Source organism: Nipponia nippon, unplaced genomic scaffold, assembly GCF_047370975.1.
Source record: "Nipponia nippon isolate SJK-2023a ecotype South Korea unplaced genomic scaffold, ASM4737097v1 scaffold_17, whole genome shotgun sequence".
In the NCBI taxonomy this organism is placed as follows: domain Eukaryota; kingdom Metazoa; phylum Chordata; class Aves; order Pelecaniformes; family Threskiornithidae; genus Nipponia; species Nipponia nippon.
This window is the reverse complement of record NW_028262333.1, coordinates 8,892,794-9,010,342: the sequence shown is the minus strand read 5'-3', so window position 1 is coordinate 9,010,342 and position 117,549 is coordinate 8,892,794. Positions and strand designations below refer to the sequence as shown.

At 46.2% G+C, this 117,549-nt stretch overlaps 2 protein-coding genes across 9 annotated transcripts; one reads left to right on the top strand and one right to left on the bottom strand.

Annotated features, from left to right (window-relative positions):
• Nucleotides 1-231: 231 nt before the first annotated feature.
• P4HA2 (prolyl 4-hydroxylase subunit alpha 2) lies at nucleotides 232-30,600 on the bottom strand. 8 transcript variants are annotated; one of them, XM_087754111.1, is made up of 17 exons: nucleotides 30,541-30,600; nucleotides 29,096-29,199; nucleotides 22,480-22,579; nucleotides 20,632-20,728; nucleotides 18,505-18,656; nucleotides 16,808-16,945; nucleotides 15,315-15,554; nucleotides 13,450-13,646; nucleotides 12,438-12,614; nucleotides 8,413-8,483; nucleotides 8,081-8,180; nucleotides 6,849-6,902; nucleotides 4,344-4,403; nucleotides 4,210-4,275; nucleotides 2,018-2,086; nucleotides 1,473-1,569; nucleotides 232-718 (listed from the first exon to the last, which is right to left on the bottom strand). In XM_087754111.1, the coding sequence occupies exons 3-17, from the start codon at nucleotides 22,559-22,561 to the stop codon at nucleotides 648-650; spliced, it is 1,671 nt and encodes a 556-aa protein (XP_087610237.1). In that variant the 5' UTR covers nucleotides 22,562-22,579; nucleotides 29,096-29,199; nucleotides 30,541-30,600; the 3' UTR covers nucleotides 232-647. The 8 variants fall into 8 exon arrangements, 7 of the variants coding, with proteins under 7 accessions (XP_087610237.1, XP_087610231.1, XP_087610233.1 ...); XM_087754105.1 differs by lacking the exon at nucleotides 4,344-4,403; XM_087754107.1 differs by lacking the exons at nucleotides 4,344-4,403; nucleotides 30,541-30,600 and adding an exon at nucleotides 30,470-30,490.
• Nucleotides 30,601-62,962: 32,362 nt separating this feature from the next.
• Nucleotides 62,963-117,335, top strand: PDLIM4 (PDZ and LIM domain 4). Its single transcript, XM_087754160.1, has 7 exons — nucleotides 62,963-63,168; nucleotides 78,925-79,076; nucleotides 89,691-89,775; nucleotides 106,431-106,609; nucleotides 109,001-109,158; nucleotides 113,473-113,593; nucleotides 114,558-117,335. The coding sequence occupies exons 1-7, from the start codon at nucleotides 63,076-63,078 to the stop codon at nucleotides 114,760-114,762; spliced, it is 993 nt and encodes a 330-aa protein (XP_087610286.1). The 5' UTR covers nucleotides 62,963-63,075; the 3' UTR covers nucleotides 114,763-117,335.
• Nucleotides 117,336-117,549: the final 214 nt, after the last annotated feature.

Below are 117,549 nucleotides of genomic sequence, written 5' to 3'. Positions count from 1 at the left end.
ACAAATTAAACCTTTCCAGCTTTAGCAGAAGGTGCTGGAGCCTTAAATAAAAGACTGTCCAAAACCATGACATATTTTCTACAGAAAAAGGGCCACAGAGCAACAGGCCCTCAATAAAGGAAAAAGTAAAGGCCCGCTGCTCCCTAAAACCAAGCACTGATATACCTATTAAGGACACAAAATAGAGAATCACTTTATGGAAAGAACATTTATTTTTGTTTCAAAACTTGTGATCCATAGAAATACAATAAAATCAACATGTACACAAAACTTTAAAAAAACCCCTTTGGTTCAAAGAAATATTTAACATCTAAATCTTCTGAGGTACAAAAGGCACAAGACCAGGCACCCAAACGTACTGAATCGCCCACAGCACTGTTTGCACCACTAGTACAGGGGAAGTTGGGAGGGCAGAAGGCAGGTCAACGGAGGATGGCAGGGGGAACATGGAAATAACAGCAACCAAAACACAAGTATGTGTACAATGCCATTTACTTTCTTTCACAGGTGTTACATATTTTGTTGTCCTTTTTTGGTAAAGTGCCAGGACTCTTGGAGAAAAAGATGGATCATTTCTTAGAAATGAACTGGAACAAACAACAGTAGAAAAGGAGACAGAGAAACAAAGGCCTGCAGCAGGTTGGGTTTCAGTCAACCTCTGTTCTCCCACAAGGTCTTAAGAATTCGTTTCCTCTTTCGTGAAACCATTTGTTTGAAACTGCGGAACAAGGATGTGAAATTAGTTACCACCATGTACCCAGTGTGTGTATCACCGCAACCCAGATGGTTACTTGAAGTAAAATCTTATCTCTCAGTCTGAGGATCCCTACTTATACTTCTCTACCCATCCAATGGGAAAGACATAGGAAGATGCAAAGGAGTGGGGAAGAAAAGATCTTTCCAATTGCACAATTCTGGGGCCAACAGTAACCAAGCAGTGTATTCTGGGTCTGGTATCACTTATAGATCAGTATACTCTGGCACTCCAGGGGAATACCTTGGAGGCTGGGGGAGGTGGGTATGGGAATGGATGACATGAAGCTTGGGAAGCTTTCAGCAGTTAGCAGAAATTCCCAGTGTCCAGACATTCACATTTACCTTACGAGGAGCTCTCCTCCTTTTGCAGTTAAAAGTATGCACAAGTCTTTGTAGGAACAGACCTGATTCTAGTCAAGTGATAATTCAAGTTGTCCTGATGCTGATACATTATGCAAATCCAGTGACATTCTTAGACATTTTGTGCTGTCCTTAACACAAAATAAACCTCGCCAGAAAAGCTACAGCTGAACAATGTAGCTGCTTAATACCACATGCTATTGATGGTTCGAGTTTTCATTATGGCCAAATGACTCCAGTAGTTAAAATGGCAACACCCGGGTTATTAAATGCTGTTATAAGGGCTCAGTATATCACCAGCTTTGCATACACATAAGCTTTCCTTCAGGTTTTGTTCCTAAAGGAGTATTACTTACCCCATTTACACCCTACTAGTACTGGACAAGCTGCATGCCTTGTTCTGTAATCACCCTCGCCACTTCTGAAAAGATTGTACCAAAACACTGCTGTTCCCTGAAAAGTGAAATCAGATCTGGATTAGTCAGAACCTAGTCAGTATAATTATTCAGGTTACAGTAAGGGGGGGAGAAAAACACCTATGAATTCAGCTGCAGGCTCTTATGAAGCACTAACATAGGCCACCACTGACAGCATACAAAAACCCCCTTAGTCCCACTCCATTAATTCAGCCACATTCAGAGTAGAGAGGAGTTCTGCCTGAACACAAGGGGTTTTTTTGTTAATTACAGCTTTACACAGAAACTGTTCACATTATACATTGTAAAACAAAGGAAGCAGCCCTGCAGTCTAGAAGATCAGCTACAGCTGCCTTGATACACAGCAGCCTGTCGATCAAGTTGCAGTGAACAGCACTTTGTCACGTTAGCTAACTTTTAAATGGATGCAGGACTGTACTAAGGAAGAGACAGCAACAGGAGAGGAGAAATCAAACAGAATTTACCTTCTTGGGCCATATTGCTGCCCCAAAATCTGGGAAAACTGTAGCTCCTCCAGCTTCTACATCACTCATCTGAGAAAACAAAGTCCGCAAACTCTGTCCATTTACAATGCTTTTTGTACATGCAGTCCCACAAACCAAAGTGCCCCAAGCCCTAACAGAGATTTCTACTTGCACCTCAGAGGCACTGATGAGGAAGGGATGCACTTCAACCAGTACAAACTGCAAAAGTAACAGTACCTCCTATTGAAGGCTTTTATTTCAGCTAAAGGCTTTTGTTCAGCACTTCATCTAGATTATACATAATCTATTGCACCAACAGTTAGCCATAAGGAGTTGCGTACCTGCAGTGTTAATACACTAGTACTCTAGAACAAGGGAGAGGACTTCAGAGCAAGTCAGTTTCAAGAATTTCATTCCAGTTTATGATCCAATTAGGAAAACAAATAAGTGCGTTTAACCACATGTTTCCTCATAAATTGAAACCATGTCTTTGGAACTGATTTTCATAATTTAGTTTATGCATCTTGGTCAACCGCTTCAAAAACTATACAAACTATTAGAAAAACCTCACTTTCTGCACTGTTTCTATGCTGTTCACCACTGATGTTATGCCACTTCAAGTGCTTTCTGCATCTTGAGCTTTAATACATACAGCTATGCAACTCAAAAGAAAAGCATATATCTTTATGCTTCGCCCTTCTACACTGGAACGAATTTAACCCTATTGAATTCATCAGTAATGATGGATTCACTATAAATTCTAGACTTGATACAAAACCCACCGAAGTTCCTGGAAATACTCCCATTAAAAACAGAAAATCTTTCCACTCATTTCAGTGAGTTTTTTTATCAGATTCTAATTAAAAGAAACAAATGAGTCAGATTCAGCTCCCACCAAATCTAAACAGCAGAACTACTATTAATGCACTCGCCAGGTCCCCACGTTCTCTATTGTAACTTGGATTTCTGTTTAAAGCAGATGTTATTACCACTCTGGTGTCCTCCTGCTTGGTACCTACAATAAAAGGGCATAAGATGCCATAGGTGCACAGGTTTTTGCCCCTTCCAACTAGAAAGCATGTGCATGCAACTTTGCAAGTTAATACCTACATCTTAGCAACACAACCACTCTTTTTAGTAAGGGTGTTGGCACATGTATGATACGGTCTACGTCAGACATACAAGGGTAAATCACCTTTGACCATGTACAACTGGCAGAGAATAAGGTACATATCATTCACTCTAAATGAAGGCTTGTCCAAAAGTCTGAGAAGCAAACAAAATACAGATGGAGACAATTTAAAATTAAAGCCTCTTAGCAGCAGATTACTTCACAGCTACTTATCTTATTTTCATTCTTATTTCAGAGATTATTTCCTCCCCTGCCATATCAAGTTGAAAGTATTTCTGGTTCTGTTTTGAGCTGCATTTCACACTTAAAATACCAGCTCAGCCATAAATATTTCCCCACAGAATTTTAAATTTGAAGCTGTATCACTCAAAAGTTAGACGTAGTAGATCCTGATTACTGATATAGTAAGTATAGGTTGACAAAATACTGTCAGAAGACTACCGTGAAAACATTAGGCCACTAGTATCACTGGCAGTTATGTTTGTGATTCCAGTGTACATGGTCTGCAGGGCTGTATAATGCATGCAACTAATGAATCTTTTCAATTCTGCATTTGTAACCCAGTTGCAGCGAGTTTATTAGCTACGTCTCCTCCATTTGCTGAAGCAACAGCTATGCCAGAGTAACCCTAGCTTTGACAAACAGCTGAAATGGAGGCCGACAGACCACAACATCAAGTGCTGTCAAACAGTGGTGGAAGAACGTGACTGTCTCGCAGCAAATGGCTGATAGTCAAGTTCTCAAACAGCGTACCACATGAGTACCCCAAGCACCCGCCTTGAGAAACAAGCCAGGTTCTCCTCTCCCACCAAGAGGAATCCAAAGACTTCATAGTAGAGTGGCCAAAAGGGGAAGCTGGGCCCTGTATTCAAATTTTCTGCTCTGAGGTTAAATACCACCGTAATTCTATCAACTCAGATGGGACAGCACCTGATGCTGCAAGAATAATGAAATCCCTACTTCCAGATGCCAGGGAATCTCTACAAATAACCAACTGCACAAGCTGTAAACAAGATGCTGCTGAAGTTACACTCAATGCATAAAGGATCATCATACTTACATAGTTTAAAAAAGTGGCCACACGATTTCCAGTCCCTAACCGCTTGAAAGCATCTGGCTCATCTTTCTATAAAATTAAATGAGAATAACTGCAAACTTCAAGCTCACAGACAGCAGACAAACAGAGGTACTTACATAGTTAAGAAACGTCGCTAGCCTATTTCCTTCCGATTTGAGTGTGCTGTCAAAGGGTCGCTGTAACAGACAACAACTTTAACCCAAGTTCCACACAGGCTCACACTAGTGTTACATATGTGTAGCTCTGCAGAGAGATCCTTAAGCCCAATTTAAAAAGAATTGGAATAAAAAGGGGACAATTGATACAGGGCAACATTAAAGCCATTACAAATTGCAGCCAGGGTGCATAAATGCATGCACGTAGCGCTCAGATGCTATAAGGAGAAGTAGCACTGAAGCAATTCTTAGGGCAGAGTAGAAGCAATGTTTCCAGGGCCTGTGGCACAAATGTTATTCAAGTAAAGTTAAAGTTAAAACAGGCCGTAACTGTACTGGACACTGATCCAAAGTCAACAACTGAGGTGAATATAAAAAAACCCCTCATCTTCAGTGGGCTTTAGGGATCACACTAGAGTCTCGTAAATGTAGTAGCAACTCGAAGAAGTACTGTCATGAGAAGATAAAATGCGTTTTTTGCCAGTAGGCAAAATTGCAAAATAGCAATAATGAACTTCTTTCAGGTGGTTGCCTGTCTAGGATTAAGGACCACATCAAAAAGATCAAATTGTCTTTACTCTGTAGGAAACACTGAGTTTCGTCTGTTGAAGCATGAGATCACGTTGGTGCCAGTTTAGAAGCGGAAAGAACATCTAGAATACCAATGTGTGTCTCCTCCCTTCAAAAAAAGGCAATTAAAAGTCATTTCAGCCAGGAGACATTAAGGTGCACTCTTCTACACAAAAAACAATAATCTTGAACATTTAAAGAGAAGCAGAAATCAGTACTAGAAAAAACAAACAGCACAGAAAACCACAGCCACCATCTTTAAGATGTTAGAGTTCAGTCTGCCTGAAGTGTATTTCAAGAAATAAAAGGTCTTTCCTGAAATAAGTTCATAAAAAAAAAAAAAAAGACTTTTGCATCTGCATATGCAAATTCCATCTAAGAGCCAACATAAGATCATTGAGATATAGGGGATTCCCTGGTTTCTGCCACTGCTGCCAAACAGAGGTCCAGCCATGCATTTCTGAACTTCAATATCAAAAGATTTCTCTTAACTTTTGAGCAGCCAATAAAACCTCAAAATTGTAATATGCAACTATTAACATGCCCCTATTTGAGAACTGCAAGGGAACAAAGGGCTGCAAGGCTGATCAGGAGATGGGGAGACACAGCAGTATCTCTGTATTTCAACACAGAAATCTGTGATGCACAGAGAGCCTGGAGGACCAGTCCAAAACTATGGCAAATTCTGCGATTGCCTTGCCTTAACCGATGACTGCAGCCAAGGTTATGTTCCAAGTGCAGCTCTGCCCCAGCTGCCTAATCCAACAGTAAAGTCCACACTGGCCAATCTGATGGCTGAAGTCCTTGAGTTCAAGGGCTCTGAAGAAAATTTAAGAGCATTTGCTTGACTCAGGAAACAAAGCAGTCTTAAAGTTAACAGGAAAATTCTCTCAACAGGCCAAAGCTAACGAATATGAGCTTCCACAGTGTTGTAGTTCAAGATTTTTTTTATTTTTATTATTTTTAAACAGTGCTAAGCTGGGCGGCTTTAATTCTGCACTCAATTATCGGGTTGCGTTCTGGCTGCAGCAATCCTTCTACCAGGTAAAACCACTTGGGACAGCTTGAATTAAGCCAGATTCCATTGAAATGCCACGGTTCTACTGGAAACGAAGGCATCAGATGGATTTTATATTTGAAATGACCAGTCGCCATAGCTCTTCAGTATGATTAGCATGTTCAGAAACTGTTTTAGGGTAACAATTAAGAATTTCTGTTCTTCTTTTCTCCCCCCAACTTGCAGCAAACCAGAGCTGTTATCTGCCAGGTAGAGCCCTCTAGTGCCTACTGCGGATCTGGCACCGACCAGCTGCAAGTTCATCTGCTCACTGTGGCACTGACCTCCCGAATATCAACCCGACAAACCCTTTTCAGACCCTATAGCTGCAGCCACACTAAGGGTTTTGCCAGAAGGGCTCTATGACACATGAAGATTTCCATAATGGCTACTTTTCTGAAGGGAGGTAGGAGGATGTCTCCTCCTCAGCCAGCTCCTGCAAAGTGCTTTAAAATATCCACCAAAGGAGGACTCAGACAACCTTGCTGAACTCGGAAGCCTAATGGAACAACATGGACTCACAACCCAGGGCTTGCAGACCTCAGTTTCCAAATAAAGCAATGGAAAGAGCACATTCGAGTGCTCCATGACTATCTTAATATCTCTACACTGTGCAAGAAACCAAGGTGACAAAGATAAGCAGGCAGATTTGTTCAGTGTTCTCTTGAACTTTCAGCATCAGAGAAGGCAGAGCAAAGGCTTTTCAAAAGTCATAATCCATCCATGCAACAGGGCTATACATTAAGTGTTTTAAGAGAAAACCATTTCAACAGTTTTCTCTCAAAACAAACTGTTCCCCGCTCCCTGCCCCATTAAAATAACTGAAAGTGTGATCTTACCCTAGAGAAATCAAAGTGTGGCTCATACTGCCCTCCCATTCCATAGTTGGCAACCTACAGCATGGAAGAAGGAAGCAAAAACATCCATTGAACTGCAAGTAACTGCTGCAGAAGATAGCGTTTGCTCTCAGAGATCCAAAACATGCTTTCAGAAACAGCGCTTTGTGACAAGATTGTTATCTATAGCACACTTCATTTCTGTTTAGGTTGCCAAAAATGAGGTACACAGATGAGAAACAACTTCAGTGCTCTTTCCCTTTCTAGTTTAAGGGTTTCACTGAGAATATTTCTCAGTACCAAATGTTTTTCAATGGCAGCACTCTTTAGTTATCACTACAACAGCATGTTTAACATGAATGAGCAGCAATAGTTTTACCACTCTCTTGCTCCCTACTCTTCGGAGGAGGGAGCTGAGTGCATGTATTTCTCTAGTAAGTGTGTCCAAACTAGGAGATACACAGCCTAGAATTAGATTCTGTGTCACACATGTATGATCCATTACATACACATGCCCATCCAATAACACAGAAGGCTCAAAGTAGCTTAAAAGCACCACTTTGCTTACTTTATCTGAAGATCATATAATTTATGATTTAGTTACTCTGAGGCTGCATTTAGCATGCCCCCCCATCACTACACAATTACCTGGTTCCTGTAGATAGCCAGTAATCAACAGCACTTCAATCAGGCACTAAAACAGGAATTCTAGGAGCATGGAGGAAGAGAAGCAGTAAACAGGCTAAGGCACAGCTATTCTGGCAGTGCTGTACCACTCCTACTCTCCTTCCTCTCCCCAACAGAGCCAAAGATCAGACATTATATGAGAATATAGCAGGACTATGAAAAATATTTGGGTCTCTGAAAGGTTCCACTACGAAGGAGATTCAACTTTCGCAGACTTGAAAATAAGTGGCAGGCATTTCCCTCAAAACAAACTGGTAAATCACAGATTCCTGCACAAAGTAATCTTCTATTTGATATCTCCACCCTTCTCCGCCTGGCATACAAAGGGAAAACATCTACCTGCCAGGTCCCTACAGCTAGCAGCAGCTGGGAACATCCCACACACCATAAACACCTTACCTACTCCATGTGCTTAGCCAGCAGACAACAGAACCCCTAAGAGGGACTGGATAAGAGCCAGCCTATGTTTATATCTGCATAAGCACCCTATCACCCTGACCAGCAGCTAATTTTAACAGGGTGAAGTCTGACAAGAGAAGTGTACCAACCTGCAATAGTTCAGCTGTTTTCACTGTTAACCCTGTGATCTGCTGCATTCGTTGATTCACCTTGGCCACAACAGGATCATCATCTTCTTCCAACCATGAGCTAGGAAAAGGGAAGGATTGAAACATGTTAGTTTGGAATACCAACCACAAAAACCCATTTCGCAAGGCAGAAGGATTCTTCTGCCCGTAGTCAGATGGCTAAAAGAGCCATTTACCATGCATTTGTTGTGCAAGCTTTTGCTACATGCAAAGCACTTCAAGTTTTCAGCTGTAGGTAGCAGATGACAGCTGTTAAGCACAAAAACCTTAAAGCTAAACTCTTCTCTGCTTACCTTTTTGATACCCTGTAGCTAGCCACTGTAAGGACACCGGTTTTGGGATCACGTACTGTGGCGCGTGCCAGCTGTGTCAAAAAAAATCCCAAGGGGGAAGAAACACATCAACTACAGATTAGAAAAAATTCTCATCTTAACCAAAATCAATACCCAATTTGTCCAACTTCAGTATATCACTGGATGAAAGTTATAGCTCCAGCGTACAGTTGGTTCGGATTTCATGCTAGAACAATACATGCAGAACACAAGTGCAACCCATCACCTGCATTCGATCCTGGAAAAAGTATTTGCCTGACTGCCCAAGCCATGATATTCATTAAATCCACAAGTACTGCTTGCTGAACAGGTTTTGAAGGTACTTTTTTAAACAGCTGGAGTCAATATTAGCAAGAGAGAACAACAACAAAAGTTAACAACATATGAAGCCCAAGTTCTTGGCAAGAAAAAATCATTGGATACTCCATAAATTTAATCAGCCTGCTCCTTGTGTTGACTGAAAAAAAACCCAACCTCATTCTTAGATGAAAAATAACAAGTGAAAACTTCTATGGAATGAGTTACAAATCATGGGGCAGGCAAATCCACAATGGTAGAAAACCCCTGAGGGTAACTCTCAACATTACCGTGCTCAGATTTCCCAGTTGGAAGACACCTGGAACATCTAATTCACAGAGACAGTTTGAGATAATGTTACTGCATTATGAAGGTAACTCTGCAAAAGCACAGCTCACCCACACATTTTAAACAGCAAGTAATACATCCTCACCATTAGGCCGTATCACCATATTGGTAGGAAAGATTTGGAACTTGGCAAAACTGATCAGATTTGCTGTGGTGTCAAAACGATAGACTATGGCTAAGCATAACACAACAGGTCACTTTGGTTTTATACTTGCAACTGAGAACAAGAACTGGGACACTCCTTCCTTTGACTGTAAACTCAGACCACATTTAAATTTAACTCCTGCAAACCACAAACACTTCAAGTCATGCCTCCTTCCTTCCACTTAATTATAGGTCACAGAAAGCCTTTTTATTTGCGTTTTCTTCAGAGCATGCAGTCATTATTTCCTTCATTTTTCCTCAAATAAGTCTCCAGCCAGCTTTGCAATCCATGTCAGCTGTCTTGTCCCTATACAAGAGTTCTTGGCACAGCTGTTCCTGTAATTCTGAGTCACTGTTATTTTGTTCCAGATTTCTCCTGCATAAATCATAACTGAAAAGCCAGGCTGACTGAATGTTGTTCTTCACTTGTATAATGGAGCATAGCTTTCAGGATATAATTTAGCTTCCCAAACTTTTCATTCCACTGCCATTTTCAAGCTTGTATATGCTTGATTGATTTCTGCGTCTAGCATTTAATCTAAATAAATCGGAACTAAAATAAGCCTGACTAAATTCATATTATTCCACATCTCCTCTGTATGACGACAACAGAACACTTCTCTTTCTGATAGGCAGGCTTCTTCATTTGAGACATACAATCTATACCTCACTTGGTATAATCAGCTGATAAATGTGAGGCTTCCTCTCTCAGGGTGGAGAGAGCAGCCTTACAACAGGCATTTGCTGGGCTTTGAAGAATCATCATAACACTGGATTGGTCGGAGGCTTCAGCCAGTCTTCCTCTTCGAGTCTGCATTTAGTTTAGCATGCACTCCATTGGCTTTTCCTTCTGAAATTCTGTATTTCCGAAATCCTATAGCACTGAGTTCAAAAGATATTCATGTGTCCCCCTCCATGCCATACTTCTGTCTGTTCAGGAATGCCTGTATTGCAGGTAACATCCAGAGTTTTGGGAATAAGGTTCTCATACTTTCATGGCAGATCTGTCCCAATGCTATCCACACCAATGGTTATGAATTTTCTTGACCCTTCCCAGTCAGCTCTCATATATTGCCTGAAAAGTTGGAACTACTTTTTGGAAATGGAGTAAAAATGATTACATTTTTGCAAAACAAGCATGAAAACCAACTTGAATACAGCTACTCTCAATCACGTACAGATGTTGTTTCTCTACAAAACAAAAAATATTGGCAAGTGTAAACTGCAGATAATGTTAAAGCACTTGGACCCAAAAGTAGAAGTTTCTTGCAAATGCATTTTAGAACAAAGGAAGTGCTCATCTTTCTGAGCCCAAAACTAACATACTACTTCAGAGTTCGGTCTGAAAGCTTCCATGATTACTAACTAAAATTTCCTGGCTGAAATTAAGTTACATTTATTAAGGACCATCTCATCACAGGACTTGCATTTTCCATTCTTTCAGTAGTACTGCAGAATTTAAAGCTATTCCTGCAACTGAGCTATAACTTGTTTTTTCTAAATCTGTCTATAAGAAAAAGGTTGCTTTTTTTTTAATTGAAAACTTTCACCTGAATCTTAAGACTACAATATTTACCTACTCACAGGGACTGATCCCAGTTCTACACTACACAGATTAGATGAAGAACTCCTCTGACATTAGTAATGTAAGCAAAACTCAGTAAGCAAGACTTAATACTTTCCATAAAGCTTTGAACAAAAAGGGAAAACCAAAAAAAAAAATTAATAGCTGCCTTATTTAGGATCTGTGCTTAATTTGATAAAATGGATTAAGTGATACGCTTTATTTGAATGTTTCCATTTTATCTGAAGCTCCTGAAGTTTTATAGTATGATGTAATAGGAAAAAAGTCTCCATTTATGGAGGCAAGAGTCCTCTCCGAGGCAGGAGTGTTCTGCCAACACTCCCATAGCTGGCTAGTAGTCATAGAAGTCCAGCTTCACAAACATCCCAAATTATTAATGTTCTCAGGAAGCACCAGTTTCTCAAACTGTTTCTAACCATTTATGTTTACATTTAGAAATGCATACAGAAGGCTAACTCTTGACTGGAATTTTTAGTACCACGTTTCACAGCAGTAGCTAGAAGAATGCTAAAACGAACCATTCATCTATAAAAATAGAACGTTTAGTTTTACACGCTTGTCAGACCTGACAGAAAAGTAAGGTGTAGCATCTGCTACTGACCTCACACTGCCATACTTTTTTTGCCAGAAAGGAAACAGACAGGAAATTCCACCTCCAGAAAAATCAGACAAGATAATTACTAGCTTTACATTCGGTAGCTGCTTTTTTATTGCATGCACAGTCACTAGAATTCACACCATGGGTAACAGGTATTGCACCAAAACTGGGGTTCCCACTCAAAGCTGCTGCCTTTGAGCTGGATCTACACTTAGCATACTGAAGCTGTCGCATCTGTTTCTCTGCTGCCCAACAGACAGCTATTTAGGTGGAAAAGTCAGATCTGAAGTGCTCTGGGAGAATGACTGCATTGTGCATTCATCCTTACAAGTACTCTGTCCTTCCCAAGTCCTGGAGTGGGAATTACTTAAGAGCACAAATGATTTTTCCACTCTGCTAACTGTATCACATTATTCCCAGTGACCTGTGTGTGGCTTCAGGAGAACACCACAGTTCCGCTCATGGATGCGCCATGGCATCTAAAGTGCCTGCCTCTGTGCAGGTCTAGACTATGGTTTAAAACAGAAGCAGTGGATTCCAGGTTACCCAAAGCAAAAAAAACAAACCTCTAGATATTCTTCTAGCACAACTTAAAAAACAACCAACCCATTATTTCTTCCCACTTGTTGGGATTTGGGCTTTAATTTTGTTTTGAAGTTTGGCTCCATTTCAAAAGGCAGACTTAAGGTATATTGGACACCTACTCCTATCACTGTAAGCCAGTCAGTCATCTACCTTTTCAGGTCTAGTCCCTAGCTTCCTAAAAGGTTTCTAAGCTGTTTACCAAGAACTTTGCAAAATTAAGTGCAACAATGCATAAATACCTTCAGGAGCCTGGGCTTTATGGTCCTACATCACCAGGCATTTTCGAAATCATTCCCCTTAGGCTCACAGCTGCAGTGTATCATCTGTAGTATGAAGCCAGATCTTTCAAATCCTTTGCCTAGTCTTTGCTAATAGAGATTAAAGCATGGAATTCGCAGTCATTAATGAGATGGAAGAGGGGAAACTTACCCTTGGCTTAGCCAGTTGTTTAATTTTCTCAATTTCTTCATCAGACATGACATCATAGTATCGCACAATATGAGGGCTGTCCCATTCATCTTCTTCCTTAAAGGGTGCTATGAGCAGATGAGGGTTTCTGTTTCCATCATGGTACCTACAAAACAGCCTTTTCTGTCTTCGAGGCGTCTGAAACAAAACGCCAAACAAAACATTGTTTGCTTAACCACTTCTCATGAATTTAAAACAGGCAAGACAAAAGAAAATGAGCTTCATTCCACAAACACTGTAAAAGCCATCAGCTGACAAGCAAATTTAAGAGGTAAGCACGAGTGATTTGGCAGTTTACTGCAAATAAAAAACCAACATAAGCCATCCAAGATACCACTGAGCAACATCTGAAATACTAACCTTTAGTAGAATTAAATCATAATAGGTTACAGATTAAGCAAATAACTACACAAACAGCAAGCTGTAAAAAAGTCTGATTCTTATAATTAAGACTATGCAGATGGAATAAATTGATTCCTTTTCCTGTACTGAGAGTTAAAGCCACGTCTGTTGAGAGGTACTGGAGACTGGCTGGTCAAAATAGTCACCCCAAAAGGACAAGTCTTTAAGATGCAAAAGGGAAGGAATAATGTGATTCCGTTAAGCATGGCAATGCATAACCAGCTCCCAGTGGAAAAAAACTCCTAGTATATCTGTACAGCCGGCATTTGAAATGGCTGAGTAGACAAACTGAGGAAAATCAATTTTCAATCTTTCAACAATCAAGAGGAGCAGTTGAGAGCTGTTTTTCTGTCTAGGATTAACAGCTAAAGATAGAGGCCAAGACGTAAGGTAAAAATCTCAGCCTGGACAGAACTACATTTAATTTTTTCTCAAAAAAAAAAAAAAAAAACAACCAAAAAACCCCCCCAAAAAACCAGCTTCACAGAAAGAAAAACTTAACATGTCCCACCAAGCTTGATCACCTTTACGCAAAGGCAGCATAGTCAGGAAATTCTTGCCTTTCTCTTACCATTTTTACCCCTTCACCTCTGCAAAGGGCCTCATAGATATCACGCTCCGGCAAGTAGTCAAGAGGCCTCTCATAGGCACCACTTTGCACCACTGGTTCTGTCGTTGTCATGGTCTTGTTTGACTTCTCCTCTCTCTCCTTCTCCAGCAATTTCTCAAAGTACCGCAGATTACTGCCTGCTCTCTCATGAGTACTGTCTTAATTGGGAGAAAAACAGACAGAACCAGTGATTCACACAGTCTCAAGAACTGTTAATACAAACAAGTCTTCATATCAAGACAGCAATAATTCTCCCATTCTTAAAGCATTATCAGGCAACCAAAGGCATTGGCTCCAGTCTGCACTGAAAACCAGTGCTGGGAAGTTTCTGTCTTTGCAGAGGGAAGATAGGCATAGTCTGTGCAAGAATAATTTCTGGAAGGACCTATCACAGAACTTGTATTTCATGAAAAAAGAGTAGGAGTTTTTGGTCTTCACATCCCTCCTTTTCTCTCATTTTTTCTGCCCAGTTCTACCCAAGATAAGCAGATCATAGAGCTCATCAGCAGAGATCAAGCTAGTCTACTTGTTGCACCCCTCCTCTCCACAATGTTTCTCATCTGCACTGCACAAGCATGCTTTAAAGCCCACCTACAGCATCCATCTCTAGATGTTTGTAACAGGTTTATGAGAGACATCCTGGATCACTAGCATCATTAGACCTATCATTAGTGATTTATTAATGATGTTGGTACGAATCAATTGACATCATCGATAGATCTTTACCCAGCATAACTAAGAAGGAACAATTCCCTGTTCACCATGAAGTGCTTCTGGACACTAGCACCTAGAACAGTTTCTTTCCCTTCTGACCTTCCCAAGCTTATTCTGTTTATGCTATTTAATTCACTCAGAAGGCCACAGAAGTAACCACTCATTACAGCATAGGCTAATAGTGGCCAGATAAGGAAGTTAAGCCCAGAGCAGAAGCTGCTGCTGCTCCCAGAGGGGACTGCCAAGGCTGTTCCACTGTTTGGCACTGATAAGGATTTGTATTCTGTCAGTGCTAAACCCTATTATTGCAGAGGGAGCTAGATTCAATACATATTCATATTCTTGTAAATTTTAATCTATGAATTCCAGTGTCTGCAGAAATTAGACTGATACATATTTTCCAATAGAAAGGCTTCACCCACTCTCAGGATGCAGTTAACATCTAAAATTAAGAACCACAGATGATTAAAAAAAACCATACAAATACATAACACAGTAGATGTTAATTCTAATTCTAATTGGAGAGGATAAACCCTTCCAATGCAGGAAGCAGGCAAACTTGTATAGGAAGCAATGCTTATTTGCTTACTCAAGAGAAAACTAGAAACGGACCAGAGATAAAGAGGTTTTAAGAAACTCAATCCATTCTGAATATTCAGAAATAAATACTTTAAGATCTCAGGCAAAGCGTTCTTCTGGCATCAAAGAGTACCTGCACTGAGGAAGAAAGAGGAATACGTGAAGTCCGTAGGACTTCACAGAAGATACATTACTCTACCTAAATCTGTGGTAGCCTTGATTGCCACTTGAGACAACCCAGGCTTTAACCATTACCAAACACAACATCTCAGTACACTGAAGCAAAGCACACAGGTACTGCAGTCAGACACACGTTTGGTCTTTGGGTAATAACAGCATGGACTATAAGGTAGCTTGTTAAAGATACCTCATGTATAAGTAGACTTTTTTTTTCCCAGGACCTATGTTTATTACAAGTCATCTGGCAGGATATCCTTCCAGTCAGCTCACCAATATGTATGGGCCATGACTGTTCTTGGACTTGTTCTTGGCAACACTCACCAACGCTAGAATAGTGGGGTTTTTGTTCTTACCAAGGGATATCAGACGTCTGGTAAGCTCCATGGCTCTGTGCAAATCCCCAAACTGGAAAACAGCATAGCTGAGATAATCTAGGATCTCCACTTTGCTGACTGTTGTATCCTCCCCCTCATCATGTTGTTTTAAGGCTTGTTCCATCCAGAGTACTGTGTGATAGTAGTCTCCATCATTGTAAGCAGTTTTGCCCATACCAAAGCAGTCACCTACTGTCAAATAGGATCTATATTTTGTTCCTAAAAACAAAAAGATAGTTTAAGCAATCCACACAGAAGCATCTTTGCCTTCAAATACGTGGGGCACATTGAGGAATATCTGTAAATACACACTTTTATCATCCAAACAGGCTTCTAAAAGACAATGCTTTGACAATATTTTAGGTTATGTACCAAATTGATAACCTTCAGAATTAAAGATCATATTCTATCATAATTCTGTGGCATTAATTCCTTTGGAAACCAAGAGAAGTTTAACAGAAATTAGTGTTAAGCTATTTGTTTTCTGTTTAGGCAAAGGCAGAGCAGACTAACAGCTTAACAGATTTTACTGAACCTACAAATTACACTGTTAGATGATCAGAGAAGCCTGACTATATGCAGAGCTAGCTTGTTTGCTCTTTACTGGAGACATATGTTTGTGCATAAGCAAGCTGATTGTTATTTAGACAAACTGGGTATCCATTTGACTGTAACTGTGCAGATTTCCAGTTGCTCCAGCTCAGCAGATGCATAGATATGGTTTAATTTTAAGGTTCATTGTTAATAACCTACATATAACTAAAACTGTTTTGTCAACTCATCTACCCACACTCTAATGAAGCCTAATCAGTTTGTAAACAGTGTGTTGCTCGCAACCATAACCTGTTTCAGTAGGTCTCTCACAAGCAGCAGCAAAAAACATTTATCAGGATTCAGCTGCCAAAACACAGAAGCATCCCAACATACCTATGCACTTACCAAAACATCTCTCTGTGGTAAAAACTGTTAGCCCCCATTTCGCAGAGAGAACAGGAGCAAAGTGATTCAACCAAAGCCTCACTGGAAGACCGTAGCAAACCAGAACAGAGCCAAGCTTTGTAAAAGCCATCAGGGCAATGAATTATGAAGCAGCTCCTTCCCTCGGTTCATAAGTCATTGGGGACAGGAAGTACCCATGGTATTTGCCTACACAGCAACCAGCACAAGAAATTATGTCGTCCTTTGTTGTTCTGGTATAGCAATTATAAAAATCAGCATTTTCTTTTAAACTAATGCTAATTAAAAAGATGCTACTTGAGCTAGTCACTGCAGACCATGGCGCCTTGGCTCAGGTGGGAACAACCTGAAGGTTGTTCTCAAAGTGCTGAAGTAGATATGTCCGCAAGCATCTAAGCCACGTGGACTTTCACCACCATGGTTCTTCCTCACTACTGAAAAATGACTTTTGGAGAGAGTTTAAGGATGTTACTACTTCCTTCCTGTTAAAGCAGGGGAGACCTTTGTGCACCTACCTGGTAAGTTTCCTCGAGAGAGAGTTTCAGGATCCAGTTTGTAGGTGTCCTGCAGGCGCATCAAAGCCTTCGCAGCTCCAGTCTCATCTTCTTCAGTTGGAAAAAACTGACGCTGAATTGTAAGATTTGCAATAAAGCCTTTGCAGTAAAAGGGAAAGATGTTACTTCCAGAGTTTGAATAAATATCAGGACTAGATCAACATGAAAGAGGAAACGTCTGCTTTGTTTTGGGAATTGAGATTCAAATAATCCAGGTTTAAAGCCTCTTATTAGGCTGTCAAGTTACAAAAACATTATTTGTTGTCTCATTTTAAGAAATATAGCTCACAAGCAAGAGATAAAGGATAAGTAACTAAACCCCTCCATTTTCTTGTGCCACACAATTACTAAAGTACAACGTGAATCTAATGATCTTCATTCTCCTGTAACGTCTCCTTCTAGCATGAAAACTTAGTAGCTTTCATCAGTTCTCTTGCAATATCCACAGAGACAACTGCAGATCATAGTACCGGACAATGATTTCAGACTCTCTACTCCAACCTGTAAAGCCACGAGAGCTTTTCAAATCTCAGCTCAAGAGACAGAGACCCTGACCCAGGATCCCCTAAGTAGGGGTAGGACCTTACTCAGCTAGAGGCTTTTAAACCTGACAAGTAAAAACAGGTGACATTTAGAAATAAAATTAAATGCACTACATAAATATATCAAGACTGTACAGCAGGTTGGTTGGGCAGAAGTGGGGGCAATCAACTGAAGGAAAACAACCCAGCCGTTTCTAGTCATGCAGCAAACAGAACTGAAAAAAGGAAGCCTTTAGAAAAAGAACTGATGACAGAAGTAATCAATAGAATTGAGTATTTTATTTCCATCTAGGATGACTATTCCAAAAGGCAATAAAAATCTTGGCTGGAAAAAAACTTCCAAGTACCTAAACTTCAGCATATGCAGAGTAGAAAGGGAAAACATGCAGTGTTCTGCCTGAAAAACATAATCTCTTCTCCCTTACTTTTAAGGAGTCCAGTAAAAATAAACCTGCATTAAAAAAAGCTATGGAAGCAAATTCAGGCAGACACTTTGACAATATGATGCAAAAGCAAAGATTCGTACTGGAAACATTTGATACTAGAAGGACAGGTTCACAGATAGTAACTGTATATTATCCTGTTATAAGACTGACTACAACATCTGCCAACTGTTAATGCTGGGGCTGATATGAATTCCTTCCCCAATTCAGTATGGGTCTCATATTTTGATTCTTAAGTCTTATCTACTCATGAACATGGTCAAAAAACAGTGATCACCAAGAAAAGCGGCAGACTGGGAAAGCAGATGAGCAAGTCTTTATATAGAAGGAACATAAAGCTCAAGACTAGGCATAAAAGAAGAGTTGCCAACACAGCTGACCACTTCAGTATATCCTATTCTCCCCTTTGCCTCAAACAGCACAAGCCAAACAATGTAACAGCTTAAGACAGATAACAGCTTCTTTGAGTCTTGACAGATGTGTTTCAGTGGCAAGTTTCACTCACTTGGGTAACTAGTAAACAAGAGGCCAGTCATTAGTTTAAGTTCCAAACAAACTTGGCAATAATATTTAAGCCACAGCTGAGTTTGCAGCTTTCCAGAATACAAGGAGGATAAGCAACTGCGTCATAAGGCTACCTCCTACTGATATCTTCTCCCCTGTAACTACTTACCATTTGTTGTATCCTGAAGAACCAGGTTTTCCAATTCCAGCCAGTCAGTATTTAAACGCTTCACCAGCTTATATGCATTTACAGGATGTGCCAGATACCCTTCTGGATCAGAGGCTGATTTACTAGTCAGTGCATCCATTTTTTCAGCCCAGCTGGAACAAGAAGTGTGTGCCTCAGTCTGAGAACAATTTATGAATGCATGTCTTCCTTCTTAAGTCATCCTAATTACACAGCTAGAATCAATTTATTGCTGCTTTCGCCATCATAACCAGCTTTCAAGCCTTCAGCTTCACAAGGATAAAGTGAAGTACAACTGATCTTTTTAATTACAATAGTCTTTTCCTTTTAAAAGGAATTTATTTCCCTGCTTACTATTTTAAACCTTACTACAGTGGGCATGCATCTCACTTGCAATGAGTCTTAGCCATCCATTTTCAGCACACTGCACTTCAGAAAACAATGAGATATCACACACAATCACTGTGAGTGTCACTTACCTATCTTAGTAAAAATACAAGAATGAAACCTCAAGAGCTTTTTAGCTTTATGGGAAGTAAACCATAAGCTTTGATTTTCAGACTGGAAACCATCAGACAGTACAGTGGCAGTGCTGTCAGTCACTTAGATTGCACTGTTGGTCAGCTTCAAAGCAGTAGTGGGAAACTTCACCCTCTGTGTTTAGTACATTTGAACTGCCAACTACATTGCTGATGCTACAGTGAGAATTTCTTCTGTTGCTCTTCACATTATCCCTTAACACAAACATCTGGCCCAGCCGTGTGCTCCCCTCTCAGTACTCAATAGGAAGAAAATACTCTGCTGAGATAAGCTAATAACTGAAAATAAGAGACCCCCTTTGAGCCTCTCATCTCAAACTCAGTAAGCCATGAATGAACTATGGTTACAAACAATTTTACATAAACACTGGTAAATAGTCAGACTACCTGGCTTCTTCTCTAGACTGATGTTACAACAGAACAAAAGATGTTTTTTCCAAAGATCCTTTGCAGGGATATCAGATTAACAACATATATTAAGACCAGTCGCACCTGCACTCTCTTTTTCATTTAGACTTCCATTATTTCTAATACTTATTTTGCAAAGAAGTAAATACTGTCAAGTTCTAGCCTCTTTATTCACATCACAATGTGCTTTTGAAACAAACGTATCTCATGAAGAGACTTCTTTCTTTGAAAAAAAGACCAGTTTATACACAGATTGAATTGACATTCTCTAACAATACTCGAAGGGGAGATTGCTTTTCCTCAAAAGGGCAGTTTTTCAAGAAATGAACATTTGTGTACACGAGTGACAAGGAATTCCTATCATTTCACTTACTCTATTGCCCTGTCCCCACCCTACACCCCCAAAGGGAGATCAAACTGCCACATACAGCCTGGAGTTTAGAAAAACTTTGGAAAGCATGGCTCCATTTAGTGGCACTCAGCTCTTCTGAACCTGGACCTATTCTAGTGTCACACCCCGTTAGATATCACTTTCAGCTACGTAAGTATTAACAGTCTTCTTAAGGGACACAGAAAATACCAGTTGTCAGCAAGAGCCTTTCGAGTCATCTAAGCAAATAGGATACTGTCCGAGATGTGCTGTAGCCAGGCCTGCGACTGAAGAGAACAAGGCAGGAGGGCTGTCCCTGAGAGCAAAGCCAACACGGGAAGGAAGCCAGGGATTCGGTGTGTGCTCCCCTAAACAACACAACTGGCACACTTCGCCATTGTGAGCAGTGCTGACGCTGTGAAACAACAGGTAGCACAGAGCACTGGCACCCACAGGCATTTAACTCACATGGACAAGGCTCCTCTGACATGAGTAGTGTCTTCTGCCCAGGAGCACTGTGATGGTACAAGGACAGGGAAAAGTGGGAAGAGCCCAGCAGACAACAGTTTCTAAACAAGCAAAGTCTAAACAATATCTGAAGCAGGGCCCCCTCTCTGCAGGTTTATGGGAATAAATTACAATCAAGTTAGTACCTATGGTCTCACTGTGATTACCTACTGAGGAAATACTAACAAGATCCAGCAGCAAAGAGTGGTGACAGAAAGGTGTGGTGTAATTGAACACAGATGAGCTATTTTGTCACCCTTCATTATGCAAACCTCTCCCCCCTACCTTTTAATCTGAGAGAGCTTGTTCTCTTCTGCTCGGATATATTCCTTTAAAGACTGTACCAGGTCTTTCTCCGCATAAATCAGGTCTGTCATTTGACCTAAAAACAGAGTACAAGCAAATGTTAATCAGACCTAAAAAAGTAACGATTCCCAGCAGCACAGAAGACAGACCTTAGATGCTCTAGGGCTATTAAAACCACCACAAAGAACAGACAAATTAAGGGTGCGCACTTCAATGCCCGTAAACCACAAAAGCTATTATACATACAGGTCTGGCATTCAAGTGCTTCAAGGGGCTTTTAAAATCCCAACTTCGATGGCTCATGTAGCTTTGCTGTGACCCTTCCACTGCCTCTGAATTACTTTTAGTATTACAATTGTATGCAAGACAATCAAAAGAAAGGTTTGACATTAATACAGTTATTGAGCGAAAGCAATGAAAGATTCAAATAGTTGCCAAAGCATCTGTTCTACATATGGATACAGATTAGGTCACACTAATAAATTATTAGTCTAACCATTGGCATCACTTAAAATTACAGCTTTTCAATATGGGTAACTGTGGAAACACAACCTAACATTAAGTACAGAGGAATTTCAGGCTAATGTTTATAGACACACACACTCTCTCCTGATTAGCATTAGTGGAAATTGCTAGCATGTCAATCCTAATTGCTATGACAAACTTTGCTTTTCAAAGACCAAACGCTAAAAGACCGGATGAGATTTATAAATGTAGCCACAGCTTTGGTTTCAGCATTCCAAAGTAATTATTAATGAGGCATGATTAAGCAGATGGAAGTCAGCAGGCTGTGCTATTTTCAGAGTTCGGAAAGGTTCAGGAATAGGTAAGTGTAAAGAAAAGGTGATCCTTCACAGTAACCTTGTACAAAAAGCTGCTTAACTTAGGAAAAAAAGAGAACCAAATAACACACACATAGTTAACTACTGTTTAGCCAACTCCAGAGCCCAGGAGCATGTGCTGGGGGTTGGTAGTGAAACACCACTCTGCCTCACTCTGGCTGAGCAGTTCCACACAGTGGTGCAAAGTAAACCACCAGGAGTTTTGAGTTGTACCATTCAGAAACATAGCTCCACTGAGCTCAAAGCATATTCTGGAGAACAGCCAGTTGTAGTTAATCAGTCTGTTATCCTTATGGGGGTAAATTCCCCACACTATTTCACCAGAAAACATCAGACCAAGTCACAGCAGAAAACTCAGTTTGTCCTTATTTTTAGGGTCTACCACAATCATACATGGTTGTATCACAGCTATTAGAAGACAAGAACTAAATTGTCATAAAAATGAATCTATTTTCAGGATTTATAACAATGTGAATTCTTTAGGATTTACTCAGGTTTTACAAAACACACATAAGGTAAAGGGGATATTAATTTTTCCTTCTGACATCTCATTCCATCTTTGAGAAGACAGTAGATTTCAGGTTCTGTGAAAGAAAATTTCACATATTCATCACTTAAATTCTTTGCATAAGTCATAAATTCAGGACTAAGCTTTTTAGCACAGGGTTTGTGCTGTGTTCAAGATGACAACAAGTGCACAATTCTTAACAAAACACAGGCACTGTCCTATTTTACTGACAGTCCCCAGAGAAACTTGTATCATGTTGGTCACAATGTGCTAAGTTAACCCAACTGCAAACAAATTGCACTGATGCAAGACTTGCAATGCAGGACAGCATCGAGGATGCAGAAGATTGGTTTTCCTAACACGGACAGTGTTTGATAGGGCCATACGAAGAAAGCCATATGCTCCAACTGTAAACTTCAACGGTTTTGGCAACCACATTACCTACATCACAACATCATGCATTGGTTCTTTCCATACCTATGGAGGTGAAGAACTCTGCTTCTGTGTGCCAGATCAAAAAAATACAGGTAAAGAACACCAACTGCAGCCAGGGCTTCATCTTCCAGATAGCTCAAACCTGTAACAAATTAAAAGGAAAAGGAGGAGTAAAAATTATTAACTTATTTGTGACAAAAAAACCCCAAAGCATTAATCTTCATCTTCAGTCATTTCACCCTCATGAAAATTATTTATGTCCTTGAAAGACTGAATTCTAACCAGTAAAGTTTAAAAAAGTTGTCTTTAACCACAGGAGCTGTTCCTCAACAGTATCAAATGCTACATGGTATACTCTTTGGGATTTACATGGAAGACACTGCAGTCCATGGAAGACCCACATGACAGAAGTAATGGAAGCGATATATTTGTCCACAGAGACAGTGAGAACAAGATCTTCTGCAAAGGCAGCTCAATGCCTTCCACGTCATGCATAATTATAGCTGGAAAACAGGAGAGTATGCAAAGTTGTATTATATTCCAATAATAATAAAAGTCTAAATTAAATGGTCAGACATGTAGCATGCTGTGAAACTCAGTTATATAAAAACTGTCCAGAAATACAAATAGTGAGAAAGCCAAATAGAGCAGTATAGCTTTTCATAGCATGAAAGTGGCAGCAATGGTTGGAAAAGTTGAAAGTGAAATTTCCAACTCTGCTTATTCAAGATGCATCATCCCAACATATTGGCCTCTGGGCACAGCCCTTATGACTTCTGTATTTCAAAGGCTGTGCCAGCTTAGAAACCCAGCCCCTCAAGACAGAGGCTGAAAGCAGACTGTTACATTTCTAAGAGCACAGCCCACCGAGGGCATGGAAGGGAAAGCCAGCCTGAGCAGACAGTTTTTCAAGCCCACAGCACGACAGAAACCCTCAGCTGAGCTCACCGGTGCCATGGACAAACACCAAACACACTGTCAGTGATACTACCATCACGAAGAACATGAGAAATAGCTTTGTTCTCTGCTATGTATTATCACATGGCAAGATGATTTTTTTTAAATTATTCTTTTGATTGCTTTAAAAGACTCCATGAGGAATCAGAAACATTTACCACAACAGTTTGCAAGCATGAGTAAGCAGGAAAATGTCTCACAGCATCATAATAGGTCTTTGCTTTTCCCTCTTCTGTTTCTCACCCCCCTGCAAACCACATATTCCCAAACTGCTTGTTTAAGTTAGTCCAGAACTAGTACATGGGTAATCTGAGAACTGAGTGAAGCTGAATGAATGGTACCATGCAGAGGTCTGCCAATACTAAAAGCCACAATAAGTGATGTAGCAGAAAGTCAAGAGCACTTGGGAAGTACATTAATTTGGATATATTAAGGCGCAACTGTCCACCTGCATAGTCTGTCATCGTTTCATGGAGTGGTTTTTTGGATGCACTACACAAAGCCTGGCAAAACAATTACAAGGGAATTTTCCAGTTAAAACAACACAGCTCTACATTCTCCGCCCTGCACCTCCCCACCATGTTCTCTCATGGCTGAGGATATCTGCCAAGAAGAACACTTGCTACAGCTAGCAGCTTGTCTTTATAGCAGATCTTTAACAGCTTTGCCATCCTACTCAGATTTACTTGAGTCAATAAACAGAAACCTCAGTAAACAGAGAAATCGGCTCTTGCTTGAACAAGCAGGACACCTGGCTGCAGGGTTTTCAAATTGTTTGTACACATTCTTTTCACAGCTGTTACTCAGAAAACCAGCACAAATAATGAATTACAGGAGGCTGAGCATAATGTTATAACCACATTCTTGGACAGCATGAGCATGTGTGCGTACACACACGTATGCATGTCCACCCCACCACAGCTAAACCATCTGCTAACAAAGAGGGTACCAGAGGCAGAAGGGACATTAGCACCTCCTACCTCAATAACTAAATTGAGACAAATGTTTTAAAGAGTTTTATTCAAAAGAGAAGGGAAGAACTTAGCTGCATAGAAATGTCAGATAAGAAGTCTGTGTAGGACAAATACTGCCTATGTTCCTGGCTTTTTTTCAACAGCATCTTCAAATGGCAAAGACATCATGCTGGACAGGTGAATTTAGGATCTCCTTTTACTTAAGTGAGAACTGCAACAGTCCTCTGAAACAAACCGAGAAGGCTTGAGCAGAGCCACTGAGCTCAGTTCAGCCTTGGGCTACAAGAAACCCCCATGCAGGAGCCAAGCTGGCAGTTCGGGCTGCCCCGAGCTAGGGCTGTAAGATGGTCCAGGACAACAAGCGTACTGCCCTGGCTGTACTGCCCTGGCTGTACTGCCTGCCTTGAGTGCCATCGGCACAGGGATCCTAAAGCCACGGGTTCCTCACAGATGAGCACTTACACAACTGCCTTACCTGAGGGACTGTTCTCACTGTAGCAAGAAGCTGTTCCAGCAACACTGACAGAGCTAAACTACTCTGCATAAAGTAACAGATACTTAATGTTTTGCTCCTTTCCTTCCCTTAAACGTGCCCAGCCAGCCAACAAAATGGATATTGTACAAACCCTTCTTTAGGAGTATAAGACCTCAGTGAATCATTGCTCCCACTGGAAAGAGTACTGTCAGACTTCAGAGAGCACTGGCAGAAGGAAAAAAAGGTTCTTCTAGACAAAATAGACCAAGATGGAATTTTTCTCCACAAGTTAGACTGAATTCTTTATTTAATAAGCTTTCTAAAAATTCTTAATCAAGAAGATATAAAAACATGGACCCGACCTATAAAAGAAAAGTTACTGCACATCGACTGGGGTTATCAGTTTCTCACCCACTCTGAATTTCATATCCCGTCATGGGGGATTCAAGCCAGCTCCCACACAAGCCAAAGGGAAGACTTTTTTCAGGTCAGAAGAAGAAACAAATACCTATTACTCATCTACTTCCTTTAGGGCTCCCACTTCTGATCAAACTGATAGGCTGCAGTCTCCTTTGTATGCCACAGAACAAGAGCATGATCCTCACAGAGCCTTCCTTTAGGCAGAAGGCAGCACATCTACCCACACATGCTGAAGCTAGAGGGACTAAAAAAACCATGAACCCCTCTCTCCCCCTTCACCCCACAAAAGAGCCTCAGCAAGTACCATACAGTTGGCACAATGGTGTATAAGGGAACTTGATATGCATTCTGCAGCTTTTTAAAAAAAAAATGCAATAGTAGTAGCACACACGATAGGTAATTGGAGATGGGAGTTGCACTGTCTCATGGCTGATCATTTGCTCCTGATGTCAGTTTTCATTCCCAGATAAGGCTGTGCTCAGAAGAACAAAACAAGTCAGAAGAAACCCTTCAATTGCCTGACAGCCTAACTAAAACCCAGGGACTAAGAAAAGGGAGTCCTTCATCCAGGCTCCAAATTTGTACAGACTTCTTATGTAGAAGAATTAAACTAAGTGGAACCGACATAAGACCAGTCCATATAATTTAAGGACTAAAAGTCACACCCTTTACTGTTGGCTTATTATGGCAGATCAGGCCAGCGTGTGACCCTTCCTGTATCGTGAACTCTCATTTTGATCACACGAACTCCAGAATAAAACCCCACAGTATTCTTCCACTCCACTACTCAGACATGAGAGCACTCCCTTTGCCATCAGCCTTCTCCAGGGGGGGTATGGAACTGGGGTGCGATTTAGCTGCTCCAAACTGCCTCTGGCAAAGTCACCTCTCTTTTGAAAGACTAGGCGGGGGGAAAAAGTTTCACAGGGTTAATTTCAGCCCTTGTGAATGCATTTCTTTCTAAGTCTATATTTCAGTCTCCAGTCCACAAAACTCAGATGACATTACCTCACAGCCACTTCAAGGTAGTTCACATTCAAGATAGTGATGCAGTTGGATAACAGCTAAAACAGGTATAGCAGATAGCTCAAAAGCGAAGAGAAAGCACTAAGTGTGCAATACTGCATTGATCCATACGAAATTACAGTCAAAAACCTGCGTACCATCACTGGTCAGCAAACTGTCAACTCACTGCTTCCAAATGTTATCAATACCGAGCACAGATCACAGCTGAAGTCACTGCTCTGTCAGTATCTTAGGTCATCAGACATTCACTGCAACGTGTTTCCTTCATGACAAATTTTAATTACTCCTAACAGATCTGGTTTTCTATTTCTTCCAGGTTTTTCATTTGGGTTTTTTTTTTTTTTTTCCTCCCCGAGCAATGGTTTCTTCCAAGCAATTAGGACAGACTATTCCCTGGTTTGGTTCCATTCTTACAGACCTATACCCACACTTTCCTACAGGGGAATAAAGTTTGTGAGATAAAGTATCATAACGAGATATGTCAAAATCTGACTAACATACCATTTTTCTGAACCATCACAATGCAACAACTTACAAGCTGATGACACAAATAAGGGTTACAGCCTGCCTCCTGTTCTGTGCTTGCCTATGCTATTAAAGACACCTAGAAAATCACTGCTAAAATAGCTGCTTCCACGTTGTATCTAAGTTTAAAATATCATGGTGAAATCTAACAAGCAAATCACTACTTCAAAGTGACCTCAGGCCACAGGTGGGTTCTTGGTGCACATACAGTTGAGGCCCACATGCCAGGCACTGAAGAACGGTCCACCCTCAAACAGCAATTTGAGGTTGGACTCCTGGATGAAACAGGTTTGTTTGGGGTTTCTCCAAATGCCAGTGCCTTCCACCCACTGTCTTATTGCTTGCAGATACAGCGAGAAGTACTGAACTGGCTGTGCAGCTGGCTTCATTCCCTTTCCCCTTGACAAACAATGGTGCTTCGAAAGCAGGCAACAACTTGCTATCAGTATTGACGGCTGTAGATAAGGCTAATTATATTTAAGTGGAAAACAGTACAAACAAAAAACTGCAAGATTGCTTAACATACTTATTTAGAGCCTAAAGATGGGCTGAACTGTAAACAGATTTTCAGGATGTTGCCAAGGAAGAGCTTCTCGCAATACCTCTATAAGAAAAGCAGCCATAAAAAACATCCAGCTTGTAGCAGTATTTCAAGTCTTGTAGATTAGCCTGACACATTAGCCAGGAGACGCTTGGTACATTATAGCAGCTATAAAATTATTTAAGAATGATTAAATAGTAAGGAAACATATTAATTTTATCCTAAGAAAGCAAACCTTCACCACTGGCTGAGGACTTTGAAACAAGTACTTCAGGGCCAAAATTCATAATCCACATGAACTCAGATGCTCCAATGTTCAACCCCTCCTCTGGCCCAAAGAACTTTGGATTCAAACGCCTGTCAGCACCCCACCCAGACCACGCTGCCATATCTTGAACCTCATGGCAGAATTCACGACAGTGCAGCATGCAGTTAGTTACCTGGCTACAAATATCTCCGTCATACCCAGGGAGACACGAAAGGCATTGCTCCATTTCAACATTAGGTGCCTCCTCACAAGTGAGTTCTCTATCTGCTTCCTAGCTCCTTCCTCCAGTACACGTTGCATTTACTGCTCAAAACAGCTTATGCCAACACCACTACCTTTCTTGCCAAAGGGCTTAATGTGCATCTGAAAACAATTATAATTTCCTAGCAAATAATGCAACATGAGTGCCTTGTATTTTTCAAGGCAAGCCAAAAGAAAAGGAGGAAAAGCTGTTCATTTGCATGCATTAACAAGGATACAGTACATTCACGCAAAACTGCATGCATTTCTGCTAATATAGAACGGCTCGTGTTATCATTATAATAACCTTAGAAACTATAAGCATTTTGATTAGCTCCCAACAGCTTTTTTTTAAACCATAGCAAAGAATGCTTCTTCCACACTCCAGCAGGCAAAAAATTCATGCTAAGGCACAGCAAATCTGCTTGCATCTTACTCTGCAGCGTCTGCAAGTTCATCCCATATGAAGCAAACTAGAGTCAAATCCCATGGTTAGCGAAGACAGCAAGATTGCATGCTCTTTTTCCACTAAAGCTTATTTTTCAGCATTAAAATTCAGACCGCATTTTACTGTGCAAAGCCCATAATTTTAGTATATCATGGTATTTAACATAACCTTCCATATGCTCGTACAGTATTAAAAAAACTTCCTGTTCAGAAAGAAGGTGGGTTTTATATAAAAGTGGTCTACCATTAGTGAACTGCTGCTTTCAATTAATATCAGCAACTTAATTAAAATCAGACATTGTCTCAGAGGTGTGGGGGTTGATTCTATTCCAAGATCACCCTTGAACATGCCCCTACCATACTCTGCATTCTCATTTCTCAGACATACAGAAAATCATACATAAAAATCAGAAGTAGTCATAGGAAAAATATCTATGTTTACAGCTTGCTTCTTGGGAAGTTTGCCAATATGCACAGCATGGAAATCATAAACAGACTGGATTCCTGACTTAAACCTAGAATGAAAAACTTCTTATACTAAATGGTAAATCATGCTCCCTCTGCTGTTACTGTCTTTGAAATACATAATAATACTCTGGGTTCATACCTCCTGCACTGGGAAGAGCTACATTCAAAAAATGAATCTTAAGAAATTATGGCATAAGCAAGAAGAAAAATTCTTGTCTGCTAGTGTCACAGCAATGCCAATTTACAACTGTAGAATAACATTTTGCCTGTAAAATATAACTGGCTGTTAGTGGTTGCTATATATATTTACAACATACCTGCGGGATTATTGCCTAGGTCCTTAAAGCCAGAAAGCTGAAGTATTACCCTGATGAAGACAGCTGTGGTAGCCTTTCAGCTCAGCTTCACCCTCACAGAGCACCTATAAAATTAAGGGGCAAGAGGTTTTGTTACAAAAGCGTCTTCTGGGAAAGCCTACCTTCAGTACTTACTATTGAGGAACAGAGATGACTACTGGCTAGGAATACAAAACACCATAAAGCCAGACAACGCTAAACATAGTCTTTATTTACACATCCTCTTTCCTCCTTGTTCCCAGATTATAAGGGCATTCTTTGCTGCTTAAAATAAAATTATTCCTGTCTGGTCAAAAGCATGTTTTGCATTACTACAACACAGCAAGTCACTGTCCCCCAGCTGAGCTGTGATAACACCCTAGGCAGCGCCTTTAGCTTTCACACCAGCCTGCCCTCCACTGCGCTTGCACAACCCTTTTCCACCAAGTCTTTGATTACCGCATCGTACCAGTCACACACGACTGTCTGTGCCCTCCAGGCTTATCCACAGCTCAGCTGCACATCCCTGTGCTTTGACAAAAATAAGGACAAGCATTTTTTGGAAAACAAATCTCAGGTTAAAACAAAATGAGACAGGAGTAGAACAAGTGGGTTTTGAACACTTTTATGAAGCTTAAGACATCATTTGCCCTGTCTTGAGCCTACGGCAGGCTGGAAGCGCACGTACGGCCAGTTAATGCAGCTGACACACAGTAACCTTTCTAAGTGGTAATATCAGTCCTGTCTGAACGCAAGGGGCAAGGAAAAGGGGAATCAGCCCTTCCACGGGTTTTGTTGTAATGATGACACTTCTAACATGTTTACAAAAAAACAATGATTTTTTTTGAAGTGTCATTTTCGGCTTTTTTTCCCCCCAGCCCACCTGCAATTCCCCGGCAGAGGCCAGCGGCAGGGAGGCCGGAGAGGGGCCGGAGGCTGCCATTTGCTGACCCCGTAAGGAGGCGCTCAGCTGCAGGTGCTGCCCCCGGGCAGCCGCCCGGACCCGCGGACAGCCAGCAGCGGACACCGCCTCCTTCGGGGCCGGCCGAGCACTCGAACCGCGGCACTGCGAAGCTGGATCCCCGTTTCCAGCCAGCTCCCAGCCGGCTGCCCAAACCCGCACCCGCCCTGACCCCCGGGCCGCCCCGCTCCCGCCGCTCTCCTCACGCCGTCCCTCGGGAGCGCCGCAGGCGGCTGCCCGCTGCCGCGCCGGGCCGGGCCCCCGGAGGGACTCCCGCGAGTCCCAGGGGGCTGCGAGCCCTGAGGGGGCTGCGGCAGCGGGCGCGGCTCGCCCGCCCGGGGTGAGCCGCCGCCGCCGCCACCCCACGGCCCCTCAGCGCCGGGGGGCGGCTTCACCTGCTGCCACGCCGCCGCCTGCCAGCCCGGAGGAGGCGCCGCCGCCCGCCCGCGCCCCCCGCCCCGCTCACCCGGCAGCAGGCAGCGCCTCTCGCCGCGTTTCTAGAACCGCCCCGGCCCTTCCAGCCGCGCCGCCGCCCGCCCCGCCCCCGGCGCCGCTCCTATTGAGGCGCCGCCACGTTTGAGGCCCCGCCCACAGCCCCGCCCCTCCTGCCGTAATGCCGCGAGTAGCGGCGCACAGCCCCCTCAGCCCCCCGCCCCGCCCGGGATCACCTCAGGCCCCTGAGGCGCGGCCGTCGGGCCAGGCCTGGCCTGGGACCCGGGTGTTCTCCGGTTAAAAGCGGATTCCACAAAGAAATTAAACACCGCCTGTAAATCCTGCTTGCTTTCTACAAACTGTCTGCCCAACTCTGAAAGCCTTCCCTGCGGGCTCGCTGTTCCTGCAGCCACCGCCCGTGCTGCTGCCGAGCCATCATGAGTTGGGGTATCTCCACGGCCCGACATATCCTTATAAGCCTTAGGCAGCTGGTAGTCTCATAAGGAGAAGGAAAATTACATTTAATAGGGAAATGAGAAGATGATCTCCGTACCAGAACGTGACCGGCACAGACGAGCAGGCTGTGACAGGCTAAGGCGGAACGGCCGGTCTCCATGTTGGCACGGGCGGCCTGGGCCCCACCAAGGAGCCCCCGCTGCGGCTCGTGGGGTCACGGCACACTTCTGAGCCAGGACGGACTCCACAACTGAGGCATGGACGGAGCTGAAACAAAGCCACAGAAGATCATTTCCCCAGCTTACCGGGAACGTCTAATTTACTTTCTTTCCCCTACCCAAACGAGTATTCACACCAATTCAGAGCGACCGTCATCATTACCAATCATCGTAATGATTACCTTAGCCAAAAATGACATCTTTTCAGTACTAGAGTCAGAAACCGAATCGGACCGTACAAGACACCAAGAAAAAGCTACCTCTTGCTTTCCAGATTCACCCCACCATCACAAGTCCATTCGCTGAACAGAGATCTAGCGAAATGTGACTGAAAAAGCAAGGTTTTGGGAGATGACTCACCATATCAGAATCCATAAAGAAAGTGGAAAACAGGGAAATAAATATCTAACATAAGGGTGCAATTTCACTGAAGCTTTTAGCAACTGCTAATATCATAAACCATAATAAAAGGGTCCTGCTGTCCTGGCACCAGAATATCCTAACAGAGCTCCATATGTTGTACATACATAGAGTTTGTACATGAACATTTATTTGGGTGAAGTTAATTTCCACCTTATATTTAGAAAAAATTGCATTACTGTCAATGAAAGAAGCAATCTCTAAGTCTGTGACAGCACTAAAGATATTAGTACCTTTTAGAGACAGTAAAAACAACATTAGTCTTCAGAGACAATTATGTGATCCAGAGCCAGTTCTTACTCAGTTCTGGTGCTTCTTTTTTAACCTATTTTTATGATAGTCTTTTTGCTCTTACATTATGGAGAATTTTTTTTTCTGTGTTTTAGTGGAAAGGACTAAAAGCGCATTTGTAGAGGGAACATAAGAACACATGACTGTCTTTGCTCATGTGAATAACCAGCTGTGCAGTCCTTTTGGCTGTGTATACAGACCATACGATGTAGTATTAGCACAAAGAGCCTTGACTATTTAAGGTTTCTAAATACTATATTAAGTGTTATCCTTATAAAGTACTAGTTTTGCTTTAGCTGTATTGGCTTTGAAATTCTTTTACATGAAGCTGCTGAGCTTGCAGAGTGTCCCTCGCTGGCACCAGGAGCATGTCTCAGGTTAAAAACAGCTCCTTTGCTTCTGCCCCTGGAACGAGGGTGAGAGATTTCTGGTAGAAGAGAAGAAGGAGGAGACACTGCTCACTAAGCCATGGTCCAGGGAGAGGAGGGGGCAACGGCTGGAGCTGTTTTTTGAACATCTGATTCTACCAGTCCAAGTTGATGTCCCTTCAGCACAACCCCAGCTGGCACCTAAAGAGCTATGACATGGAGATCTGGTTTAAAACCAGGAGAATCAAGCATCCTGTGAGTGTTTCAAGCCCTTACCTTCCTTAAAAGTGGAGTCAAAATCCCTTTGCAGAGAGCTTGGCTGCCAGATGCACACACAAGTATTTTTGGATGCCCCCTTGTCTCTCCTATTACAAGGTTTTTGTCCAAGACCTTAGCAGAGGAAATACTAAAACTATCTAAGAGTACTTGTGTAGTGCAGTATAGTATTTCCCATAAAACGATGCATTGAGTCAGAACGGAGGAGGCAGGGATATGTCTGGATGACAGAACTCTTTCCGACCTCAGTGTAGCTCAGGTTTCTCCCTAAAACTGTGGCTAAAAAGCACATATGTAAAAAGACCTCGTACATGAATAGTTCTAAATTTAGCTGTGTGTCTGTTGTTCTTCTCTTGTTTTTTACAAATGAAAAAATAATCACACCAGATCCTAGAAGAGCAAGAATGGAAGCCAAAAACCAAGGCATGCCAACATCCTCTCTGTGCTGTTCAAAAATTCAGCCAAAAGTCTGACCAGTGTCTTTACTTCTACCATGGCTAGAAGATCATCCGACGCTACGGAAGTGGTGTCTGCTGAAGTATCATCTAATTATTAGTCTTCCTTTAGTGCGTGCACAGATGGATCTTAAAAGCTGAGAATTTGGTGCACCAAAGGAAATATAAACCCCATTGTTGATGATGGGCAGAAGCGGGGGGACTTTTGAAGTGAGGGAGCGGGTGGGTACAGGACTCGAATGAGTCTCCTGCACTGTGGGCTCAGCACTGGTTTTACTCAGTCACTGCCTGGTACCCAGCTGACAACAAAATCATGGAGCACTTGCTAATATCAAAATTCCTGAGCATTTGTCAGGAAGCCATCCTGAATCAGAACCCCTGAGCATTAGAGAAACATGGTCCATCACCAGGAAAAGGTGTGACTAAGATGCGGGATTGGCCAAACATGGGAAAAAGTCTACACGGCCGGACATACACACCTCGCTACGAACAGACTGGGGTAAAATTTCCGAGCTGAGCGGACTGGGGAAGCTGCAGGCAGCAGTCAGTGTTATTCAAGATTGCACCCCTTGAGGACACCAAAGTGCAACCAAGAGAAATTAAAGGATGGGATTTATTTGTTAAATTCTGCTGCAGAAAAGCTAGACGAGAGTTAACATGAGATAAACGCAGAGTGTGCAGATGGAAAAGGTCTGTCATACGGAGCGGTAGCTCCAGCTGTCTCTGTGCCAGTTTGGGGAAACTAAAGCTGGATACACCGGGACCATCGGGAAGACGAGCCCGGGGAGGAATCCGACAGCCCATGTTCCTATTTAACGTAATTATGGTACAGCCGAGGCTGGTCTGGCAGCGCTCTGAACCGTGCCCAGCTGCACGTTCACAAGGTCATTTAAACATCTGCAAACATAGAAATAACTAGTAGTTGCCTGACTAGCTTATTTAAAACTGTTTGCGTGGACCCATACAGAATTAGAGGTGTCTGACTACAGGGAAGGGAAAAGACACATACTCTTCCCTTCTTATCTTATTTAAAAAGACACTGCCCATGTTTTAATTAGATTTTCCAAATCGTCCAGGGATGCCCAAAAGAACCAGGGGATGCAGGGATGCAAATCGTAGCCCTTGCTAGGCATTGGAGGGGCTTGCAGGGAGTGAGGCAGCTTTTATAAATGATGTTCTGATATTCTGCTCCGAAATCTGTCTGTGGGCACTTAAGGCGGGCAGCTCTGTGAATGCACCGAGCAACTGCAGCCCCGATCGTTTACATGCATAGGAGGGCCTGTCCAGACTGAACCTTTTTTTAAATCATATCCATGTTTTATGCTTTTTAATCAAAGTTTGGCCCCCTCCTCAGCAAATGAGTAAGCTCTTCTGTAAACTTGGCTAGCAGGAACGATGAATCACCCTGTGTTCCCTGTTTGAACTAAGGGGAGAATACCGCAAGACGTGGGAGCCCAAGGGAAGATGCCGATAGCTGCAGCAAGGTTCAGCAGCAGCCCCAGCTGTGGCAGAAAGACACATTCCCATCTCCCTGTGTCACTGCCATCGGGTGTAAGCGATGTGGAATGTACCTGGGCGGCTGGCAAGCACGCAGCTGCTGCGCGTTGCCCGTCTGACCTCTATGTTCACCGCATAGCAGTAATTGTCACTGTTAACAACTGAAGAAAACAAAGGCTTTGATGTAAGGCAACCGGACCACCCCGGCTGAAGCTCAGCAAGCAACCTGCAAGAGATTTAGCTGTGCCACACCTTTAATGTAGAGGTTTGTGGAGGAGAAGCACATTTTGACACAGAATAGAGAAAGTCCAAGAGGACTTGGCTCATCCCGTGCTGCGCTCTGCAGACCTTCCTCCCTGCATACCCTGGAGTTTAACACAGATTTTGTGGAAGATTGAGTGGCCAATGTAAAGCAGGCTCTGTGAGTCATTCTTTCACGGACTCCAGCATAAATCAAATCCAGAAATAGGAAAGGCCAGCCGGTCACATTATTCCTTTTAGGTTTAGGGAAAGATGTAGTTAAGAAATGTGGGTAAAAGACATTACAAGATCATGGGGAAAAAAAAAAAAAAAACAAAACCAAAAAATCTCAACCTGTATTTTATTTAAGCTGCTAATTAGTGGATGAAAAGCCAGACCTTAAAAACGACATATTGAGCCAGGCTGAAGTCATATCAGTATGAAACCTTTCTCTCCAGAGAGTGGATAATTTGCAGTCACTGTGCTTTAGGTGGCTATCATCTCCCGGGCATAGCTCCTTCTATGTGTGTGGGTTTCTGCATGGAACTGAGATATATTTATCCAGAAGAGATTCCATAAATGAGGAAAAGGTCACCACATCTCTCTTTTCGTACTAGAGAGAGCAGCCCAGCCAAACGCTGCTAGCAGGCTCTGGGGTTTCACTGCTGACTAGCTCCAGTGCTGACTATCAGCTCCGTGTCCCTACTCATTCCGCGTCAGCCTGTGCTGGCTTGTCACATCCCTTCTTCGCACACAACATATTTTACAGACACCTTAGAAGGGAAACCCAGCTGATGAAAAATGCTCATGCAGGGGACTCGTTAGCTTTGTGCTTAGATTCTGAAATCTCAGGTCTCAGAATTAAAATCCTAGGGAGGATGACAGCATCCTTCCTGAATTTGATTGATCACAGGTGTAAGTTCCACTTTGACGGAGCAATGTTCACCCACGATCTCCAGGCCTGCCAGCAATAAGCAAGCAAAGGGAACGTATCTTTCCTCCATCTGCAGAGCACTTAGTCCTTCAGCTTCTCATCATCCTTACACACGACATCCCTTCATTTGTGTTCCGTCTCCTTCATGGCTCATGTGCAGCCTCCCAGGACAGAAGGTGCTAGGGTCAGTCCTCTTCCCAGAGGTCTCTCCTCTGCTGTCCGATCAGGAGCTGCTCCAGCAAAGGGTCTTTTCTGAATTCCCACTTCAGTGTTGAAGCAGGGCAACGCTGACATCGTGAGTCCTGATCCTTCCTCTGGGCAGCAACATCTGCACAGCAAAATGCAGCAGTGGAATTGTTAACTTTTGGAGTTCCAGAAATCCTTTCTGGCACATCACTTGATTTTAAAAATATTTGGCTGACTTGAACAGTAGATCTTTATTCCTTCCCAGGCAGAAGAAGAAGTACAGTGTGTGCACTGTATACTCAGCATAAGTAAACAGTGAATGCCTGAGCATGGACATTCACGTAGAGGTATTAAATAAGGCAGTGAATTCCTTTCACTTCAGCTGCTGGAAGGGAAAAGCACATCTTCTACATATACCCATGCTCCATATGTAAATTCACACCGTGCACTTGCTCGGGTTATTTCAGAGCAAATACTTGTCCCTGCTCTGGCTGTGATAGGACACACCAGGCAGTGCACTTCTGGCGTGATCCAGGGGAAGTGCGGGAGGCAGAGCCTTCTCCCGTGATGACTGCTTCTACGGCAAATAGCGTGTGGTGGAAGCACCATTCCGCTCCTCGTTTTCTAAGCATGTTCGAGTAAACCAAAGAGCTTAAATCAGGATGGGGTGTGTTCTTCCCTTATATTATAAAATCCTCAACAAAAAGAAAGTAAACAGGCAAAGGGTTTAAACTGCAACTGCAAGAAATGTAATTCCATATCTGCAAAGAGTATATCCATTTAACAATTTCTGACATTTGAGGAGATTCAAGGGTTCTTTATTGGCATTTTTGTAACTTCTGATATAATTGTGATGATAGAACTGTGTGTGTTTATTTCCTAGTCTGCTCTTTGTTACATATGTCTTACTTCAGCTCTATTTAGCAATTACTGAGCTGAGGCATTCCAGTTAATGAAGATTTAAAGCTCCATGGTTAATGCAGAAAAATAATGTGTTTGGAAAATGTGTATTAATGCAACCAAGAGGCTAAGTAACAATATCTACTGTAAACATAAAAAATGTCCCTTGGCTTTTTTTTCTCTAGGGCTGGATGGAAATTCAAAAGAAAATGAAATTACATTTTCTCATTTCTAATTCAAGAAACACATTAAAATACCATAAAATAAATCTTCATTCACCTTTCCAGTCTGCCGAATACGGTGTCTATGGCATGTATGGGTGTGCCAGTGGAAACTTATGAGAAAAATAATTTTGGCCCTACAGACAAATCTTCAGCTAGTATAAATTGTAAACCCCTACTAATTTCAGGAGAATGACTGTTCTTTAATTAGCAAAGTTTCAAGCCCTTTTTAATGAGCTGTGGATCAGACCCTGGTATTGTGGCCTAACATGCTCTCCCTGTAATGATTTTGAGAAGCCGAAAATTAAACGAATCACCCTGGGCAAAGCTAGTATTTGCGTTAGGTTTTCTTTAAGGGTGCAGCCTGTGGCACAGCTTTGCAGCTGTGGTTTTACACGCCAGCGCGCACGCTGCCGGATGGGCAGCCGGCAGCGAAGGGCAGCCCCGGGAACGTGGCCACGGCTGCCTGACTCCCGGCAGGGCCTTGCATGCCGGGATCTGCCCTTCCCACATCGCTTTTAGGGATCATTTTGCTGCAGGAAATTAAAGGACGCTCTCGGGCTATTGGAAAGTTCCCTTAGAGCCATTTGGCTGGGCAAAGCGACTTTTCATGCCTCGCTGTGGCAGTATTACCTGTTTATTTCATGGCAGCCATCTCCAGGCAATGCTGTAGTTTCTAACACGAGCTCAGCGTAGCGCTGGCCCCGCGTTGCCGTCCAGGTCTCAGCAGGACCCCTGGGAAATGTCCTTAAAACGTCACTGCTGGCCAAGGGCTGCAGCTGCGTTTGCTCCTGTGGAGGAAGGTGTTACAGCTGTTCTCCCCCCAGGCCCTGGCTTCTGGCCAAGGCAGCCTACCAGCCCTCTCCCAGGAGGGCAAAACACCTCTTTTTTCATGATGCAGAATTAAATGTGGTTCCTAATACTTTATTAGCTCCTCATTAGTTGTACCTCGCTGAACTGCATCTCAGTAAAAGCTGGCACTAATCTTCACCCCAAGGGCCACGAACAGCTCAGCTTTACGTTCTTCTGGGGACCCATTAGCTCTCACCGTAGCCAGGGTTACTGAAAAACATATTCACACTGCTACAGGACACCACACGCGCCGGAGAACCACCCTACCCCCTGCTGCTCCCCATTGCCTTCCTTTTTCCCTCCGGCAGGCCACGTCCTCTGACTAATTCACTAAATTCCAAGTCAGGTTTGTCCTCCCTTACAATTAATGACCTCAGACAAGCCACAGAGCACCTCGGTGAGCACCCACCCATAGCGAGCAGCGATGCCCGAGAGGGGCGAGAGGATGCTTCGGCCCCTGGAGAGCAGCGATGCCCGAGAGGGGCGAGAGGATGCTTTGGGCCCTGAAGAGCAGCGATGCCCGAGAGGGGCGAGAGGATGCTTTGGGCCCTGGAGAGCAGCGGTGCCTGAGAGGGGCGAGAGGATGCTTTGGGCCCTGGAGAGCAGCGGTGCCTGAGAGGGGCGAGAGGATGCTTCGGCCCCTGAAGAGCAGCGATGCCTGAGAGGGGCGAGCGGATGCTTCGGCCCCTGGAGAGCAGCGATGCCCGAGAGGGGCAAGAGGATGCTTCGGCCCTTGGCGAGCAGCGATGCTTCAGTCAAGGCCATTCTGAAACCCGCTGCTTTGGCTGCGGGCTGTGCGGGCAGAGCCAGGGGCTGCTGCCCGCCGGGAGGCGGCAGGCGGGCCCGGCCCGGCCTGGGATGCTCCGGCGGCTGCCAGGCTGCGATTCCCGGAGCGGCCGGGAGGGAGCACGCCGAGCTCGGGCCGCGGGGCGGGCGGCGGCCCCGGCCCCGTACCGCAGGGCAGCCTGCGGCCGGCGGCGACCCAGAGGGGCCGCGGCGGTGACGGACGCGGGGGGGCTCGGCTGCCCCGGCAAGCTGCAGCACAGCCGGGCATCGGGGGAGAGCAAAGGCTTGGGCTGAAGGGCTCCCCTCACAAGGCTGGGGGGGCATAAATAGCATCAGGTTTAATTTGCAGCGGAAGAAATGAAGGTTGAGATTATTATTTTATTATCAAGCTGCTGGGGCTGCAGCTCCTGCAAGCAGCTCTGCGGGCAGGACGGGCAGTCTGCCAGCCAGCTTTCACAGGAGCTTGGGCTGGCGTCTTCAGGAAAGAGCAGGATCAACCAGATCTTTCACCCTCTGGAGCAGGGTGAGGGACTGGATGCCTCGTCTAGCTCTACATTTCTATGCATCCATTTCCAACCTAAAAACTTCCACAGCTGAAACTGAACATTGAAATAATGAGCATTTTTCTTGCTGTAGGTGCTCAGAACAAACCCATTCCTCCTCAACAGTTGTGCTGGCTCAGCATGGCCATGCTAAAACAGTTACTGTCCCCGAAGGGAAGAGTCTCGGCTAGTCAAGGAAGCAGAACTGGATAATATACAAGTACTTGTTACCTCCCATCAAACTTAAATATAAATTCACATTTTGCCAACATGTTGTGGCTACATATGTAAGCAATATATTTCACTATGCATCACACAATTTTTAACATGATACCAGCTTCTACCATACCATATTTTGGGTACTAACGAAGTAACTCTGGCACAAAATTCAGAAAGTAAATTTAATGGCTCCAACAGTTCTGTTATAACCTAACTGGAAAACAACAGGTATTTCTGTATTTAGGATGTGTGCCATGCTTCTTTTAAAGTAAAAGAATGGAAGTATGTTCTGCAAAACCCAAGGATCCTGACCTGGTCCTTAAAAACATTAAACATACCCAAATACAGACTCAGCAGCTTGATAGCGAAACACAGAATTAGTGGGATCAATAGGCTCGCGGTCACCCCGGGATGGGTAATGCCACAGTTGCTCTCCTGATCTTGACCGAATTATTTTGGATTAATCTGATTCAGCTGAAGGGGAAATCTGCTCCCGCCAGGCTGTCAGTGCAGGAGCCCAACCTGGCTAGGAAGGGAAGATGGTTTGTGACGGCCTCTGTGCATCACTGGCACAAGCAGAGCAATGTCCAGATGGCATCAGCCGCTGCCACAGCTCCTGCTAAATGCAGCCTTTGTCAGCGCTTCGCCAGGGCTGCCAGAAAACAAGTGAGCAGGAAAGAATGAGCTCCCCTTTGGCACTCTGCCCCCCAGGGACCTACAGAAACTGTGTGGCCTGAAAGGGCCTGTTTCTAAATTAAAATTAAATTGGCACAGTCACTTGCTGGGTGGGAACTCAGGTGAGCGGGAAGCCAACGTTAGCTGCTCTGCATCTGACCTGGCCAGCCAGGAGTTGCATCACAGACTCCACTGGCTGAAAAAGCAATTGAGACACAGCAGGACTATTTCTTTGCATGGTCTTAGAGACACTTTCTCAAGGAAGGCGAAGTGAATTGACACCAAAGTTCATCGTGTTACTGCTTGGACTTTACCCTGCATTCCTGCCCCTCTTTCGACAGTGAGATGAGCACAAGCTCCTCTCCCTGCGGCCAGGCGCTGCTGGTCCCAGCTCTGTACAGCTGTGCAGCATGGGCTGCACATGCCTGGTGACCCTGATGGAGCCATCGCCGGCAAAGCGCTCAGAGCCACCACAGCAGTGCCCCGCGCCCTCCTGGCCTTGGTTTTGGGGTGGCTGCAGGAGGAGGGTGCGAAGGAAGCAGAGAGGAATCATGCAGAGGGAGAAGGGATGGAGTCACCTGCAAAGCCTATGCGTGCATCTTGGAGCACAGCTGAGCCGGGGGGACCCACTGCCCACCGCCCTGGGTCAGACCTTCCCTCCCCACCCGCCGTGGCTGCCCGGAGCGTGGCCACCCTCGGCCGCTTGCTTGGCACAAGCAGAGCCCAACACACACACACTCCGCATGTAACCTCCACCCCTTGGGAGAGGGCAGAGGAGCCGGGGCTGAAATCCTTCTTGAGAGAACGTAAAAAAGAAATTTAACACGACTCCTGAAAGCTAACACAGGCACGTAGTGCGAAGGGCAATGAATATGTTAAAAATACAGCAGGAATTTAGCCCGTCCTGAGCAGACACTCCTGTCAGCTGGGTCTGGTTCTCACCGCAGTACAGCACTAGTACACCCTCCCTACAAGATTTTTTTAAAGCATTTTTAAAACTCCTGTGGGAAGTGGCCAGCAGCTGTGATGCTGCCTAATAAAGGCAGGCCCCGCCGGGAGGGCCTGACAGCCCATCCATAACCCCGCTCCCTCCTGCACGGCCCCGGCCGATAAGGCTGACTCAGCCAGCCGAGGTCTTGCTCAGCGCCGCCGTCATGGGCCTCCGGCTCAAAGCCGAGGGAGTCGTGGCGTGATCGCCCCACCCTGCCATGTGAAAATCGCTCCTCCACGCTAGCTCAAGCTCTTTAGTCCTCCTCCTCTGTTGATATGATGTTTGGCTGTGCGTTTCGGTGATGCATCACAGATGTGGATGTCGTAAGCCAGCAGAAGACCGAATTCCCACCAGCTTTGAAGAAACAGTAATTTTTGAGTGTCCACAGGGGCTGTTGGGACCCCACTTCTCACTGGGTGTTTTCAGTGCCTTGACGCAGCTGGGGCGGTGGCCAAACGGGAGCATCACTGCCTTGCACTCGCCTGCCCTGTGTTTGTGCAGGTGGAAATGCCCCAAAGAAGAAATGATGGGAGCTGGCTCCTTGCCACGGCCTCACTGCAAAGCTGCAGAAGTCCATAGTTTGGCTCTAATGACATCAGACCAGCTATACATTAGCACAGGGCAGATCCCAGTAGATGCTGGTTGGAAAGGACTTTGGGGACAGAGGAAGCTGGTGCTGGAGCTGGGTGTGATGCTGAGCTCCGTTCTGCCCACATCGGTGGGAACCAGCCCCGACTATTTACAGCACCTCCATCAGCACCGGGGAGCTCGGCAGGTCCTGCTGTCTGCAGGACACGTGTGGGGCAGTTTGACCTTCCTACTCCTCCATGGCCTGGCGTTTTTATAGCTGCAGATGTGCTCACTAACCACAGAAGTGTTCAGCTCTTTGAATCCTACTCATTCCTAAATAAAAGCAACCTAGTGATAAGACTGAAAGATGAAAAGCCATTACATCTAACATCTGGGTACAGACCGCAGAAGGTCTCATGCATTTGTATGTGAACATAAGATATTTATGTGGGCTGAAGGTGAATAGAGTCTTTCATTTCTCGATGAAGTATTTTACTTACAGAAAGTCACACAAAGAGAGAAAGGGGGGAATACATAGTCCCATTTATTAATGCAAGTGCCTGGAAAATCATGTACAATATAAGATTATATTATGAGACAGTCATAAGAGGGACAATTTATAGTTAAAGGTCAAAAGAAATGGAAGACTAACCCGCAGAGCAGCTCTTGGCCTTTCGTGTCTCATTCTTTTGCTATGTCATTGTTTAAAGACAGAACTCTGGGCATCCTCCACAACAGGCAGCCTTCCGCCATCTGATGTGCCGTATTTCTGGCTTGAGCTCCCATTCCCATGGCAACAAAACTCAACAACATTATTGGTATTTTCCATGCAATCATGCAATTTCCCCTCTGTCCAGGGATGGAGGGCCCCATGATCACCAAGGGGATCCAAGCACATGGGCAGGCAAGTACTTCTGGAAGTGTTGGAGCAAACAGAGCAACAAATTAGAGGCTCAGCTTGAGAGAAATCCAGCATGATGGTGGTAACATCCAGACACCAAGCTGAGGCAGAAAGGCAGAGCCCGTGCAGCTCTGCAGCCCAAAGTCACCCCAGACTGCTAAAGCAGCTGAGAACTGCCAGACATCAGTGCAGCTCAGAGGGGGAAGCGCACAGAAATCAATGGAGTTAAAGGGTGTAAACCGGAGATGAGTGATGGTGGTCAGCTCTATTGTTAGAGCTCCGTTTCCAGTCCATTAACAGCATCAAAAGTTCTCCAAATCCCTGCCTTGGGATAGTTACATGGTTCAAGCTGCTCCCTCCACTACAGGAATCTTTGCAGATGGGTTATTACATGACACATCCCCAGCACAGGACTGTGACCCACAGGATGAAGCTGTCCTCAGAGTGGTTATAGTAAAACTCTGATCTACACACAGAGATCTGTAAATGCCACTTTTGCTCCTTAAATAAAGGCAGATTTTTTTTAAAACCAAAAGCACAAGGGGGAAAAGTCTGATTTCGAACCTCAGTTACAACCCACCAACATTGCAAGATCACACTCAGCATGCCAAAAAGTGGAATTGTCGAAGAAAGGTCATTTACTTCATGGCTCTGCTGCAGAAAAGGACGCTGGAGCACGATGCACAGCCACACCACCTGGGGCCTGTCCCACAGCAGGCACAGCAGAAGGGTTCCTTCATTCATCTCACATAAAGCTCTCCTGCTTGTGCTCCAGCGTGGTGCTGTGTGTCCCAGCGGGACTCGCCTGGAGCCGGTGATTTATTTGCCCCCGCCCCCATTCTCAACAGAAGTGACTGGTTGTTCCTCGCTTTGCAGCTATGCAGTTTCTGTACTTGGTATGTGTCCCCACTGAGCTGGATCTCACCTATGTCAGATGTTGCTCTCTAATATGTTTGCAGCCTCTTTTAGCTTTGTGTCTTCACCAGCTCCGATAAAGAGGCTGCCTGCCCTTGGCAGAAGCCAGGACAGCACCTACTGCATTGCCTTTTGATAAGGGCACTCAAGGCTGGAGGATTTTTCTGTTCCCCTGTTACACTGGAGTAAGGCTGTTCCTGGGTGACCTACACGTGGATGCCAACACCTACAGCCAGACAAACCCCGCGCCCGAGCGCCCGTGCTTCTAAGGAGTTAGTCCAGAAAGTCCCCCCAAAGCAGCTGTGGTTGTACAGGACTAACCCGTAAGTCAGTCCAGCGAGAAAGAGGCGAGTGGCCAAAATTAAGCTGCTGGTCTAACACCTCTCTCCACCCAAAGGGATTTTTTTTTCCTGGGGGTTTCATACTGGATGAGTCACTTTTTCTTTTAACCTCACTACTCCGAGTGCATGGATGTACATCTGTCATCCCGGCCACAGCTGGGGTAATGCAGAGGTCAAAGGGATAAATAGCGGAGAGGCTTTATGAACACCCTCCCCCACAAAAAAGTCCCGTCTTTGTAGCCAGGAAATAAAAATCACACAAAATCCATCAAATTGCTTGCTTGCATAATTAAGACATTGTTGTAAAAGATACCCTATGTTGACTTTCTTTTCCTTTTTTTCACCTCCTTCCTAAAAGCCTGTGGAGTAGGATTCCCTGTTTTCCATGGTCTCTTGACACGGTGCCAAACAGAAGAGAGCAGCTGAGGCCGTATTTTGTCAAATAACCCAAAAGCCAACATACTTGGCAATAAATATGCACAAGATGTTATGGTCATTTTGATACAATGAGTGGATTTCATTCTGGGCCAGTCTGTTTTCATTGGTCTTAAAGTATTCGTGGCAATGCTCTGGCAGGGTAATTAGTTTCATTCACAATCAGGTTAGCAATTTGGCCCTTGCTAACAGCATTATTACGCTAAATTATCAGGAGAGCTTGCAGTCCCCGCTCACATCTGCTGTCTACCTCAGAGACCAGAAATATGGCCCCAGCCCTCCTAATTCTGTGTGGTGTTGAGTCTAGAGGGAGGGTTGAGTGCATGTCTGCCTCTGTGAATCCTCCTGACTTGATTAAAGAGAAGTTTGCAAAATGAGGCAGGGAGCAGCCCCAAGAAGAGCCGCTGGGCATTACCAGGGTGCAGAGGTGAGGCAAGGGAGCCCTCGCCCTGCTCCTGCAGAGGATGAGGATGGGGATGAGGATGAGGAGGAAGCCCTGTGTCCCACAGGGACAGGGAGGAGGAGAAGGAGGCAGGGCAAAGGGCTGTGATCTGGCCCAGCTCCTGCCCCACCACACTGCACTTGGCACAACACGGAGCAGCCCGGCTACACGGAGCTGTTTGTACAAGGGGATGTTTGCAGTGGAGCTGATAACCAAACGCCATTCGTACACCAGATGCTAACCCTGGAGGGGAGCGGTGACGAGGGAGGGCATGTTTCCCTGCTCTCTCACAGCAAGCAGCCGGGGTGGCTGCACCTCTGCCTTCCCCAGCCCGTCCTGTCCCCGTTGGTGCACCCAGCGGGCTCCTTTTAGACACCCGCTTGTTTTCCATGCAAATGGACATCCTCACTGATCATGGTGCTTGGCCAGGCCTGCCCTCTCTGCCATGTCAGAGTTTCTGGGTAAAATGGATACAGTCAAGAATGCCGACTCCTGTGCTGTCTTTGCCAGTTATAATCCACATTTAAGCACTGCTGCTGTTTTCCCCAAATAGATAATTAGCAACGAGTCAATCAACACGTGGGGCCAGAAGCTTAGCTGAGACAAATTGGCAAAGCTTCATTTGCAGAGACGATCTCCAGACTTTAAAGCAAATAGAGTCTGAGCGAGCTGCTTACAGTAGTTGTGTGAGTAACTAATTTGAACGGCACTTTCCAGCCGCAGGGAAGGGCAGCAGGGGAGCTGCTCCCTGTGCTGCTCCCCGGAGTTCGGGCAGCCGTGGCCGGCACCGCTGGCTCCAGCCTCTTGGAGTTGTTCTCCCAAGCCAGGACTCACAGCTGCAACCACCGTGAAGGTGGTGACAGGAATTTGGGGGTTCTGGCTAAAACGCCTCCATGTATTTCACGCCGGGGCACGGCGACGTGAACAGCTGGAAGGGAAGGAGAGGCAGCAGCTGAAAGCAAACCGTGTTTAGCCAGGATGAGCACAGCCCAATAACAATGAAGTGATGTAAACCCAAAGCATATCTTCAGCAATTAATTAATGTGATTCCATATAAACAACCCCAATGGTAACCCTAGCTTGCCTTCTGCTGTAAAAGCAGACATTGGCTCACAAAATGCTTCAGTCTGAGATTTGTAATGGCTGTTTTGGCTACTGTCACATAGAAAAAGGGCAAAAAATTGTAGGTTGGGCTCAAGGAATAAATAAAGAGCAAATCCTTATGAACCTCAGAACCTATTTTAAAAACAAAAATAAAATACAATTTATTTTAAAACTTCTCTGAAGCATAGTGTCTTTTGGAGTTTCTAAATGAGCTAATAATCCAGAATACTGTGGTTTATTGGGGGGGGAGGGGGGCAGACTCCAAAAGAAAGAGGCTATTTCAGAGGGTTTTTATGCCCAGAGCAATAGCAACAGTCTAAGATGCTGCTCCCTCCCTCTGGATCTCCAAGTGTTTTCCAGCAAAAGCCGGAGACATTTCCCTGGTTTACAGGAGGACCGGAGGAGTGCGGGGCTTGTGCGGCTCCTGCAGCAGCAGAGCCAGGACTGGAGCAGATGCTCTCGGGTCCCAGCCTGCGATACCCGGGGTTGCACTGATTGCCAACCCAGACCACGCAGATACTCAACTGTCAACTCAGGGCTGTCCCCCTCTGTCATTTTAATAATTCAAGGAGAATGGATTACTTCTGTTGTTCTGAAATGGGGAAGGCTGAAGGGAGGTTGGTTTTCTTTACGTGTGGAATTGGCTGATGCTCAGCACAGGAGAAGCTGACATTCATTAGGTGTCCCTCATCCAAAGATTTGACCTCTGATTACTAATAAGCTGATTTATAAATTAGTTGGTTTATAAACTGATTGCAGAGAGAGTATCCTGAAAAATGTCACATTCACAAGAGATTATCTGTGGCACTAATTGCAAATATATGTTGGATTTCAGCAGCTTTATATTCTCCTTCACTAAGCACTGTGATAAGGAAGAGCTGATACATCCAAGCAGAAGATCCATTCACTTTAATGAAACATTTATTCAAATTAATTAGAAACCCAGATTCTGTAGAGCATTACTGCTGCCCTGAATTCAATTACAACAGTATATTCAGTAGTCAAACTCAAATTAATCAAGATTGGCTGAGTTCAACTCAATATACACAAGATACACTAAGAGTTGTGGGAACATATTTTCTTAACAGGATCAAATTATTTTTCTGGTCACGTTGTAATTAATACTAGCATTATACTAACGGCGTAGATCAGCATACGTGCACTCGTGAGCACGTGGTCCTAGAGCATAAAAGCAAGAAGCCTAAAGCTAAAAAATAAATCTTTATATTTTTTTCCTTGGCAATCACAGCAAGTGGAATACATGATTTCTTCCACATTTGGAAAACAACAGGTTTCCTCAGGGTTATCCTGAAATGAACTCAGTTTAGGGCCCCAACCCAGCCACAGCAAGTTAAAAGACGTCTTTCCACTAACTTCGGTGGGAACCAAAGATTTGTGAAGGAAATGTTGGCACATCTTTAACAACACAGGAATTTTGTACTGAGTCCTTTAGGGAGTAAATTCTTCATTAAATGCAGAAGAAATATAGGACTGTGTGTTAGTTATCGTCCATGAAGAGAAGCAGGTGCTCCTAACGTGACTTCCAGACACCGAAGGAAATGAAGACCCAGCGCAGCCCATAAGCTCTGGCAAGCAGACTTCACGTGGAAAACATCCACTGTGGCGTGCTTGATTCTCCACATGCTTTCAAAATACGCAGCCGGGAGAGCAGCGAGTGTTGGGGAGAGGAGCCACGGGCCCCTCGAGGCGTGACAGCCCCAGGCTGGCTTCTGCTGCCCGCTGCTCCCACACCGCTGCTCCTCCAGGAGCGGTGCCGGCTGCCCAAGTGACCGAGGTGCACCTACAGCCAGCCAGAGGGGAGCAGAAAGGCTGGGTTTGTATGAATTCATGGGATTGCAATTTGAAAGACACGGACTGTGCTTTTGTTCCCACAGGGCTCTGTAAGGTCGCTTCATTTCTGCATGTCTCAGCTTTGCAACCTAAAAAAAAGCTCTTCCCTCCCTCCATCTCACAGCAAGATTTTCAGCCTCCCATCCATTAGCCCTGGCAATACCAAGAAGGGGGATATATCAGCTCCTACCCGGTGCCAGGTCATGCTGGCTGGTTTTACCCCCACCTGCAGTTGCAGGAGGGCAGGAGGACAGAGCAGGGCCAAGGCCAGCTCAAAGAGACACACCAGGGGGGTCAGGGGAGCCGCCAGCCAGGAGCCACAGAGCTGCCTTGGTGCCAAAACAGCTCCGCCGGTGGACCCACAGATGGACGATGCTATAGAAACAGAAATTATTGCCACAGAAACTTCTCCTTACACCAAAAGGCCAAAACCACAATATCCTACTCACATCCACCATATGATTTTATTCACTACGATCATGTTTTATGACACGGGTGTGTTTTGCTTCTGGAAGAGACAGGGCACCGTTCTCAACAAAGCACAGGCGTTTGCACTCACTCAAAAATATTAAATGCATTTACTGGTCCAGCCGTACTGCAGGATGGAGTACAGGGCGTATCTGGCTGAAAAAGGCCCGTGGAAATTAGGACCAGACACGTGCTGTGGCACAACAGTGACACGTTCATGACAGAGATGAGTCTTGTGCCTGTATGGGCTACACCATGCTAGGAAGCACACACCATGTTTGCACGGGGCGGGTGCTGCACGAACGTACCCAGCATCACCCAGTGGTTAACGCTCTGCGGTGAGGTGAGATGGGGCCGGGGAGACGGGGCTGTGGGAGCAGGGCTGGCCTCCTCGATAGTATCTGCTCAGTGGTGGTCTTGTGGGGGAATTTACTTACAGGCAATGGAAAACAAATGGGGTGGTTTTATGTGTCACATAATGCTGGGCTAGGAAAAGCAAAACAAAGGCTAGAACTTCATTATGTTTAGAAACATCCCTCTTTCATTAGAAACCAAATACATTTTGTCTTCAGTGCCTATAAAGCAAATGCCTGGGAAATATCACAAGCAATCCATTCCTTCTTCTGGCCTGCTCCGAAAAGCCACATTGACGGGAAGGCTCACGTGGGTTGGATCGGAGCCAATACACAAAATGTTTAGGGGCCCCTTAGTGCATTCAGCAAAAGTAAATCCCGTTTAGGCTCCAGCCTCACTCAGAAACTTCCCCCTCAGGCACCTCCAATGAGCCAGAAAGGCCTTTTCTATACCCAGAAATCATTTTTGAGCATCTATGCATGACATATCACCTGGAACTCATGTCTGTCTGCATCCATCCACCGAAAGTCTCCCGTTGCTTTCAGTGAGTGGGTCAGCCGAGGAGGGACCACGCGCCCAACAAGGAAAACCCGAGTTTTATACAAAGCATCCCCATGCATGACAGGGCACAGCAGCCATTCATTCAAGTCCCCAAGGCTACACTGATTCACAGACCATGAGGAGTTGACCCTATGTATTTTATAGATTTCTGGGAAAACTTTTTTTTGAGAGTGCTAAGGATCTATCAGTAGGAGCTGCAAAATTTCCATGCTGGAAGGATTTAGGAAATCATCAGGCTGAGGATTCGAGGCACACAGCTTCGCACTTTTGTTCTCCCACAGTGACGGGTGCCAGCAGCCGAAGGTTAAGGCACCTGCGTTTCCTACTGACAGGCAGGCCAGGAATGCGGAGGAAGTGCCTGGGAAGGGCGATGGAAGAGAACCAGATTTCTTTATAAACTAATAAGCCTCAAATGAATGTTCAAAGGAAATTACTTTAGTTTCTTGCATAGAAAGCTTTAGGTGAATGTGATTTGACTGCCTACGAGAGGAAAAAACAGGAGACAGAAAAAAACTCTCCTGAGAACACTTTATAGCAGAGTTACACAGCCCTGGGGCTGCGAGCTGGGAGAAGCAGAGACCTCCAGCTACAGGGGAACTGTGTCCAAAGCAGCGAGATGGTGGGATGCGGCAGAGGGGAGATGCGAAGGGCTGGATCCACTCCAGCCACGGACGAGGCTCTGCTGAGCAGCTGCAGGACTGGAGCCGCTGCGGTCTGGAAGGTCTCGGCCACCAAAAAGCCACCGGGGACTGCTGTGCCCCCAGCCAGCTCCGATCTGGACAGCCTCCTTGCCCCTCTCACAAACCAACACCCCTACAAAATTAAGATATTTCTTTACCACTTACAACAACCCTTCTGGCTTTGTTAAGCCCTTTTTTTCTGCATCACAACTAAGTTAAGAGTTTTCTCAGTGTAAGAACATGAAAATATATGAGGCAAACTGTTAGCTGGCATAAAGCAGCAGAGATGAATACACTTGGATACAGCTACGCAGACTGACACCAGCCAGAGATTGAGCCTCGCTGATTAGCCGCCCACGAGGAGGATTATATAAAAAAGGCTTTTAAAAACACGAACAATAAATTTGCCACCTGGGTATAATTTGTGGATTTTGGTACTTGTTTAGGTCATCACATATTTTGTCTCAAATGAAGCCGCGGTAAAGTAGCATAATATTCTGTCTGACATAAAATAGCTCCATAAATGGAGATAAATTAACAAGAGTTCAGTTCAAACCAGAATCAGGCTTTGCGGTTTGTTTGGGCTTCTGTATCCTGCCCGCTCCACCGCTTGGGTGCGATTCAGCAGCGGAAAGTCTCTCCCCGTCGTCCCGCCTCGAGCTGATGCTCAGACCTAATGGGGTGTGCAATTTTGTCTCTTTTTAGCTTTTTACAGTGGGCAACCCAATCTGATGAGCTAACAGGAACCTTACATCATTACAGAGCAGAAAGCTGTCTGGGGCTAAAAATACCATGTTTGATTGTCCAAAAGGAAAGAAAAAGTGTGCTTCCCTAAGCATGTTGTAGCTATTCAGTTGGACACCGGCCGTAATGGCCTCTTACTCTTTAATTCTGTCTTCATAGTCACAGAAATAGAGACAAGACCTAATAAGCTGCCTCACTCATTCGGTGAAGAATATTTTCCTGACAGCACTGTCCAAAATTTTTTTGCCAGGTTCAGCAAAGGGACTTCCACTATTTCCTTTGTGAAATCCCTTACAGGATCAGAAACTCTTAGGGATTTTTTTCCCTGGTATCTGCTGTTGTCAGCTGGATTTCATCCCTGCCCAACAGCACGGAAACGGCGTGTGCAGCACGGGGGGCTGCAGGAACAGTTGGATGGAGGCTGCGTGCTGGATGGGGACACACTGCCAACAAATCATTTCCAAATGAGTCATCAGCAGTTGATGCTCGGTGACTGTGAGATGTGGAGAAACCTCTCTGCTGTTGAACTCAGCTACGTGCCTGCTCCATCCTAGCTTTCGTTTAGGAGCCATCAATACGCTTGAGGTTTCTGTGGCATTTCAAGAGCACTACACATCTCTCCTTCTTCAGCTCATCAGACCCCATCTGACTCGGAAAGAGCATCTAACTACAGAGCTGGCCCTGCTTTGAGCTGGAGCTCGGGTCCATTGACCTCTGGAGCTCCAGTCCAGCCTCACGTGCCCTGTGATTCTTCAAGGTGCTTTGTTAGTGCATGCTGGCCAGCATTAGCTAAAACAAGCGTGTTTCTGAAAGGCGAGTGTAGGTAAAGCTTGTAGCACATACAAAAGTCACAGCCTGGGCTCCCACAGCTACATCTGCACTACACTCCCAGACTGAGTTAGCCAACGGTGTAACTGTAAAATCTTTCTCTAATCAAGCCTTCATGATGAGCATCCATTGGGGATGAGCGGAGCAGGGCCAGAAGCAGCCGTTCCCAGGCAGAGTGCATCGCAGCACTCTCCATTCCTTACTCTGCTGCTTCGCCACCTTTGGGCCACCGACCACTGGAGGCATCCCAAAGCAATCTGCGAAACTGCTGCCAAAACCCACCCAAACCCATACACACATGTTTCTGCATACGAGTGAAACAGGGGGAAAAACAACCCCAAAGTAACCTCTTTGTTTGGCTGTAAATTAAAACCATTGCGCCAATGCTACACAAGAAATCCAATGAATTTTTATTTCCCCCAGAAGGTTACATTGACCTCTGGTGAAGAGGATTTGAGAAATACTCACTTGACACATACCTGAAAGGCGTGAAGAGGTTGGCCATGCTGTCCCAGATGGATGCTCCCCATGGCCGCCGCGTGGCCAAGCTGTGCCTCCCACGGGAGCTGGGCGCAGGGGCCACGCGTGGGAGCCCTGGGAAGGCGGGCGAGGGGCTGGAGTGGTGCTGGGCTGCCCCTAGCACTAACTCAGAAATTTCATTTCCTTCACAAAGTATGGTCTAAAGTATGGTCTATTCTTCTCTCCAGAATTATTTTTTCAGTCTCTTTTAGAAGAATAATAGTACACCTATTTAAGAAATTCTACAAAGCACAACTTGGAAAAATACCTGGGGATCCATAAACTAAAAAGCTTCCTTGAACACATGTTTAAACTATTCATGCTTCTCCCGAGACATTCCGAACAGGCACAATTGACTCTGCATCCATGAAAACAGAAAAGTAAATATCAACCTGTGCCAAGTATTTGTATTTTCTCTCCCTCGGCAGTGACGCTGATTGCTTTAAAAGTAGGGCTGAAATTAAGGTATTGAAAGAAGCAGTGAATGGTTCTTGGGGCAAACTAAAGAAAAATTACACAACTTGGGCCTGAGGAGTTGTTCTGAAAGCAGGCAAGCAGAGGCAGTGCCAGGGTGCTGTGCAGCCGCACGGCAGGGGCAGCCGGCCTGAGAGCAGCCGCTGGCCACACTCAGCAGAACCATCAACAGATCGACACTACTGCTGCTGAGAAAAAATAACGAGCTTTAGAGCACCATTAAGGTTTAAAGCCAACCAAAAAAACATATTAAATCTTCAAAGAGTCACAGAGGAATTAAAAAGGCTGAACAAATCATCCTTCCTGCACATTTTATGAGCCCCCCGAATTGCTAGGATTTGTTTGATCTTGTGACACCTCACCTTACATTCCTAAACATCCATAAAAATACCACATTCTTTGGCAACCAAGTGTTACTTTGTATGATATCTTTAAAAGATGCAATCGTTTCCTTTTGGTGGAACCCCGTTAGCTTCTCCTGCTAACTGTCGGTGTATCCAGGTGGGACCTCGGGGCAAACGATGGGACAGAAGAGAACCCTCAGTCCCGCATGGGTTTTTCCGACACATCCATCTTTTGCTTAAACCACAGGAGAGTGAATTAGAAGATTTCTAGCACAAGCTGCCTGTTTGTCTTGGAACTGGTTATTTAACCATTTGATGCCACAGTCTCACTCATTTGTTAGAAACATTATTTATCCTGTCTGTGAGGACAAATTTGGAGATAATGTTTGCAAAAGGCCTTTAAATGCCTCGGTTAGAGAAGCAGATGGGAGTTATTTTCTTAATAATAAAGTTCAGATATAGATTCATTACCATAATGTAATACTGTGCTTGAAGCAGACAAATACTTCAAATGTTCATAACATTACTTTCCATGCTCCTCGAATTTTAAGTGTTTTTTGTTACTTTTTCAGAACATAAGGCATCTTTTCTCCATAGCCAGGTCATACTCTTTCTTAAGAAAGCCTGAAAAAGGCTGAAGAACATAAGGGGCTGCATGTGTTAAAAAAGAAATAGTGAGATCAGACCCTTTATTAGGTGGAATCGCTGATTATCCTAACGCCCACTAAACACTCGGGATAACGGCCAAGCTGCTCGTTGAAATGACATTCCCACCATCACTGGTGGGAGCTTTTCTATTGACGTCACTGAATATTGGATCAAAGTTTTCAATGCTGTTAGACACGTTTTTGTACAATATCACCTAACACAGCCTTGCAGGTTCTTAAATATCATTTGTTTTATTTAAACTCTGAGGGCAAATTCTACTCCAAATCATGCAACGCAGTTCTCTCAACCTAAATGAGTTGCCCAGATGCAGCCAAAGGCAGAACTTTGGCCTGGCCGAGGCACTTTCTGAGTAACACATTTCTTTCTCTCCACTTCCTTGCGCTCCAGTAAATGTCAGACCTATTTCTCTGAGTAATGACAAATCCTTCAAAATACTTTAAACTTTCTTTCAGGCTCAGCTTTTCCACGTCTGAGTAACTTCATGCTTGGAATAAGGGGAGAAAGAAAATTAAATTACCATTTGTGCAGAATTAGTTTCTTCAAGGCATATGCTCCAGAAGGTAACCTAGCACAATGCTCTGAAGAGATCAGAGGAAAAGATCACCATCTTCAGTGGCAGGAGCCTGCAGCTTATTAGCCACATAATTATGTGTCAAGAACCTAATGGTACCAGAGGAAAGGGATGGACGAAGATGTGCTTGAACTTCTCTGAACAGGGATGTCGATGTGCATTGTCCTCTGGCTGCAGCCATCACGTTCTCGGTCTCTAGACCGTGCCCATCTTAACCCCCATTTCAGTCCCCAGTAAGAATGCCCTACGACAAAACCTGTTAAAACTGGTCTTGTTTGACTGAAACCTATTCATGCAACCAGCTGAGCAGGTACGGGAAGGGTGCTGAGGAACCGGAGGGGATAACTTCATCGCCCACACAGCTCCAGCTGAAAAGGATGGGCATCTACACCCTAAAATGACAAACATGGGGGAAATCCAGACAGCTCAGACCTGAGGGAGCAGGTACGGAGCTGTAGGCGGGCGGCTGGTGGACCTGACAGATGAAAGGAGCTGTGATGGATGGTGTTGTAGCAACAGTCACTGCAAAAGCAGAGAAGGAAACAAAAGAAACAGGATACGGCTGTTTAAGGAGGTTGATATGTTACATTCCTGCAAGCATTTATGAATTCCTGCTTATGTGCTAGAATACAAATATTGGCAATTACTTTTATTTTTTGCCCACTCAGTAAAGTTACTGCGTGTATTCAGGGTTTCCGAATTTGTGCTGTTATATTTGTGTAATCTGGGTGCACAAATACGAATTTGGGGGATATTAAGAGAGAAATAAGAGACATAGTAATTCAAAAGACGAATCTTGAATTTTTATGGCAATCTTGAAAATTATATTTGCATGTTATTTGACTGCTTTTGGTCTCACTTGGTGCCCAGAGATTAATTCCCAGAAATGGCAGGATTTGAGTACCAAAGTGTCTTAATTCTGGCCTGCAAGCCCTGGTAGTGAGAGGAGGGCTTAGTCTGTTTGTCTCTTTACAATAACCAAAAAGTCAGGGCTCAGCTAAAGCCCATGATGTCAGTGGGGAGTTTCTTCATTTAGTGTTACTGTTACTGAGCTTCTTCATTTAATGCTCATGGATGATGAATGCTTATTCTGCTGTCTAGCTTGAGGACCTCATAGCGTTTTACCTCAAAGTTCAAGCAAAATATTTTTCAGAAGATTTTTGGAAATCCTCCTCCAGCAATCCGATGAACTCAGGAAATCGGGAGAGTTCAAATTGTTAAACACGCCTCTCACATCCAGGATAAACACCACCAAGTATGCTCTGCATTTTCCATTTAATTCTAGGGGATGTTTCCTTCAGTTCCCCCAAGGCAATAAAAAGTGATGTTGTGATTGACTGTGTATTAGTGGTTTTCACCTGTGGTGTGAAGATGCTTGTGCCTCTATAGATAAATTCTGCAAAGGTCCTGTAAATGAAGAACAGCCTGAGCGGACGGAGAAAGCATCTACGCTAAGTACTGAGCTGAACGGCATGCCTTACCTCCTGTCCTCGCGCCCTGAGCAATTTTATTGGCGTTGCTTTGCCCTTGCCATGAATGCAGTTTACACGTTGCAGAGTGCAGCCTTTTACACTGGATGAGGACTTCTCACTCTGGATTCTCCCTGGGGCAGCGTATCGGGTACCCTCGGCACAGCGTGAATGCCTTAGCACGGGGCGAGACAGCAGCTGATGAATTGGGCTAAATGAATTCTGGCAGAATGCACAGGGATAAGATATCACAAGATATCACAAGGCTTATCCCCCCATTTTTTAGCATACTGTTTGTCCCTGTGTCCCTACCAGTGTAAGGCTGTGGGACATTCTGAAATGAATGGGGAAGCTTCGATGAAACCCACCTACAGAAACCTTGGTGATTACTGAGGCTTAATATTGGCATCTGTGGAACTCGGCCTTTCAAAAACAGTTAGTTTGCTGCACTTATCTCTGAACGATAAAAGGCAAACTTTCCTTGACCTGCATAAATTGGGAACATTCAGCTTAATTTTCTCCAGTTGTCTGCATTCTGGAGCTGTACAACACCCAAAAAAGGAAGCATCGCTATCAACGGAGTCAAGAGTTAGGGTGATAAATGCTGAAATCCCTAAGAAAGGCTGGGGACCTCCTCTGCTGAATAGGTACAATTGCTTGGTTTTTACTGTATGAAATAATGATACTAAAAATGTACCAAATTTGTTTGCAGAATATACCAACAGCTGACATCTGTCATGATTTCACAAGAAAAAAATACAAAAGCTCAGTGTTTAGCTGCTTGGTGAAGTGACTCACATTATACCAGAGGTTTTGACTTTGTTCTTCCAGGCACCGTTTCTGACGGGAAATCAATCAGTTTAATCCCATAATGGGAACAATTAGCCTTACAGAAAAAGCAGATCACTTGTAATCTCATCTTCTGCTTACAATATTATGCTAATATTTCTTCTTATTTTCTCAACTGCTGCTCATCAGTCACATTGCCGTGCCTGCGAAGAGGTTACAGCTCATGTAGAGGAAGAGCCGGGGTTAATCCTGCCCTCGCTGTCAGCGCCAGGGCGGCAGCTGAAGCCATCAGGAGGAGGTCATGCACCCCCAAAGCAAACAGATCAGCTCCTTGCGTCAGGTCAATATATTCCAGGCTTGCAACCTCACGGGTGATATAAAAAGGAACCAAGCATCTCACCCAGTGCGGCAGCTGGCGGTGGCCGGGCAGCGGGATGGCCCCGGCAGTGGCAGGGTCCCCACCTGCCTGCTTTGTGCTGTCCGGGCTCGTCATTGGGTTAGTCTCAGTCTGGGGATTAGAGGCTGGGAGTAGGATTAGACCCAAGCTAACAGGCACTGGTTTATCTGTTTGCTCTGCCGCCTGAGATGGAAAGTGGGACTGAGAATGGGGTGAACATGGGGCCAATTAATTTTTCAGCAACATTGGTAGGAAGCAGGGAATATAAAAAGACTGTGTTTTGTTTGTAACAGTATGATGGAACATTTTGTGAGCTTTCCATGAACCCCAACGAGCTGCCTTGTCCTTCTCCACAGCCTTCCTTGAAGTTGCCTGTTATCAAGAGCAGGCTGCTGCTGTGCTCCGACATGAGCTGACCACGCTGGTCATTGCTTCCCGGTGTTCCCCCTTGGGAAATCCATCCGCCGGCTCTTATCTTGTGTTTAGTCTGCAATGTTTGGGAGGTATGGATTTATCCTTGCTGTTCAGTGGGTTGCAAAACCCCAGCCCTATGAAGTTCTGGTAAATGGCTGGTCTGATGAGCAAGGATTAGAATAATGTGTAGAAATCATCTCGTAGGTATTTGCCAGAACATAAGAATAAGCTGCATTTTGGGTCAGGCCTTGCTGCTTTTTACCCTGTGAATATATTTTACAAAGACAAAGGATTTACCTTGGTCCTTATTGTGAATCTGCACCTGCTGCACGGTGTTTAAGAGAAACACAGATAGAACTGACCTTGCACAGTACAGCTTCTTGCTTACAGTTTTCTCCGTAGCAATCCTACAGAGCTAGAAAGCCTTGGGAGGCAGCAGTCTGCTCCACCTGAAGGCGATTACAGAACAACAAATTCTACTGCACCAACAAGATTTCTTTCATTATCCTAATGATTTCTATCACAGCTGGATTTTTCTCTGTGAGACGCTTAGATCCACGAGATAAACTTTTTAGAAATTATTTAGACAAAAAAATGAATTCAACAGAATTCAGAATGGGAGCTCCCAACACTTGGGCATCCGCCAAAGAACTTTCAAAAGCCAAAATAATAACTCAGATCTGAGAGATCCTGCAAAGCTTATAAATTAAGTCATCCTTTGGAAACCTGCAGTTATATCTGCCATAGAGTTGAGATTTGCCTGGACTTAATCCAAAGAATGAGTTTCAAAATTAACTGTTTTCACAGGATGTTGGGGTTTTGGATATTTTGGATTTTTTTAACTATTAAGTAAAGAAATAAACTGAAACCCTTACAAATCTGTTGTACATGCATCCCATCAGGTTAGGAAGGCACCAGAAAGGACTCATTTAAGCAATGGAAATGGAAATTAAGATGAAACTGTCAAGGACTACTGATTAATGTAAGAAAGGAAAAGAGGTTATACTCTGAGAAATGCTGACTACTGGGAGGGGAAAGCGCACAAATGCCATGAAACATTGCTTGGAGTCTTTACTCCCACAAGAATTTTGAATTCATGTGATCAGCATCACTTCCAGGGACCGTCTCCAATCACAAATACTAAGAGGAACAACCAGCCTTAGAACATACAACTGAATATTCATAACAAATGAGTTTCAAACGCAAACTGTGAGCCACTGAATCTGAAACCCAACCCACAAGGTAACATTTAGTTTGGTGCTCAAGGCTACTTTTAAATGTCAAATGTCTGTATTAAACTGTTCTCAAATGGTCTAAAAGGGTGTTATTGATTGTTCCGCTCTGCAGCCAAGGAACTTAGATTCCCACTTTCTTTTTAAAAATTAAATATGGATGCTTTTATGGATTAAAAAGTGCATCCTATGAAACATCTATGTACATTAATTTAAAATATTTCCAACAGCAGCTACACTGAAAGAGAAAGATCTTGTGCTTTGGGTAACCACCGTGAGTTGAAACAGAGGGACTATAAAAATATTTTCCTTGCCTTAATGATAGAAGTATTTAAATTCTCAGGTGATAAAATTAACTGGAGTTTGGAATTTTATGTTTGCTACGTTAGACGTCAGTGCAATAAAAGCTCTTTCAGAGAGGTCATCCATCTGGAACCTCTGGGTAAATAAGCTGCAAGAAGTATTTCTGAACTTGATGAATGTTACTTCAAAATGAACTTTTCATCATATAGGAGTTTGCTACTTCAGTGAGCAATATGGGGAGTTGCACTTTCTAGTGCATAAAGGAAGGACGTCTTTGGGCTGGTTAGCTATGAGTCCCCTCTGCCACTCGGCTGCCTTGCTCCGGGTCCCCTCTTGCTTGTAGCTGCGCCGTGCCCAGCTCTGGCACGGGGTCTGGCTCCGGGGGACGTCCAAGGACTCAGGCGTCAGGAGAAGGACTGGGGAGGGGAACAGGCACCGCGTGGACTCCACTGAGAACCCACTATTGATAAAGGTCATCTCTGCGTTATGCAGGAATATAAGGAGAGGCGTCTTTGTAATATAAATGTATTACAGACCTCCCTTCACCCAAAGGCATGTGGATGCAACAGAAGTTCAGTTAATACTTTTCTCAAGAGCTTTCTATATGAAGTAGGGACCTGCCAAACGAACCTTTATTAAAACTTCTTGCAGTTTAATCATTTGTACTAGTACCAAATAATTACCTTCCCACACTTCAGATGCCCTTTTAATCTATGCCTTCAGCCAAAAAATGTCTGACTGTTAACTTCATCTTCTTCAGATGCCATTCCATCAATGTACTGGATTAGCGTTTCCAAATGTGCCCTTTCTAGACGGTAAATTAGGCATGACTGATGGATGAGTGAAAACTGTAATTCCCAGCACTTTCCCAGTTACAGGTCACATATCCTTGTTGAATAGTTAATCGTGCAGTGAAACATATTCCGGCTAGAAATGGAGAGGTAGCTAGCGTAACTACCAGATAACAGAGGTGCCAGCAGTCATGCTGGGGACTCCACAAACATTTGGGTGGTTCTACAAGAGGATGCTGCTGGTTTCGGGGGTCATAAGTGCCACATGAATGTCATGAAATCACTTCAAAAGCCAAGCTGTGCCTGCCAGGAATAAAGCAGAAAGTGCACAATGATATGCTGAGCGACTTGTCAAGGTGAGGTGTATTCAACCAAGAGAGATGCCCCTGCTCTAGCAAGCAGAGTTGTATGGGTAGAGATTTTTAGGCTCTCACATAGAAAAACCCATCCATCTATAGAGCGGCTGAATTCTACCTTAAACTCTGAAAAACAAAGAAGCTTTAGCTTAGCAAGCCTTTTGCAGACCTCTCTGACAAATGTAGTCATTGATTGAACTTCCAAGGTTTATCAGGTATTTTTTTCACAGTGTAAAAATAAAATCTTGCATGAAGGGCCCGGGGGCAGTGCAAAGAGGACAGCGTTTTTTCACTGAATGATAATCAAATTGTATCTATCAAGCAATTTATGAATGACTCAATTCTATCCTAATAAGAAGGAAAACAGTGAAGATAATGTTCATAACAACCCATATATCACCCTGAAACTGATGTGAAAATACCTGAGGATCTAATTTCTACTTCCACTGGACCCAGCCTGCTTCTATAGAGGACTCATGGCTAACTTCAGCCTCCTGAAACCACTCCAAGGAGAAACAGTCATAGTCCAGAAGGCGGCAATTTGCCTTCTCCTGACCTGGAGAAGAATTATCAAGCCATAACGATGCTTGAAATCACTCTCATGTGGGCAGATGTTCAAACCCAGCATTGTGGTGTCATCGTCGGGCCTCCCAGATAAGCACGGGACCTCTGCTCGACATTGGGAGGGTGGCAAATGGAAAACCTGAATGCTCATTCAAAATGGGACACGGAGCTGGATATCCGTAGTTTACCCAGTCGGTCTGTGATAACAAAGGAAGGAAACCGAGAGTGTCACCAGTGGCAAAGGAGAGCCAGAATGGAATATTCAAAAAAGAAACAAAGAGGTGATAAGAATTTGGGGTGGAAAAATACTGGAAACAAACACGAAGGAAAATATTGGCAGGGGAAAGATAAAGCAAATGAAGTGATGAGATTGAATTCATGAACACGTTTGACCTCTCTTTTGAACAATGTGTGGTCTTTGTTAGAGCTCGCTATAGGGTTTCAGCTCTCAGCAGAAGAATGAGCATGCTGGAGATACTGTATTTTAGCTGGGTGTTAAGGCTTGCTCCCACAGCAAGGTTCATATCACCTTCTGTTGGTTCTGTGGGTTTCTGTTGCAGAAGTAGAACTCAAATTCGTTTTTGGAAATGACTGAAAATATAATTTAAAAATGCTCAAGTTATCAAAGACAAAAAAAGAAATTTATGAACCCACTTTGGTTTTGATTGAAGTGAGAGTACTACTGGGTCCTCTGCAGGCTGCAAAATTGCATTGGCTTTGCTCAAAGAAAGCACATGTGAAAAAGTGTGTGAGCAACTGCAGGAAAATGAGGCACTTGTGAAATGTGGAGTTCTTTATCTAATGTTCTTATTCCCCAAATCCTGGGGAAAAGCATCTATTGCTGATAGAAGGGTGCCAAATTAATTCCTCATGCAGTTCTGAAATCTGAGGGCTGCTCTACACGTGGACGCTTTCCATCAGGAGCTATTCAACTGCAGATACTTTTATTCAGAGTAAGACTGCCTCTACTTCAGCTCAGTTTAACGTATTTTGGAATATAGTCTCATCTGGAATAAGCACACCTACAAGTTGATACCAGTTTGGCCAGTTCTAATTGTATTTTACTTGGGTTAAGTGTTTTACAAGCCTTAAGTTACGTGAGGGGTAACCTAGGCTGAGCATTCAAAAGGCCTTGAAGAGAAAGTGCCTTGGAGCCAGCAGCTTTCCCATCAGCTTTTGAAATGAATACTTTAATAGTGGGGATTTCTGTGTTTTGATCATCTGTTCCCTGTGCCAGCAAATGACTTTGAAAACCCCGACGGTTTGCTGCAGAGCGGAGCTTGCCACTCACAGCCCGAGTGCAACTGTGAAACCACCCGGTAATGAAGCCCCGATGAATGCCAGTGGAAAATGTTTGACTCCACAGAGCTGCAGTCTCTATTTTTTTCTGTGCTTTTTTCTTTTTCTTTGTTTTTATTGTTGCTATTTTCCAGCAAACTTAATTTCTTTTACAGAAAAGATTTTTTCCTTCTCCCTCCTAAGAGGAAGGAGATGCCAGTGCCAAGACACCGCATCTGCGCACGTCTTGAACTCAGTCCTTCGAGGAAGTGCTCCTCGTCACCGAACAGCGAGAGCAGGAGAGGTGGGACATAAACTAGCCCTCCAGCTCTCTGCAAGACAAATTTCAGTGTTTGGCTGGGTGGATTTTCTAACGCAAGCGAGGAAACCTCAGGCCAGCCTACTCCCAGACTTCTGCAGGCTCGGTGATATCATACAGGAATGAGGAGGTATGATTCATCACCAGTTGCACAGACAAAAGTCAGCTTTTATAGCCTCTCTCGGTGGAGGCACGCACTCGCGTGGAACAAAGAGTATGGGTGAGAGCTGTGCTGGTACCAGCTGCGGCTGAACTGCTCCTCTGCAGGCACCTTTCTAGCAAAGCAAACAAAGGTTATTGTGTTTTGGGTACGTAACACAGTACGCTCACTGTATTCACGTTGCTAAATCACAAGGCTGCAGCATAGCTGGGGATTGTGTTTAAAAGTCTCAGCTCCCACCCCTGTCCCGGACCAAAGCCTCCTGGATAAGACGGGCACAGCGGTGAGACAGTTACACAAACCTTCCCATGTCACAAGCAAACACATGCAAAAAGACTTCGCAGCAAACAGCACATAAATCAAAGTCACAGAAACCGAGCAACAAGAAGGTAACTTGATGAAACTGGACTTTTCAAACAATGAATCCTTTGTTAGGTCCTTTTTTGAAGTGCGATATTCTGGCCCAGCCCTTTCCAGGAACAGGGAGCTTTCCCAAGCCCAGGCATTTTGAGTTTTGCTCTCAGCTTTTGGGGGAGACGCTGAGCAGCCATGCTGCCCACCCATCCCACCTCCCAGCTACCGCTGCATGCCTACAAGCCATCACATTAAACACCCTCTGCAGCGTGGCCATCTTCGGGATGCTCTGATGGCCACCGATTCAGCTGTACCACCGGGAAGCAGGGATGCTCTCCGGTGCCTGGTGCTGCCCCAGAGACCCCTGAAAAGCCACAGTGATGCTGGCGTGCATTAGCCAAGCGATTCCCAAACTGCTTTAAACCCAACCTGATTATTTTCTTGACATTTTCTCTTTTCTCCTTCAACACACTGCTCGTGGTAAATACAACAGTCATGACTACGTGTTTTATCAACCTATTACATCATTTTCCTTCCACTCCAGAGGATGAAGGCGCAGTAAGCGGAGGCTTTGAGCCCACTGACCGCGTACGCTTCACTTCACTACTGCGAGCAGTCGCTCCGTACCCCACTGGTAAAAATGTTCAGGGGAAAATCCATGCTAAAGCTCCCTCCCACGACGGCCGGGACGGGTCGATCCGCCTCCCCGCCACGCCCCGCGACGCGGGGAGGCGGGATCGACCCGTCCCGGCGATTAGGAGAAGCGTGAAGTGTTTCGGTCGGCGATCGCGAGTGGGAGCTGGAGCCGCATCCACCCGCGGGCAGGGAAGCGCCCCACCGCCGCTATGTCCCACTCGGTGGTCTTGCGTGGCCCTTCGCCGTGGGGTTTTCGTTTGGTGGGTGGGAAAGACTTCAGTGCCCCGCTGACCATCTCCAGGGTGAGTCCCAGCCGGGGGAGCGGAGCGGGGACCGGGCGCAGGTGATGGGCGGCGGCGGGGAGCGGGGCCGCGCCGGCGGGGATGCGGCCGGGGTCGGGCCGCTGGTACCCGGGGCCGGCGGGCAGCAGCGTTTGGGGTGCTTTTAAGTATATATTATTATATATACACCCAAATACAGGCAAGTAAGCGTTCCCCTCTGAGCGCAGCACTGTTTCAGCCGCTCTTCCCTGTGTTAACGCAGAGCAGATAGCATTCTCCATGCTTTAATTTTTTTTTTTTTTTGGATGTTAATTCATAAAGATCTGCTTTCAGTTTTTAGTGCTCAGCACTACAGAGGGCTTGGACTCATGCCCTGGACCGAGTTCACAGGCTGTTGGGGTTTTTTAGGAAGGCACGACTAAAGTCAGCAAGAAGTTTCTCCGTGCAGGCTGCTGTGTTATGGGGTCCCTGTGGGCTGGTAGTAATTACTGTGTAAGTGCACTCGCACTTGTATTTAACCTCACAAAGATGTATTCTGGAAACTTCTTTGCTAAGACACCGTGGCTAGCTTGAAATAGGCTTTGTGCGTAGATATATGTGAAAACAAACAACCCCCTGTGCAGGAAGGAGTGTGGCGAGGTGGTGCGATGGGCTGCGTGATGGATGAGGTGCTGCCCCCGAGCTGGGCACATTCCCATGGGCATTGGTGTTCCCGTCGCCATCGGGCTGCCCTGGGAAAGGGCTGGACACCCGAAGCTGCCCTGCCTTCCCGCGGCGTGTTGAGGCTGTGTATTGCCGAGCGCTCCTGGGCAGCTGCTGCTGGGGCGCTTGAACAAACACCGAGCGTATTGAAAGGCTTTGAAAGGAGCTATAACTTAAAAATATTGTCGTAACGCATACAAGCTGTTTGCTGTCTTTTCATTCATCTGCCAAAGCTGTGACAGAAAAGGGAAAACATGTACCCTGAGTTTTAAAGAAGTAATTATGGAACAGAGAATGTTTTAAAGCAACTTGGTTTGTATTGGAGTTCAAATATGCTTATTACGCAGCTTTATGTCTCTGGTTTTACTTTGGACTGTCCCCTACCAAGTGTTCCAGCAAGGGCCTTTTTGGAGGAGCAGCAGGAGGAGATGGATGGAGAGGAGGGAAGACCCGGACCGGGACAGGCCGGGGTGGCGCAGGGAGCCGCAGCCGGCGGGGCTGGCCGGGCTGCCGGCGTCGGGCAGGCGTCCGCACGCAGCCGGGGTGTCTGCGCTGCGGGGGGAGGCACTCGGCTTTGGGGGCTCAGCCTGCGCCTCTTGGGCACAGGCATCCCCCAGTAATGTGGGATGTATCACAACAAAACACAAAATCGCCTCTCGGTGGCTGTAAAAATCTTCCCGTTGTGAAGATCAACATCTTAATTTAGCAGAGGGAGCCTGTTTTCCTGTTACTTTGAAAAAAGTTTGGTTTAACGTTGAACAAGAAAAAACGAAGTCTGCTTTTGCCTAGACAGGTGGCTTGCCAAATTCCTTGTTTGATTCGGCAAACCTGGGAGGTGTGAGGCTAATTCTCATCAGGCCAGTCTTGCTTTGGATCACGAGGAGCTGTAACACAAATAGCAGTCGTAGGGTGTTATTTCATGTTACTGAGTGTGGCAGCCTTTTAAATTGGATGCTTTTTTAAAATTTTGCTCCCGCTGAAGAGGGGGGGGTGATGCTCAGATGTGCTGTACGCTAACGGCTGCTGCCGGAGGGTGATGAACAGCTCGCTGGGAACATAATTGTGGGTGTTCGGTGCTCTGCTTGGGCTCTAGTCTCTTAATACAAGAAGAGACCTCAGTGGCTTTGCAAATAATATCTGAAAATGTTAAAATTGGGGGAGAGTTAGCTTCTGCTGCAGCTCCTGACCATGGGGGTGTGGGAAGGGGCTGCTGGAGGGCTCCCCGGGGAGCCAGGGCTTTGCCTGGTGGTGGGTCGTGCAATGCTGAGTGTGGCTGGTGTGGTGCCATATTCACTTTTATTCTGTAACGGTTTAGTTAATTTAATTGTCTAACCAGTGAATTTGTTCTTTCCAGCTTGAAACCCAGGCAAGGGGGCTGGGGGCTCCCCGTCCCCCCCTTGCCCGGGCTGCGTTGCTGTAGGAGGGAGAGAACCTCTTGCTGTATCCTAATTGTTGAGGCTTTTGGCTGACTTCTGCCTCCTTCAAAGTGCTTTTTAAATTTTATTTGTTTTATATTAAAATGCCATTAAATTAGAAACATCTTTTGAAAAGCAGAAGTTCTGCTGCGAGTTGGGACCAGACTCTGGGACTCCGGCATCCCGCTGGGAGCCCGAGATGCTGGCGTGCTCTGGGTGTGGGGGGCTGCCCGAGGGATGCAGGTTTGCTGCACCCCACTTCTGGGCCTGAGCGGGGCTGAGGACTGATGTGCCACAAGGTGTTTGGGCTGTACAGCTCTGCAAGCATCCTACGTGGACTGGTTATGTTGGGAATTTGTAGGTTGCTGTTTGGGATTCACAGCATCCAAAAGCCACCCACATTCAGTTCTGGGTGCCAGAGACTGTCTGTCTACTTATAAAACACAAATTCATCTGTGTACGGGTTGAAAAAAAATTATTGAGCATTAATAGGTTGGTTTTCTCTGCTCTTTGCTAAGCTACTACAGGAAACAATTTCTCCCCAGGCCTCTCACTAGCTGTAACAGTGCAGAGATGTGTCGCTGCCCTGGGAGCCCCAGTGAGCGATGCTTTGCTGTCTGCTGAGGGGACCCTGGAAGGGGGCAGCTTCTCCAAAGCCTGAGTGTCATTGCTCCAGGTTAAGTGAAGGCAGAGTTTCTTAATGCTGCGTTTGTGGCACCTGAAGCCAAAGTGTCACTGCTAGAGGGGAAATAATGAAGCAGTTGGTGTGACTGGAGCCGCCGGACTGGGCTGCGCTGAGTGGGAGGCACCATGGTGCGGCTGAACGCGGGGCAGGGAGGAAGGCTGAAGGTAGTCCCCAAAAGTGGCTTGTGACAGTATCGTCAAGGGATAAACTTGAAAAAATACGGATTTGACAGCAAGGAAAGTAACAAACAGACAGTCCTGCTTTGGAATGGGACTTGACTCACTCACCAGGCCTTGCTTTAGCCTTTAGCCCCCTGCAAGGTTGCTGCGTTTGTGCAGGTGCAGCTGGTGGTGTTGAGCCCATCCCTTGCAGCTGTTTCAAATATGCCCATGAAATCAAGGAATGATCTACTTTTCCTGAAAGCAGGTCACTTCCCTCGGTGGTTTGATCAATCTTAAATGACAAGTGGTAAAGATCTGATTGTCCAAGTGACTGGGAACAGCTGATGCCAAGCTCTGCCCTAGAGAGGCTGGGGCCTGAGTTGGAGTGTTAAGTTCTTCAGTATTAAAGATAAGGAAAGAGAAATGCAAATCCAGAAGGGTGTGCTTAGGGCATCTTTCTCATGTGGTCACATAAAAAGCTAGGTGTGCAAGCCACCCTTTTTTTCCCCTGTGTCTTCTTGCATTTTCTGGGGGACCCAAATGGGCAGGGCTGGAGTTTGCTGGGCTGGTTTGGGGGCAAGCAGCCCTGAAGGATGCCGCAGTGGCTACACGCAGGGGTGATGCTGGTGCATTGTCGGCACAGTGCTGGGAAGGGAATTGTAGCCCAAGGCTGTGCTCTGGGGAAGAAACCCAGCTTGTTTTATACCTGCAGTTACAGTAAGCTAACTCCAGGTGTAGTACATCATGTAATTGATGGTTCCTCCTCCTAGTGATGTTTATAGAGGTAGGGAATGACCCAAAGCATCTGCTTAGAGTTGGCCTTAATGACTTGATAGAAAGTGGTTTTAAGACTTAATTAAGTTTCTGGTAGCTGACAGCTGCTTTTCCTTGGTTGAGCAGGCTAACAACTGGACACTGTTTGCCCTTGGCGGGAGAGGGTTACTGCAGGGACAACATTGCCTTTGACCAGCAGAGCAGCCACGGTTCAGGAACAGAAATGGAATAACTTACTCAGCTGCTCTCAGTGTTGTGCTTGTAACCACATCAGAGAGTGCTGTGGTTCTGTATGGGATCACAGTTGATCTACCCCTTGCCTGAGATTAAAAGATAATCGGTCATTAGTGTAACTAGAGGAGCTGAATGCATTTAATCACCTGAACTCGCTTGTCCAGCTCCTAGAGCAGTCGATGTTGTCATCTACCCAGCTCTGCCAGTGTTAATCCAAGCACTTGCTGCTTTTAGAATAAATTACTTGGCTAAACAGATAATTGGCAAATGGACTGATTCCAGTATTTTAAAAAAAGTTTTTGATACAGTTTTTCCTTTATCTGCTGGCTTCAACATCAGTTTACCCACTGGTCTATAGCGGAGCAGCAAAAATGCATTTTTCAGTGTTGGCTTGGAACTGTAACACAAGAAGGGTGAGAAATAATTGGTCTGCAATCCATTATCCAGGTATTGTTTGAGTTAAGGTTGACTTTTAAACTTAAGTAGCTTTTGTATTTGAGCAAATATGCGTCCTGTTAAAGGTTAGGATACTCTAGAAGGAATTCTGCTGAGGGAGGGATTCCAGTAAAAGTTGTGTTGTTGTCTCCGTTGGGGCAGCCGGCAAATGCCCGAGCGTGTTGCTGTGATCCCACTTGAATGCAGACTACCCACTCGGAGTAATAATTTCTGGGGTGACCTGTGAGGCTTGTTCTTGGGTGCTCCTGGTCGGGGATGGCAGAGCATGAAGGGCTCTGCAGACCTGTGGCTGGGCAGTGCTGGGGGGTCCGGGTTTGGTTACCCTGGGAACTCCACATCTGTTGGTGGAGAAGGCAAGAACCAGAGATACCAGTAAAGGGAACAGGGCTCTTTGCTTTCCATAAGGTTTTTTTCCTGGTTTTACTATGTAACTTCTATGTATTTGATTGTTTATTAAATGGAAACGATGCACTTTCTGTTTAGAGCTCCCAAATGGACTGAAGTAGTTGCTCTGTGTTGATGAATCCTAAAACTGGGACCCCAGCTGATTTCTGCTGACCTTTGGTGTTTTTATTGCCTGTATAGAATGACGTGATACTAGCTGTTTCTCAGTTGGTTGGATATTAATGTTTGTTATAATAGTTCAAGTGGGATGATTTTTTTCAGTGGAAGGAAACAGTTTTGCTTATGATTGCTGCTTGTAAGGTCTGGAGTGAGAGACCTGGGTGGCTGCACTTGAAGCTGTAGTGGTACTTAACTGTTAATCTGAACTACAGATAAGAACTAACAGGAGTGTGTAACAAATATATTTGCTGCTGAAGTTATTCTATCACTGAGGCTTTATTTAATAACTGAAAGAGAAGAAGAAATGCTTCTGCTGGTTCAGGAGACAGTAATGGTAGCATATGCTGGAATGCAAGCCTAATGCTAATTACTGTAATCAAGCACACTGATAATCCAGAGTGGGAAAGCAGGCGGAAAGAATGATTCATGTAGGTCCGTTCATGCAAGGTCTGACCTTGGGGCGAGCTTAGCAAAATAAACTCAGCACACCCTTGAAAACACTTCAGGCCTCTGCCAGGTTGAACAAAGCAGAATGGGCTCAGTGTAACTGGGGAATTTAGAGTTGGGGCTAGGATTTGGGGTTTTTTTTGTGGTTTTTTGTTTGTTCTTTTAAATGATGGTGATGTCAATTTTTTAACTTCTTGAAGATTGAAAGATTGCCTGTTGGGACAGGTATTCAGAGTTACTTTGGAAAAGTGCATGGCTGTATCCCACTTGATACAGGGATAAAAGAGAATAGATAGCAGACTTACTAAAATGGTGCTGGTAGTATAGGAAGCATACAAGGGAAATAGGTGGAATTATTCTTTTTTTTCTTAAACTTTTTTGTTGCTGTGTAGCACAATTGATGGTGATGATCCTGGTCCTGCTAGGGGTAGATCAGTCCTATAATTTTAATACAAATATGCCATTATAGATTGTGTGGAATTAGTGCAGACTATCGCAGTTCAATTTTTTTTTTTTCTTGTAGCTTGGGGGGAAAAATGCATGTCACAAGTCTGCAGGAGTCACATAGCAAATCCTAGAAGGCACAAGTCCCTTTAAATATAGTATTTCTGAATTTGTTGTATAACTGAATTTGTTGTTTGATTTCTGAGCTCTTAAAATGCATTGACTCATGGTTGTTAGATATCCAAACACTTAGTGAAAATGTTTTTATTTTTTAATTCATGTGTGACCACAGGTGCTAGAGTGTGAAAGAAAACAGTAGATCTCTCCAGATCTGGTAGTGTTGATAAAATAGCTAAACCAAACATGTTCACAGAAAATACTCTGCTTGATTTGTTGTCAGTGCAGTGCTGCTAGATGTGTACCAAAGCAAACCACGGCCTCTCTAGCAAGAGCTTGTTAATGTAGTGGATTTGTACACAGCCGTTAACACCACGCTGGCCCTAAGCCCTGGAAGATAAGGTTATGTTTGGTTTCTACTTCAGGACTTACACAAAAACTTCAAGCAAACCCAGGATTCATTGGGTTACTTGGAGCAATTGCAAAAATGTCGAGCTGCCGTGTGGCATTCGAGTAGCTTTTACAGCCAGCAGAGACCTAAAATAAACCTTGCTTTCTCACCAGAAAGAACAGACCTCTATTTAAAAAAAAAAAAAAAAATTGCTGTGCAAGAGTATTTCAGCCAATGAATTTTCCAAACATCATAAAGATGCCTCAAAGCCCATGCCACACTCAGTCTTTCTTGTCAACCAGAGCAACTCAAATTCACACCCATTAAACCGTAAGTAGTTTTACATGTTGTGCGGACTGATAGCAGATTACGTGCGAATGACATATTACAGTACAAGCTTCAGAAAGCAAAATATACCAGAATAAAGAAGATTATTTAAAGTATTTATTCTTAATTATCAGATACAGGCAATGCACAGCCAGAAGAGAAACTGTTGTGAACAGTTCAATCCAGGACTGTTCGGTAGCGGGCACCATGGAGTAGAAGTTCAGCTGGGAGGTTTACAGTACGCTGAGTCTGAATGCCGTCATTCACTGTAAGCCACAAAAGCCTTCCCAGAAGCCTTTAGCACATGTAAAGCTCCTGGTACAAAAGACCAAACCCTGCAAAATACCTAGTGTTCACAACTAAACCGGGAGAAAGCAGCCACATTGCAAAGGCACGTCGCAAAGCTGCATTGCCAATCCCTGCAGTCTGTGTGAGATTAACCTCTTTCACAAGAACGAAGCTTCAGGTTTACTCACCAGCTGAATTCAAACTTTTTACATTGGAGAATTTTCTTCTGTTTGGAGATACTTTCCTATCAAAAGGAAGGTGACCGCAGAGGTATCAGCCCACCTTTCTGGCTCAGAAGGCAGGTGACTTGAAAGGGAGAGCTCCAAGCAGCTTCTGCAAAGCACCCAGGTTTCTCCAAGGGTTTAGGAAGCCCTGCTGCTGGCTGTGAGGTGCCTGGCTTCACAGGAGAGCTGAGCACTAAACCTCTAAAGGAGATGAGCCAATTATGGTAATAAACACTGTCTCTGATGCTGCTGAATCCAGTTTGCCAAGTGGTGTGCAATGGTGCAGTGTCTCAGGGACTGCAGTGATGCTCCGAGCACACCTACGTCAAGGCTTAGCCGGTGTCAGCCGGGGCAGGCTGTCCTGCCCTGGCCTTGCTCCCCAACATAGCAGAGTGAGTATATAGCAGATTTAAGTGTAATAGCAGCCATAGTGGTTAAGAGCGGGTCATTCTGTGTAGTAGAGCAATGTGTCTGCAACTTGTCCTTGGAGGAAGGGGTAAGAGGGCTCCTGGCGACTGTGAACGCGGCAGGCAGCATGGTGTGCTGCGCTCGCTGCTGCTCCCGGTCCAAGTGCTGCTGGAGTGCCCTTGGGCTGAGCGAGGGAAGCTTTTGGCAAAATAAGCCAGCTACAAGCGTCCGAACAACCTGTGCCTTTCTCAGTCAGCTCTTTGAGGTTTGCGCTCAGGTTATGTGGTTGGTTGCTCTGAAATTCATATCTGATGTCATTGGAGTTTTTTTCAGCCTTTTCTTTGTACAGAAACTTCAGCCTTTAAGCTGGATTAGGATCTACACTGAGAATCTGATTCTAAATTTGGATTTGGATCCATCAGTACTTGGATTCAAAAGGATTTTCAAGTGTCTTGCCTTTTATAACGCTCGTACTCTGGTTCTTTCCCTTCTATGCTCTTAAGCTGCTTCTTGTTTTCTTCAGTAGTTAAATGAATTCACGTTGCATAAACAGCACTCTTCATCTACTGTACTGTGCAGCATACCTAAATAATGTCTTGATACGCTGAACTTCTATGTAAGCAATTAGAAAAATGCAAATGGATTGGTGAGGAATGTATGTCAGTTCGAGGCACGATGCTTTGAAAAGCTGAAGAGAGTCCCTGGAAAGAATGCTTGAAGGATTTGGGGAATTTATCTTCATTAGTTACTCATTTAGCTCTTGGTTCTTCCTGTTTTAAAAGATAGTGCTACTGTAAGATCGGCTGCTGCCTTGTAGCATGCTTCCTGAAAACAGGCTTGCTTTGTTCAAAAGCTGAGAACTTTGTCACACTATCTTGAGAGCCTCTTGAAGGCTTTAATCAGGCCCTTTTGATCACGCTTGCAGAACAGAAAATTTCCCCAGACTTGCCTGTAACAAACTACCCTTGATTTAAGAGTGGTGTGGTCTGTGTAGGCTTGTATGGTATTGAACAGTTTAACCCATTAAATTCTGGGAAGATGGCTTCATTAATTGATGGGATGCGTTGCGTTTTGTTACAGTAGGACTTGTTTTTTAAAAATGAAGGAGATCCAGGAGAGAAAAAACTGCCTCTATGATGTAAGTGTGATTGGCCTGAATAGGTACCTTTTTGTTAATTTGAGTAAAAGCTACTGGGAGAATAAATACTAAGTTCTTCTTCCCAATGGCTGTGCCGAGACCTGTGCAGGCAGCGAGGAGGAACCATGTCCCTTGTCCTTGAGTCCTGATGCAGGTGATGTTACAGAGGCAGGTTTCTGGGGAAAAGAGTTTTAAAAAAAAAAAAAAAAAAAAGCGGGGGGGGTTAAGTTAATATAACAAATTAACCTTTCACTAAAGCGCTGATTGTTTCAGCTTGTGGTGTTGGTCCAATTCTAGAGGTGGCTTGAGCAAAGCTGCTTCTGAGCTGAGCTGCTGCCACAGTGTGCAGCTTATCCCTGCGTGGGCAGCAGGATGCACAGTCAGGCTCAGCAAGGCTCAGTGCCGGGTCCTGCACTTGGGTCACAACAACCCCATGCAACGCTACAGGCTGGGGGAGGAGTGGCTGGAGAGCTGTCTGGTGGAAAAGGACCTGGGGGTGTTGGTTGACAGCCGCCTGAACGTGAGCCAGCAGTGTGCTCAGGTGGCCAAGAGGGCCAATGGCATCCTGGCTTGTATCAGGAATAGTGTGGCCAGCAGGACCAGGGAGGTGACAGTGCCCCTGTAGTGGGCACTGGTGAGGCCGCACCTCGAGTACTGTGTTCGGTTTTGGGCCCCTCACTACAAGAAGGACATGGAGGTGCTGGAACGTGTCCAGAGGAGGGCAACGAAGCTGGTGAAGGGTCTGGAGCACAAGGCTTACGAGGAGCGGCTGAGGGAGCTGGGGTTGTTTAGCCTGGAGAAGAGGAGGCTGAGGGGAGACCTTATTGCTCCCTACAACTGCCTGAAAGGAGGCTGTAGTGAGGTGGGGGTCGGTCTCTTCTCCCACATAACAAGCGATAGGACGAGAGGAAACGGCCTCAAGCTGCGCCAGGGGAGGTTTAGGTTGGATATTAGGAAAAACTTCTTCACCGAAAGGGCAGTCAGGCACTGGCACAGGCTGCCCAGGGCAGTGGTTGAGTCTCCATCCCTGGAGGTATTTAAAGGATGGGTAGATGTGGTGCTTAGGGACACGGTTTAGTGGTGGACTTGGCAGTGCTGGGTTAATGGTTGGACTTGATGATCTTAAAGGTCTTTTTTGACCTAAACAATTCTATGATTCTACGAGACACGGGGGACTTTTTCCCCTAAGACTTGCTCTGCGCTGACCTGTCTCACAGCCCTGATGCACTTCTGTGCTTGATCTCCAGGGGTGAAAGTATAACGCTATATGTGTTTCAAGAGTAAACTCCTTGCAGTGCAAATAATCTTGCTTACTGAATTAAATTGCACAGCTTCCAACACCAACTGGCTTAGTGCAACAGTTGCCTTAATGTGCTTTATTTTATTGGCCTGATGTCAGATGCTAGCACTTAGTAAATCCTAATGAGGCTCCAGTGGCCAGATAAGATAGCCGCTGCTGGCTTTGGGGTTTTTCCAATCTGTTCCATAGCATCACAGTATCCACTTGGCTGGGGAGGGGGCTGCTTGAGGCTGGTCCCCTTGGAGGAGAGGGGAGAGGTGGGTGGTAATCTTGGGAAAGGTGGTAGGGAAAATAATTGGAAAAACTTATTTTAAAAATTGGTTTGTAGTTGTGCAGATGTAGTTCCCTGGTTGATGATTTGGCCAAAGGAGATACTAACTTGTGGGGTGTTGGTCCAGTGCTGCAGCCTGTGGGTCACACTTCTCATTATCCTTGGCGTGGGGGTGATGCTTGCAGCCCTGTGACCGAACCTTCTGTGGTGATGGAGGAGGCAGAGGACAGTGAGAGGGGCTGTTTACTGGGGTCTCTTTCTTTAAAATTCTCATTTTCCTGCTGGAATAATACAAAAGGACTAAGACTGGCACTGATATTGGACCTCTAGTATTTTTTGAAGCACAGTGCTATGTGGAGGACGTACAAAGCCGTCACAAATGAGATTTGTCCTGAGGGGATTAGGGAGAATAATATACTTTTTAGAAAAGGGGGGAAGAAAAAATACATTCTGGCTCCCTACTGGAGCAAATCCCTGCAGGAGGCAGGCCCTGCAGGCACGCCATGCCGCGAGAGGCTGGAGCTACTTATCGGGGGCACGCGCTCTGCAAACCTCCACGTGCCCTGCCGTACAGTAGTGTGAGCTGTGCATGTTTTTTGTTTCTTCTAGTATTTTCTGTTTATAAATATTCTTATGCATGTGTGTTTTTTTGAGAGAAATGAAGAAGCAGCTGCTTATTTTTGTGGAGGGGTTAAATGCAGAACATTGCTCTCTCTTGGCTTTATTTAATTTTGGGAGAGCACTAAAAATGACACGTGTTTACGCTGCGTTCCCAGAGCAGACGCCATGCTGTGCATGCGTGGTCGCCTTGGGCAGAGTACATGAGAATGCGCATCTATGGGCATAAAAGGAGCTGTGAAAGCACGAGTGCCAGGGATGTCCCCAGCACACTGACTGGTCCTGTATTTCGTGCTCAGTTCCTTCCTGCTGAAGATGCAGAAGTGATGAGGTGATGGGTAGTGGGTATTCCACGTATAGCGCTGTGTGGGATCTGCTTAATCATCTCATGAAGAGCTCACCACCAGCTAACTCCATCCCTCCCCTGGTCCCAGATAATGGATCCAGTGCACTGGACCCATGAGTCAGAGTTGCTTTGATTCACTCTCAGAAAATCATTCAGCTCTGCTGGATTGCATCCCAGGCTGTGCTTAAAAACCTGCTGAGCACCAGGGCTGGCATGAGGGAAGAGGCTGGATGGCATATGAGAGTGGGAAGGTGCAGAGAGAAGGTCCTCTCCCCTCTCATGGGCAAGCTGTGGGGTAGACTAAGCTGTCTTGTGCAACTTCACCCCAAGTGTCCGTCGGTTGGTTTTAAATTTATGCTGGTGGGAAAATATCTTTAAGTGCAGGGCAACAATAACTAGCAGCATAAGTTAACTGGTGGTCTGGAGTTCACATCAGTGCTTGGGTCACTGCTGTATAAAGTTCTTGCTTTGGGAGCTCAGAGCTTCCAAATGAGGCTGGATTCTTGTCTAGTTGAAAAAGAAAAACCTTTAAGGGAACTTTAATAAAAATATTTATGTTTCTTTAAGCCTGTGGTGTTTGCTGTGGGTTTGGCTCTCAGTGCCATACACTTGACTGCTCTGAACGTGCATTGAGGTTGCTGTCACTCCACGGCACAAGCGGAGCCCTTTGGGAGCCACGTGGCCTTACGGGGAGTGAGACCCCGTGAGCTGCCAACAGCGCAAGGGCTCAGACCGGCCCGTCCACCTGCATAATTCTCCACCAGCACCTTGCTCCGGCCCTGAAATACCAGCACCCGTGTCTGGCCCTGCAGCCCCGGGGGTTAGCAGGGTGTGAGGGACTGGGCCGGCTCTGTGCTAGCATGCAATTGCTCTGCTTGAGCTCTTCCCTGGAGAAAAGCAGACAAACAGCCCAAATCCTGGCAGGCGCCCAGCATGGACAAGATGAGGCATGGCACATGCAGGGTACAGCAGGTGGTGTGGGATGGAGCCCGCGTTCGGCCCCAGTGCATGAGCTGGGGCTCGGCTTTAGGGTACTTGGCACTGCCTGTAGAAAGGCAGCGTGTGGTAGGGAGACACAACCTGTCCTAGTCCCGGGGAGACTGCTTACACCACCTCAAGTTACATATCCATTGATCTTGTCTTAGTCCGTGTTCATTCTACCTTGATTTTAAAGCAGTTTGTTTTAGCACTGATGGAAAACTTAAAAATCTTATCACTGTTTTTCTTAAGCCTATCCTATTCTCAAACCTCAGTTCCTTTGGAGGGCCCTTTTGAGAACTGAGCCCATCAGTGAGTCGGTGCGTGTTTTCTTTGCAGTGTTTTTAACTTCATAAGATATCCTATTACTCTTGAATTTGTGCATGGTCCATTTATGTCGTGCACGCTTTGTTCACGTTGCACGCGCTGTGGTTCCTGCTCATGGCAGACCCGAGGCCCCTCTGGAGGGAGGCACGAGTGAGTGCCTCTGGTTAAAGCTCCATCCCAAAACCTCCCTGCGCTGCTGGGCTTTAATGTCACTGCCCTGGAGAAACCTTACACCCACAGGCAATACATACGTCTGTAGTTACATCACTTAGCCATAGCCCTGGAGAATGGACTAATATGCAAAATGAGGTTTATCACTTGAACAGAAAAACACTTGGTTTTTGTGTGTACTTGTTTATAATAGTAGGTGCTCAGCAGCTCGCTGGGCAGTAGCTGGCCTTTGTAAGGAAAGAGGCTGGTTAAGAAGCATTCTGGGTTGAGCCGATTGCTGCTGGCTGTGGGTGCTGGCTGCTTGATCCCTCCTGCTCCTTCCTTGCGTGTTTGTTCGTTTCCACGTGACCGTAGAGGGTCATCTTTCTTGGATGCTTCACTCCAAGCATAGACTCTATTACAAAAATTACTATCCTTAAAATTACGTCCTTGTCCCTATGGAGATCCTAGTCTTGCAGTAGGCTGTCTGCATGGATCCACATGGAGCAAAGCAGGTGGGACCCTTGCAGGAGGATTCAAACGCAGCCCTGACCCATAGCCGGGCTCGTAGGGCTTTCTGTGGCATGTTTGGTGTTAATGGCTTTGCACAGCTGTGAGTTAGGAGAACTTGGTTTGAAGTATTTTAAACATTATTCACTAAAATGCAAACTTTGGACCTGACAGACATTACAATACTGATTCCCAAGCTGCTGTGACACCGATGCGGTATCTCAAACTAATGAGTTCTTGGAATGCAGCTCCATTTCAAGCCCTCAGTCATCTCCATGGCTAGCATAAAATGCTAATATGAAGATACTGCCAAAATAATTTGAAATAAACCAGAATCTAAAAATAGGAAACAGCTAAGAGCCCCGTTTATGAGCAGCTTATTCTCCAAGGAAGCTACAATCTGGTTAAGATCAGTGCGGGGAGAAAAATCCATCAGACATCTAGACAGCATTGAATAGACAAGAACAAAATACAGCTGTCCTGGGTCAAACTGAAGGTCTTAGTCCAAAAGCCTGCTGGCAGCCGGGGCTGCGGGGCAGACACTGAGGGAAGCGGATAACAACAGGCAAGTGCGTGGAGATGCTTCCTTGGAGGTGCTGGTTGAGCTTCTGGTTGACTTTCTGGTGGGTCTGGCAGCTTCCATGGCTGTAGAAGGAGCCTAATGCTCTGTGAATGCCATGTCGTCTTACCTGGGTTCAATAAAACAACAGGACAAATGCATGCCAGGGAAAAAATAAACCTATCCTGGGTTGACATGTCCTGTGTCAGAGCTTTACAGCTAATGTGTGCTGTGTTCAGAAATACCTCCTGTTGTTTGCTCTGAGCTGAGTCACAGGGGAGCCTGCGAGCAAGGAAGGAGTTGGCCCAGCAGGTTTTCTGGAGCAAAATAGCTGGGCTGAAACCATTGAAGAGCAAATGGCAAATGCTGATTTACTCTGACAACGCAACAAAAGGCTTAATTCAGGCTGCCAGTTCTACTTAAATGCAAAAAGTGGTTTGGAGCTCCTCAGACACCTTTGGGTTCATGTTTCGGTGGCATAGGTGGCTGTAGTCGTACAGGGAGCGGTGCGGTGGGTCTGTGTTACACTGGGTGCTGTCTGCCTCTTACTGGCTGTTGTACCAGCCTCAGTCCTGTGAGCAGCCCCAGCACATCCCACAAAGGGCTTTGGTGTTAGGGCTAAACCCTCTTCAAATTCCCTATGAAAACAGAACTGGAAAAGAACAGAAGATGAAAACAGGGAGGCATGCATGCCTCCCTTTCTAAAAGACTGCCTGTTTAATGATGGCCTGCGGTGGTCAGGGGGCTTGTGTGGGCACCTTGGAGCAGGTGGCCAGCACTTGGTCTCAAACTGTCTGAAAAACCATACCTGTTTTGTTAGCGTCTGGTTGCCCCCACGCACCGAGGTAAGCTATGTCCAAGGGGAGATGGAGGATAGAGCAGTGATCCTGTTGCCTGGGTCTTCCGAGCAGGGGGTGATGGAGCAGAGACCCATCGCCTGAGACAGAGGATTATACCCGTGTAAATCAAGACTAAACAGAATCAAAGCACCATCGCACTCTACATGCAGTGAGATATGAATAACCAAAAGTCAGACTCACTGTACTTTCTCACTTGATAAACCACATGGTTGGTTAGCAGAGCATTAGCAGATGCTCTGAATGACTGAAGAGGAAATTAGAGAGCAAGCATGTAGCTATTAAGAGTTTAAACGGACACATTTACCTGTCCTGCCTATGCCTTGCATCATTTTATAGTATTGCAAAAATTAAAACCACATTTGGGTTGATGTAAATGAAATGGTGATTTCTCAAGAAACTCTTTTATGGGCTGTAGGATTGGTCTTATGGCTGACCACAAACAGTACCTGGATCTGTCGTTAGTTCCTCAGGAAAGAAGTTATGAGTTTTATAAGGTTCTGGCATTCCTATAAAACCAGAAGGAAAGAGTTGTGGAGACTTAACGAGCTGCGTGATATTCCATGCAGGGCTAGAAAGAGACAAATCATTTGAATGACGGTCAGGAAAAACTGATGTCAAATGTAACCTCTGCACAGGAAGCAATTAGGGTGACTGCGCTCATCTTCTAATTACGTAGTTAGCCAAAGAGGAGGGCTGCATGTGCTCTTTAGGGATTGGCTCTCGCAGCATGATTTAAGGCCTGCAAGCCAAGGGAGTCTAAAGCATCTCTCTGGAAAGAGGGTATTGCATTATTTCAAGCAAGAGACAAAGCCAAAGAGAGGACCTGGTCACACACTGACTGGGGTTGACAGAAATCTCTTATTTAAAAGAACGTTGTTGTAGAGGATGGCCCTCAGAGAACTGGGGCTGACCCGAGAGCCATGGCTCTGTCATCCAACCTCCGGTAGATGCCGTTGGTGTAGGCAAAACACATCTTCTCCAGAAAGAACTATTCCTTTTATCTGCTGCTTACTCCAAGAAACTGGACTTTTTTTTTAAAAACGAGCGTTCTTTTAAGTAACCCTTTTATTTTTCCCTGCCTAGATTAACCCTGGCAGTAAAGCAGCCATGGCAAACCTGTGCCCAGGAGATATTATTCTGGCAATTAATGGAGAGAGCACGGAGAACATGACACACCTAGAAGCACAAAACAAGATCAAAGCATGCATGGACCAGCTACTGCTCTCCGTGAACAGGTAGGTGGTCTTCTGTTTGACGTGCTCTTGTGTCAGCTTTGCTTGGCTCTTCTGCAGGCAGCTTGCAGCTGGTCCCGGAGCAGATGTGCCCTTAGGCTCAGTTCTTGGTGCGTCCCCATGGTCTGTGTAGTTGTTCTGCATTTTTAAAAACAGTAAAATGAAATTATTTTTAAAAGATCACTGACACAAAAAAATGGGTTCAGTTCATTTATTTGTGTGGGTTATCACTCATGCCTTGCGAGGCTTGTCCAGGCTGTGAGCTGGGTCGGATCCTTCAACCCAATGGAGGTTTTAGCGACTCAAGCAAGACTAGCACTGGGATCGAAATCTCCTTTGGGCAAAGCCTTCCACTTCATTAACATCCACCTATAATTTTCCTAAGCATATATTCAATGAATATACATTTGAAGGTCCTGCCAAATTCACTTTTTTAGAATATTTCAAAGCAAAACAAAGGCTTGGGGTTTTTTTGCTTTCCATTGGAATTAATTCTGTAGCTAAAGGTTCCTAATACAAATCGCAAATTATCCAAGCAAAATGAGTGCTCCTTATAAGGCTCACAAATGGCTAGTGTTATCTGAAATAGATTTCAATAAGTGTATACAATTTTCCACTTCAGATTAAAAAGGCATTTCCTGCTATAAAGAGCTATCATTTACTGTTTATACTTCTCTTGGAAAACACGTAGTTTCTAACTGGAAGCCTGGGCAGTGGGAAAGGAGTGCTGCTGTAAATGGAGCAAAGCCTCGTTGGTTCCTCATTGTTCATCACAGTGGTGTCTGAGCCACCCAGCCGAAGCAGGTTCCCCTGAGCTCAGCCCATGCCATAGGGATGATGTGGCTTCAGCATTAGGAAAGAAAGAAAAAAAGAAAAACAAGAATACCCTTCATGCAGGTAGAATTTCCCATAGCCAAGGAGGACGGTCATTTTCCTTTCCATTAGGAACAGTTTTAGGGAGAGTGGATGGTCCTCTACCCCATATGGGGGCTGTACCCAGGGCAGGACAAGGGTTCCTTTCCTGGCTGTCTGCAGGCTGGTGCAGCTCTCCTTGGAAGAGGTGGAAATCCTCGTGTAGTGACGGAAGGTTTTGGTGAGCTACCAGCTGCTGAGGTGGTTTGGCAGCGGAACAACTTCGTCAGGAGTTAGAATAAAGTTTTGCTGAAAACAACTTTCATCTGCAGCGTAGCAGCATTTTATTCTTGTGTGTAAGGGTTTCTACTGCGTGAATTTATGGGCTGAATTCCCACTTTTACACCTCGCTTCAGCCACTGATATCAACTGACATCTGTTTGTTGGCTGAGATCGGACCCTTGAGTACCCCTCCTCTGCAGGAGGCACGCAGTACAGGCCCAGCTTTCTGCTGGTGTCCACCTGGTCCTCGTGGTTAGGAAGTGGTGCCTGAATCTTGCTGGTGGTAGCTGTGACCATACTGGTGGGGGTAGCTGCCATGTCAGCGTATGTGGTGTCAGCAGTATCTCCGTGCAAGTGTATGTCCTCTCCTAAGAGGTAACTTCTTGCACAGACACAGGGCAGGGGTTCTGTCACACTGATGCAGCTCCGCCCCATCGTGAGAGGAGCGGACGGAGGTTTTGCAGCAGTGCGGGTACGTGCCTTGGCAGGGTTAAGGATGATTTGTCTGTTTAGCTTGCCTGAGATGCCGAAATGTTCATTAACGACCTCGCGGTGGTCTGGAAGCTGGTGTGTGGAAGACTTCTGGCAGCAGGAGGGCTTCAGGTTGGGTTTGCCCAACTACACCTACCAAGCTGGATATTTTTAACTGCAAGACCCACAGAAGCAGTGGATTCTCTATAGCAGATGTTGTTGGTGATGGCTGGCAGCCTTGCAGCAGTGCAGGGTTCGTGGGTGAGGTGGTCTGGGCTTTACTAGGCAGGAAGGGTAGGTAAGAGGTTTGCAATGGTTTTGTCAGGCCTTAAAGTCTTCATAAATGCAGATTTTAAAGGCTCTCATACCTTATAGTCAGACAAAAATAAATGCTCAGGCTTCTGCAAGACAGGAACAGACAGGAGCTGGTGACGATGAGGAGCTGTTCAGCGTGGGGTGGCTCCTCTCAGGGAGATCTCACTGTTGGGTCAGTTTGGTGGCTCTGCCGAGAGCAAACTCACCTCGGCCATGCCCAGAGAAGTCTTCGAGGGTGGCTTCTCTCTTGATAGGAAAAACTGAATAGTTTATTTTTTCTGCAGTAAAGAAAGCAGCTCCAGTAAAGCTTTATTAGGTCTATTTTTAGTTTGGCCCAAAGCAAGTGCTCAGTGACATGGCTCTTGGATCTCTCTCCTGTTTCCCCGAGTGACCTGTTGGATCCAGACAATTCTGCCCAGCCGTTAGTCATCGCTGGAAGCATGTCCTGCGCTACTTCCTCGGTGTGAGCAGATCCCAGCTCCAGGACTTTCCTCCTGGAGAACAGGATGACCTGGTGCTAGCAAGGGAGCCGCGTCCTGGGGCAGCGACGGGGGATTTTCTTTGTTTGTGTGCGCGTCCAGCAGCTGCCGTTTGTAATGGCTGCGGGTCACTGCCCTGGACTCTGCTATGAGGCTGAGCTCCAGGAAAGCCCTGTGTGCAGAGGCGTGGATTATATCTTCTCCCTCAGGCAGAAGGATGCTCTCCAAGCAGTGTCCTCTCTGTATGCTGCCTTCAACAAAATATAGTTTGCAAATCAACACAAGCAGTATTTTTTTTTAAATAAGTGTGTTTGTCTGAAATATGACCTTGTTTCTTGTGTGTCTCTAGTGAAGACGTATGAAATTTGATGTTAATTCTGTTTTACCAAAGGAGGCTCCCTCCAGCTGGGCGTGTGTGCCGAGGGAGGGCAGCGCGCCTGGCAGCAAAGGGCTTCCAGTCCTCTGGTGCTCTTTGGGCTTCTTCCATCCCATGCCCTTTCTCCATGAACCCTTGACCTTATGTGTTGCCAAGACACAGAACAAGATTGGTTTTGTTTTCAAGCTGTGGTCAGTAAATGCCCTTTGACTAGAAGGTTCAGCAGGAAAGTCGGAATGGGGGGAAGATGTGCGGGGGAAGACAAGAAGGCAGATTTACTGTACAGTCTCATGGGATGTTCTGAGACTGATGTGGGCCTGTCTGGGTTTCGGAGGCGTTCGTGATTCAGAGAGCCCGTTGAATCTGATGGGAGGAGATGCTGATTATCCTATTTATCAAATTTGCTTTATTAAGACATTTGGATACACCAGTGGGGAAACAAGTAAGGAGCCAGGAGGACTGACTGTGGGTGGAATAAACCATTAGCGTGTAAAACTTTCCCATGCAGTGCAGGTAATATCTCTCCCTATACTTGGGAGGGAACAACTGAAGTTAGTGGGATTTCTGTTGTGATGCAAACTTTGGCCGTAGTCAGGCGTGACTGTGTGGCTGGACTGCAAATAGATTGGGGCATCTATCGTTAGCACAGTCTGTCATTAGGAATGTCACATTGGGTTTGATGGTTTTTTTTCCTCTTATCTGGCTGCATGGCAGGATCTGTTCACGTAGTCCATGTGAAAGTAGAAAAACTGAAAGTTTCTCATCAAATGTGAACATGTCCTTTCCAAACACCGTAATGGACAGCAGCACCCAGAGCGCTCCTCCCCGGGGCTCTGCCGGCTGAAGGACCGTGCCAGCTGTTGGGAAGCACATCTGCCGTGGCTTTGCTCACGGGGGGCTGTGCTGAGCTCCGGGGGGAGCTGGGGAGGGGGAGTCAGAGGCACCGGGACCCCTGGAGAAGTGAAGTTTTGAGGCAGCAGGGAAGATCCATGGTGCGAATGGCATGGCTGTGTCAGCAGAAAGGAACCGCGTTGTTTCCTAGCATATCTGGCACAGTTGCCTGACAGCTCCTGGGAAACTGGACGAATACTTTTATTCTCTCCGTGGGACACTCCAGTTTCCCTGGACTGGTTATGAACCCTGCAGGAGACAGGGCTGGGGGTGCAGCACTGTGGAGGTACCTCTGAAGACGTGGGCTGCTGGTTTGCAAAGAAAAGCAGGGCTCAGGGCAGCTCTGCATCTGATCTTTCATGTCATTTTGGGGAGGCTGAGGGAGGCAGTGTCTGGAGGGCATGGGAAAAGCTATTTTGTTTTCCAACAGTAACAAAGGATCCAGCAACACAAACCAAAATAATTGCAGGCTTGATAAATCGCGTCTGGATTCTCTGTAGTGATGTATGTTCATGTGAACAAGTACTTGTGTATTAAAATCAATATTATTTCTCAAAAATCAACCCTTTCTTCTCCTGGAAGGCAGGCAGCATCCAGGCAAGTGCATGCAACAAGTCTACAGTCCAGGGATAACCAGCTCAGCAGTGCAGCTTGCCCTGTTCTTGCTTATATATTACTGTGTATTTTCTTATCTCTCTCAAAGAAAGCCTTCCCACCTCCTTTGAATGTTAACATCTCTTGTGGTTATGCTGCAGCCCTGGTTATTAGGGAAGACTTGTTACTTCAAATCGGGTCATGCCTCAAATAAAAGCAGCCATAAAATTGGGTTGGAGCTGTGTTTTGCTGAAACCAACATTTGAGAGCAGAGGGTTGAGCTCCCAAAGGACCTCGGGCGCTGGACAGGAGACCTTGTGGCATTGCTGATGCTGCTCCTGTGACGCACACCGCTGGAAAGTCCTTGGCAGCACCGTCCAGACCTGCCCATCTGTGCCAGAGGGGGAAGGCGAGCCTGAAAGCTTTCCCTGAAGCTTTTATTATCTGCCAGCTGGGAGCATGAAGGCTTGTGCTGCATCCTTCCTGGAGGAGCTGGCCCCAAGCCCACATTGGGAAAACTGCTGGGAAGGAGATGTTGCAGCTTTTCAAGTATGTTGGAGGCTGTGGCTCCCCTGCGTCCCCTGCAACCCAGAGTCAGTGTTGGTATCTGTGAGGCTGCCCCCGCTCTTAGGCTGTGATAACATATAATTATAAAATCTGTGTCCTTTATTGAGGACTTTAAGTGCTCTTGGGGTGGTTCTCCCTCTTTTTTTGCACCCCCATTCCCTAACACCTTTCTTGGCTAGCCCCTGTCCCCACTGAGTAACTTCAGTGTTTTGTGTTTTGTCCCCAGCTTCATCGGGTCGCCTTTTGCTCCGAGATGTGCGGGGCTGTTTCTGGGCAGCAGTACTGTGGAAAGCAAAGCAGCACAGTAGCCCTTCTGTTCTGAAATGGAGCAGAGGAAAATCCTCATCAGCTCATGAAAGGAGTCAATTTATGTAACTGATGCTTGTGTGGGTACTGATGGTAACGTGTGAGGAATTACCTAGGCATCCCTGTAACAAGGGGTGGGCATTCAGGTTGTCGTTAATGGCTCTGAAATGCAAGGCCAGAAGTTCAAGTGGGCTTAGTAAGGCTGGAGCAGCGCCTGGCACCTGGGCTGTGGAGGGGAGGTGGTGATGGCGCTGATGAAGATTTAGTGGGGTGGTTCAGGCTGCCCTGATGATAAATCAGCCTGTTCCAGCGTCGTCTTCCCAGCTGTTGAATCCCAAGCCGAAGTAGCACGGGCTCTGCTTCGCCTGCCTTACTGGCATCTGCAAGGGAGGGTAAGGGCAGGTATGTGGCAGCTGGTTGGAGAAGATCCTGGGTGTTAAGCAAACCCATGAATTATTACTCACAGAAATGTGCTATGTAGATCTTGGTATTGAGCCACAAAATGCATGCATTTGTCTGGAGGCCAAGGATTTCAGAGTTTTAAATAATGTAAATGTGTGGGTAAGGATGATCACTGTGAACATAGAACTTGTTTTTCTTTTTTTCTCACTGTGAAGTTGTCTCTAAGTTACACAAATGAAGAAATTCCTTATCAGGCAAGAAGTGTGCTTTCTGGCTCCTCTGCCCCAGGAGTAACGTGTTCATGTTCCTCTGATGTGTGGGGAGGAATTCATGTGGGTTGTGAGACTTCCTTAAAAATAAAAAATAATAATTTGGATGCTGTTCTTCCCAGCCAATCCAATTACAGCCCTTTCTTTTGGTAATAACACTGGAGCTGTTTGTGCACGGGGTTGGGTGGGTGCTGGAGGACTTGGCAGCGTCTGCCTGGCCCCTGGCACAGCCAGGGACCCCGGAGTCGTCGTGTTGTGTTTGTTTCCTGACTGTGGTGCCAAAGCATAAATCCTCAAAGGTTCAGGTTTGGTTCCTTCTGTCTACAATAAATCCTGGAAGCAGTTTCTTCCCCTTCTGTCTGGTGTGCATGCTGCACAAGTGGCACTGCTGGGCCCTTGCCCACGGAGGGAAGGTATTTCAGAGGTGGTAACTCTTCTCTTTAAATAGCAGCTGTGGAAACCCCTGTCCAGCGCAGCGGACCTGGGGGGAGTGTTTTGCTCTATGCAACCCTGGCGGAGCAAGGACAAGGGGCTGTAAAGGAAGAGAGCTAGCGTGCATGGGACGGGAAAACCCAAATTCCTTTACAGATGGCAGCGGCGTGCGGTGTTGCGCTCACAATGCGGATCAGATTTGTTCTCATTTGCTTGAGACTGATTGACCAAGGAAAGCAGCGGCCCAAGTGCAGAACTGCAGTGAGGCTTGCAACCTCGATCTGTGCAGGATGGATAACCAAACCCCGCTTGCCTGGGGACACGTAGTGTGCAGAGAACCAACACGGACCGATGCACCATTACAGCTCTGCTGAGTCTGCTTGGAGGCTTTGAGTATGAAGATTTTCTATTTATTCCTGCTCTCTGTATAGAGATGGAGTTTCTAAAAGAGAAAGCCCAGTAATGAGTCTGCTGGACATGTAGTCCCAAAAGTCCGTGGAACCTCACGTAGTTGATGTTCTTCCGAGTCCCTCCTCCTGCCTCCCCCAGCTCGTGGAGGTTTTGTTGGGGTCTGTTTGCTGCGAGCTGGAAGATGGGAAGGATGACAATGTATGATGTTCTCAAGTTTCCAGTAAAAGTACAACTGAAAAAGTGAATCACAGCTTCCCCTCTGGAGCTACTTGAGGACTAATAGAGGGGAAAACCGGCAGCTTTCCAGAGCCTGTGTACAGCAATGGTTTCAGCTGAGAGGAACAAAGGAGGAGAAATCCCTCAGCTTCTCTTTCACGTACCCTGGACAACCTGGGTCCGTTGGGGTGCTCGGCTGAGCTCGGCTCCTGTGCCTGTTCACCAGCCTGTGCAAAGCCTTGCCCACCTTGCACGGCAGGTGAAAGCCCTACATCAGGCTGCAGGGGCGGATCCAACACCTTATGGCTATCACGGCGAGGTTCACAGTCCTGGGAAATTAGAAGCATCAGCTGTAGCTGCTTCTAGACTCAGCCCAGGTCCTAGAAGGCTAATGGCCATATCGGTGATAAAAATCAGTTGTGACCATAGTGATGTGCCATCATGGGAGGTGAATAGCATTCAGGAGATGGGCAGGAACCTGGAGTCACACCACCCCCCCCTGCCCCCCCCCCCGAAGGGACTATACAGATTGGGGTAAAATACCCCCAGAACAACCCTATCGCTGTTTGCGTAGCTGTCGCCCGCTCAGACCGGCGCAGCTGCACAATAGCAGATGGCAGTGTCCCAGGTCCAGTCTGGCACTTTCCCAGGTGCTAAATGTTAGTTTATAAGGGGATGGAGAAATTAGAAATTCAATAAGACCGAGGAATTCTTGCAACTTAAAAGCAGTTCTACAAATGTAGAGAGCAAGACTTGCAGATCATTACCAGGTGAAAAAACATTTTGGTAAAATATGTGAGCATATGCAAGTAATCTTTTGAGAATGACGTTGAGTCTTTTAGAAAACAAATCGTGGGATAAAAGGTGTCTGCAACTATTTTTTTTTTTTAGTTATGTCTTGTTAATGGGTCTGTTTCCCACAAAGCCCCGTGTTGAAGGCCTAGCACTAACCTAGGTCAAGTTATTTTTCTTAGGATTGTCCTAGCAGCCGTTAAAATAGAGTAGAGCGTTGTTAGTGCAGAGTAATGCTTTCCACATAGCTGACTTTAATCCCCTACAACACATCTGAAAACACTTTTCTCATCCATGAGCAGTAAATTTAATGACTCGGAACATTTGAGTGCAATGTCTGATCTCTCACACATTATGTTAGAAAAGCGTGATTAGTTTTTTGCTGTTGCCTAAACATAAAGCTCTGACTGTTGGTAGTGTGAACCTGCTGCCAGGGTGGCTGGGGGTGGCCGTGCTGAGCTGCTCCAGGGCTTGCTCAGCTCCCCTGTCCTGCCCGGGACATGGGCACGGGGGTGTTCCTGCAGCTGGGACTGGGGTGCGAGCTCAGGGCATCAGCTGTTCTGCAGTAGCTGCCCATGGCATCGCACACTTGGGCAGTCACCTCTTAATTATTTCAGATTACCTTGTATTTCCCATGGAAAAGAGGGAGGCTCTTTGTGTAAGCATAAATGCTCATCAAACATGCAACTTGCATTTCTCTCTGGTGAGGCTGGTGTTTCTCCCAGTCTCCTTTGCTTTGCTTTTAAAAGTGCCAAATAAACCTAAATCATGCTGTATCAGCTTAATTTCAGAGTAGTTCAAGTGGAAGCTGTGGCTGAGGTGAGTCTGGCTTTGCTCAGGCCATTGCTGGAAGGTGCACGAGGCTGTCTTGCTTGGTGAAGCCTTCAGTTTAATCATTAAAAGCACTAACTACAAATGGGCTTCTACATGCAAACCTAAGGCTGGCCATGTCTGTTATTAAGTGTGAAGATACCTATAATGATTTTTGGAAAACACAAGTCTAGCTGCTTTGTGCTACAGCTGGTGTGATCTTTGTTCATTTAGGGGTATGGGGAACTGGGACGCTCCAAGTAGAAAGTGCTGGCAGCACTGGTGACCGAATGCTGTAGCTTAATGCAGAGTGAATTTACTGCTATCTCTCTTCTCTTCTGCAGTCAGAGTCACTTTCTGAATCTCAGTTATTTATTGGCAAATTGAAGTCTTCAGGGATCCTTTAAGCTGTGTTTGGTATGTGGGCTCTAGGGCTGAGCGAAGGGGGGTGTTGTAACTGCCCCATCTCAGTGGCAGTGTGAGCACACATCAGGCTGATTCAAGGCAGGGGAAAAAGCATGGAAATAATAATGGTGATTTCTGCCAAGGTAATTAGGCATTTTCATTGTTTTGGGTCTCTAGATGAAATTATCAATGTGGAAACAATATATACAGCGCTGGATTGTGGCAAAAAGCAAGTCAGGATTGCTAGGAATGCTGCTGTTCCTGGGAAGGACGGTTTCCTTTGTCCCACTGAAAACAGTTGGGAAGACCAACTTAAAGTGACTTGTCTCAGCGTCAAGTCAAATAATTACAGTAAAGATGATTTATCAGAACAAGACATCTAGCTATCAGAAAGGGTACTTTATTCCCAGTTGAAAAAGCTGTGACGGTAGTCCTGAGTAGCGGTTTGGAACAAAAAAAAGCTTAAATCCTCAGGGGGTGGATCCAAAGTGTGTTAAAGCCAGTGGGAGCCTTTGCTTTTGATAGGTTTTGGATCAGACCTTGAATTTGGAAAGGTAGGTTTGTATGCTGACTGGTTTAGATGTGAAATACCAAAGGTAAAAAAATCATCTCAAGCATTCCTGGGTTAAAGCCGTGCTCCTTATTCTTCAAACTTGGACTCTGCAGATAATTAAACCAAAGCAGAATGTGGTTTGTGGCAGCGGCCAGAGTCCAGCGAAGGACGCTTGGCCACGGTGACTGATCTGTGCCTATCGGAGCAAGACTTATTTTCATTAAGTGGTGCATGTGCAGATTGTGATGATAAACAGAAGAGTTTGCATTTGAAAACTTTATCTTACACTTCATGCAGTTTCCATCTCCCAACTCAACCTCTTAGCATCCAGAAAAGCCTGTGTATGTGCCTGCTGGACATTGCCCGGGCCCCTGCAGCTCCCTTGTGCCCCGAGCGTTGGAGAGGACGGCCACGCTGGCAATCGTATCCCAGACGTGCCCCCAGCCACCTCTGCGGGGAAAAAGTGATCAGGCACAGGGAAAATCTTTGGACAGAGGCAGCGTCCTGCTCTGCTTGGCAGGACTGAAGATGCATTTGTGAATGGAAACTGTATTTTTAGGACTTTTTCTATCCAGCACCCGTGTTGAAAGGGTCAAGATGATTCATACAGGATTGTGTAAGCCTTCTTGCTGAAAGGCATTTATATAATTCCTGCTGTGGTCTCGTATATGGGCCTGCCAGGGAATGCACATATACATATATGTATTTATATATATATATATATTTATATATGTATACACACACATATGTTCAAAATACATTTCAGGATTCAGGGCCAGAATAAAGCGGCAAAGCCAGGAGTACGCAAAACAAGAACCACCACAAGCCTGTCTCCTGATTTAGTGAACTGAAATAAGTTTGTATCTTAAACGTCACATGAAGTTGGAGCCTGTAGTTCAAGAATGGTTTTGATCTTCGTGGTTTTAATAACATGGAACTGACATCTTCTCTATTTACCACTGTACTCTTTCTGAGGATAATTTTAGACAAACATATATATATATATATATATATATTTGTTCTCTGGCAGGCCTACATACTATATATATGTGTGGGTTGTGGTGTGTTTTTTGTTTTTTTTTTTAAGAAGTCTGGGGGTTTTGTCGTTTGTTTGGGGGGGTTGTTTGGTTTTTTTGTTTTTTTTGTTTTTTTTTTAATCAATTTAAGTTGAGTTTACGTATTTCCCCATTGCAGAGCTGAAGGGAAGACCTGGTCACCCCCTGTTCTGGAAGATGGCAAGGCCCAGGCGTACCGGATCAACATAGAGCCAGAACCGCAGGTATGGCAGCAGCAGCCCTGCACAAAGGCTGGTTTTCCAGCTTGCTTTTCTGGGGAGAGGAGATCCATATCTGAAATCTGGAAAGCCCTCTGCTCTGCCTGTGGTCCTTCCAGAGGTTAAGCAGTTTCTGTGTGTGGTTTTGAAGCGTCATGTTTGTTACTTTTCTGTGCAGCTCTTGCTGTGCTTTCCTTGGGCTGGCAAAGCCCAGGCTCCTGGCTTAAACCCAGCTCTGTAATTACCCTCCACCCAAGTTAGGCTTTGTTGAATCGGCTTGCTAGTGGCCCGAGGAGGCTGGGCAGCGCCGCAGTGGCGGGGAGCGCCCAGCGCCGGACCCCCCTGGGGGCCATGGTCAGCATTATTTTGATGGAGCTATTGGGAGTCTTCCTAAGGGCGCTGCCCGATGCCTGCCCTTCTGGAGCACGGCATGCCCGGGTGCTGTTTGCACCTGCCTCGGCCAGCGTGCCTCTGTCTCGGCTACTTCCAAAATCCACCGCGCCCTCCTAATCTGGTGGCAGTGATTCACTTCATATGGTGGTGCATTATTTTCTCTTGTAATGGTCTTCTCTTTTTTCGTTTTTCTGTCTCACTCCTTTCTCTTCCTTCTCTCTGTTTTGCAGCTTGTCTCTTCCCTCTGTTTTCAGCTCTTTTCCCTAGACCCTCCTGCCAGCACTCTGCCTGCAGCCTGCCCTGCCTTCCCACCCTGTGGTCTCTGAGAGACCCTGTCTCCAGCAGCAGCCTGCTACCGGGAGGTGGATGGAGCTGAGCAGATCTCCATCTTTTGTACCCATCTCTTGACTAATAGCTTGTTGGTGAAGTCAAAGATGACTCTCATTCTCCTTTGGCTCCTCAAAGGGAAGAGAAATGGTGCCTTGCTCCTCTCTTTCTGCCTCCGAGTCACCTAACTGTTGGGTTTTTGGATGTGCTGGCCCATGATGCCTCCTGTAGAGGAATCTGGGGAATGAGGAGGAGATCAGGAGGAGAGGATGGGGCAGGGGGGAGCTCCTGCTGTCCTGCTCCTCCTTGGATGGGTGCTGAGCTGATGCGCATGCTGCAAGCTTTCCCAGGGCACATGAGGTAATGGATGGCAGGACTGAAGTCTGCTGAGGCTTCCCACTGCTGCAGGTTGGCCAACCCTTCCCAGAGCAGGAGGCACCAGAGCTGCCTGCAAGCATCGGAAAACAAAAGTGCATCAGTTCAGGCTGACAAAAAAAATCCTGCAATTGCCACAGCAACACAGGAGCACTCTTGTGCTGGTGCTGAGCGTTCAAATATTGCTCATATGGTTTCCTTCTCCACAAAGGTGGTTTGTGTTATACGCTGTTTCGTGAGAGCCTTTTCTTCAGTGCTCACAAAGTGCCCATGTGCAGATGCTGCTGGCTTAGCTCTGCTGCTCGTTCCTAGAGGTGGCTCTTTGAGTGTCCTGACAAGGGTCCTGATGTCCCCCCGCAGCCCTCTGTCGGCTCAGTCCAGAAGGAATGTAAGACCTGCAAGGGTGGAGAGGGTGGGATGACTCTATGAGGAGCGGTGTTGGCCTCATTTCCCTTTGAGGAGTGGGGAAGTGGCACTGGCAGCAGGGACGTCACCAAATGATGAGGATGGGGGTGAGATTCTCCAAACCCTACAAAGAGCGGACCCACATACTCGTGCCTGTGACTGTTGGCCATTGCAGCCCTGTGACAGATCAGTAGAATTTGCAAATATTTTGCATTGCTGCCCAGGGGCAGCGGGGAGAGCAGCTGCAGAATGGCAGCACCAGCAAACCCACCCCGGTATTGCACATGAGCATCTCGCAGGTCTGCTCGTCGTTTCCTGCGCTGACTGACAGAGCAGGGTGATCTGTGTGCTTGGGCTTTGAGTTCTGGCCATGTTTGCTTTATTAATCAATTACAGCAATCTTTTTTGACAGATATTTTTTCTTAATAGACTTTGATGTGCCCAAAACCCTATGAATAATATTAAATAAGGACCAAATGTGCAGCAGTTCTGCTGCCAGATATAACATTTCTGAGGTTTAATGCAGATTGGATTTGAATCTGACTATTAATATATGTTGCATATGGATTGTTTTAAAAATTAGACAGTTACATAGAATATAACAAGGGGGTAGAAATGGATTTTCCTGAATCCAGACCTATGCTCAGAATGTCTAAATCTGTGGAGTACTCAGGGAGTACAGCGGACATGTTTGTGGCAAGGCACAGAGAGCGGTGCACGAACAAGAATACGCAGGTACAGACAGCAGGTTCCTGCTCTTGCTCTCTTTTTCAATAGCTCTATCTGCACGTTGTCTTGATTAATGGCTTTTCTGGTCTCCCAGAGAGGAGGTGAAGGAGGTACCATGTGCGCATTAGAGTATTCTTGCTGTGGTTGCACCCTGGATGTGCTGGTTGACTCTTCTCCCTCCCCAAACCGGCTGTTCTTTGAGTGTGTTTCACGCTGACTGCTTGGGACACGTGCCAGTAGCTGTCATAACCCCCGCGTTATTGCAGATGTCGTCTGACTTGCATGATGCTAAGGGTGATCATCAGCACCCAAGAGTGCAGACCCTTGCAGCAGGCATCCTGTCCCCTGGGAGCAGAGATCCTGGTCGTGGCTGGAGTCCCATATGGAGCAACGCCATATGATCCAGGGCTGTCCTATACTGTATTCATTCAGCCCCTGTAGCAAAGGCACTTACTAGATTGTGAGAAAGAAAAGACATGTTGCAAAGTAATAGCTTGGCTCAAAATGTGCAACCTTTAGGTGCACTTCCTCGCATCTGGAAAAAAGCAATCTGCTTTGAAACACGGGGAGAAAAATTCTGCTGGAATTCTGCCCTCAAATCACAAAAATAGGTTTGGGGTTGTCCTTGAAAAGGGTTTTGAGAGTTTTACCCCAAGTGGCCTTTCCAGTAATGTGGAGCACGTCTTTCCTTCCTCCAGGTTTTATTCTATCAGCTTTTCCATCATACTGAGCAAAGATGTCTTGAAAGTCTTTTGACTTGTGACCACAGTAATTCATGCTAGAAGCCCCAAAACGTGTGAGCATAAGCAGAATCCCTAAATCTGTGTGATTTCTAGGAAAGCACGTACCCTGTAATTACATTTTAGTTTATTTAGGTGCGATCTTTGTCTTGAAGGCAGTGAGGCTTGCAGCTATCTTCTGTGCAAGAGAGCTTGGAAGGTGTGGACCAGCTGATGAGCTCTCCTCTCCTTTCTTTCTAAATCTGTTGTGGTTTGTCAGTTGAGCTTTGTGGAAAACCCCTACTCAGAGACCAAGAATGTAATCAATCCTCCTTATTAAAACTTTGATTAATGCCATGACTGCAGGGAATAACTGCCCTCATAACTGAAGAAGCTGGAAGTGGAGAGCTGCTTGGTCACAATTAGCAGAAATGACACTGAACAGGATGCTAGTGAGTCACCTTCATGAAATAATGCTTTAAAAAAAAGTAGACTTTGATTATCAGTTGGTTACACTATACAAGTCTGTCCTTAACAGCGAGGGTCTATAGAGGAGGATGTGAATTCGGTGACATTCAAACTTGCATCCTAAATAACGAAGGGCTGTGTCTTTGTCAGACCCAGTCGTGGGTGACGGTCTCCAGCCAGCAGTGCTGTCGTGTGAAGTCAGGATTCCCATCACACAGACATGACATCACTGCTCACGTGTTAGGATCTCTAGTCTTGCTTTGCCGCTGGCTGTTTGCCCAGTACCAGCATTGCTGTGGGCACCGGTGCCGGCTGTCCCTCCCTGGCAGACAGGGAGAGCGGGAGCACCGATCCATCAGTTTCTGGCAGTCCCACTGTCTTCGGCTTCTTGTAGCATAAGCTCGCTAGTCAAAATACTGCCATGTGGTGCTAATAAAAGGAGAGGATGTTTGTTTTCTTGACCGTTCCCATACTGCCAGAATTAGCAGCTTTCTGGCTGGGGGGGCTGGAAACATGGGCTTCAGGCTGTGGGGCAGAGCCCCATCCGTGCTAATTGACAGTAGATCAAGTGTCTGGGTGTGACAATAATTGGAGCAGAAATTAAACTGGCAGCACGTAGCCAAAGCTGGAATAGGATGCAAGTCTTCCCAAACCTGGACACTTGGCTAAAATAAGCTACATGGGGTGAAAGGCTGAGTTTGAAAGGCTGGGTTTCCTCCGGCTGTCCGGAGAGGGAGAGGCACTTCCCGCAGGCAGTCGTCAGCCCCATGCCTGTGGGACTGGCATCCCTGTGCCACCCAGCTGGGAGAGCGGCACCTGTGTCGTTCTCGGGGGAGGGATGGGGATGGTGGGTTGGTGCTCCTGGTCCCGCTCACCTTGGTCCTCTCTCACACTGAAGCAGGCAGTGCAAGAAACCCAATACTACGTGTAAGCCAGGCCAATGGAAATGCAAACATGCCCGCATTTGTGCTGTTGTCAGATGGGTGCAGGTCTGTATGGCTGCAGGACTAGCATTACACTGGCTGGCAGGACACGGGTGGCCTGGCTTTCTGGTGCCTGGCTGAAGACCTGCTGCCTCCCGCCACACGTGTCCTCTTGGCAGCGTCGGCTCTGCAGCATCATTCCTGTGAGCTTTTCATACCTGCTCTGACCTCAGAAATAGCCACCTCGTCATAGTATCAGTCTACTATACTGCTGATCATACTTGCTCCTAATTAAAAAAAAAAAAAAAATCACATGTGGGCTTCAGTGTGAGCCTGAGCCTCTGGTGTCCCAGCTCTGGGCACCTGGGGACAGCAGTGGTGTCCAGCAGTGGAGGAGGGTTGGGTGCTAACTTGTCCCTTAGCACTGATTTCAATAGCTTTAAAAATGTCTTAAATAGTCTCGTATTTATTTTTTGGTCTCAGTGGATTATCGTTACTCTTTTTTGTTAAGGATGAATGACACTTCATTTGATTAATTGGCTCCAAATATTGCTTTATGTTCTCAATGGGTTGGCATTGTGCAGGAAGGTTCCATATGCATCTTTGCAAAGGCATGGCCTAGGCCATACTTATTTCTGTGAACTAGGGGGTTAAAGCCTCCTTGCCGGAGAGGTGGAATTTCCTTTCCCAAGGTGACCGACCTTCCTTCCTCCCTCCTCTGGCCGTCACCACGGGATGGGCCATGGCTGCTCCTGGGAAAGCTCTTGCCGGGACGCCTGGCTCCCCCATCAAACCAGCCCTCACGCAGGCATCGACTGGTGCTCTCGGGGCAGAAGGAGGGGGAAAATGTCTGCCTCGTACTTCTGGGAAAACAAAGGATGAGATAATGCCCTGGCACGAGACCGGGTTCCCGTCGCGTGGGAACTCCCAGTGTGTTGTTTGAGGACTGATTTAATAGCAGAAACGTGCTGAATCCTGATGGCCGCTGTAAGCAGCGTCAGCCTTGAACTGTGGATACTCAGGCAGCATTTCACACTCGAACATCAGGGGTTTGTACACCACCAAAGTCTGCTGATCTGATTTATGGGGTGAAGAGGTTACACGCAACTTGGTGTGCACTCGTGTTTGTTTTTTTCCTGTGATATAATATTGAATCATTTGAAAGCAAAGGAATTTTCTCAGTACCACTGTAATATGTCAAACAGTTGTAGCTATAACCTTCCATGTGAAATCCTCTATATACCTCTTCTATAAATCAGCATCTTTATTAAGTGAGCTTCAGTAATCCTGGAATATGAAAGAGGAAAAAACAATGTTAGGATAAAGGGGGAAAAAAAATGGGAATGGAAACTTCAAAATGGTTCTGTCTGTTACCTTCTGTCCAGGTAACTTGAATAGTTTGTTCTCATCAAAGGTAAATAGGATCTATACTGAAATAGTAACAGTGTGGGTTGATTTAGGACAAAATAGAAAATGCCGCTGGATAAGGAGCTAACGCAGATACGTACCATGTTGTTTTACTTGATAACATCAGTTTCAGTGATGACTTAACGCAGGTAAGGAAAGTGCCTGCTTGTGTACTCGGAGTGTTTGTTTGGAAGCACATGTGTAATTCAGTGTTTCTGTTCTTATCCATTGGGGAAAAAGAACTTATCCCATTTCATTTTTCCTTGTTGCTTACTTAAGGTGAATGAGCTGCCCTTTGCAGTCACTTGTTTGACCTGCTGGGGTGAGAGTGTGTGGAGAGAGCCCTCCCCGAGCGGCTGGGTGCGGGGGGGGTGCTCGGTGTGGGAGGGGTGCTCGGTGCGGTCCCCCAGACTCCATGCAGCCAGCCAAGTGGCCCAGGAATGAAGGCTGCCAGCACAGCGAGTGAAGGGAATGGGGTGAGGGCAGGGAGCAGCTCTCCAAACTCTCTTTGGCAGGAGGGTTCAGTAACTGGCAGCCAGGGCGTGTGGAGATCCCGGGACGGCCGGGCTGCAGCAGCTGCCTCCCACCCCCTGGAACAGCGTGCTGCAGCCGCAGAGGGCTGGGATGTCCCACGGGCACTGCCAGGGTTGGTTTGTTAGCAGGAAAGCCAGAGACACATGTTTAACTCGAGCTGTGTTGCCTTGTTTATTAATGAGTAAAAGCAAAAGGTTGGGGCATTCCGAAATGAAAACCCAAAAATATTATCCTATTGCCTTTGTTGTGTTTTCTCGCGTACCCTACCCTGGCTTTTACAGAAAGAGATGTTTGGATAAGCCACACTGATGAGATAGGCGTCATTTGGGTTTAAGCATGTAATATTTCTGTAGTCTGAATCTTAGCTTGTTGCCAGTGATGCTTTTTTCTCTCGGTTAGCTGCTGGTAGTGGTTATGGAAAGAAAATCAGAAAGTGTGATATGACAACGCCTGAAAATGCAACTATTCCCCCAACTGAGAGTGGAGGAGAGAGACAGTAAGCTGGAAAGGATGAAATCAGGACATTGCCTGTTAGTGTCAAGCTCGCTAGGTTTGTTCTTTAAGCCAAATGCCAGATGGTGAGAAAAGTGATTTAATCGCAGCATTAAACAGTGGCTGGGTCAGGTGGCACTGCAAGGGACCAGCAGCGTCTTCCCCAAGAGGAGGGGGAGCAGGCAGGAGGCCGGGGTGGGTGCTTGTGGTGGTTTTTCTCTGGAGCGGACGTTATTTCTGCGGGTGGGGAGGCCGACCCGCACCCACAGCGGCCCGTGCACGGTGGGGACAGCTCGAGGCTGGGCGCTGGCGGGAGCCTCAGCCTGATGCCCGCACTGAGCAACGCTCTCCTGCGCCATGGCTGGCTGCTCCCGGGCGGGAAAGGTGACCCTGAACACTGGGAAGCTGGGAAAAATCCTTTCTAGGGTTTAGACTGTCGTTGAGCTTAGCTCTGGCTAGACAGACCTCTGGCAGGAGGGCACTGCTGCTGCCGCCTTACAGCGGAGGAGATGTCGAGGCTCTTCTACCTTTGTTACCCAGGGTTATTGTATTGCAAATGTACCTTGAGGTTTCACTGATGTTTGTTTTCTGTTAATAGTCATTAGGTTTTCCTGTATGGATGAAAGTTAGATACTACTTACAGGATACATAGGAATTCTTTTATTCTGAGGCTTCTTCACCTAGTCTAATTGCTTCTAAAATTACTTATCATGAATATTGGTTCTGTTCACATGTGAAAGACTGGACTGGACCAGTTGTCTGGTCCTCACTGGACTGAGGTTGTCTTAAGACTGTGAGAGCTGGAGACACTCAGGCCTAGCCTGAGCCTTAACAGAGCTTATTGTGTTACTGCAATGCAGCAGTTATTCTCATGTCCAAATGTATTTGTTGCTTGTGTAGAAGGGCTTTTTCTGCAGAGCTTTACCCGAAGGTATTTTGAAAACGCAGCCAGTATATCCTGTGCCTTCCAGTTCAGCAGAGCGTATGATCCCCAGCTATCTTGCTTTTTTATGAAAGTGTTAATAAAACAGACATTCATACAAAGCCCTCCTCTGTCTGCTTGTTAAACACCCCCTTGCACCCTTGATATTAAAACATGCCCTCTACACTGGAGCAGGCGAGATAAATGGAAACAAATTTTAATCATTCTTGCCGGTCTTGGGTAACTTTTTTTCCATTGCTGTGGATTTTTAACAGACCGCTGGGGAGCCAGGTAGCTTAAGGGATAAAGTCGTGGCATTGCAGCTCAAGTCCCTCTTGAGCTCTTGAAGTCGCATGAGGGCTGTGGCTTCTCCCGGGGGGTGAAGCTGTTTGCCAGAGCCGCTGGGACCCAGTGGCCATCAGGCCCTCGCCAGTAGCCATCAGTGTGACTGTGTCGAGGTGGAAAAGCTCCTTAAGAAGGGTCTGTGTAGCTTGCTTCTTTCCAATTGTGAGAGATTGCCCTTGGGTTAGATGTACGCTGTCCTTGTGCTGTACAATATATAGTGCAGAGCATGTGCAAATGTAGAGCTGGAATATTTTCCTAGCTTACCCTAAAAACACTTTTTTAATAATACCTCCTTTTACATCACAGAGTTGCTGCTTGTGAGAGCCCTCCTTCAGAAGGGGGTGGATCTCTTCCTCCTGGAAGTTAAGGAATTCCCAACCATCATTTACAAATGGTTTAGAAACTTCCCCGTCCATGCAAATACATTTCGATGACTCTTGTCAAGGCTGCTATAACACTGTCAAAAGTGACACATCATTTAAAGCTGGTAGGAAATGTTCAGCTTTCGCCTCTCCGGTGCTGTCACCGCTGATCAGGCGCACTCGGCAGGGCAAGCCACAGCCTGGCACCGGCCCCGGCAGCTCTGCAGTGCCTCGGGCGAGGGCAGTGGGTGCTTTTGGTCAGGCCCCAGCTCCTGGAGTCATGTGTTTATGGCATCACTCCTGAAAAACAAGGCCAGGCTGCGGTATGTAAAGGTATGTGTGTTTTGCCTGTGGAAATGGGGTTTTGTGGTTGGAAATTCGCATTGATGGGAGATGGTGGAGCTGACTTCAGCCTGTTCCCTTCCATAACAACAATTAAATAGAAAGCAATGGAGACTTTCACGTAACACTTTTGCTTGCAAGGGTTTCGGCAGAAATCGCAGAATGTAATACAGAAATAAGCGCTTTAAAACGAACCTGACTGCCAGGTCCAAGACCACGAAGCCGAGCAAACCTTAGCAATGCTCACAGGGGCTGTGTCTCTGCCCGCCTGGCCATGACCTACGGGTGTTTTTCAGCATGTCCAAGACCTGGCGCGAGGCCGTGGGACTCATTTTGAGCTCCCGTCCCAAGATCTCACCTGCTGTGCACTAACAGCCATGCCTTCCCAGGGCACAGACCGTCCTGGGGACGTGGGCGGGCTGGGGCTCGGCCAGGCTCCAGGTTGAGTCATGTTTCACGGGAACGTTGTCTGCAGCCTTTTAACTAAAAGACCATCTGATTTTAAGGGTTTGGTCTGTTACTTGGAAAGATCTGAAAAATGAATTTGGTGTTTAGCTGACAACCGTGAAAGGAGTGTAGTAAGAAGGGCATGATGGATAAAGTTTTTCTTCAGGGTGTGGTATATATATGCTGAAAGAGGAACCTGGCAGAATATTTGAAATCTGCCTCATAAAATAATACTCCATTCATCCAGCTTCAGCAAACTACACCCGACCTTTTTTCTTATCGATTAATCTTCTGAGCTGAGCTAAATAATGGGATCGTACTTACTAGAGCTTTTTAAAGTTAGATTGAAGCCTGCTTAGTCTGTAAAACCAGCATCTCAACAGGACATCTGAACTGTGCTTGTAGGGAAATATGTGTTAAAATGTGTGTAGCTTTTAAAATATCCTTTCCCCCAGCTTTGGGGGCAGTCTTTGACATAAGGGTTCACCACGAGACTTCCTTCGAGGCAGAGCTGCAGAATCGATCCCGCTCCTGCGGACACCAGCCACAGTGTGAATCTGTTATTTGCATTCAGATGAAAACAGTGCCGTCCATCCCATATACCCTGTGGGGTAATAATAAGATTTCTATTTCTGGGACTTTTGAACCAGTTTATCAGAGACAAAACACTGTCTTTGCTGTTGAAAAGCTGGGGGGAGGAGAGGAAGGGATCGCTGCATTGCAGTTGTCTTCTGTGCGGAGGTTGAATTTCAGTCTTGAGGGTGTCGGGGTATGCTGGGATACATCTTGGTTGTCAGGATGTGCTAGAATATGTCTTCAGGCTTAATTGCTTGTCACATTTGCATTAAAGAGGACTTGCAGCAATGAAGGCAGTAAAATTTCGCCCACAAAAAGCCCTCTGACAGGGAGGTCAGAATCAGGTCATTGAAGTCCGACTGTACTCCTTGGGTCAGAAGAGGCAGCCACGGGCAGAAATTAGACCTTGGCTTTAAAAAAATCCTTGCCTGTGTCCTATCCCTTTCTCTTGCTGCCAGGTCTGAGCTAGTCCCCTTGAGCCCTGGGCAGCCAGCGGTGCCAGGCGCTCACTGGAGAAGCCGGCGAGTCCATCACCAGGCTGTCTGGGCATGGACAGCAGATGCGCTGGGGACGGGTCTCAAACTGCTGCTCAGCCTTGCGGGAACGATGATGGGTTTGCTTTAAGCTGACCTTCCTTCAGATGTAGCTATCGAGGCAGATGGTCTGATGATGTCCTGATAATGATAATAATGACATACAAACATTACCCCGGTTCCGCAGAAAAGTGTTTTTGCCCTCTTCTCTTCCATCGTAGCCAGCTGAGGGAGCGATGCCAGGGACACATCTTTTAGCCATATATTGCAGAGGCAGTTGGAGAAATGCTGGCTGGCTCTCTGCAGAGCACAGCTGGGCTCAATTACCAAAGCTCGGAGTGAGGGAGAGAGAAGTCAAATGTCGGTGAGAAGCCGGAGCGCTCGGGCTCGTCCTGCCACCACTGGAGGATGGGCACAAGTAACCAAGCGTGCTCACAAGAGGTACCCCTTCACGGTGACCCTGTGTTAAGGGATGCTTTGACCTCCTGATGCGCGAATAGCAACACTCGCATCTCTAATTCAGGATTTTGGCAGCAAACGCCTAGCTGACACTGACTGATCGTGTTCTGGTTTTAGAAAGAGAGTGGATCTGAAGTACATCAAACAGAAAACTGCTTTCAGCTGAGCCAAGCTGTTAATGACCTTCAGCTCTGTTTAAGTCTGATGCAGCACATGTTTATAACCGAGAGTAGGACTGGCTCCCCTGGGCTTAGGAAAATAAACATCTTGCAGGAGATCCCCGCAGTGGCTGGGTGCCTGCGCCGGTGGGAGCTGGAGCTGCTGCTGGTCCTTCCCCTGCAGATCATCTCCTGCTGCACAAGTGGGCTCCAGGACGGATTTGGGGCTCAGAGGTGTAGTTTCAGAGGTGTGTTTGGCTCTGTGCTTGTGGGTCTGCTCCCAAAGAAGGTTTCTCAGATACACCAAAGCTGCCATTGCTCAAAGCTCTCCCAAATCAGGCCATGGGCATAGGTGCTTACATGGATGCTGTAGGAACCAACGTTGACCTCTCAAATTGCAATCTTCAGTTTTAATCTCTGTCTGATAGTATGGAAAATGAGATTATTCTGTTTGCACTTCTGGCCTTTTTAGGTTCTAATTTAAAACACTGAAGTGGATGAACTTTAAATGCTATGGAGCAGAACATGAAGTCTGATGTTCTCTGAAGCTCTGTCTAAAGCCTCTTGTCTCTAGAGGTAAAGACTTGTATTTGTCCTTCCAGACTTTTTTACATACAAATAGGGCATTTTGTAAAATATAAAAAGCAAAAATTGTTTGTTTGTTTTTTTTTTTTTCCCTTCTTAAGAATAAGAACTTGAGGCAGCAAAATGGTCGAACTTTAGGAAAGTAAGGTTGGATGTGTTTTACCAAAGCATATCAGAATACAAATGCGAGTTCCCAAAACTCTTAAGAAATCGTGTCTGGTATAGTATATCCTCTGAGTGCGAAGGGTGGTTAACTCCTGCAGCTCTGCAAAAGGCAGCCCTGAAGAGCGTGGCTGCGGGCGGCTGGTACTAAGAGCGGCCGAGGCGGTGAGCACGGGGGACTTCTGCATGCCAAGAGACGGGCTTAGGTGTAAATCCATGAGTTAAACTCTTCCCAGCTTTAGATCCCAACGTTACTCCTGTTAAGCAGACAGATGAAAATGTGTGCTTGCCTTGATGTATTTTAAAAATCTGAAGAGATTTATGCTTTTTGTTGACTGCAAAAGGTGGTTTCAAAATATGATAAACTCTCTCCAAAAGAGATAGGGACTGAGACTGATTTTCAAACCTTTTGAAAAATCCTGGTTGGCTGCATGTTTTCCTGCTTATGGGAACACTTACTTCAGCAGTGATTAGCTTGATAGAAGTGTTTAATTTTGGAGTCTTCTGTCCTATTACAGGTTTGACTAAAAATCCTGAGGGATGAAAATGCCTCAATTCAGCTGCTCCAGCGGAGTCAGGGGCACGACTGTAATGAGCAGGCAAAGCCCATCTTCTTATCCGTTACCTAGAGTACGTGTTAGCTTTGCGCGGTGAAGCCACAGAGTATATTTGTATTGCTGTTGAAATCTTCAACTTGCTTCTTTTAATGCTCCCCTGTATGTTTCCTGAAATTGGAAACAACATGTCCTGTGAAAAGCATTTGAGCTTCATGACTTTGCTGATTGTGCTCATTGCTCTGCTGGCTGTGTCCAGGCATCATGCTGTAGCTAAACAAAATACCTTCAGCTGATGTAGGGGAAAAGAGATTTGCTAATAAGCAGGCATGGAACAGAGGGACTTGCTAGAAATTGAATTAGTGTTTTTAGAAGAAGGAAGGAAAAAAGCTTTCCCACTTTCTGGCTCTTGGAGGAATTCCCAGGATTAAATCCAAGCAACCTGTCATTCAGCATCCTTGACTTAAATATAAAAGGAAAATTGTTCCTTTTGTGCTCTCTATGCTGCATTGTGTGGTGGGGACAAGAGTCAGGCATCCGAAAACCAGCTAAATTTCTCTTTTTTTCTCCTGTCTTAATAAATGATGGCCACCAAGAACGTGCTTGAGACTCTGTATAGAGTGAGGTACCGCTCAGTGCAAGTAAGTGGCATCTGGCTGTTGGTGTCCGAGGGGCAGTGGAAAGAAATGCAGTATCTCAGGCACAATAGCCAACCCAAAGTGCCTGATGGGCACTTTATATCCCTACGGCAGTGCGGGGTGAGGCACTGCTTGCTGCCAGCGCTGCTCCTACCACAGCTATGTATGCACGACTGCCCCGGCTTCCTGCGCCTCCTGCCAAGAGAAACATTCCCATACGCTGTGTCGCGTTTTCCTTCTGCTGGAAACAGTTCCTCGGGATATATATATTGTATTTATAAGGGCAGCCCTTACCTGTATGTGATAATGCACAGGCTGTGTTCATGCAACATTGATAAATGCATCTTGAGGAGGAGGAGGTGGTTTGATGAGGTTGTGCAAGGGGTGGCCAAGGCAGGTGCTTGCTGCAGGTTGTCTTTTTTTGTTTGCCGTGGCTCATTCCCCTCCAAATAATCCCTTTTCCTCTGCTCATTCCTTCCCCCAGTGGGAAGGGACAGGCTGGGGGTCTCCAGCAAGGTGGTGACAAAGAAGGTCGGTCTGGCTCGGCACTGGTCGAGGGCACTCACTGCACATCGTGCTGCATCGGTACGGCGACCACACACAAAACCACCCCAAACTCCACCTGCTCCCTGGGCCTGGGTCTTCAAACAGCTCCTTTCTAGCTCTGCCTCATGTTTATCTGGTGTGGGACAGCTGTGTGAATCATGTTTGCCAGGAGCGGGGAGGCCTGGGCTCCAGGAGCTGCAAATGCTGCGTGTCAGGAGGTTGGTTACGCTTTGTAATTGATGGTCCTAGAAGGCAAGCGTGAGAAAACAAATTGCAGCGTTCTGTTTCGTAGGCTAAAAGAGTTCTCCTCGGTGAAACTTCTCAGGCCAGCTCCTAGGAAGGGTTTGCAAACCCTCTTAATTTAAGAGAGGCCATAAAAAGCAGGGAAAAAAAGCCAGCAGAGAAAAGCAAATTAGGTCCCGAAGGGGGGAAATTTTTTCTGATCTTGAATTTGAGAACTGGAAAGAAATCCATCTGGTTCTAGGTTTCTGAGAACGAATGTATGAGTGTTTTCCACAATGCGAAGCCTTGCAGAGGTCTCATGGGAAAACACTGAAACAGCCTTTGAGATGAGAAAAAGGAGACTGAGCTCAGTCCTGGGAACAGCTTTTTGTGCAACAGGAAAGTTGTGCAGCAGAGAAACTGAGAGCGACAAGGAAGGCAAAGACTGGTGTGCTCTCAGAGGGGTAAATGCTTTCTGTGCGTTTCCCACAAAGCCATTAGCTGCCCTTGACATGAAGCACAGCTCTCCAAAGCCTGCAAAGAACTTGGTGGAAAAGGCTGAGGGACATCTATTGCTTCATCTCCGTGGTCTTGGTCTGGTAGATGTTGGGGTGGCAGGAGTGCTCTGGTGTCCGTCAGTAGGAGCCTGTTGATCCCTGTGGATGCTGCTGGGTCACCTGTGGCTTTGTAACACGGCTGAGCAGACGTAAGGGTGAGCTGCCACCACCATGAGCATCATCCTCCCGCAGGGACAGGCCGCCGGTGGCGACCGGGGATGCCGAGCACCTCGACGGTGCAGGGAGGGCTCTGCAATGCCCCATTTCCATCATCGGGCTTTCATGCCTTTTGGAGAATGCCCAAGCAATAAGTTTTAGCTTTAGAGCAATGTTCGCTCTTGATGTACAAATTGTTGATCTTAACAGGAATGAATGGCCAACGCTTTACAAACTACCTCGGATTAAAGCAAGTCCATGGAGATTATGGTCTCTAGGCCCTTGGATGGAGGAGGTTTTCATTCCAGAAATAGCTGGCAGCCCTGTGCTCCCCAGCGAAGGGTCTGGGTGTCCCTGGCATGGAGGAGCCTGTGAGGCCAGAGGAGAGAAGAGCAGAGGACCCTGCCCTCTTCTCCGCAGGCAGAGGCTCCAGCTGCCCATTCTCTCAGACCGAGTGCACATCTGGGCCCCGATGCACAGATAATTAACAATAATGGCTTTTTCAAAGCATAACTCTGGCCTGCCAGGCAGCATGGGCCATTGCTTTTTTCTCCCCGAAATGTTTATGATCCGTCTTTTCCTCTTGGTGTCACGGTTGAAAGTGTTTTCTTTATTTCCCTTGAAATCATAATGTAAATCTGGGAATTGGAAACCCATAGCCTGGTTTTAATTTTTTTTTAAAGAACATAAATTGGGGAACAGTTAAAAGTACATTATTCCTGGCAGCAAAATTCCTTTTTTAATAGATAATTTGAAGTTATTAGGTTGGAAGCAGTTTTCCCCACGTGTGTGTGCATGCACGGTGTGGAAGGAGCAGTGCCGAGAGGGCTCAGGGTGGCTGTCAGGGCTTTCGGGGCGGTGGAAGTGCCGGGAGCTTGCCGGAGTCTGCAGTTTTTCAGCTGGTGGCAGAAAAAAAACTCAAAGGCACCATCTCGTAGTTCTTGGTTAAGCCCGGGCTTTATCAATGGGAGTTTTGCCTTAGGAAGAACTGAAAGATTGGACTTTCAAGATGTTTTTCTAGCAGGATCTGGTTTTTATTTCTCTTAGGTGTTCATTTTTACAAGGCTTGGGAGCACCAATGTTTTCTGCTATGCACCAGTGGTAGACATTTGTTTCCAATTAGTATTTATTGGATTATTTTAGTCAAAAGTAAGCTTTGTATTAGAGCCCTGCAATCTGCGCCTTGTTATTTGTTCACAGGACGGTGTTTTCTTTTTCTGTTTGGTTTTGCATCAGCTTCAGTCTACTGAAAAACTAGTGCAAGGCAGCATCGCTGGGGATCTGCCCTGAAACAGATTAAACCAGATTAAACAGATTACAACCTCTTATACAAGCATCTCTTTCTTCCATCAGTACGGGCATGTTTCTGACTCGTATGGCTGGAAAGAGCAGCAGCCAGCGCATGTCCTTAGGCTGTGTCTGGCTTTCTGCTGCTTTTCCCGATAGCTGGAATTTGCCCCTCTCTGGGGAAGGGGCTGCTGGGCGCTCCCCAGGCTGAGCGTTAGCGGGTGAAGCCTGGCTCAGGTAGGTACTGTTGGATTTATGGGTGTGTGCGGGGCTGACTAACAAAGCTTTGGAAAAACACATAGGTAATGTTTTATGTAGGTAAAATAATATGGAAAACTTGCATTTTAATGGCATCTGAGTTCCTGACTTGAGGTCATACGACAAAAAGATTTCCATAGTTTGCTTTGGGAATTAAAAAGCCAATGAAAATATGAATACCGAGCTAAACCCTTGACCAATGTGTTTCTGACACTGCTAATGACTGATCTTAATTTGGGAGAAAACCTCCCAAAAACGGACACAGATTTTTGTAGACAAGCGTAGTTGCAAGTAAGTGAAAATACCAGGATTGGCCCCTTGGCTTCAGGTCTTGCCCAACCTGTGCAGGTAGCTGCAGAGCTTGGGTTTTATCGTGGTTTGCTAATGTAAATCAGGAGTGATTGCCCCAAAGTCAGGACAGCGATAAGTGCTCTTGGAGTGATGTCACGCGAAATGAGAAGCAGACTCGCAGCCTTTCTTTTGCGGAAATAACAAATATGCTTTTACAGGAGAATAAGTGCAGAATACTTGGCAGTGGCTCACCATTGAGAAACAGGCAAGTTCATTTGGTCGGAGACCAAGAAAAGCTGCACAGATTCAGCAAGATTTAACTGCAGGTTGAGTCTGAGTTTTCCTTTTCCTGCTGCATATCTCCATTTTCCACAGTGCATATAAAATATTATTACTGCAAACTGCACGTCCCAACGCAGTCTCTCCGTGTATATCATACTAAGAACTATAAATCTCACAGGTTTTTTTCTGCTTTTTTTTCTCTTCCAGGACAACGGGCCTGCCCAGAGCAGGAGACCGATGCCCCACGGGGCTGGTGGCAACCCCATGGACAACAAGCAGATGCTGAACGTGCAGCACCACCACCCAACCCGGCTCTACGCTAACAGCGGCTCTGAGGGGGCTCTGCCGGGCCAGCTGAGCGGGCTCCACATCGCTCCTGCCCAGAGGTAGGACGAGAGCATGGCTCACGCTCTGGGTCCTGCTGCTGTTTATGCGAACTCGGTTTCAGGTGTGTGCGTTGAGGCTGTGGTGCTCCTGGAGCTCCAGAGATGCCAGGTTCAGCTCCTGCTCCGCTAATCGAGGGTAGGTGGGAGGAAAAGAAAAAAAAGGTTTTGGAGATGCCAAGTTCTGAACAAAATGGCCACGTGTATGTATGTAGCAATTGCAACACTGAATTTAAGCTTGTGATGCTGAAGCAATGTTCAACTGTTTACCTCTGAGATGAGCAGAGGTGCTGGTTTTCCAGATCCACATAAGACCCTTCTATTGCCGATGGGGGTAGGTAGATTAGCGGCATCAGATCCAGTCCCCAGGCTGGGATTAATGGCAGGGAGTGTCACAGACATTACTGTCCTGGTTTTTCAAAATATATATTCAAGGCAGGATGGAAGGGGTTCGTCCTCTTAGGAGTGGGGTCACACTTCCACAGACCCCAGAGCAAACACTTGGCCTTGGGAACTGGAGGTTTCTGCAGAGAAAATTAACCCCAGCAAACTTGGGATGTTTATAAATGTAAGATGTGCTCAATGCAGCTGTCTGGGAGGCTGGGAAATAAATAATGCCCGTAGGAAAGAAAAAGCTTTTGTGTAGCCAAGAACAGTTTGGGTGGATAACTCGGACTTTGAGACAGGCCAGGTTGTAGGCTGCGATGCTTTCGCATGGCTTATGCTGCTGCTGATTTATGCTCCTCCAGACTGGCAAAATATTCTGCAAGAAAGTAATGTCTGTATCATATACAAAGAGCAAAGAGTTTCTTTTCAGCTCGGCAACTATGCGCCTGCATGAATTCATATTTCAGTGACGCTGCGAGCCAGCTTATTCCCTGTGCTGCTCCAGGAAAGTTAATGAAGTTGGAAAGAAGAGAACCACACAAAAAATACAGAGAACAAAATCTGATGTTATCTGCATGCGAGCCAAAAGCCAGAAGATTAGCTTGGGTGTTTGAGTAGAATTGGGTCAGAAGTGCATTCTCTTTGAATTTGTGCTTGCTCAGGCTGAACTGGTCAAAACCTGCCTTTTTTTTAATTGAAAATGTGTGAATTGATGTACGAGAGGGCTGTAGCAGGGCAGATAGGGACTCGGGGCACCCGGGGAGGGTGCGGGCTGGCCGGGAGTCACGGGGATGGGTCCTCAGCTGCCTCGGCAGCCCTGGGCCCTGGCAGCAGCACTTCTGCCCCTTGTCTCGAGAGGCTGCGGCTGGCAGAACCACGGGAGAAGCTGGTGGGTCGCTCCCAGAAAACAGAGCTTTGGCTTTTCTTGGAAAGTGAATTTTATTTGTTTTTTTTCTTTGTTTGAAAGTGAATTTTATTTCTTACTTTTTTTTTTTTTTTTTGAGTGGGCATGAATGTAATGCTGGTGGAGAAAATGAGTCAGATGATGGCTCAAATGTGTTAAGCTGTCTGATGAGGTTCAGGGCTCTTGCTATTTTTACTGGTTTTATAATGACCTTGATGACCTTCTCCTTAAAAAGGAAAAGGAGCCCCTTCCCACGAAGCTGTGCTGTGGGGCCTCAGCGAAACGCAACAGCACTTGAATTCGCCTCTACTCAGCAGGACACTTAAACATGTACCCGAAATATTTTTGATTCCAAACTATGCTTTTCGTGTTTTCATGTATCGAATGAACTGGAATAATGGTTTAAATTACTATTTGTTGTCTCTTGTACCCCAATCATGCTGCATACAGACAAGGAGCAGCTTCAGGTCTGGATGCTGAAGGTCAGCGCATGGCTGGGGGGGAGTTACGGGGCTGCTCTCGTGTCCCGTCCTCGGTGCTGTGCAGCCCGGTGGGGTGGTTTTCTCATTTAAGCTGTGGGCTGTGTCTGGCAAATGGATCTTTTAATGCAGTCACCTACAGAAACATTAACTTCAAAAGAGGCGCTTGTGGATGGTAAGGGGATTTGCTGCCATGCCTGTGCCTGGCGGCAGCACACGCTCGCCCTGTGCCAGATGCCCTAACAGTGGTATGGGGGGTGGGTGGATTCCCTGGCCCTACATAATTAATGAAATGCATTGTTTTACCCACTTTTTTCAATAAATTCCATGTGTGGCAGAGCGATTTACAGTGCTTGTAAGCAGCTGCCCTCTTTCCTGAAGGCATGTGGTAACTGGGCCAGCCCTGGCTGTGTTGCTCAATCGGAGCTGAACAGGGAATGAGTTTAACTTCCCTGGTTCAGTGGCTGTTCCTGGGACAGGCGTACCTCCAGGCAGGGCAATGCATGGGAACAGAGAAGTGTTTAATTGAATCTGTGGGAATGTGGAGGTTTCAGTACCTCCCAGATGAGCTGACAATTGCTGTTTATATTTGACATGAGGCTTTCTTCCTTTTCTTTAAAACAGCCTCGACCCCTTGAAGTCTCTTCCACGGAACAGAAATGGGATTGATGTGGAGTCAGATGTCTACAAGATGCTTCAGGATTACGAAAAGCCTGTTTCGGAGCCTAAGCAGTCCGGATCCTTCCGATACTTGCAGGGCATGTTGGAGGCTGGCGAGAACGGTAGGGAGGCTGGCACCCATAGCGTGTCCCAACAAGTCCCCTACACCTCCCCACGACCGTGGCTGCGGCACTGCACTGCTGTGGGGCTTGAACTATCATTTGATCCTCTGCACCCCGTCCCATGGCCCCACACCAAGTTGCTGTTGCAGGCTTAACCTCCTTCTCCTTCCCTTACTGAGGTCCAGAAGCTTGAAAAGCCTCTAAAGGACCCGTCTGCAAGAGCTGATGGGGTGGGTTTGCAAACTCCTCCGCTCTGTCATTTTACTGCACATCGCCTCGGTGCCGAGGCAGCTCAGCTCAACGTGGGAGGGTCCGAGCACCCTGTGGGGGGAACACCCGGATGGCAGGTTTCTAATCAGGGTTTCAGATGCTCAGGCCAGCACCTGGGGGCTTAACAAATTTTGTGGCCGACTTGAGCATCGTGTGAAAGTTGGATTTGCAAACAGCTTCTGCATGGCAGCTGTTTTCCTGAGGTGGTTTATGAAATGTAATGGCCTAAAGCGGTTGTGTAAGATCACCGGTGGAGAACTGTAGGCCTGTTTGAGTAAATGGCATTTGCATAAGGACGTGGGATGGTCCTCAGCAGCGCCGGGATAGAGATCAGGAGCTCTTGGCTCACTTCTCAGGTCTGTCGCAGCTTCCTGCCTGCGTCGTTAATGTGGGCAGGAGCCAAATCCGAGCATTAAATAATAAGATCCCCAAACTATACATGTCAGCTTCTTTTTATTTGCCTTCCAACCTTAAGTCCATTGGGGCTTTTATGTTCAAACTTTCAGGCTTTGCTTTACAATCATTAGGGCAAGACTCTTCTTTCTGCTTCCTTCCAAGAGCCTCATACTCTGATCATGTGAATCCAGGAACTTAGACTTTATGGGAAAATACCAACTACTGCAAATCTCATTACGAAGCTGCGAGAGGTAGCGAGTCAGGCTGTTGCACTTCAGTTTCTGTGTATATAAAATGATGGAGAACAATATTCTTTGACTAGAAGGATATTGCTTCTTGCTTCACAAGAAGCACGGTCTCAGGTAACTTCTGCGCATCAATTTTAGTTTTCTCAGTAGTACTTAGGCATGTCTACAAAGCATGAGATGGGATCAGCCTTGGAAGTACTGGGTGTAAGTATTACGGCCCCTCCTAGGCTGGCAGGAAAAACGATGTTAATTACAAGTTCCAGATGTACCTTCAGGTCCTTCACCGAGAGCAAGCACAAGCGGCTTCCCAGCAAGGTGTCTGCTGCACCCCCAGGTCTCCTCATTAGGAAGAAGCAAATAGGAAGCACTTGTGTTAATCCCAATTAATAATGCTGCTGCCATTCCTCCTCCCTCCTCTGTGCCAGGGAAAGGGAACAAAACTGAAGCTGTTCTAGTTTGCTGCTCCCTCCCCGTGCATCCCATGGCCCTGGGGTGGCAGAAACCCAGCGCTGCCCTTTGGGAGAAAGGGAGAAAGAAAAGGGTGTGGGCTGGGGGAAGGGGAAAACAAAGAGGTGCCAGGACAGTCCCCAGACCCGGGGACTGTCCCAGCCAGTCCTGGACCTCTGCTCACCCCGGCAGCGTCTCGGCGCCAGCCCATCACTGATGCAGCACCGTGTGTTTGGAGCCTGGGGCTGAGGCGCTGCTGATGGGTACCAGCCAGCGCGGCGGCAGGCTGGAGAGGTCACCTCCCGGCCCTCTGCCACTGACCCTTTCCCTCTTGGCTGTGCAGCGGGGATGTACAACTGGCTGCAGGCACAGTCTTGCTCATGCCTCGGTCGTTACGATGCTATCGTAACGTGTTTATTTCATATCGTGTTTATTTCATAAGGGATGAGAAATTAAGTGAAAAGCATCTCTCCTGGCATAAAGCTCTGTGATGTTTCAGCACAGTTGAAATTCCTGTGAGTGTTCCTGCTGGGTTGTTTTACAGCTTCCACCCCTGCTCCTTTTTCCTTAAGCCTAAAATTACACGTTTTTGCCCAAGCCTGCTGTATGTTGTCCTTTTAAAGTCAAGATCTTCTCTCCTGAGGAGCTGGGTCTCTCAGGCAATGACCTGTTTTTTTATGGAAGGTGTTTCTACTGGAAGGCGTATTTTCTTCAGCATTGCCAGCTCCATCCCGCACCTCTGAGGAGCCATGTTTCATGCTGAGGATGTGGCGGAGGCTGGAGGAATCGCAGCAGTCGTCTCCATAGGCACCCTTGGCATGGGAAGGATGAGCACTGCAGCCACAAACAGGGAAGGCGATGGTTAAGATTGTGGAGTTAAAGCATCTCACTGCCTTGCTGAGGACCATAAATTACGATGAGACTGTGGGCTGGTAAATAGAAGGAAATGATCCATCGTTTGGGAAGATGGGAAGCAGCCCTCTCTGCAGGGCTTGTTTTGCTATAAAATCTTTTTTCTTTTTTTTTTTTTCCTCCCCCCTGCTGTCTTTTAAGCAGCTTATCCAAGAGCTCTGTCTGAAAGACAATGACAGCTTAACTGTTAAATGTTGGCAGATGAGTGTGTCTAGTCCAAGCACGCCGTATCTCACGCTGGGGGAAGCCAACAGCTTGAGCGGTTGTTTTGGTTTGTTCCCAGCAAGGCAGCGGAAGGACTCAACAGGCGAGCTTGGCCGGAGCCAACCGAGCACTCGGAGGACTCCTGGGGTGGAGCAGCCCCAGTCCGCTCCTCAGCAAGCAGTCTTGCATGTACCAAGGCTCTCAGCATCTCTGAATATTACAGTCTATCTTGGGAAAGTGGGATTTGGTGGGAAATCAGTTGTTTTGGTTTTACTTGCTTAGCTGGGACCATTGGCAGTGTTGGACTCTGGATCGGAGCCATGGCTGGAGACAAGGTCTGCTGTGTGAGGGTGCCTGCACATCCCTGGGGAAATAGGGTCGGGCATGCTCCCTCCTCCCCAGCTGAGCCCAGGACCACGGGCGCTCCTGAGACACACAGGATGGAGGAGCAGGAGTCTCTCCGTGGAAGGAAGCTCTGCCGAGCAATGCATTTCAAAACGTACCACGTGAACCTGCATGGGATCAGTGAGCGACCACCAGCGATGATGCACCGCTGCCAGGTAGTAACTTCACTTTAGGAAATGCAGAGATGTTCCTGGAGCTGCGGTGGGCACTTGAGAGCAAGATTCAAGTGGAAGTTTCCAAAACTGGCGCAGTGCGTACAGACACCTGGGTCAGAAAGTGCCTGGGCCCCTGCTGAGACCTCCTGGGCATCATGGGCTTTAAGCACACGTTCAAAATTGACCATGGGCTGAAATACCCTCGAAGCTCAGGGAGCATCAGAAGCCTGAACGCTGAAGAATGGCTTGTTCATCCAAGAGCTCCTCTGCTTCTTTTCCGAACTGTGTCATCTGATGGAATAAAATACGTTGTCCTTCTTCATGAGCTTTTCCTTTCTGTAACCTCAGGCCATCACAGAGGAGCCACAGATCAATAAATACCCAAAAGACCAGTCAGTTGTGAGCCCTGAAAAACCATGCAGTGAATACTGGAAGCTTTCAAGTGTCCCAGTGGTTGGCAACAAGTGTGTCTGTACTGTCCGAAGTGCGAGGGCAGATGATAGATGATCGGTAGGCTGCAACACTGGAAACTTTGCCATGATGTTCATATGCACAAAATTTCCATTGCTTCCTTTCTCATCATTGGACCTTTACGAAAGGGGGCTTGGTCCCCCAGCAGACCTCCTCTTCTCTCACAATGTTTTATTTTAGATTAATTTAGATTATTTGAGATTAAATGAGTGTTCTAGGAAGAAAAATGCATGTAGTTCTATTATTGTTTGTTTTAATTTGCCTAGCCTCCACAAGGCTTTCATCTTTGTCTCCTTGCCTGATGGTGGATCTACCAAATGCACCTGAAGCGTTGGTGTGATAGAATCTCTTCTTTCTGGGGCTTTTCTGAGATTTTTGCTATTTATCTTTCTTAACTCACTAAATAGTATTGTAGCCAAATTAATCTCTCATCTCTAGACTAAGGCTGCTTTGCCTTTTGACAAGGTATATGTGCTGAGTTGGTGCTATCACAGTACCTGGATAGATCATCTGCCGATGCAGCCAAAGGCTTCTGCTACCATCCATGCTTCGTTAGGATGAGCAGAGGGTCAGCACAGTGTCCTGCAGTCATCTGCAAACCTGAATGCTGTGTGACTTTTGAGATAATTGGTCTCACTGTTTTGCTTTTTACTTCCTTGTAAGCAAGTTGCAGGTTTTGTTGTGACAGGCAGAGGCTCATCTGACTCCGTAAAGAAGAAGAAAAAAAAAAAAAAAAAAAAAAAAAGGTGGGGGGAAGCCTTGAGAGGATAAGTTTTCAGTCTGTGTCTGTTTAAAATTCTTGGCAGGTGAAAAACTTGACAAACTGAGCAACCCCCGAAACATCAAGTCCCCAGTGTCAAAGCTTGGCGGTGCCATGTCTGGGCTGCAGATGCTCCCCGAGTGCACCCGCTGCGGGAACGGGATCGTGTAAGTGTCGCATCTCACCGGAGCCTCCGGTTTGGTGGGGACGGTGACGCAGGGACGTGGCTGGGTCGGGTCCTGCCAGACATGCGGCTTAGCACTTACAGCAGAATACCTTGCATTTGTAGCTGAATACCTTGAATCCCTTTCTGGTTTTTGCTAACCGTATATAAACCTGGAATTGAGGAATACAGTTTGGATTGCCCCTTTTAAGGGAATCTTGCAGCAAAACAGGGATGATTCATGGGATGGTTTCTGCCCTGCTTACCATAGTAACTGCCCGGGGACTATGAATAGCGCTGACAGTGCTGGCGCTCTTTCACTGCCTTATGGAGGGAGGAACGCTTCAAGGGTCAAGTAGGAGAGGTCTGCGGATTATTTTTGTTTGTTTGTTTAAGAGTTACTCTCCAATGGACGCATGTTGGGTCTGATTTCAGAGAATATAGGTGTTTTCTGCTTCATCATATTGTAATTTATGTTCTGTTGTAATTTATGTCCTGCTCGAGCCAGATTTGCTGGCTGAGAGTCTGCTCTGCAAATGGCTATAGCCACATTCTTGCTGGTGCTGTGAGCTGAGGGACTCTGCTCCAAAAGCCCCTGGTGCCTGCGTGAGCACAGCCCCAGCCCTGCCAGCGGCGCTTGGAGGATGCCAGTTCCCCATGGTCAGATCCAGGCTGAGCGTAGATATTTAAGGCTCCGCTTTGCATGGAGCTGTGGAGCGGTGCCGCCGGGGGTGCAGACAAATGGGAATGGAGCATCCCTTCCCACAGAAATGTGGTGGAGCCGCGCCTGGAGCAGGGTGGCAGCTTTGGGTGGGCTGAGGTGTTGGGATGGGAACCCACGATAACACCCTTGCGTGCCCCTACGTGCCGCTTTCCTTCACTTACTCCGTTTTACTTGAGGCAGCAGGAAAAGCTGTTTATGCTCATTGTTCCTCCGTCTCACCCGAGCTCTCCCTGTCTCTCACCAGGGGCACGATCGTCAAAGCTCGGGACAAGCTCTACCACCCCGAGTGCTTCATGTGCGACGACTGTGGTCTCAACCTGAAGCAGAGAGGGTATTTCTTCATCGAAGAGCAGCTGTACTGCGAGACGCACGCGAAGGAGAGGGTTAAGCCCCCCGAGGGATATGACGTGGTGGCTGTTTATCCAAATGCTAAAGTTGAACTTGTCTAAACCCAGGCTGTGCTCTGGAGAGGTCGGGCGGCCGCGCGCCCACCCACGTCCTCCCCGCCGGCTGCGCAATGTGGCTGTAATCAACCCCGATTACCAAAGCCCAAGTTAAAATGCCTTTTCCTAGATAAAACTGTTTACACTTGGGATCTCCAGGGGGTGGTGTTGAAAGCATATGAACAGGTTTTTCCCTTCTTTTTGACACTCTGCTTTTTGGGTTGCTGTGTTGGGTTATTAGTCTGTGCCATAACCTTATCCAAGACTTGTGTAAATATTGATTAATTCTCTACTCTGTTTCATATATAAAACCAGTATTCCTTTTTTTTGCCCCCCTCTTCTGAAAAAGCAAGGAAGATGTTTTTAAAAGCTCAAAGAAAACAAGGCACTTTAACAAAAGAAGCTGATTCCTATATCCTGACCTTAATCTCCTGCCCTCCGGCTGCCCCGGTGATTAAAAACTGACCCCCTGAGGAGTCTGGGACATGGTTCCGGTGGGTCGGGGTCGCCGGCTCAGCCCCATCCCAGCGGATGTATGGAGGAAGGGCGGTCTCTTAGAACAGTAATTGCTGTGAAATTCCCTGGATCAGGGCACTGCAGTTTGCGGCTGACACGGACCGATCCGAGTTCCCCGAGATATCTCCACACTAAGTGTGCAACAAGGCTTTTTTCTTCCTTCTTTCACTCCTAGTTCAGTTGGTCTCTGTCATCTAATCACCCGAGGACACTGAAATAGCACGGAGCCCACCTCAGCCATTCCCACTTCCCGCGCTCCTGCCCCACGGCTGTCCTTGCTTTGGCCGTTCTGACTCTTCCCCAGGTTTTGCTATATTTTTGTAGTCCTTTATTTCTAGACCTCCAGACTGCTGCCATCTGGGTCTGCCTTGCAGTGGGGAGGTGGTGAAAATCCCTCCAGGCACTTAGGAGGTAACCGGAGCAGCCGCGAGTCCAGAGGCAGAGGGTTCAGATTTATACCTGTATCCCAAGGCTGTGCTTTCAGCCAGGTCCGTCATCCACTTTGACAGGGAAAAGTTTTTGAGGATCTTGGGATGTTGCTCTGTTGGAGAAATAGGTTTTTTCACGTTAGTGTTTGGAGGGGAGAGAAGAGAGTTTAGTCACCCAGCTGCTGGGTGCCACCGTGTGTGGTGGTAGGAGCCGTGTGTTTGGCACCACGGGGGTACTTCTGCTTTGCGACAGCCTCCTTCCTCCTCATCTTGGGAGAGGGAGGACATGGGGGAGAAAAAGAAATGTCTGTGCTCCCTTCCCTTCCGTGGAAAAGGAAAATAAAAGATGGGGCGATGGCCAAAGCACTCCTTCCCCTTCTGGCTCTCCATAACAGGGGTCTGAGAAATCTGGGACTGGAGGAGGGTCAGCAGCATTATCCCAGATGGGAATTCAATTTCTTCCCACAGGTTCTGCACCCCAGAGGGAGTAAGGATTTTAGGGTGTTACAGGGCCACATTTAGACCTTTTCGTGTGCTGTCTTATAGGGATGTAAGCAGCTCCTGCCCTGTGTCCGGCAGGGCTGGGCTGCCCGAGCATGCATCCCAGCTGGGTACCACCTCGCAGCCGGAGGGATGCTGGCTGTGCGCGTTCCTACTAGCAGCAGAATGTCCACCTCCCCCTCCTGCCATCAGGATTTTTAATTCTTAAAGTACAAGAAACGTGAAAAATTTTATCACAGCAGTGAGCCTTGTTTTTCTTGTATTTGCATAGCCTTGCTTGGTAGGTTGGACCATCTGAAGGGAAATACTTGGGACAACTGCAAATGATGAGGAGACTAACAGTAATCAGGTGGGAGGTGTAACTGCCCCTCATTTGCAGGCCTCTGCTTGGAGCTCGTTAGTTTGCCACTGTCAGAAACATTTGTTCTGAATTCCTCCACGAAGCTGGCGCATCACTGGGCCGGGCTTCGGTGCCCATAGCTTGAAAGTTCAGGCTTCACCCAAACCCAGGACTGAATCCAGCTCGGCTGAGCAATGGAAGACTCATGACACGAATGGCCCTGGGGGGCTTTTCCCATTTTCCATGGCAGATGGTCACTGCCAGCTGGGGCTGTGCTTCACTCTGCAGCTCTTGTCCTGTGTTCAGCCACCTGCGTGGTGGTTGTGTCCTGTGGGGATGCCACAGCCCTGGCACAGGGAGCACCTTAGAAATTCATAAATTGCTTCATTGCCCTCGTTTTGAACACCAAAGTGAGCAGGCTGCTGGCAGGGCCTCCTCAGTGGCCCCTGGCTGCTGCACCAGTACAGCACTGGGAGCACTGGGCATGGGGCTTTTAATTTAAAACCAAGTTCCCACAAATCAATTTTTCCACATGGTTGTCTTGTGTTACCCTTTCTTAGGAGTAATCAACTCATTTGATCCCCCCAAGGAGCCTAAAGCTGGACTCTCTTTGCACAACCCCATCCAAGGGCACATTGATCCCTGGCTTCAGGCCACGTCATTCACGTTATGGGGCTTGCAGGAGCTGCCGCAGGCGAGCCTCCCGTGTCACTGGGTAACGGTATTCAACGCTGTAAAATATGGGGGGGTGCTGTTTGTATGAAATACAAAATAAAACTGTATTGTCAGGTTTATGTCTCACATTACTTAGCTTGGCCTTTGCCAGGTCCCCGGCTGGGCCTCTCCCGCAGCAGTACCCATACGTGCGGGGGTCCCTTGGCATCCGGATAAGGAGGACACGGGATAAACTTTAAAAAGCATCTCAGATGGAGAGCTGCACTTCTCACAGCATTGTGCACCGAGAGCCTTGTTTGAGGTTTGGTCTGTGTTTTGGGGGGGGGTGTTGGG

Bases quoted from the DNA above. Each gene is read 5' to 3' on its own strand.
- P4HA2 (XM_087754111.1), bottom strand. From the start codon at position 22,561: ATGAAGCCCTGGCTGCAGTTGGTGTTCTTTACCTGTATTTTTTTGATC. The intron at 18,657-20,631 runs GTAGGGGGGAGA...TTCTTGTTCCAG, and splicing joins AAGCTCTCTCAGATTAAAAG to CTGGGCTGAAAAAATGGATG. The intron at 1,570-2,017 runs GTAAATTCTGTT...TTCACTTTTCAG, and splicing joins CAGCAATATGGCCCAAGAAG to GGAACAGCAGTGTTTTGGTA.
- PDLIM4 (XM_087754160.1), top strand. From the start codon at position 63,076: ATGTCCCACTCGGTGGTCTTGCGTGGCCCTTCGCCGTGGGGTTTTCGT. The intron at 89,776-106,430 runs GTATGGCAGCAG...TTTCTCTTCCAG, and splicing joins ACATAGAGCCAGAACCGCAG to GACAACGGGCCTGCCCAGAG. The intron at 113,594-114,557 runs GTAAGTGTCGCA...GTCTCTCACCAG, and splicing joins CGCTGCGGGAACGGGATCGT to GGGCACGATCGTCAAAGCTC.